General features: G+C 35.5%; 6 protein-coding genes and 2 long non-coding RNA genes across 9 annotated transcripts in view; 5 read left to right on the forward strand and 3 right to left on the reverse strand.

Moving 5' to 3' along the window:
* Positions 1-9,943: 9,943 nt before the first annotated feature.
* Positions 9,944-23,318, reverse strand: LOC126819608 (sorbitol dehydrogenase). The gene is made up of 9 exons (XM_050547733.2): positions 22,358-23,318; positions 18,198-18,231; positions 17,690-17,854; positions 16,790-16,949; positions 16,271-16,389; positions 13,662-13,727; positions 13,087-13,262; positions 11,845-11,966; positions 9,944-10,114 (listed from the first exon to the last, which is right to left on the reverse strand). Exons 1-9 carry the CDS (start codon positions 22,409-22,411, stop codon positions 9,964-9,966), a joined length of 1,047 nt encoding a protein of 348 aa, XP_050403690.1. The 5' UTR covers positions 22,412-23,318; the 3' UTR covers positions 9,944-9,963.
* Positions 23,319-25,590: 2,272 nt separating this feature from the next.
* On the reverse strand, positions 25,591-46,529 carry LOC126819610 (sorbitol dehydrogenase). Its single transcript, XM_050547736.2, has 9 exons — positions 46,321-46,529; positions 39,532-39,565; positions 38,251-38,415; positions 36,399-36,558; positions 35,125-35,243; positions 31,702-31,767; positions 31,121-31,296; positions 26,695-26,816; positions 25,591-26,106 (listed from the first exon to the last, which is right to left on the reverse strand). Exons 1-9 carry the CDS (start codon positions 46,372-46,374, stop codon positions 25,956-25,958), a joined length of 1,047 nt encoding a protein of 348 aa, XP_050403693.1. The 5' UTR covers positions 46,375-46,529; the 3' UTR covers positions 25,591-25,955.
* Positions 46,530-46,608: 79 nt separating this feature from the next.
* On the forward strand, positions 46,609-50,803 carry LOC126819612 (uncharacterized). Its single transcript, XR_007679700.2, has 3 exons — positions 46,609-46,740; positions 48,820-48,873; positions 50,717-50,803. It is a non-coding gene; the product is annotated as an uncharacterized LOC126819612 (long non-coding RNA).
* Positions 50,804-53,292: 2,489 nt separating this feature from the next.
* Positions 53,293-60,928, reverse strand: LOC126819611 (exosome complex component RRP40). Its single transcript, XM_050547737.2, has 4 exons — positions 60,731-60,928; positions 55,890-56,039; positions 55,530-55,681; positions 53,293-55,138 (listed from the first exon to the last, which is right to left on the reverse strand). The coding sequence occupies exons 1-4, from the start codon at positions 60,920-60,922 to the stop codon at positions 54,925-54,927; spliced, it is 708 nt and encodes a 235-aa protein (XP_050403694.1). The 5' UTR covers positions 60,923-60,928; the 3' UTR covers positions 53,293-54,924.
* A 225-nt stretch (positions 60,929-61,153) lies between these two features.
* Positions 61,154-88,053, forward strand: LOC126819609 (histone-arginine methyltransferase CARMER). Of its 2 annotated transcripts, XM_050547734.1 has the most exons (14): positions 61,154-61,287; positions 67,207-67,335; positions 67,789-67,889; positions 69,082-69,186; positions 69,488-69,598; positions 70,601-70,778; positions 71,735-71,825; positions 72,314-72,395; positions 72,653-72,828; positions 73,231-73,368; positions 73,676-73,845; positions 82,806-82,904; positions 83,261-83,376; positions 85,438-88,053. In XM_050547734.1, the coding sequence occupies exons 1-14, from the start codon at positions 61,158-61,160 to the stop codon at positions 85,555-85,557; spliced, it is 1,746 nt and encodes a 581-aa protein (XP_050403691.1). In that variant the 5' UTR covers positions 61,154-61,157; the 3' UTR covers positions 85,558-88,053. The 2 variants fall into 2 exon arrangements, with proteins under 2 accessions (XP_050403691.1, XP_050403692.1); XM_050547735.2 differs by lacking the exon at positions 83,261-83,376 and having other exon boundaries at positions 85,438-85,578.
* Positions 88,054-96,495: 8,442 nt separating this feature from the next.
* Positions 96,496-114,419, forward strand: LOC126819756 (uncharacterized). The gene is made up of 28 exons (XM_050547953.2): positions 96,496-96,590; positions 97,343-97,402; positions 97,606-97,766; positions 97,985-98,224; positions 98,396-98,545; positions 98,811-99,012; positions 99,127-99,728; positions 99,841-99,993; positions 100,098-100,625; positions 100,887-101,230; positions 101,401-101,583; positions 101,716-101,977; positions 102,169-102,316; positions 102,483-102,740; positions 102,871-103,131; positions 103,550-103,790; positions 103,927-104,134; positions 104,265-110,309; positions 110,490-110,828; positions 110,955-111,120; positions 111,280-111,461; positions 111,585-111,868; positions 112,071-112,218; positions 112,353-112,476; positions 112,631-112,884; positions 113,049-113,342; positions 113,819-113,869; positions 114,245-114,419. Exons 1-28 carry the CDS (start codon positions 96,539-96,541, stop codon positions 114,287-114,289), a joined length of 11,985 nt encoding a protein of 3,994 aa, XP_050403910.2. The 5' UTR covers positions 96,496-96,538; the 3' UTR covers positions 114,290-114,419.
* Positions 114,420-127,074: 12,655 nt separating this feature from the next.
* On the forward strand, positions 127,075-128,036 carry LOC130012359 (uncharacterized). The gene is made up of 3 exons (XR_008787796.1): positions 127,075-127,155; positions 127,555-127,611; positions 127,886-128,036. It is a non-coding gene; the product is annotated as an uncharacterized LOC130012359 (long non-coding RNA).
* Positions 128,037-128,269: 233 nt separating this feature from the next.
* LOC126819753 (uncharacterized) overlaps positions 128,270-144,179 on the forward strand; it is a 16,246-nt gene continuing 336 nt past the window's right edge. Inside the window, exons 1-24 of the mRNA XM_056100617.1 lie at positions 128,270-128,505; positions 128,677-128,826; positions 129,092-129,293; positions 129,408-130,009; positions 130,122-130,274; positions 130,378-130,905; positions 131,167-131,510; positions 131,681-131,863; positions 131,996-132,257; positions 132,449-132,596; positions 132,762-133,019; positions 133,147-133,407; positions 133,835-134,075; positions 134,211-134,418; positions 134,549-140,593; positions 140,774-141,112; positions 141,239-141,404; positions 141,564-141,745; positions 141,869-142,152; positions 142,355-142,502; positions 142,637-142,760; positions 142,915-143,168; positions 143,333-143,635; positions 144,122-144,172. Coding sequence (XP_055956592.1) covers positions 128,308-128,505; positions 128,677-128,826; positions 129,092-129,293; positions 129,408-130,009; positions 130,122-130,274; positions 130,378-130,905; positions 131,167-131,510; positions 131,681-131,863; positions 131,996-132,257; positions 132,449-132,596; positions 132,762-133,019; positions 133,147-133,407; positions 133,835-134,075; positions 134,211-134,418; positions 134,549-140,593; positions 140,774-141,112; positions 141,239-141,404; positions 141,564-141,745; positions 141,869-142,152; positions 142,355-142,502; positions 142,637-142,760; positions 142,915-143,168; positions 143,333-143,635; positions 144,122-144,172 — 11,634 coding nt within the window. The 5' untranslated portion in view covers positions 128,270-128,307. The remainder of the gene's footprint in view (positions 128,506-128,676; positions 128,827-129,091; positions 129,294-129,407; positions 130,010-130,121; positions 130,275-130,377; positions 130,906-131,166; positions 131,511-131,680; positions 131,864-131,995; positions 132,258-132,448; positions 132,597-132,761; positions 133,020-133,146; positions 133,408-133,834; positions 134,076-134,210; positions 134,419-134,548; positions 140,594-140,773; positions 141,113-141,238; positions 141,405-141,563; positions 141,746-141,868; positions 142,153-142,354; positions 142,503-142,636; positions 142,761-142,914; positions 143,169-143,332; positions 143,636-144,121; positions 144,173-144,179) is intronic.

Consider the following 144,179-nt stretch of genomic DNA (forward strand, 5'->3'; position numbering starts at 1 on the left):
AAGGAAATGTCACATTAAAGTTCACACTTGGATTTGGAAGAAGGAGCTATACAGTTCCACCAATTAAATGTTTTATGAATATTAAATGTCTGTTATTGGGAAATACACTAGCTGTAGTTCACGCAGTAGAAGGATGTGTCTGTATCTGGTTCTTTATTAATTAAGTCGGTCTGTAGAAAACGTTAAAAGTAATGTTAACAGGCGGCAGACTGGCAGTATGACACAAGTTGTTGAGGGTGTTGTCCCAATGGACTAAATATATGTTCTAAATTAGAACTTCTAATACATTATGCAAAAATCCAAAAATTGTTGATCATCTTCATTGTTTAGTCATTTTATTCTGAAACTTTTGAGCATAATTAAAGTACCAGTTTTATGTCATCTCAACTTGGGCATGGGAGTAAACAGGTTGTGCCAGATGTGTTATATAATGCTCACTGAAGTCCTTATAATTCTACAGTATATAGTTACATATTGATTATATATAGTCGTTTTACCATGACGCTTCATTTATTATTTACTTATCAATAAGGGTGGTGTCTGATTAAATCACAAATAACTAGAGATTTTTACGCAAGATATACGCAAGTAAAAACTTTTTTACTGTTTCATATTACAGCAAAACATGAATGTGGGCTGTCATTTTAACAGACAAAATATGACCAATACCATAACTTTTAAATTTGACAAGGTTCTTCCCTGTTCCCCAATGTATAATCTCACTGACCCACTGAATTTAACAAGCAGTTGCCATGCAAGATACGCCCACATTTTGTAAGAGATGGACAGAGAACAAGCTACAAACATGATTTTTCCTACATTGGGGGGAATAATCCAGGAAGTTTGGGTCCGATATGCATCATTAACAAAAGTAACTGAAATCGTTGGGCTATAATCATACATTTTAAGTTTAATCAAAATCGAATAAAAAATTGTGACCTGTCAGTGTCCACAAGCTAAAGACACAATATTTCGTACAGTCAGGGGCCATAATCCATGAAGGTATGGTCTGATACATGCCAATATCGAAAAGAACCGAGAAATTTGGGATATAAACATATATTTTAAGTTTCATCAAAATCGTACAAGAATTGTGAACCCTAGAGGGTTCAAAACCTTGGTAATACATACTTTTACACTATTTGCATACAAGGGGCGGCCATTTTGTCAGGCAGTTTTGGTCCGATTTTCACTAAATTCGGCCTAGGGTGTAACAGTGATCTTTGGGTTATAAACATATATTTAAAGTTTCATTATAAACATATATTTAAAGTTTCATTAAAGTTTCATTATAAACATATATTTAAAGTTTCATTATAAAAATATTTTTAAAGTTTCATCAAAATCGTATAAAAATTGTGACCTCTAGATGATCCACAACCTTGGTATTATATACTTTTACACTATGTGGAGTGGCCATTTTGTTGGACAGTTTCAGTCAGATTTTCAAGAAATTCGAACACAACCGTCTTTATGGTGTAACGGTGCTATAATGAAACGATTTCTTAAATCAGATAAAAATTGTGACCTCTACAGGTTCTACAAGCTAAAATCATGATTTTTTTCGCACAGCCAGGGGCCATAATCCAGGAGGTTACGAACCGATATGCACGATTATCGAAAGGAACCGAGATCCTTGGGACATAAACATACATTTTAAGTTTTATCAAAATAGGATAAAAATTGTGACCTCAACCTTTGTATTACATACTTTAACATTCTTTACGAACGGGGAGCGGCCATTTTGTCCGCAGGTTTTGGTCCGAATTTCACAAAATTTGAACTCAACCATCATTATGGTGTAATGGTGATATATGCAATTTTTTTTTTTTTTTTAAATCAGATAAAAATTGTGACCCCTAGAGGGTTCACAAGATAAATACACGATTTTTCGTACAATCAGGGGCCATGATCCAGGAAGTTATGGTCTGGTTGGCACCAATATCAAAAGGAACCAAGATCTTTCAGTTATAAACAAAAAATTCAAGTTTCATCAAAACTGGATAAAAATTGTGACCACAAGCTAAAAACAAGATTTTTCGTACAATCAGGGGCCATCCCATAATCCATGCAGTTACAGTCCGATACATGCCAATATCGAAAGAAACCAAGATCTTTGCGATATAAACCTATATTTCAAGTTTCGTCAAAATCAGATAAAAATTGTGACCTGAGGGTGTCCACAAACAAAATATGAACAGAGTGTATAAAAAAAAATTTCGAATCTTTATAATGTACAAGAAATTATATTTGATAACAACACTGATTTACAACACTTTATTTTATGTCAGAGAACAAAAAAGCATATGGGCATTTAAAAACTTGTCCCAATTAAAACATATTTTTTTCTTGCTTTCTTGATTATGTGCACTAGATCTACCTAATATTAAAAACAATAATGCATCCAACTCAAATGCCTGGGTTAGAAATAATGATATTTAGATAATATATTGGTAATAAATAAAGATCTAACAAACAATAAATTTAACTTACATGATTAATTATTTACAAGGAAACAGACTGAAATTTAAATTATGATATCCTATTTATTGTCTATATATATAAAAGAGGAAGATTTATTATTATATTACATGTATATAGCTATCTCTAGTATCAAAGACAAAAAAAGAATGTTTTAATTATATTATTATAACAATTTTCAAAAATGTTGTTCAATAATCTTGTGTACTAATCCTGACTTCCTCCAAGTGGAGCAGTGTTTTGGATACTCCATTTTATATGCTTACTAAAATCAAGTATTGTAAAATATATTTCTGGACAAAATGATTGTTTATTTCTTTATTCAAAATCTGTTATCTTTACTTTTACTGTGCTCCAACTTGAAATCAAATCTAACAAAATAAATATCAAGCAAACAAGAAGCAAAAAAACACCCACTTACTTCAACTTTTGTAAATATTATGACTTTGACAGCTCTTGGAGTTAATCCTTTAAACATAAATATTATTCTTCCATGCTACTGTTTTTATAAAACTTTTAAGTTTCACTGGTCGATCTGATTATATCTGTTTTAACTTCTTCAAATCTGCCAATAATAAGTTAACAGGGTTAATTGGGAAACAATATGGCCATCTTCAATTTATGGAAAGGGACATGCTTTGTCCAGTCATTGGCTTAATAATAATTGGTTCAAGCAGCCAGCTATTCTTACAGTGCTTATCAACCCATCTGTCACTGATTGCTACCTAATTAAAAGTCAGGCAACATTGTTTTAATTATTGATAGTGTTGCTGTTGCATTGGTGGGTTCCAAGAAATTACCTGTCTTAGTAAATTAATAATTCAAAGATTTTTTGATCCATCCTTTTGATTGATCATTTCATTAAATTGGTTTGTTATTTACTATTGTTGTAAGGTTCTATAAGATATGTTTTGTAGGCAGGGCCTATCTTAAAGTTTTTTTGACGAAGTACAGTTTCTGGAGATGGAGGTTTTTGTAATAGGTATTTCCCCCCGCCCTTTATGTTGCATTTTTGGTGGGTTCATAACCGCATTTAATTAAACAGACCAGAATCAGGTTTTCATGCTGGGTAGGGTGTGTTATGACATAGGTTATAGAACTATCCACAATTATAGAAATGCTACATGAGGTTATGTTCCTTAACAGCCGAAACTACTACATCAAAGAACGTCTCTAATCGCATGACTCATGTGAATAGATAGTAGTTCATGGTGATGTCGCAGCTATTCAAATGACTCAGGCAATATGGGGAGGTGTAAAGAGCATTCGTTTTGGGCAGTCCAACTGATAACAGGTTGATGAGGTGGTTGTGTACATGTATTACAAAACCGTAATATTTATGATTCTAAATGCCTCTCTTGAATTTGCCATGCCATCTACATGTAAGTCAAATTCATACACTACACAACATGGACTTAACTTTTACCATATTTGCAAAAAAATAAATACTGTATAATTAATGTTCTCTTTACATATTTAATTTCGAATGAAATGTGGACTAGGCCTGGTAGGCCAACATGTCATTTCATTTTGTGAAACTACACATATAAAATCATAAGAAGCCAAATCAAATCCTGCAATAATACCAATTTGTGAAAATAAATGCCTTGGAAGTTTGTAATAAAATCAAAGTGACTCGGTCTTCCATTATTTAATATACTCATAAATACAACATGTGAAACACAAAACTTCTCTATATAATTTACACTTGAGTTGTAGGTGCAACAGGTGTGAAGTTTTCTATATATTAGTAAGTTACTAGAGTTAAACTTGTAAAAATCAATATATAAATTGACTTGAATATATCAGTAGTAGTACATGTCAACACAATTTCAATATCATTTTAATTTATATCAATCCATCGTTCTTTATCAGATTGGAAAATGATGAATTTTGTGATGAAATCATCAATTATTGTAATTCGTTATTTTCTATTACATCTACAATAAAGCAAGTCATTAACATTTTATACATGTATATCTACATATATAAATTTATAAGCCTGCATTAATGGCTTTCAAATATATTTAATCATATTTATTTTATTATCCTTAGCCAATCTAAAGATAGGTTCCCAGAAAAGTATTTATCGGGTGGTTATTTCCAATAAAAGTATGGCAATTTTGGTATAATATATGGAAAGTAGAGATATGCAATCTTACTAAAGAAAATACTGGATCCCCTGAAAAACACTCATGGAGAGTACACAGGACAAAAATGTATGGGTTCCCCTAATCGACAGCCCGACGATTAGGAATACCTGCACTTTCTGAGATAAAAATCACGGAAAAAGACACGGCTAGTGGATAATCCGAGATTTAATTAGGATTCGATATTTGTAATAAATAGTCAGCGATTAAAGACAACATCGTCTTGTGTATACAATGAATTCTCCCCCGACTTCGCCCCCGTTGCTATATATGATAAATTAATTAGTTTGAATATGTGTTAAGTCCAAATATATCATCAAATCACCCAGTTTGTACGCAGGAATGTATCTTTAATATTTCTTAATAATACATCATCTGATTATCTGACATTCTTATTTGAATTATTATTGAAGACTATTTAGCAAACTCCTCCATGCATGTATGTAGCCAGAGTAAACATTATTTGCCACTGATTGCCTGATAAAATGTATCTCAATAACTGAACTTGGCCATCCAAATACTGGAATACCAATATTATTAACAATACTAAATTACTGGAATAAAAAATGTTCATCTATTGTTAACTACTTTAAACGAGAATTATCATGTAAGAAATATAGTAATTCTAATAATATACAATAACATCTTTTCACATTGTTTCCTTTGAAATGAATTTTCACAGAAAATTTTCATCAGTAAGCACAACAAAATGATACTTATAATGGCAAATTAAATAGAAAATCAGTAGTCACCACTCCCATGATACAGAATACATAATAAAGAAACCAATAATACTGTTTACTGAATATAAAATAAGAAAACAACAATCCTGAAACAATACTGGAAGGCAACACTTGTGTTTACCAATATGTTGAGTCAGTGTATATTATTAGGGTTGGGTAAGAAAAGCATGATTAATTTAGACTAAAGGACAGAAAGACACCTTGTCTGTGTATTTAATAAGTTTATTGATCATCATTTTCACCCAGGGATATCCCAGATAAACATGTCTCCAACATGAGTTTAGTTTATACTAACTCTTACTAGAATACCTGATGTGAAGTTCAAAAAAAGATTATAGTTACTAAATGTCATTTTCTAAAGGTGTGTTTGTTTATTGTGAAGAATTTAAAGCCAAGTTGTTTTCAGGCCTGTAAGCTAGCCCAAAAATGTTGGGGAGGGGAGGGGAGGGGGGAGGGCTTCTGGGGGCGCCGATGTACCTACACTTGACAGTTCACAGTAAACGGCACCGTGGACGCGTCTCCCTTTGGAGAAGGGTCTAGGGTGCTCTCCCCCGCAATATTTTTGAAAATAGGGATTGCAACTATGAAAATGACGGAAAATTTCAATTTTTAAGCTGAATTTGCGATATTGGCATATCATTATATTAACATCCTAAAAATTTGAAGGAAGGAATACGAAATTCATTCGTGGGTGCCTAACCAATCTCACTCTGCATTATGGGTGCCCCACCAATCATGCCATTTATTTTGGGTGCCACATTGATCAAGTCGTGGGCGTCCAACCAATCTCACTCGGCATTATGCATTATGTGCGGCCCGACAACCATATATACTCTTCAAAAAAGGTAGGGGATATTCAGAAACAATACAAAACTGCTGAAATGCACTGCTGTTTTTATTAGAGTTAACCAGTGTATGTTAATAACAGGCCAATTGCCTACACATGAACATACACAGTTCATATGGGCAGCTTATCTGACGGCCCCATTTCACTCGCAAAGAGATACACCATCAAAAGTGAAAATGGACGTTTTTGATTTTTGTCTTAATAATGAGTAATTGCTCCACCAATCCTCAGACATTCAGCAATTTGTCGTGGCATGCTCCTAATCAACCCTCCAATCACGATTCGGGGAAATCTGACCCACTCCTCTTGCAGTGCCACGGCCAATTCTTGCATTGTTGTTGGTTGACATTGACGTCAACGAACACGTCTCCCGATCAAATTAACCGTAACACACTAAAGCATCTTACCCACTAAGCCACCCTGACCCCCATTATAGATATCAACAGGACAGTGGAGTCCAAGTACTAATTACCCCATCGGTAGGACTTGGACAGTGCCCCATTTCAAAGTCTAAATCTGTGATCTTCTTGTACAATAGGACACTGATTTACATGAAAGTAAGTTACAGAATATCCTATCTGCCTGTCTGAATGCCTAATTTAAACTTTATGGGGACAAGCGGCTGTTGATCAAAATACATATTATCAGCTCACCTTCATTTTGTTCCGTGTTTATTCTGATAACCGTGGTCGCCTATTATATTTCCATGTATGATACCGCACACCGGATTTAATACTATTATAGTATTATAACTAACTTGTTCTGCATAAAGTTTGAAATTTGGACAACACTAAATCACGATTTTAATAAATTATCAATCACATGATAATTCAGTCAAGATGACCAGATGACAGTAATAGTAGTCCGACATTTTTGACCTTCCTATCAGAATAATGTCGATCTTCGTTTAAACTTGGTTTAAAACTAATTGCCCCGATCTTCTCTCCTGGTCATCTTTTCAAATATTCCTCGTTGTTTTCAACAATATAATCCATGGAGTAATAATTGTGAATCACCACATTGTACAGCTAGTACTGGCATAAACAAACGCACGTGTCGCCTTAATTTACCGCCAGTTCAGATCACGTGACCATATAATTTTATAAAGGCGATTAATCATAACTGCTGGAAGTAAGACGAATATAATATAACGGGCGTTGGTCATTACTTTTTGCGACATGAACTGCCTTATTTCTATGGAAGCAGCTGGGTGTATTATTGTAATGGATACTTTTCATTGTCAGTTGGTTGTTTTATTGCACAAGAATTCAAGTTATCGATTCTCAACATCTGTGCATATATATACGAATGGCGGTGGCATTTCTATGCGTCCCAATAGACTTTAAAGAAGTGTTTCAAATTCTAATAACACATTAAATTTTATCATAGCAGTTTATAATTTGTTCCCCATGGACTTGGGATGTGCTCAACAATTAGGAGATCATAGGCATATGGAAATATTTTATGGGTTTTTTTTATTTTGTTGTTTTGTTATGCTTTTCCGTCTTGATTAGCCCAGTCAAAGCAGACCATTTCGTTTCAATTCATTTGTTATGATTTGGTTTATTTGTGTAGTTGTAGCAGTGATTGGATGCAATGGATGGGCACACGTTATGCCGAGTACTATAGGGGAAATGTTGCCGGACAGGGGTCGGTTCCACGCACTCTTCATCGATTTCCAACTGCCAAGGGTTTTTGTTTTTACGTACACGGCAGCGAGTAAACCTCGTTTTTTTTCCATCCGGATGACTAGACGCTGTTTTGTCCCAGCACAGTGGAAACTTCGCTGGATAATCCTGAGGAACATTATCTTCATCGAATTCCCATCTGTCAAGGGTTCTTTTACGTACACGCCAATGAGTAAACGGGTTGACCTCGTTTCTTTGTCCCATCCTGACGACTAGATGCTGTTTTGTCCTAGCACACAGACAAGTGGAGACCACACTGGATAATCCTGAGGAACATTATCTTTATCGAATTCCAACTGTCAAGGGTTCTTTTACGTACACGCCAACAAGTAAACGGGTCGACCCGGAAAACCCGACGCTGTTTTGCCCTACACGACATACAGGTACGTAGAGACCACACTGAAAATCCTGAGGAATTCTCTCGGCTAACACCGAGATAGAAACCCCTTTTCTCTCGCGAGCCCTTATGTAAAATTGACTAAATACTTCGTGAATTGACGAAAATTAGCGCTCTCAACCAAGAAGTGTTTACGGGAGCGAGGTTTTATGACAATTTTCAAATTGAAAAGACTTAAACTCGTCTTAGGATACTTGCTGGTTAGACACCGCGCGGTAAGCAACCTGAACTGAACCTTAAAGGGTGTATGGCTCTATTTTTTTAAAACATGAAATAGACGAAAATGATTCTAAAAGCACATATTAATGTAATATGAATGTATGTAATTTTTGAAAAAATATTGTAACTTCTAATCAACTATGTTTGGTGAAATATGTGAACAGCTCAAATTGAACGACAGACGTTTACACCTATAGATCATTCTACACGTGTTTAAATTATTATTTTGTCGTTTGTGAATCAGCCTTTACTAATTACTTTCACATTGTGTTGTAGGATATGTTTTTATTTGTTCATTACAAAATGGGGCCCGAAACCATAGGGTACACTTCTCGTGTACTGATCATAAAATGGTTAATTGTGTCTTAAATATTGGATATTAGGATCCTATAAATTCACGGCAATATTGACTGAAATTGATCAATACTGAATTCTAATTCTTGTTTTTAATTTCGAATATTATGGAAAATATTGAGTTAGAGATTATACATGTAGCTCCTTTAACCGATTTGAATATCTGTTATTTAAAACAAAGGTGAAGAATGAGTAATAAATCAAGATAAAAAATAAAGATGACATAAGGAATTCCTCAGATAATGCCGTTTGTGATTCACGAAGGCTGTGCCAGATAGAACGTACTCTTTCTTATCTCGAAACCTGGAGGGTCGGAGAGGTAACTTATCTACAGAGCTCCCCTTGCATATAATGTAACCCCATATACTGCATATCACGGAGAGAGGTCTTGGGAATACTTTGCTTTTGGTGCAATTGGGCCATAACCTGACACAAATCTCCACTTTTATATGCCACATTTCAAATTCTGTCGTATTACAGTACTGTTATCCTGTCATCCTGACCATCCATCCGCCCTTCCGTCCATCCATTGATCTGTCGTTCACATCTCGTTAAAATTGATAGGGTTTATCTATCTCACTGGGGGATCACGGTGGCTAAGTGGGTAAGACGCTGGCTCGCTAGCCTGGAGGTCGGGTGTTCGATCCCTGCATTGGCCGAGAAAGTTCATCCCGATTTTCCGGCGTGGTTCCCTTTGTCAGTGATGCAGGACGGAGGGTCTGACAAGGACCACTGTCTAGTCGTTCGGATGGGACGAAAAAAACGATGTCCCGTGTACACATTAGCGTGTACGTAAAAGATCCCCTGACAGTTGGAATTCGATATAAGAGTAGGCCATAGTGCCGCTGTCCGGGCAAAATTTCCCTCATAGCAGACTGTATGGCGTATGCCCATCTTCATTAGCCCAGTTCGGAGCAGAACAGTAGGACGTTAAACCCCATTTCATTTCATTTTCACTGAAATGAAGAAACCTATTGATTTTCAACGTTTTTTGTTAATCAACAGTTACGATATCAGGTGTGTGCCCCATTTAATAGAATGTATAATCAATATATATTTTTGGACACTATTTTAATCATTCCCTTTATTTTTCACAGTTGATCATAATTTTTATCCCTTTGCCCTGTTTTGCCATTTCAAAAGCTTCCAAAGACTGTTCCAGTTTAAATCGATGTGTTATCAATGGTTTAACATTCACTTTTCCAGACGCAATCATATCCAAGGCAGCTGGATAACTGAAAGAATGTAATAAACAAACAAATATGTGTCATCATAATTTTCTGTCTTTTGTTTATAGCGCACTTTGTAATCTACAACGCCCCGGATCCTTAATATGGTTACAAGAATAATCTTGCTATTAGATAGTTATCTCCCTTTATTAATTACTTTCAAAGGACAATTTTATACCCTCACATTTCAATGTGGTCCGATTATTGTGTCGTACCCTATTCGTCGGCATTCTAACAATTACCTTGTAAACGTATTTTTTTTTCAAAATTGGTGTGAGGTATTGGTGCCTTTTTAACAATTTTCGGCGATACGTGACTCTATTCCGTAGTTAACCACCCCACCCTTTTCTGTATACCGAAAACCTCGTGTCAAAATTGCAGGTGGTAGACTACTTTTAAAAAGAAATTCTCCCATTTACATCAATGTTTGGATTTAAAATGCAAAGGTTCAACTATTAACGTTGTTATCAATGCACAAATTACATTTTGAAACGTTTAGCTGAAAGTATTTGAAAGTATTTTGTCAAAAAGGACGATAGAAGACGCATGTTTTCTATTCAAAAGCAAAACCTAGCATCTTCTAAACCTAGTGAAAAACGGACACTTTTTGATGTATGCAATTCATTTTTAACGGAAACAGCAGATTCTAATCTAACACTGACAACAGATTTCAATGCATAAATGGCAACCGCGTACATATTATATCTTAGGAAGTTTACAGATGCGTGGCCATATTAATAAGTAGTTCCTTTAGGAACTGCCTCTGATCGGAGGATGTCCACTGACATCGTCCAATCAGAGACAGTTCCTAAAGGAACTGATTAATAAGCTTCAGAAAGATAATAGATTTGAAGGTATTCTTACACGTTATTACAAGTTATTATTGATTTTATCTCCCAGGCAAGGGAAGATTTATTTCTTCGGGATTTTTCGGCGCGGTTTTCTTTGTCAGTCATGCAGGACTGGGGATCTGGCAAGATGGGACGAAAAACCGTGGTACACATGGAATTCGATTTAAGAGCAGGCCGTGGCGCCTATGTCCGTGCACAATTTCCCCCATAGCACACTTTAGGAAGTAAGCCTGTCTTCATTAGCCCAGTTATTAGTTGGAACTTTACAGCCACATTTGAAATACACGTTCAATAGTACAGTAGGAACAACCGAGACATAAATTCTAAATCCAAACAGTGATGTAAATCTGTGTCCCGGATTGCCTCTAGATTGTCGGTAATAATAGGGTGTGTGATGCTTATGGCTATCTTTTTAGAGACATAGCTTCTGTGTAGGCGTATATCAACGCGTTGCGTGGCTATATTTACTTATATCATTGTATAGTACCGTAGAAAATGTATTTGGGAAATCGTGATAAAATGTAGTTTGGGTGGAATGGGAGCTTTATTTCATATAAAACATAGTATCTAATCTTGAAAAAATCCAAATTAAAATATTGTTCCTCCTTAATCCATTTGATCCAATAGACAATCTATGTCCAGAATTCTGTCCCTCGTTGCGTTAAAAAGACCGTGGAGTTGAAATGTATTAGGTAAGATAACTCTGCAATTTCATTTGGAATTTGCAATCTGAAAATGTAAAATTCTGTAGGGGTCGTTCTTACGTACCAATAAAAAAACAATAAATGGTTCTTCCTTATCACCCAATCAACAATGAGTGTCAAAAAGTAAGTATTATCCTCCCAGACTCTCATAAATTCTGAATAAACTTCAAAAGAAACTTACCAATTCGCATATCTAAAATTACCACGAATATCAACTTCTCTTACAGTAGCATTGACTATAGGTAATTCAACATCTGCTGGTCCAAGACCAACTATCATAACACAACCACCTGGTGCAGTTGCCTTGAAAAACATACCCAAAATGTTTTCATTATTTGATTATTTGATCATACACAGAGTGTGTAAAATGAGTGCCAAAACAGCAAATATTTATTGTGTAATAATTATCCACCACTAGCAGGCTAATAATAGGCGGATCGGGTGAATTATCAGTCCATATATTCATACATGAAAGCCTTTGCCATGCAAGATCACATTTTGCAAGAGATGGACAGTGAACAAGCTAAAAAAAACAAGCGATTTTTCGTAGAATCAGAGGCCTACCGGTTTTTTTTCGTGGGGGGGGGGGGTAGAAGAAATGAGGCCGACTGATGCACAGGCCCCTAACACGAATGACGCCGCCACGAGCCGAGAACCACAGGTAAGAGCTTCCTAGGGCTGTCCAGGAATCTAGAGTCCCGGAAATGCCATTTCCTGGACGATGGGGGGAAGATTGTGCATGGGAATTCATGTTATTTATTAAGAATTTCGCAAGAACGTATAAAGTACTGTGAATCTGTGACAACAATTATGAAAGTGATAATAATTACATGATTTTTCGTATTATCAGAGGTCACAACCCAAGAAGCTACGGTCCTACATGTATATGCGCAAATATCGAAAGGAACCCAGATCTTAAGGATATAAACATACATTTTAAGTTTCATCAAAATCGGATAAAAATAAAGACTTCTAGAATGTCCACAAGCTAAAAACATGTTTTCGTACAATCAGGAGTCATAATACAGGAAGTTACCCTCCGATATATATCCGAATATCGAAAGGAACCGAGATCTTTGGATAAACCCATATTTCAAGTTTCGTCAAAATCGGATTAAAATTTTGACCTGCGTAGTGTCCGCAAAAAAATGTGGACGAACGAACGACCGGACGGACGGAGGCGACGATAATATGCGTCCAAATAAAAATGTGGGCGTATAAAAAAATAGTATGTGAAACCGTAGAAAGTGAAATCCCCAAAACAAAGACCTCTTCAAAATATATTTTAACAATCAGACATCTCCCCAATCTGCTAGTAGAGTACACTATTTAGGTGACTATTACCTATTTGTTAGTCATTTAATTTTAGTACACTGTTTAGGTGACTACTTAAAATTACCTATATATTAGGCATTTAACTTACAAATATAGCTGTTCTGATGCTAGGTGGAGCACCACTACATTCTATAGCTATATCTGCTTTATCCCCTAATATAGCCTCTACTTTATTAGCTGTATCTACCGGATCTCTACTTGTTACTAGTACAGTATGGTCAGCTCCTAACGATTTAGCAAATTCTAATCTTGATTTATCAATATCTATAAAAATAATTTTCCAGATCAATAATTTTAACTAAAAGTCACAGTTATGCACTGGATGTCATATTCAAACATATAAGATATTTTCGGAGTTTTGCCAAAAATGATGCTTCAATTGCTTTAACAGAGGGCAACGACACAAAATTTAACCTTTTTGAAAATCTAGGCTAAGCTTAGTTAGGTCATGATATTATGAATATCTGGATGAAATTAATATCAAACACAGCTGTTAATTCAAAATTCCAGAATGATAGAATACAATGGTGTCTAAGGCAAATGAATAAATATAATTTCGTATAATAATGGCCAATGGTATCTAATTCAACATTAAGAAAAATCAATAAAGATAATTTGATATGATGACCTAAAACAATACTGTTATAAAATGTTTAGCGTCACCTGTCATAATAACTTCGGCTGCACCCTTTGCTTTTGCTGTTAAAAGAACAACTAAGCCAATTGGCCCTGCAATGATAACATTGTAAGTTTTATTTAATGTGACATTTAATGTTGAATAATCTCCGCAAAAGAGAAGATTACAAGCTGAAAAAGATTCCGAGGTTAATTTAAAAGGGTCTAACAGGTCAATAAGACAACCACCAAGTCCTGCAACTAATTGTCACGAATCCTTTTCAACAAAATCGGCAAATAAAGACAATGATTTCAGATGTCAGATTTTAGTGTGACGTACGTAGCATCTGTTTCTCGTTGTAAAAGTGATAGAAATCAAGGGCCGAATTATATTTGAACCTGTTGGTAAACATACTAAATCAGAATCAAAAGATGTATATAATAATTCTTCAAAAACACCTTTTGCTTCTTCTGATGTAAAACCAACTCCCATAGAACTACCATTGCCATCTGGGATACCATGTCATGTTTTCCTGAAATGGTTTATTATGACTGGTCAAATCCAAATAGAGACAGTGGTGAAGATACCATTTGGAAAGATGCAAATTTAATTGTACATGCCCAACGTGCCCATATCAGTATTGGCGGGACGCACAACCAATGGCACTTGGTTTTATGGGCGCCCCGCTAAGCATGTCGTCATATATGAGGCGCCCCCCCCCCCAAATGGTGAGGCTCCTCATAATGACTCACACGATTAACACCACAACTGATGGGGCGCCCAAAACGGCTTGATCTGTGGGGTGCCTTATCCCGGAGGGCCGCCCATAATGACATGATTGGTGGGCGTCTTATAATGACAATATATGATTGTCGGGTCGCACATAATGCATAATGCCGATTAAGATTGGTTGGGTGCCCACGACTTGATCAATGGGGCGCCCAAAACGGTATAATTTGTGGGCGTCCATAATATATTAATGGCGGACCGCCCATAATGCCGAGTGAGATTGGTTTAGAAACCCAAAATGGCGTAACAATCTTCAAAATTCATACAAGTCGCACTCTAACCCGATTCCGAACTTTTCGTTTTTCTAATAAATTACTACAGGTATGTTAAAGTCGTATTCCTTCCTTCAAATTTTTATAATGTTCATATCAAAATATCATAATAAGCCAATATTGCGAATTCAGCCTCAATTTAAATTTTCCGTTAAACAAACGGGTGTACACAAAAGATAGTAGCATAATTACAATCCCACCCCCCTAAAGCATTACACCATAAGGCTTTACATTGCCATATAAAATAACTCTTAAGAGCACAAAAATGTATATTATTTTCTTAACAAAGGTTGGAATAATGTGAAGGAAAGAAATATTTCAAAAGTTTATAAAAATATATATTTGTAAAAATCAAATCAAACGATTAACTGAATATTGGTATCATTATACTGCATATTTCATAACAAAACCTCATATCTCACAAGTCACAGAATAAGCTCACAAAACCTCTCATCAATTTCGCACATCCCAGATTTGGCCTGTCCAAACCTCTTATCAGCTGGTTTCAAGCGAATAATGCAGAATCCAATGTAACATAAATGTAATCAGTTTCAACTCATTCCTTGCTGCAAATTTAACCAGCGGTTGCCAGGCAAGATACGCCCACATTTTGAAGAGGTTGATAGAGAACGCGCTAAAAAAAAGCGATTTTTCGTACAATCGAGGGCCATAAAACAGGTAGTTATGTTCTGAAATGCGTGAATATCGAAATGGACTGAGAGGTCTGGGATATACAAATAAAATTAAGTTTCATAAAAATCGGATAAAAATTTTGAGTTCTAAGAGTCCACAACCTTGATATTACATACTTTTACACTATTTACGTACAAGGAGCCGCCATTTTCTCAGGTAGTTTCAGTCTGATTTTCACGAAATTCAAACTCAGCCGTCATTATGGTGCAACGGTGATACATTTCAACGTCTTTTATAGAATCAGATAAGAATTGTGTCTTCTAGCGGGTCCACAAGCTAAAAAGGTGACTTTTCGTACAATCAGGGGCCATAATCTAGGAAGTTACGGTCCGATTATGCGCAAATATCGAAAGGAACCAATATCTTTGGATTATAATCATACATTTCAAGTTTCATCAAAACACCAGCAAAGACCGTAATGTCAACTGAGATAAACCGTGGTGATACCGTGGTGATACCGTAGTAGTACCGGGATGTAGCATGGCAAACCGTTGCAATAAACGTAGTAGTACCGACGGCTGCTGTGGCTACACCAGTCCTCTACACCGTGATAAACAGTGGGGCACCATAGTGGCCTCGTAGTCGAACTGTGGACTATCGCTTTTCCGCCAAAATGACCCAGGTTTGAGAACCGGGCAATACCGGGAAGGTGTGATTGTTAGTGCAGTAGTATTATATTAACTTTATATAGTATATTGACTTCATCAAACACATTTGACTGATGACACCGTGTTGTGCATGTAAAATATGTCTACAAATTATGGTTTACAATTACAATATTTGCATTTAGTATAAGAAAACTAGTACATGGAGAATACAGAACGTTGATTACTGCAGAATATAGATTTCGAATAAAATAGGTCGCAATGAAATAAAAGCAAAAGCAGAATCAATATTTTTACCTGCTCCACAAACCAATACTCTAGATCCTAAAGTAACACCTGCTCTTGTACAAGCATGGACACTTACAGATAATGGTTCCAATAACGCCCCTTCCTCAGTACTTACATGATCAGGTAATCTAGAAATAAGTTATAAATATTATGCAAACGTGTTTCTATCGATCTATCTACCGTGTATTGTTCTTATTAGCCACTGTTTTTGTGTCAGTTCCAAATCATTCATGGACATAATTTGTGTTGCTAATGTCACCCAGAAGGTTTAAATAATATTTTAACTCCAGTCAATCCAACAAAGTCGTCAATATTAGCTCTAAAATGCTTGTCAACCAATTTCACCAAGAATGTGGTCCTGTGTCACGTTCGCAAGCTTCAAAAGGTAAAACAGGTCACTCTGCAACCCGTGTTCGAAATTTACAATCGATATAGAAATTCTGAATATCGCATATGGTCGTATCAAAAAAGAAACATTTTTGGAGATGAGCTTTAATGAAATTGATGATAAGTACTTATGTGACATACTTGTAGCAGAAGTCAGCATCATGACAATAAAACCGTGACAGATTTCCATGATCTGGTGGCGTGGCACAAAATATCACACGTGGACATAAATTGTATCTTCCTTTTTTACAGAACTTACAACATTTACACGGTACACCAGGTTCAATAGCAACTCGGTCACCTGTAATACAAAAATGGTCTGTGTATTGGCCAAACTTCGAAAGTAATATATATTTCTTGTTCTATAAAGTAAATGAACTTGTTCTCAAGATGAAGACAACATGTGCATGTAAGTTACCTTTAACTCATTCCATAATTTACTATTTCCGGACTTGACCTGCAATCGTTTAGAACAAGAGAACGGAATTACGTGACAATGAATTGATAGGGTAGGCGGGTGGTGGTGAATTGTGGAAATACATTTTTATTGATTTTATGCATATATACTTAATCACTACTTATCAATGTTTGTACAAATGAGAGAACTGATTGCCACGATAATGTCATTCCACGAAACTTACAAACAATACGTGTTTCGACATATCATAAGTTTAGTTAAAGATGCATTATGTAAGAGCTAAATCTGTCTAATGCAGATCTGTCATTTGGCCTGAAATGTTATATAAATCATTAATTAGACATTTTATTTACATGCAAAGCCCATAATCAACTCGCTGGGTCATCGGATGTTTTTGATTCTCAACGGATTTAAACACGATTGACAGTTAATAATTTATTAAAATTGGATAATCGAGACTTTGTTTAATATGGTAACAACGGTAGAGATGACAATAGAGACCACATCGTTCTTCAACACATTCTCCTTCCAGTATTTTTTTAACTATTATAGCGAGAACTGTCAGCTTTTGTCTTTATCTAAATCTTACATAATGCATCTTTAAAACAGTAATAAATACTGACCAATATTTAGGTTGGTTACCCCAGGTCCCAATTTATTAACAACACCTGCTCCTTCATGTCCTATTATCATTGGCGCCTTGACAACAAAGTCTCCTATAGCTCCCTGAGTCCAAAAATGAACATCTGAACCACAGATTCCAACATTACACATACGAAGTTGAACCTCTGGAAGGAAATAATAAAGATAAATAAATAAAAACCGGGAGATTGCCATTACACTCTAGTTCCATAATTTTAATTTTGAATAATAATTTAATGAATAAACGTCAGTCACAGTCGCATTCCCAAGGCCCGAATCCGGTGGACTACGCTATCTGGAACAGTCTATCGGAAAAGGTTTATGAAAGATACCGGGAACCATTTAAGGAAAATGAACTTTAAGGATACAATTCCGGCAAAATGTGAGAAATAAGCTTATACGAAAATACAAACATATTAAAGACTATGTCTATAGATCAGTGTAAGATATGACACAGACAATAACATGATGTCTATATTAAATACTCACGCCCAATCCCCGGTTCCTTTATTTCTGTTTCCTCCTAAAACAGAAGAATTTGGCCTTATTATAGCAAATATGAAATACATCAAAATTAACCCAAAACGGATATACTTAAACTAATGGATATTCTTTTATTCATCTCCAAAGTCAGCACATAGTGATGGTGTTGGATTGATAAGTTTTCTTCAATTGGGTGTTTGTGTTATACTTTACAGTTTACATATCAGGAAAGATCCAACAGTTTACAAACCATCAATTCGGAATCAGATCAAATTCTTCTCTGTGGAATTTACATCTCTTCTATACGAGCTTGTTGTTTTTAGTGGTGAATTTTTAAATAATATTAGATTTTAACTTTCAGTTTAAGAACTGTCAAGATTTAGATTCATATCATTGTTGTGAAATTTTGGAAAATTTGTCGTTAGCATGTAACATCACCAACCCGTAATCCCGACGGTACTTTGGATCTTGTGTTAACAAAACAGGATAAATTAACTTCAGATAATTTTATTTTTGTGGATAAATTAATTTCTGATAAGCTATCGTTTTGACGTTACAAAACCCGATCCAGAAATTTCAGATGTCCATATTGAAGTGTTGTAGTGACAAGGCGTAAAGCTCGTGAACAAGATCCACGCATCCTCAGCAAAATCAGCGGTCACCACGTCCATGTCAGATAGCTGAATCATTCTTATCATTCTTTCACAACAAAATCTAAAAAGTCAGTGAAGAACATACTCCTCGCAGTGTTTCGTTTGATTAGAGCTAATCCCACTTAACACTGCTGTAATGGAAGCAAACTTCTGTTCCAAATTATGACTGGTCAAAAGTCCAATTAACAACGAAAAGCTAACTGCATAACAACATCATTACGCTTTAAACAAAGTTCCAAATTGGACCAAATATGTTTACATAACGTTACGTCATGACTCACGATTTTATTAATCCAAATTAACCAGTGCATAGCAGAATACTGCAGAAAAACTAATTGCGTGACAAACGCGGCTATCAATACGGATACAATGTTAACAATACTGTATGGAGACGAACAATACTATTGCCGTTTTCAATTTGATTTTTATAATTTTCACCCAAGAATTTCCACCCAGCGCGTGACCTCATCTCAATTAGCCTCGTTTCCAAAACACTAATGACCTAGTTTGTGTCGAGTGGACGTTAAACTCTCCCTCTCTCTCTCTCTCTCTCTCTCTTAAAGTTTGCGTACGAGGGGCGACCATTTTGTCCGGCAGTTTCGATCAGATTTTCAGAAAATTCGAACTCAATCATCATTAAGACGGTGATATATTCAAACGTTTTTTTTTTTTAAATCGGATACAAATTGTGACCTCTAGAGAGACCACAAGCTAAAAACGAGATTTTTCGTACAATCAAGGGTCGTAATTCAGAAAGTTAAGATCCGATAAGCGTGAATATCGAAAGAAACCAGATGATAATTGTGACCTCTCGAGTGTCCACACGATAAAAAAAAAGTGACTTTTCGTACAATCAGGGGCCATAATTCATGAAGTTTCAATCCGATACATGCCAATATCGAAAGGAACCTAGATCTTTTTGGGATAAACCTATATTTCAAGTCTCGTCAAAGAATTGTGACCTGTATAGTGTCCACAAACAAATTATGGATGGACGTCCGGACAGACAGGGGTGACAACAATATACGTCCATATATTGTAAGGTAAAAACATAATACATTGCAATCTGCTAATTACAGTATGTGAACATAAAACGTAATACATTACAATGGAAACGAGGCTAATGGAGATGACGTCACGCGCTGGGTGGAAATTCTTGGGTGAAAATTATAAAAATCAAATTATATTAAAATTGACTTGGGTGAAAATTATAAAAAAACAAATTATATTAAAATTGACTTGGGTGAAAATTATAAAAAACAAATTATATTAAAATTGACATGGGTGGAAATTAAAATTGACTTGGGTGAAAATTATAAAAACCAAATTATATTAAAATTGACTTGGGTGAAAATTATAATAAACAAATTATATTAAAATTGACTTGGGTGAAAATTATAAAAAAACAAATTATATTATTTTTAATGTTCCTTATTAAACGAAGGGCTGTCATGTTGCTGTACTTGGGATAGATTTAATTGAACGGGAAGAATAGAAGCACTTCCTCAAAAGCTGGAGTATCAGAAGCCAATCCAGCAATGGTCAGAGAGGGATTTCTCGGGCCATTGCTTCAGGAATATGGAGAAGAAATAATGAACTTAACATGTGTATTGTATTGATAACCTTGTTTGTGATAACCTTATGAACTCTGTTTTATTTTCAAACTTCTTCATCTTTCTGACCACCTACCCACTCTTGCACTTAAACATTGTTTAGCTGAGGTTAATCTTGTAATTACTGACATTATTAATTTATTTGTAGTTTCCTTGATTAAAGGGTCAATCTCGGTTATATATTGGACAATAAAACTGCTTAATTTTGTGTTAAAAGCTCTTAAAATCCTCTACTTAGGGGTGGGCAACTGCCTCAATATACATGATACGTTTTCAAAAACCTTAAACCCGCCAGTCTTCGTCTGGATATGGATACCGGTGTCCCTAGCTACAATATGTATCGTTAAACTGTGGAAGACATCTGTAGTGGAACCATTTCTACGGTGTCCCAAGCTGTATTATACGGTGTCTCGATAAAACCAGACTTTATTAAAATAACATGTAGGTGAAATTTACCTTTCGTTATCAAGTACAGCACGTGGGTTGCGCACTGTATAATAGACCTCCAAGGCAACGGCATTTGATTAGATCAGGTCACCCAACGAAAAATTTACCCGAAATCTTTAAATGGTTACGTGTCTGGATAAGCGGTTTTGACGTTCACGCCCAAACAACTCAATATTTTGAGCTGAAATTTGAGACACGGTAAATACACTATTCCTCTATATTCTGGCGCTTAAATTTAATACGTACATAGACTTTTATTTCTCAGACTCTGTTAAAATCAGGAGTAAGGCGCTTGCTCAATAACGTCGATAATATGCTTCGAATTGATACGGTTATTGGTTTCCAACCGTAGTAGTTTCATTTGCGAGGGGTATTGCTAACATGCTAAAATCTCATATTGAAGAATATTGTTGAACCAATTCAAAGTGCTTATATTGTAAGCTTACACTAGATTTCAAAATTAATAGGAAAAAGTGGGGAGGGGGGAGGGTAGTCTATGTGCTTTCAGTCATATATTTCTAGGGGAGGATGGGTGGCTGATTGGTTTAAAGCATGCAGTTAATCACAAAGTCTGTCATTAAGTCAAGTGGCGTGGTTTAGACTCCCCCGCTTGTACCTAACAAGGAGTAGGATCGCCTATCCAACCCTGTGGGTTTTCTCCGGTCCCCCCCCCCCATTGCTAGACCACAATAAACCATATGTTAGTCCCAAAATAACCTAGTTTGTATCAAGTGGAGGTTAAACCCATTTCTATCTCTCTCATATATGTCTAATCTTTGTTTTTACAATACGTAATCTTTATCTGATATCCAAAGAACTTACAAAATTAGGTCATATTCAGTTTATGCATTGTCACAAAGGAGTTATGTACATATTCTATGCCTTCAAAAATAAAGATGAAAACCTGTTGGTTTTTTTTTAAATTCAGTGCAATAATAACTATTATATATCTTGTATAAATTTCTATCTTGTTTCCTATTGAAATTATATATTATCAATCTACACATTTTGGTTTATTTATTTAGTTTCTATACACTTGTGTTTATAACCATGTGAGTATTAAACAATTTTAGGTATATGTGACATATTGGGGCAATTTTAGTCTGAAATTTTGGAACACTAACTTGTAACTACCATACAGTCTGCACACACAAGGAGATTGGATGGCCGAGTGGTCAACGTGTGCTGTAGATGAGAAGAACTGACAAGTTTGCCTATTTAACTTTTTCTTTTGTGCTTCAGTTTCTTCCTATTTCTAAAGACCACTGCATGCAAGTGAATTATTTAAATAAGAAAATACCTTATCTTAGTCCCGAAATGACCTAGTCAGTTGCAAGTCAACTTTAAACTGCATTTCTTTTGGATCGTTCATTTTAAATCCTCTCTACAAATCCCGTGTTACAATATTCATGTTCCGTCATGCTCCAACTATACTGATAGAATGTTTACATACCAATCTTAGATCTCCCTTTTTATAAACAATAGCAGTCAGATTTGTATCGCTCATCTTTGTACAGCATTAAACAAATCTCTATGTAACTCTCAAAAATTAACTGTTTCTTTTGCACAAAACTAATACTTATCTATGCTGTTTACATTATGTACTCTAATATTTTTAAAAAACAAGCGGCCCTTATCTTAAAACAGATACAAGGTTACAGGCAAGAGATAATGAGACATTTTAATAAAAATATGTAAATAACACACCTGACAGCTATAAAAGATATGCACAACCCCTGCATACACGCTTTGAAAGAAATAAGTTTATCTATTCCACTTATTTTTATAGCCCACATTTTCATGTGGACGTATATTGCCGTCGCCCCTGTACGTCCGTCCACAATTGTTTGCGGACACTCTACAGGTCACAATTCTTATCTAATTTTGAGGAAACTTGAAATTATTTAATATAGGTTTATCTCCAAAAGATATCAGTCACTTTCGATATTGGCACGTATCAGACTGAAACTTCATGGATTATGGCCCCTGACTGTACGAAAAATCACGTTTCTAGCTTGTGGACTCTATAGAGGTCACATTTTTTATACGATTTTGTTGAAACTTGAAATGTAAGTTTATAACCCAAAGATCTCGGTCCCTTTCGATATTCGCGCATATCGGATGTAACTTAATTCCTGAATTAAGGCCCCTGATTGTACGAAAAATCGTGTTTTCAGCTTGTTGACCCTATAGAGGTCATAATTTTTATCCGATTTAAAAAACTATTTTAGTATATCACCGCTACACACTAAGGATGATTGAGTTCGAATTTCGTGAAAATCGGCCCAAAACTGACAGACAAAATGGCCGTCCCTCGTTCTCAAATAGCGTAAAAATATGGTATATCAAGGTTGTGGTCCCTCTAGCGGTCACAATTTTCTTCTGATTTTGATGAAACTCGAAATATAAGTTTATAACCCACAGATCTTGGTTTCTTTCGATATTTGCGCATATAGGATTGTAACTTCCTGAATTATGGCCCCTGATTGTACGAAAAATCACGTTTTTAGCTTGAGGTCCCTCTAGAGGTCACAATTATTATCCGGTTTAAAAAAATGTTTGAATATATCACCTTTACACACTAAGGATGGTTGAGTTCGAATTTCGTGAAAATCGGACCAAAACTAACAGACAAAATGGCCACCCCTCGTACTCAAATAGCGTAGAAATATGGTATATCAAAGTTGTGGACCCTTTAGAGGTGACAATTTTCTATTTATAACCCAAAGATTTTGGTTCCTGAATTATGGCCCCTGATTGTACAAAAAATCACCTTTTGTTTAGCTTGTTCTCTATCCATCTCTTGCAAAATGTGGGCGTATCCTGCCTGGCAGCCGCTGGTTAGTTATTTATTAATTCAGAAACAGAAACGTTTTAATGCAAGTATGAAATTACACCCGGTACAAGTTCAATTTTTATCTACTGCTAACTTTACTCCAAGCTGTACTAAATTGGGTTTTAATTATCCATCTGTTGCAACTGTATATATAAACAATGAGATGATCCGATTGTTTCATATGTGGAAACCAGTGATTGCCAGGCAAGAATGCTCACATTTTACAAGAGATGGATAGAGTTTTTCGTTCAATTAGAGGCCATAATCTAGTAAGTTATGATTTGAAAAAAGCGAATATTGAAATGGAACAAGATATTTATGATATAAAGATGTATTTTAAGTTTCAGCAAAAACGGTTAAAAATTGTGACTCATACTTTTACATTATTAGTGTACAAGGAGCGGCCATTTTTTCTGGCAGTTTGGGTCAGATTTTTATGAAATTCAAAGTTAACCTTCAATTGATGTGTAACGGTGATATATCTAAATGTCTTTTAAAACTGAATACAAATTGTCACTTCAAGCTAGGCCAAAAGCTGAAAATGTGATTTTTCGAAAAATTGGGGGCCATAATCCAGGAAGATACATTTGGATATGCGCAAATATGGAAAGGAACCAAGATCTTTGTGATATAAACATAAAAATAAAGTTTCATGAAAATCGGATCAAAATTGTGGCCTCTAGACGATCCACAATCTTAAAATAGCATATATTTACACTATTTAGTTTGGTGAAAATCGAACTCAACCATCATTTATAGGGTGTAATGGTGATATATTCAAACAGTTTTTTTTTTTAAATCGGATAATAATTGTGACCTCTAGAGGTATCACAAGTCATAGGTGTACGGGCTGGATGACTGTTAGGGGGCAGAACCAGAAATGCCCGAAAAAATTTGAGTTTATCGCCTCTTCCACACAGGCTAGGTATTAGTATCCTACGCATCCTGGCTAAAAATCTATTTTTTTAGAAAACGGGAAGCTAGCCTAGTTGGGGGCGTGGCATTTTGGGGCGTGTCTGTAAGGGGTAACCCACCGTACAAACTGTCTGGCAGTGGTCATTCATGACTCCTGTGGTGGTACTGAACAACTCCAAAGCTGTTTTAGGTGGTACAGATTTCAGCTAATCTAGCCTAGCTCTGATCTAAATATTAGATAACTCTTGTCAGGGATACTCCACCACTACAAATGTCTGGCAATTACATAGCTCTGTCAGGGGTACCCCACCACTAGAAATGTCTGTCAGAGTGTTTTTTTAATACCTGAAGATGTACGGTATACTGCTGTACGATTTTCATTTGGTACACTTTTGAGCTAATCTAGCCTAGTTGGGGGTCATGGCATTTAGGGCGTGGAATACCACACCCACCACCAGAAACCCGGCAGACTTACATTCTGATGATACCAGATATACATACATTGATACCATATGGGAGAAAATTGGTACCAGAAACCGGCAGACTTACATTCTGATGATACCAGATATACATACATTGATACCATATGGGAGAAAATTGGTACACTTTTCAGCTAGGTTGACCCCCTGGGCTCCTGGTCTACTATGCCACAAGCTAAAAACACGATATTTCGTACAATCAGAGGCCATAATTTAGGAAGTTACGATCCCATATGAAGAACCCAAATCTGTGGGTTATAAACATGCATTTCAAGTTTCATTAAACTAATAGAAAGGTAGGATTTAGAAAAGAGCATGTGATCTCATTTAGTCCATTCAGATTGAGCCATGTTTTTAAGGTAGTTCATCATCTATTTCACCAATTATGGACGGCTCATATAAGACAGTTTCTTGAAAATATGGATATTTCTTGGAAAATACATGTAAGAAGCAAAGAAAGATATAACCAGAATATTTTATTTTCAATTATTGCACCATTTTATATACTGTAGGATTAACTCATTTTGAGATTAATTAACATAATAATATTATCAACAATAATTAAGGAATGCCATTAGTTTTAAATTTTAATAATTAAAATGAAAGTACCTTATAACAAAAACAAAGAGATGAGTGCAATTAAAATGCTTGGTTATTACAATTATCAATTTCTGCAAAGGGAGTATGGCTATAAGTAGGCTAATTAAAAATGAAATTATGATATGCATGTTGGTTATAGTCTTTGGGAAATATAGAAAATACTGTATGTTATAAACTTAAAAAAATATACATATACATATTTATAGGACCAATTTTTTTCTTTATTTTTCACAATTTATCATAATTTTCACACCTTTACCCTGCTTTGCCATTTCAAAAGCTTCCAAAGTCTGTTCAAGTTTAAATCGATGTGTTACCAATGGTTTGACATTCACCTTTCCAGAAGCAATCATAGCCAAGGCAGTTGGATAACTGAAATTTAAGAAGCTTATTTTGAAAAATTAAGTTTTTCAGTGATTATTAACACAGTTATGTTTCTTCCTTTAAAAATCTTATTGTTGAGAAAAAAGCATTTTAAGAAATGATCATTTAGTAGTTATTTACAGCTATAGACTAGTAAACATTTATATTACATGTGTAGTATAATACCCTCTATGAACTCATGTAAATTAATGAATATACATGTGGTTTGTGCATTTAAGATTTCTTTGTTTAATGGCTTAGTTTTCTATTGTTAATCATTTTACAGAGAAACAAATATTTTTGTCTTTTAATTAGAAACTTAGGGCTTTGTAATAACACCAATTGATAATCTACTAGAAAGGGGAAACCAATAATAATTCAGTTTCTTACTATTCCTATTTAAGAACATTAGAAAACATATTAATTTAAAAAAATAAATGCAATACTGAAAACTTTTTCTAAGGGATCAACTTTATCTGATAAAGTATAGCTATTACTGTTTGATTGTGAGAACTGACATATTCTATTTTCACAACTTCTGTAAATATTTTCCTCAAAGACCAGTTAACAAAGACAGAAAATTTTAAAGAAACCTACCAATTGACATATCTGAATATACCACGAATATCAACTTCTCTTACAGCAGCATTGACTATAGGTAATTCAACATCTGCTGGTCCAAGACCAACTAATACAACACATCCACCAGGAGCAGTTGCCTAAAAATACACAAAACTTGTATGGTATGACTGAATAAAAGGAAATGCTGTTTAAACGCCTACTTTTCTGTACAAACCAAGATAATGAAGACTGGCACATGTCATGCAAAATGCTATAAAGGAAATTACCAAGGTTCTTTTACATGCATGCTAATGTGTACATGGGACGTCGTTGATCGTCCTGTCAGAACAGCCCAATTCTTTAACTTGCCAAGCCTTCTGTTCTGCACCAAAATACTCCTGGTTGGTGAGTCAGTGCAATACTGACTAGTGAAAAATATGAGTGACAATATGCAGTATTTTTTTAGTTGGAGACAGCTACATACCGGTAAATGCAAGTAGCAACAAGCGGTTGCCATGCACGAAACACCCACATTTTGCAAGAGATGGACACAGAACAAGCTAAAAAAGTGATTTTCGTACAATAATGGGCCATACATGTAATTCAGGATGCTACAGTCTAACATGGGTCAATATCAAAAGGAACCAGGATCTTTGGAATATAAACACACATTTTAAGTTTCATCAAAATCGGATAAAAATTGTGACCTCTGGAGGGTCAACAACCTTGGTCTTACATGCTTTAACATTATTTGCGAAAGGGGGAGCGGCCATTTGGATGTGACGTTTCGGTCCGAAATTCAAACTCAACTGTAATTACAGTGCAATGATGATATATATGAACGTATTTTAAAATCAAACCAAGATCTTTGCCGACTTTGGGATATAAACATATGTTTTAAGTTTCATCAAAATCAGATCTCTAGAGGATCCACATCCTTGGTATCAGATGCTTATGGTGTAACAGTGATATATTAGAATTAATGCTTTTTAAAACAAACTAGCAGTTGCCAGGCAAGATACACCCACATTGCAAGAGATGAATAGAGAATAAGCTAAAAACAAAAGCGGTTTTTCATACAATCAGCGGCTATAATCCAGAAAGTTATGGTCTGAAGTGCACAAATATCGAAAGGGACTGAGATCTTTGGGACATAAACATATATTTTAAGTTTCATTAAAACTGAGAATTTTGGAATATAAAGATATGTTTTAAGTTTCATCAAAATTGGATAAAAATTGTGACCTCTAGAGGGTCCATAACCTTTGTATTACATACTTATACGCAATTTGCGTACAAAGAGCGGCCATTTTGTCGGGCAGTTTCATTTCAATTTTCCCGAAATTCCAATTCAACCTTCATTATGGTGAAATGGTGATATATCTAAACGATTTTTAAAATCGGAAAAAAAATTGTGACCTAGAGAATCCACAAGCTTAAAATGCGATTTTTCGACCAATCAGGGGCCACTATCCAGGAAGTTATGTTCGAATATGTGTAATTATCAAAAGGAACCAAGATCTTTATGATAAAAAAAACAAATTTAAAGTTACATCCAAATCGGATAAAAACTGTGGCCTCTAGAGGGTCCACAACCTAGATATACCATATTTTTTACACTATTTGTGTACAAGGGGCGGCCATTATGTCCGTCAGTTTTTGTCTGATTTTCACGAAATTCAAACTCAACCATCATTAGTGTATAACTGTGATATATTCAAACGTTTTTTGTTTAAATCGGTTAAAAATTGTGACCTCTATAGGGACCACGACCTCAAAACGCAATTTTTTGTACAATCAAGGGCCATAATTCAGGAAGTTACAATCCAATATGGGCGAATATCAAAAGGAACCAAGATCTTTGGGTTATAAACATGCATTTCACTTTTCATCAAAATCAGGATCAAAATTGTAACCTCTAGGAGGTCCACAACCTTGATATACTAGATGTTCACACTATTTGTGTACAAGGGAAGTCCATTTTGTCTAACAGTTTTGGTCCGATTTTCACGAAATTCAAACACAACCATCATTAGGGTGCAACGTTGATATACTAAAATGTTCTTTTAAATCGGATAAAAATTGTGACCTCTAGAGGGACCACAAGCTAAAAGCCTATTTTTCATACAATCATGGGTCATATTTCTGGAAGTTACGATCCCATATGCGCGAATATCCAAAGGATCCAAGATCTTTGGGATATAAACATGCATTCCAAGTTTCATCAAAATCGGATGAAAATTGTGACCTCTTCAGGGTCTACAACCTTGATATACCATATTTTACACTATTTGCGTACAAGGGGCAGACATTTTGTCCGGCAGTTTTGGTCCGATTTTCACGAAATTCAAACTCAACCATCATTAGGGTGTAGCGGTGAAATATTAATACGTTTTTTTTTAAAATCGGATAATAATTGTGACCTCTAGAGGGACCACAAGCTAAAAATGTGATTTTTCGTACAATCAGGGTCCATAATCCATGAAATTATGGTCCGATACATGCCAATATCGAAAGAAACCGCGATCTTTGGGAGATAGATCTATATTTTGAGTTTTGTCAAAATCGGATAAAAATTGTGACCTGTAGATTGTCCACAAACAAATTGTGGACGGACAGGGGCGACGACAATTGTGACCTCTAGAGGGTCCATAACTTTCGTATTACATACTTTTACACAATTTGCATACAAAGAGCTGCCATTTTGTTGGGCAGTTTTGTTTCGATTTTCCCATTATGGTGGAATGGTGATATATTTAAACGGTTCTTACAATTGGATAAAAAATTGAGAATCCACAAGCTAAAAAAACACGATTTTTTGTACAATCAAGAGCCATAATCCAGGAAGTTACGGTCTGATATGCGCAAATAGCGAAAGGAACCAAGATTTTGGGGATATAAATATTTTAAGCTTCATCAAAATCTGGTAACAATCGTGACTTCTAAAGGGTCGACCACCTTGGTATGACAAACTTTTACACTATTAGCATACAAGGAGCTGCCATTTTGTCAGGCAGTTTTGGTCACGAAATTGGAACTCAACCATCACTAGGGTGTAACAGTGATTTTTTAAAACTTTTTTTAAGATAGGATAATAGTTGTGACCTCTATTTTTTCATACATATAGGGGCCATCATCCTGGAAGTTACGGTCCGATATGTGCAAATATCAAAAGGAACCACGATCTTTGGATTATAAACATACATTTCAAGTTTCATCAAAATCGGATAGAAATTGTGACTTCTAGAGTGTCAACAACTTTGGTAATACATACTTTTACACTATTTGCATACAAGGAGCGGCCATTTTGTCTGTCAGTTTTGGTCAGATTTTTATGAAATTCGAATTCAACCTTCATTGATGTGTAACGGTGATATATTTAAACGGTTTTTAAAATTGAATACAAATTGTGACTTCTAGCAGGTCCACAAGCTAAAAATGTGATTTTCGATCAATCAGGGGCCATAACCCAGGAAGTTACGTTCGGACTTGCGCAATTATTGAAAGGAACCAAGATCTTTGTGATATAAACATAAAATTAAAGTTTGAAATGAAATGGGGTTTAACGTCCTACTGTTCTGCTCCGAACTGGGCTAATGAAGATGGGCATACGCCATTAAAAGTTTAAAGTTTTATCAAAACCGGATAAAAATTGTGACCTGTAGAATGTCCACAAACAAAATATGAACAGACCTCCGTCCAAATGACATATGAAAATCACATATAGATATAGGCAATCTATTTTATTTTATATTCATTTTTATGGTACTAACTTCTTTAATTTGATCATGCATGCATAACATTTTGAACTTTTTACAAATGCCCGTTCTAAGTGAAATTATGAAAATGGTGAAGCAGTAGATACCTGTATGAATTATCCATTTAATGGCATTTATTCAAAGTGTCATTGTTTCATTATTACACTTGAGAATGGCCTGTGCACATTCAGATTAAAGAAGTTAACATATCTAGGTCAGCTTTCAACTTGTAAATGTCAATCGAAACCCCTATCTGATTAAAACACAGATCCTATTTCGTTTTGTTTTTCATAGTTCAAAATTTTGTTTTATTTGTCTGTACTACACTAGGATCTGGAAGAGTTGTTATATAACAGGCATTCTGGATGCCATGAGGGATTAGCCAATGAAACCATCTGTTACAGCGACTTCTTGGCATGCCATGCATGCAACTGTAAACGCGGATTGATTAAACAATGACTGACGCCATAGGGTCAAAAGCCGCTTGTACGACCCTTGACGCGACCTTCCAATACAACTGGTCAGATCTTCATGTAGTGTAGGCCATCGAAAGTGTAAAAAATGAAAGGAAATATAGATCTGTTTTTTAATCAGATTGGCGAAACCTAAACAATCGCAGTTTAAATTTAACAGTATTAGTAAATAATAATGCAGTCCCCAAAAATTTCAGTCTTTTATTCTTGCTATTACCATTATTAACTTACAAATATAGCTGTTCTGATGCTAGATGGAGCACCACTACATTCTATAGTTATATCTGCTTTATCCCCTAATATAGCCTCTACTTTATTAGCTGTATCTATCGGATCTCTACTTGTTACTAGTACAATATGGTCAGCTCCTAATGATTTAGCAAATTCTAATCTTGATGCATCAATATCTGAAATTTACCATTATGTCTATAAAATACCAGTATATATTAAACACCTTATGTCAATTTTATAAAGTAAAAATAATACAATACCAAGTCTCTTATCTCCCTTTTCTGAATTTCAAAGATACAATATTGCAGTCAATTATTTAAGACAGCATTTCTCACAAACATTACTATTAAATTAAACACAAGAAAATAAATGTCCATAATCAGATACCACATTATATTAAAAATAATTTTTATCTGATTACAAAATTATAGAAAATCAACGCACTTGCCTAATAAGGGCCTTTGGGATCTTTTCAAAGTCTGCACAAGTTCTAATACAAAAATGCATGATTCATCTATATACTTCAATCAATGGAAATCAAAAATATATTCTTCTTTTGAAGTTAGTAATTTGAAATTTACCTGTGACGATCACTTCTGCTGCACCTTTTGCTTTTGCAGTTAAAAGATTCACCAAACCAATTGGCCCTACAATTATAATGAGACATATAATACATTGAATAATACTAAATGATAATTTTAGAATATAATAGTATAATAGATAGATAAACTAAACTTCATGCCATTTCCAGCCCTATAACCTTATTTTAACATTGTGTTTTAAACCTAAATATCGATACCAGTGTAAAAAAAACAAATGTCACAACAATTTGATTAAAACCAAGAAAGGAATTGACTATCATGAAAATTTACTATGCATGGTCATATGTGTACCAATAATGGAAAGGATATTTATGTACCTATATTGAGACGGATATTTTACACTATAGTCTGTCTACTTTATGGTCCTTCCATCTCAAATCAAATTCGGAGTGAGGCGGGGTGGGGTTAGAATGGGGGAAATAAAGTCAGTTTCTCTCTTCACTAAACCCTTTACTTTAATAATACTTTAGTCTTCGGTTTTAATAATCATGTCATTTCTACATATGCAATGCCTATCAAACTATTTACGAACTATAATAATGAATTGTTTAGTTAGCTAAAACATAAATACAAAGTACATGTATAGTAGTATGTTCAAGAACTGTAAAACTCTTTTTAAACGAAATGTTATTCCCTTTAGTCTACAGTTTTTATACGCCAACATTGAAATGTGGTCATATCTTGACTTCAAGTTTATAGTATACACAGTGTTTAAGGTCATGAGTTGCAGAGGGCCACTGATTTTCAACAATTTCCGATAATTACTGCTAGAGTTATGGCCGGTGATCATCTTGTGGATGCTCTAGAGGCTTAAGTTGATATTCGATTGACTTTAAATTTACACACAGTGTTTAAGGCCATGATATGAATAAGTGTATTGATTTTCAGTGATTTCCAATAGTTACTGCCAGAGTTATGGCCCTTGATCTCTTTGAAATATCTTGTGGACACTCTAGAGGCTAAAGTTAATATCCGATTTACTTTAAATTTATACACAGTGTTTAAAGGTCATGAGACGATCTGGAGGATAAAATTAATATAAACTATTTAAGGTCATGAGAAAAACAATGGGTTATTACTTGTAATCAGATTTTCATGTGTTGTAAATGTTCTCATTACTGACAAAACAAACCAGCGGCTGCCAGGCAGGATACACCCACATTTTGCAAAAGATGGATAGAGAACATGCTAAAAACCAATGCGATTTTTTGTACAATCAGGAGCAATAATCCAGAAAGTTATGGTCTGAAATGCGCAAATATCAAAAGGGACTGAGATCTTTCGGATATAAAAATATGTTTTAAGTTTCATCAAAATTGGATAAAAATAGTGACCTCTACTGGGTTCACAACCTTCGAATTCTTCCTTTTACACAATTTGCGTACAAAGAGCAGCCATTTTGTCGGGCAGTTTCATTTCGCTTTTCCCAAAATTCAAATTCAACCTTCATTATGGTGGAATGGTAATATATTTTTTTAAAATCCAAAAAAAAATTGTGACCTCCAAAGAATCCGCAAGCTAAAAAATGCAATTTTTCGAACAATCAGGAAGTTACATTCGGATATGCACGATTATCAAAAGGAGCCAAGATCTAAGTGTGTAACGGCGATATATTCGGTTTTTTAAATCGGATAATAATTGTGACCTCTAGAGAGACCACAAGCTAAAAACTATTTTTCGTACAATCTGGGGCCATAATTAAGGAAGTTACGATCCGATATGCGCGAATATCGAAAAGAACCAAGATCTTTGGGATATAAAGATGCATTTCAAGTTTCATCAAAATCAGATCAAAATTGTGAGCTCTAGAGGGTCCACAACCTTGATATACCAGATGTCTACACTATTTGCGTACGAGGGGCGGCCATTTTGTCCGTCAGTTTTGGTCCGATTTTCACGAAATTCGAACTCAACCAAAATTATGGTGTAATGGTGATATATTTTTTAAATTGGATCATAATTGTGAACTTTTGAGGGACCACAAGCTAAAAACGCAATTTTTCGTACAATCAGGGGCTATAATTCAGAAAGTTACGATCTGATATGCGCGAATAAACATGGATATCATGTTTCATCTAAATCGTGTTTAAATTGTGACCTCTAGAGTGTCCACAAGCTAAAAACGTGATTTTTTGTACAATCAGGGGCCATAAATCCATGAAGTTGTGGTTCGATACATGCCAATATCGAAAGGAACCAAGATCTTTGGGAGATAGACCTATATTTTAAGATTCGTCAAGATAGGTTGCCAGGCAACGAAACATACGCCAACTCAGCTTAGTTGTTCGAGCAGTCAACAAAAGTTGTCGTATCCACAAGATTTTTCAAAGTGACCAAGGGCCATAACTCTGGCAGTAATTATCGGAAACCGCTGAAAATCAATAGGCTTCTTCGTCTCATGACCTCAAACACTGTGTATAAATTAAAAGTCAATCGGACAGACGGACGAACGGGGGCGACGAGTATATACGACCATATTTCAATGTGGGCGTATAATAACCAGAGGCTGCCAGGCAGGATACGCCCACATTTTCGAGAGATGGATAGAGAACAAGCTAACAAGAAAGTGATTTTTCCTACAATCAAGGGCCATAATTCAGGAAATTACAATTCGATATGCGCATATATCGAAAGGAACTGAGATCTTTGTGTTATAAACTTACATTTCAAGTTTCAACAAAATCGGATAAAAATTGTGACCTCTATAGGGTCCACAACCTTGATATACCATATTTTTACGCTATTTGATAACGAACGGCGGCCATTTTGTCTGTCAATTTTGGGGCGATTTTCACAAAATTCAAACTCAACTGTCCTTAGGGTGGAACGGTAATATAATAATACGTTTATTTAAATCGGATAAAAATTATGACCTCTAATGGGTCCACAAGCTAAAAACATGATTTTTCGTACAATCAGGGGCCATAATTCAGGAAGTTACGGTCCGATATGGGCAAATATTAAAAGGAACCGAGATCTTTGGGTTATAAACTTACATTTCAAGTTTCAACAAAATTGGATAAAAATTGTGACCTCTATAGGGTCCACAAGCTAAAAACGTGATTTTTCGTACAAACAGGGGCCATAATCCATGAAGTTTCGTTTCGATCCGATACATGCCAATATCGAAAGCAGCCGAGATCTTTTGGGGATAAACCTATATTTCAAGTTTCGTCGAAATCGGATAAGAATTGTGACCTGTAGAGAGTCCACAAACAATTGTGGACGGACGGACGGACAGGGGCGACGGCATAATACGTCCACATGAACGACTTAGCTGCTGTGGCCGTATGTTTCGTTGCCTGGCAACCTATCTTTGGCTTAATGATGTTTTTTTCTAGTACCTGATAAATTAAATTTTCATTACACTTTGTGTGGAGAAATGTAAGTTCCAAAATTTACCTGCTCCACAAATAAATACTCTAGATCCTAAAGTAACACCTGCTCTTGTACAAGCGTGTACACCGACAGATAATGGTTCCAATAACGCACCTTCTTCATTACTTACATGGTCAGGTAATCTAGAAACAAAATGCAAACTCAACTAGGTAAGCATGATACTCATAATCATTCATTCATATAATTAAACAAGCCAACAGTGAGGCTGAATTCCCCCACCGAAATTCCGAAATAAATAGATGATACACATTAATCAATGCACATTTATCTTTTTCAAAGTATCGAGCAATCAAACTGATTATCAACTATACACTAGGTTTCATCACTCTCTATCTGATAGAATCAAAGTCAAAGAAATTGCTTAGCTTTGCTTAGCTTTAGCGGGAAATGTTAATCATTGAACTCAATCTAGACATTCACCTAATGAACATCTACATCAAGTTTAAACATTCTACCTCAATTATAAGCAGAGTTGTTATGTTCCAAAGTTTTGACCAATCAAATTGCTTATCACTCCTTAGTCTAAGGTAATGATATAATGAATCTATACTCTGGGTTTCATTGATCTCACTTAATTATAACCTAAGGTATCGAGCGCAAAAGCATCAACCAATCAAGGTACCATAAGCAATGTTCATCATCGAACTCCATCAAGGCATTCACCTAATGAATGCCTACACAAGCAGTTTGAATATTCTACCTCAATCAATAAGAGAGTTATCGAGTTCCAAAGTCTCGACCAATAAAATTGCTTATCGCTCTGCTTACCCTCAGCAGAAAGTGCTCATTTATCAAACTTAGTCAAGTTATTGATGTAATGAAACTATACACCAAGTTTGATCACTCTTACTTAATTAGAAGTAAAGTTATCGGGGCCCCAAAGCATCAACCAATCAAATTGCTTATCTCTGCTTACCCTAAGCAGAAAATGCTCATCGTCCAGTTGCATTAAGGCATTGACCTAATAAACACCGTACAGCAAGTTTGAACATTCTATCTCAATTAGAAGGAGAGTTATTGTGTCCCAAAAAGTGTGACGGACGGACAGACAGATTTTAATAGTGGCCTGCTTTTTTCAAAAGGCGGGGGATAATAAAGAAATCTGCAAGTAAATAAATATAACTCCTGCAGAAATCTACAATTAATATTATGTTGTCTTAAAAAGTCAGTGTCTAAAACAGATACCATTTGGTCTCAATGTTTGAAGTAAAATGTATAGAGAATGCAGAAAGAATGAATTAAATACTGTAAATATTATATAAATAATTATGACATACTTGTAGCAGAAGTCAGCATCATGGCAATAGAATCGTGAAAGATTTCCATCGATAGGTGGTGTTGCACAAAAACTCATATCAGGACACAAATTGTATCTTCCTTTTTTACAGAACTTACAACATTTACACGGTACACCAGGTTCAATAGCCACTCGGTCACCTGTAATTGTAATACAAAAATTATATACCAAGATGCAACGAAAATACACCCGTGATATGACTGAAAGTGTTTGGATATTTATCACCACACAAAAATCAACAACAATCCACAGAGGAGATAACACCTTTACAGTAAATGTAAAATCAGGAACCGTCATGAGTTCGAATTAGCCCAAAGTAAGGCGGTCAGCATACAGTATGGCAGAGTGTTGTTGGTGACACCCAACAGTAGCAGCAATACAGGAAACTGAAAGTGTGTGATCCTACAAATGCTTACAGGTAATGTTGTGGTCTTGTCAAGGCATTACCATGCGATGCCATACAGACCATGGCTGATCGCTCATGAACCCAGTCTGCTGCAAACGATGGACCAGTCTCAGGTTGTGCGTGTGATGGCATTTAATTTTTAAACCTTTGGGTGAAGGCTCTGGTACTCATGCCCTCTTGAATTAATGCATGGCACATGTCAACCTTGGCATATCTTTCTCACAAGGTATCGTGATCTGATGTTGTTACACAATTGCAAGTGTATCTCTCAAACGAAATTTATAACAAGCGGTTGCCATGCAAGATACACCCACATTTTGCAAGAGATGGACACAAAACAAGTTAAAAAAGTGATTTTTTGTACAATCTGGGGTCATAATCCAGGAAGATATGATCCGATATGCACGAATATCGAAAAGAACCGAGATCTTTTGGTTATGAACATACATTTCAAGTTTCATCAAAATCGGATAAAAATTGTGACCTCTAGAGAGTCCACAACCTTCGTATTACATACTTTTACACAATTTGCGTACAAAGAGCGGCCATTTTGTTGGGCAGTTTCATTTCAATTTTCACGGAAATGGTGATATATTTAAATGGTTTTTAAAATCAAAAAAAAAATTGTGACCTCTAGAGAATCCGCCAGCTAAAAATGTGATTTTATCGAACAATCTGGGGCCATAATCCAGGAAGTAACGTTTGGATATGCGCGATTATCAAAAGGAACCAAGATATTAGTGTGTAACAGTGATATATTCACACGTTTTTTTTTTAAATCAGATAAAAATTGTGACCTCTAAATTTTGTACAATCAAGGGCCATAATTCAGGAAGTTCCAATCCAATATGCGCAAATATCGACAGTAACCAAGATCTGTGGGTTATAAACATGCATTTCAAGTTTCATCAAAATCAGATGAAAATTGTGACCTCTAGAGTGTCCACAAGCTAAAAACGTGATTTTTCGTACAATCAGGGGCCATAATCCATGAGGTTATGGTCCAATATATGCCAATATTGAAAAGACCTGTGATCTTTGGAAGATAGACCTATATTTTAAGTTTCGTCAAAATCGAATAAAAATTGTGACCTGTAGAGTGTCCACAAACAAATTGTGGACGGACAGGGGCGAAGACAATATACGTCTACATGAAAATGTGGGCATATAAAAAAAACAAATTAAGATATATCCTAGGTATATACGATTGCATGTTAACTTTCGAAGGGATGTAGGAAATTGTCATTATTTACAATTAAAATATGGAACAGCTAAGGACAGTTAAAATCTATAAACAATCAGTTAATAATAAGAAGGTTGTTGCCATAAACTGTTTCAGTGAATACCCATCTTAATTTTTTAATTGAGCAGCTGTTTGATAGAAAGTAACAATAATGTAATAAAAACACACAAAAATACTACTGACCGACTTTTAGGCTTGTTACCCCAGCTCCTAGTTTAGTAACAACAGCAGATGCCTCATGTCCTAATATCATTGGTGCCTTGACAATAAAGTCCCCAATAGCCCCGTGTGTCCAGTAATGAACATCTGAACCACAGATTCCGACATCACGCATACTAAGTTGTACCTCTGGAAATAGAAAGGTATTATATGTTATTCTTTGTACTTGCTATTAACAGTGTTGTCTATATACATCTGATAGCGTCAATCATAATACATGTAGTTTGAAATACAATGTACATGCAGGCCTACATGTACATGTATCTAACCTCTCACAGGCTTCTTCTTGCACGTGACCATGTGTAGTACCATGGGTCTTTCTGTCAGACGTGTAGAGCGAACAGCAATAAAAACTGGTCGCCACATCCTACGTATGACCTATGCATCTTTTCTTACTACATATCTTAGTATCACAGGAGCGAGAAATTGCTACATCTTTTCCCTTCTAGAATCAAGCTGCTGTCTGACCAATGCTCACAAATATGCTAGTTTTGTAGCTTTGGGTTTTAGACCTTTAATTATCTAATTGGTCAAATTTGATGTAAATAATTAAGCCAAATGATGCAATTGTAATTTTCCGATCACATGTTAAACATGATATTCTCAATCCCACGGAACCAGCTAATGTTTACCAAATTATAACTCTTTTTTATATACCAATCTGTCACTCATTCTTGAGTGCATTAGATATGACTTAGCCAAAGATATTAATTAATATAATGTTACTAACTAAAAGAGCAAAAATTCTACAAAAGTCTTACATTTGTGCATGAGTTTGCTTAACGAAAAATTATTTCATAATTGCTACACTTGACTACAAGACAGTGTTAAATTTATGCTATTTCAGGAGGAAAACTGTCCAATGAATCTGCATTTTGAATGATTCCCTGAGTAGTCTAATAGTACGTGTAGGAAAACCACACCATACAACAAAACAGATAATAGGGTACCATATGCCCATGGCAAATAAGTCTAAATATTTCTTCACTGAAAAAACAAGTTAACAACCCTAATGATAAAACTTCAAAGTTAATTTAACAGTTAATTTCCCTCAATGTAGATAAATAGGCACAGACTGATATTTTGAAAGCCCACTCCTTCAAAGTATTGAAATACCATTCCCCCAAAAAAAAAAAAAAAAATGTTGAATATATTAAAGGCAACGATAGAGCTTATGTCCATTTTCAAAAAACAAAATCTATGCAATGATTACTAGAAAGCGAGGATAAATAGGGGCCTACTCACGTCCTGGTCCTGGTTCTTTTACTGTAGCATCTTCCTGGAAGAGACGAGTATGCAAGATATAGTAAATATATTTACAGATAATAAGCATATTATTATTCAGATTTAGACAATAGGACAGTATTATTATTAACAGCAAAGTATAACATATTTCAAAACATTTTTTTCTTACAATGCTACCATGTAATGTTCAAAAGCCTCAATGTAGGGGGTGGCCAAGAATCATTGCGATTCCCAATATTTTTTTTTTTTTAGCTATGAAAAGTCAGTTTCAGTATACACAGCAGCTACATTTATCAGAATGTGTCATTGTTTATCAAATTTGGTTCCTTCAATTGAGACATGCTGATATTTCAAAATCTGTCTTTAAGTAGACTGGATCAATGTTAGTGCTACTTAGGTATTGCAATTTACGATTAGAATCAGAATATATATTTAGGTTGTATTTTAATGTAATAAGCACTTGAATATTCTGTAGACATGTGTTGTGATATAATTTTTCAGTGCAATGTGTAACTTTATATTAAATAGAAGTGTTAAGTATGCAATTTGCAACTCATGATTTGATTTGCATATCAATGCAAAGATTGGGGTATACCATGCTTTTTTGGCTTTTATTTGTCTTTTTATACGCCCACATTTAAGTGTGGGTGTATTATGTCGTCACACATGTCTGTCAACAACTGGCTCGTAAACGCAATAGATGCTAGTGACTTTAAAAGATTTTTTTCAAATTTGGAATTCACTGGGGTCATGAGTGGATAAACCCTATTGATTCTCAGTGCTCTGCGACCTGTCATCCTGGAGTTTGTTAACAAAATAGAGGCTAGATTAGTTAACAGATTATTTTCAAATTTGGTGAAGCATTTGGGTCACAAGATGACGAACCCTATCGATTTACAATACTTTGCAACCTCCAGTTCCGAGTTATCTCCCCTTTGCTGCAAACTTTGTTAACACAAAGGTGTCTAGGGAGGACGAACCCTTTAGATATTCAGCACTTTCCGACGTTCTGTATCTGGATTACCTCCCGGAGCTTTCCATAATTCTGTATGAGTTGCATGTCAATTATGTAAAGATCTTCCCATGATGCCCTAATCACTTAACCTGTGAAAAGGGACACCTGTATAATTTCCTTGACAAACACTTGCAAATAAAAATGGGAGCTAGTCTATAATGTCAGTGAAACAAATCAGCAAATCAACCTACATGTAACTGAATATGAATTTGACCAGAATTCGTCAGTAAACACCCATGTTAAAGTTAGTCCTTAGTATGGTATAGTTTTGTTTCCAATTAAAATGAAACAAAAATAAAACAAAAGTTTTACACTATAAGCTTACCCAAGCATTGTATAACAGTCTATCAAAACTCTTAATTAAAGGAGCTAAGTCGCTATTATTTGGGACCTAGAAATTGACACAGATGGTTCGCAACACATAAATTAATGTAATATGAATGTATATAAACTGATTTACATTCAATCGTTTTTATACGCCCACATTGAAATGTGGTCGTATATTGTCGTCGCCCCCGTCGGTCCGGCGTCCACAATTGCTTGTGGACGCTCTAGAGGCTAAAGTTAATATCTGATTGACTTTAAATTTATACACAGTGTTTAAGGTTCTTGAGACGAAGAAGCTTATTGATTTTCAGCGATTTCCGATAATTACTGCCACAGTTATGGCTCTTGATCACTTTGAAAAATCTTGTGGGCGCTCTAGTGGCCAAAGTTAATATCCAATTGACCTTAAATTTATACACAGTGTTCAAGGTCTTGAGACGAAGAAGCTTATTGATTTTCAGCGATTTCCGATAATTACTGCCAGAGTTATGGCCCTTGATCACTTTGAAAAATCTTGTGGGTGCTCTAGTGGCCAAAGTTAATATCCAATTGACCTTAAATTTATACACAGTGTTTAAGGTCATATGACGAAGAAGCCTATTGATTTGATTTTCAGCGATTTCCGATAATTACTGCCAGAGTTATGGTCCTTGATCACTTCAAAAAATCTTGTGGATGCTCTAGAGGCTAAAGTCAATATGCGATTGACTTTAAATTTATACACAGTGTTTGACGTCATAAGACGAAGATTCCTATTGATTTTCAACGATTTCCGATAATTACTGTCAAAGTTATGGCCCTTGATCACTTTGCAAAATCTTGTGACGCTCTTAAGGCTAAAGTTATCATTCGATTGACTTCAGATTGATACACAGAGTTTAAGATCTTGAGACGAACAAGTATATTGATTTTCAATGAATTTTTATGACTTGAACAGTTAAATCCATGATATTAAAAGCTTTGTATACAAAACGTTTTCTGATAATTACTTTGTGAGTTGTTGCTCTTAATCAGATTTTAGTGTATTATAAATGTTTCATTACCGAAAAAAAAATTAAAATATGCGACAACTCTTGTTGACTGCCCGGACGATTTAGCTGCTGTGGGCGTATGTTTCGTTGTCTGGCAACCTATCTTTGTTTTTACTGTAAATTCTAATCAGTTGGCGAAATACGCCAGAAGTCTCAATCGAACGGCAGTCTCTAGCGTCTGGTTATTTAAGTCTACACCGATAGTATTTATTGCGCATGCTCTCCAGATAAGACTATGACGTCACCGTTTGATATGACTTGTGGAATATGTCTAGCCTCGTTCTTCGAGTCCCTTCTTACAAATGGCGCTGAAACACATTATGGTACACGATTTGTGTACCAATGGTAAAATGTTTTTTTTGTCTTAGATATTGGATATCAGAAGCCCATCTTTTCCCGGTAAGATCACAACATCATTGTAGATTTAAATTGACAAATAATTCGTGTTTTCAATGTCGAAGACTTTGAATGATACTGAGTTAGCGACTTAGCTACTTTAAGAAAACAAAATCAAAATTCCAAAAGTAGATGATCTCCCTGCTTGGATTCAATCAGATTAAAAGATTTAAGTGAAAATCATAGGTGACATTGGCTTGTTTTGACCATATCTTATATACATCATCTGCAGTAGTTGATGCTGAATGTTGACAAATGTTAAATCATCACATTGTTGTAAATACTGAAGGGATTTAACCATTTTAATTATGCATGTAATTGTATGTAGCAGGGGTCTTATATCATATTCTTGTCACAAAGAAAAATCCCATATTATCAACATAATGTAGGCCTATAAATTGTTTTGTAGACGTTTGTCTCTGGTGTGACTTTCATAAGCATGTTGATCTATAAGCTTATGCACAGATATTAAATTTAAAGAAATTTGATGCAACTAATAGAACATGATCCTGCAATGGCCTTGGGCGTTTTTTTTATAACTGTGTTTTGCAAAAGTAGAAAATAACCTACATTATTTACAGTACACAATCTTTCTTTATTTTTATCAGTTTGCATGTGTTTGTTTAGTGTCTTGGTGTCACCTACTCAAGTTTGACCATGACCAACTAACATTGTTTTGACCTTCTCTGTTATTTCATTAAATCAGTGTACTAAAACCATGCTCAATCACTATGAAAAGAGATATATCAATAAGCTATATAATATATAAAGATACCATGTAAAATTTTTGGCAAGCTTAAATTTTGGTAGGCCTATTTGATAACTGATGCAGTGTAATCAGTCTGAATTTGTAAGACCGCCCCACCCCAAACGGCCCTGTCACAAAAATATGGAAGCTATTTACATATCTTGGGCGGTTTGAGGCAGTCTAACTGAACAGCAGTTTCGGTCGTTCAGAGATATAGCCTACTGATATTAATATATATCACTTTCTATATTTTTCTTTAAGGAACTGGAGTAGTAGTAGTCAATATTTACATGTAGACCAAATATGTGCTAAAGGGTTAAGCTTACAATTAATTTACAGAAATATGTTTAAACCAAACTTGAAAATGCACATAAAATAAACAGTATCATCTGTAGTGCACCTCTGAAAGGATATTATAGGAGATCGGCGATCTGGCTAACCTGATTCCCTTTCTTTAGGGTTAGGAATACATGTTCCTAAAGGGGAGTCACATCAATGCCAGGAGATCTTATGCCTTTCTTTGAGCATGTCTAATAACAGTTCAGCCTCTGACAGTGGATGTGAATGCAGCTGCAACAGTCTGATTGGTTGATTTTAATTTAAGTCAACATGATTGGAGTGGGATTTCGATTGCAAAACCATTAGACCACAGCAGTTGCAAAACTCATGGGCTACAAGTACAATAGCGGAACCAGCGGTTGCCAGGCAAGATACACCCACATTTTGCAAGAGATGGATAGAGAACACGCTATAAAACAAAAGCGATTTTTCGTACAATCAGGGTACACAACCTTCGTATTACATACTTTTACACAATTTGTGTACAAAGTGAAAGAGCTGCCATTTTGTCGGGCAGTTTCGTTTTGATTTTCCCGAAATTTGAATTCAACCTGTATTATGGTGTAATGATGATATATTTAGAAGTTTTTTAAAATCTGATAAAAAATTGTAACCTCTAGAGGGTCCACAAGCTAAAAACGTGATTTTTCGTACAAACAGCGGCCATAATCCAGGAAGTTACGGTCCGATATGTGCAAATATCAAAAGATACCACGATTTTTGGATTATAAACACATATTTTAAGTTTCATCAAAATCGGATAGAAATTAAGACTTTTATAGTGTCCACAACCTTGGTATTACATACTTTTACACTATTTGCGTACAAGGAGCAGCCATTTTGTCTGGCAGTTTTGGTCAGATTTTTACAAAATTCTAACTCAACCTTCATTAATGTGTAACGGTGATCTATTTATACTGTCTTTTTAAAATTGAATACAAATTGTGACTTCTAGCAGGGTCACAAGCTAAAAATGCGATTTTTTGAACAATCAGGGGTCATCCAGGAAGTTACATGTACGTTTGGATATGCGCGATTATCAAAACGAACCATGGTCTTTGTGATTTAAACATAAATTTAAAGTTCCATCAAAATCGGATCAAAATTCTGGCCTCTAGAGGTCCACAACTTTGATATACCATTTTTACACTATTAGCGTATGGGGGGGGGCAGCCATTTTGTCCGGCAGTTTTGGTCCGATTTTCACGAAATTCAAACTCACACATCATTAGGGTGTAACGGTGATATATTCAAACATTTTTTTTAAATCAGATAAAAACTGTGATCTCTAGGGGGACCATCTAAAAAAGCTATTTTTCATATAATCAGGGGCCATAATTCGGGAAGTTACGATCCGATATGCACGAATATCGAAAGGAACTAAGATCTTTGGGTTATAAAAATGCATTTCAAGTTTCATCAAAATCGGATGAAAATTGTGACCTCTAGAGTGTCCACAAGCTAAATTTTCAACACATACATGTATCATCACAGTTTGCATGGAAATAAGTAATTATGTTACAAATAGTGAAGAGTGGAGCACAGAAATCTTAATTTTCATGTGATTCTGGTTCGACGTCCATTTTAAAATGAACAGAAATTTCTTCGCATAGCAGTGGGGTTTACTCAAATCATATAATTATGCGGTAGGGTTTCATCTTTATTTCAATGGGAATTGGTTTACGTTAAGCTATGTAAAGTCATATTCCTAAAGCAATGGTCCGAGAAATCCCTCTCTGCCCATTGCTGGATTGGCTTCTGATACTTGAGCTTTTGAGGGAGTGTGTGTATTCTTCCCGTTCAATCAAATCTATCCCAAGTACAGCAATCTGGGCTCTTCCCTAAAACTTTGAACAGTGATTTAAGGTATTAAAAACGGTGAAAGTATTCTTTGTCTCCATACAGTATTGTTTACATTGTATTCGTGTTGATAGCCTCGTTTGTCACGCAATTAGTTTTTCTGCAATATGGTTAATTGGGCATAATAAAATCGTGAGTCTTGACGTAACGTTATGTAAACATGTTTGGTCCAATTTGGAGCTTTGTTTAATATGTAACGATATTGTTACGCAGTTAGCTATTGGTTGTTAATCGGACTATTGACCAGTCATAATTTGGAACAGAAATTTGCATCCATTAAAGCAGTACGTGTTTAGTGGGATTAGCTCTAATCAAACAAAACACTGCGATGAGTATAATGTTACAGTTTGGGGTCAGTGTAATTGGAAATTACGGGAGTTATAGGCCAGTAACTTTTTTGTAGTCAAATGACTACAAAACTTGCTCAAAGGAAGGCCTTAGGGCGGTCCACTAGTGTGGTGGAACCATTTCTACCTGTCTCCTATGCCTGTAAACAGAGAGAGAGAGAGAGAGGGAAAGGGAAAGAGAGAGAGAGAGGGAGAGAGGTCCACTCAACACAAACTATAGGTCATTTTGGGACTAGCATATGGTTCAATTTTATTTCAATAATTAAATTGAACCATATGTTAGTCCCAAAATGACCTAGTTTGTGTTGAGTGGACCTTTAATTAACATTTCTGCAACATCCAACTACAAGGATTATATGCTTAATTGTAGTTGGATGTGGTAGAAATGTTTTAAAAAACAATAATCAATCGTTGTATTGATGAAAAATATTGTCAATTTTGCTTACTGAGGTCCGATCTGATTTGCCTTGGGCTTAATTGCTAAGTTCCACTATATATATAGCACCAGCACCATCTCTTTTCTCGAAACACGGAGGGTTGAGGGATCAGGAGGTTTAACTGAAGATCCGAACATGCTCATAATTTATAGTCATAGTTTATTTGGCTTTAGGAACTGTCAATGTCATCGTTCTTATGCCTGATACAATAATAAAAAAAAGACCCCCCCCCCCCCCCGAAAAAAAACAAAACAAGAAACAAAAAAAAAAACAACATAGATCTACATACCAATCTTAGGTCTCCCTGTTTATACAGAATAGCTGTTAGATTTGTATCCCCCATTGGACAGTCAATAGTTAATTTCCCGTCGTTACAAAACTTGTCAAAAGTAACCCCCTTCTTCTTTCAATCAACCAACTTTCACTGCTTTAGATTTGATCAAAAAGTCTTTTCGACGTACGCCCAAGAATCCAGTATTACAAAATAAATACAACTACTACTAGCGCAAGGTCAAGGACAAAATAACAATCATGGCTGCCCGAGTAATAGGGCGAGCTACAGTGAAGGCAGTACAGGGGAAAAAACTTATACCCCATAAAGCACCATTAGTATTAGTAAGCCAGTTTATTAATCCATGGATAATTTAGTTTATTACCTTGTATTTGAAGACAAAGCTGGAATTTTGTTGAAATTTGGCATGGTTATTCGGTCAGTGTTGCATAAGCCATACGTCAATATAAATGATATCATTGAATTATAATTATGTATAATTATGATGAATATTGTATAAAAACTACCACTAAAAGTATTAGGCTACGATGTGTATGAAATATGTAATTAATAATATCATATACTCCGTCAATATCGGAAGTACATGAATTCTTGCCATGATAGAGTTATCCCAACTGACAATTTAAAATTCACAATTGATTTGATGCCAATGATGGTTTCTTCATTTTTGGAAGAATTGAAGGGAACAACAAAGTGAATAAACATTTAAGAATGGGATGTGGGAGTTAGGACAAGGGTCCATAGATTTACCCAAATCAACTTTAATTACCCAAAACAACCTGTATTTTTAATAAAACATCATATTATTATTATTTTTTCTTTCTTCTTATATTACATATAGTAGTACAGGTGATTAATATTTCCTAAACTTTACATTTTATTTTGTAATAGTTCTAAAACAGTAATTGAAGATGAAAACAAGAAAGACAACTCTTATTGTCATCATAGCATACAGTGCCTAAAACCATTTCACCCTAGGCTGTTTCATCCCAACCAATCAGTTGTTGTTTGTCCAATTGTGGTCGTTTTTGCTTAAATTGATGACATTGAGACATAGTTTTGATTTCAAGATTCTTTCCGAATAGTTACTAAACAGTGGATGTATATCTTCGTCACCTTAACAGATCTGAGCAACCTTCTCAAACTCGAATGTATCATCAGCACTGATAATACCTGCATTACAAAACAATTTGTCTAAAACACTTTGTCGTTTAGACTATTTAGAGTTTTTATTTTTAACACCAACATTGTTTTTAAATGTTTAGAGCATAAAGTTCTGTGTGCATTTGGGAAGCATGTCTCAACCGCTTTTGTTAATGGTTTTTAGTCATCACTAATGTTAGGTCTTTTAATATCTATATCACTTACTGAACTATCTCAAGCAAGTCTAGCATTGACATGGGATAGAAAATAATGGTACGTATCGTACCTAATCAATAATGTTAAAAAACAAAATGAGGTTAAGATTAAATTATTTGTTACTTTATGTGGCTTCATATTTATATGTAAATACAACTTAAAGATACATTATAGGAGATTAGATAAAGAGCAGTAGTTCTCACTCCAACAGTTAAAAACTTCATAACGTAAAGGGAATTTGCTGAAAATTTCAACAAAATTGATTCACCCTGAACTGAGTATTTAGCGATTGAATTTTGGGCCTAGCTTCGATCATTATTACTAAAGTCAGTACAATAAAAAACATAGTCTCGATTATCCATTTTTTGATTTAATCAGAAACAGCAGATCAGGTTGTAATCCAGTAAATATCGCAGGCTAGTGATGCCATCAAGTGTTTATTATGGTCTGGATAAGTTAAGTAATGTCTAATTAATAATTTAGATAACATTTCAGACCTAAAGAAAGACCTGCAGTTGGCACTTTCACTCAGTTGATTAAATGTTTTTATTATTAATTCATAATCATTAATTAAGTGTTTAACAGTTTATTTAACAATATGTAAATGAAACTCAACACTCACTCAGATAATTAAATGGTTTTTCAATACCATTGGGGTAGAAACAGCCTGTTTAAAAACTTAGTTGGGATAAAACAGTCCGGGATGAAACAGTTTTGGGATGAAACGACCAAAACTTACTACAATAACAATAAGAGTTGTCTTTCTTACTTTGATCTTCTATTTATTTCTGTTTTTTCCAAACTATTAAAAAACAGGTAAAGTTTATGGAATATTAATCACCTATACATACAAAAAGAAAGAAAAAATCATAAACAATGTGTTGTTTTATTCAAAAGGTAGGTTGTTTTGGGTAATTTAAAGTTGTTTTGGGTAAATCTACGGACCGTTGGGACAATGGAAAAGCAATATAAAGTCAAATTCGGGTTTATTCAGGAAAAAAAATCACAGCTAGGTTTTGAGTTCAAATTCTTTCTTGTTCCTGGCCCGCAGACCTAAAGTATGGACCTTATGCCTAAAGTTATGAGTTATAAATGTATATATAAGTTTTTCATTTCTTAACTGCTCATTCTTTACAGACTTCTAATGCTGTTCAGAAAGTAAAAGATTTAATGAAAGAAAGACCTGATATGGTAAGTAGATTTTAAGGAGACTAAGTAGCTGAATCCCCTACTGATTTAAGGGGGGGGGGGGTGTACTGATTGAATGTTTTTGAATTTCATGGTATAAGCCCCACAATACAGTGACAATTACTTAAAGCGGAAATTGCAAATTTTCTAAGAAAGTCAAAAGGTAATTATTTCTATGTCTTTTGCTCAATAGGTTGTCAACTCACAATTATACGATCATAGGTGTCATTCTCACACTTTAAACTCATTTACACAGGAAATAATAACACGATTACCTCCCAATTACCTCCCTTGTTTTCTATTCTCCACCATGTAGCTTTTTTCAAACGTTTGAAAATGAAGAGGAAAATGATATTTTTGCCAATTTCTCAGCTGGCAATAGTGAATTATAGGATTAATAGGATTATTCTTTAACAAGGTAGGACTGTTTATGGATACCATCTATTTTCAGGCTTTATTTTAACAAATTTTAAAAACATAACTTAAAAATTTGCAATTTCCGCTTTAAATAAAATAAAACCAAGTATGAACGAACTATCCAAACCATTAGACAAAAATCGTAGTCCTAAAAAAACGGTATAGGCAAAATAGTGTAATCAGCAAATGGACTGTTCAAAATACACGACAAACAGTGGTAACAGGTGTCCGGAAAAGTAAGCTTACCCTGCCTCGCGTCACACCCGTTAGACGAAATCTCGGTATAATAGCGTGATTGGCCAATGGACTATCGGTATGCAAAATGCACACTTGATGAACGATGTAGTATACGCGTCAATTAAATATATGTAGAATAATAGCCGTGAGAGACATGTTATTTAAAGTAACAATGTGCGATTTGCATTTTTTGGATAATATCAAATTTCCACTGTTTAATCCACTCAATGTACTCAAAATACCAAAGCTTTCTAGATAACATCCCAGGTAATCCTGACTTGGATTCATCAAATTAAAATCAGGCCCATCAGTTTAGTTCACGGCAAATAAAGATAGCGACTGTTTGTTATGTTGGCAGCAGATCGATAGGATTTTCAATTCACCAAATCTTTGTAAATACTGATGTCAATTAACATTACGCATCACCAGCTGGAGACAAGTTCAATTAACATGTGAACTTGACTCAACTAGACAAATCATTACCCAATCAGTTGCAAATAAATGAAATGAAGTTTAACGTCATACTGTTTTGCTCTGACTGGGCTAATGAAGACAGACATGCGCCATACAGTGTGCTATGAGGGAAAGTTTGCCCAGACAGTGATGCTACAGCCTACTCTTTTATTGAATTCCAACTGTCAAGGGATTTTTTTTTTTTTACATGTACACCAATGTGTACATGGGATGGGACTTCAGGTTTTTTGTCCCATCCGAATGACTATACAATGTCCCTTGTCAGGCCCTCTGTCCTGCATCACTTACAAGGGAGAACCACACCTGAAAATCCGGATGAACTTTCTTGGCCAACACTGGGATCGAACATGGGACCTCCAAGTTAGCGAGCCAACATCTTACTCACTGAACCACCATGGCTCCGTAAATTGCACATAAAAAGCGACTATATTAAGTAGAAACATGGTGGCCGAAAAGGTCTAACCTGTCTGCCCAACCTCATGGGTTATCTCTGGGTCCTCCAGTTTCCTCCCATGTGTAAAGACCCCTTTGTACAAGCAAATTATAGAAATAAAAATGAAACCACATGTTACTGCCTAAACAACCTAGTTTGTATCAAGTTCTCTCTGGCAGAAAATTCTTTTAACAGCGGTTCTGTGGTATAAACTTAACTTTGAAATGTTTGATTTGTTTATGCAACACACCCAACTGATCAAATTGCTGATGTTTTTTTCTTTAGATTGGAGTTAAAATTGGTGTTAAAACCAGGGGATGTAATGGATTGTCCTACACACTAGATTATGCAAGTGAGAAGGGCAAATTCGATGAGGAAGTTCAACAAGATGGTAAGAATTTGATCAGTGATGAAAAATATAAAAAGAATCTCTTTAATGTCTATACTCTAGTCTTTATCTAAGTTTAAAACAATAACAAATTTTACTACCTATTGAGCACTTCCATGGATTACATAGCCAATCCAAAGATTTCATATGCTGTATTTTTGTCCCCCACCTTTCGAAGAAAGCAGGGGACTATTAAAATGGGTTCGTCCCTCTGCCTGTCTGTCCATCACACTTTTTGGGACACTATAACTCTCCTTCTAATTGAGCTAGAATGTACAAACTTGGTGTAGGCGTTTATTAGGTTGATGCCTTGATGGAGTACAAAGATGAGCATTTTCTGCTTCGGGTAAGCAGAGATAAGAAATTTAATTGATGATGCTTTGTAACAAAATAACTTTAGTTCTAATTAAGTGAGGGTGATGAAACTTGGTGTATAGTTTCATTACATCAATACCTTGACTAAGTTTGATAATGAACATTTTCTGCTCGGGGTAAGATGAGCGATAAGCAATTTAATTAGTCGAGACTTTGGAACACAATCACTCTTTCTAATTGAGTTAGAACGTTCACACTTGGCATAGGTGTCTATTGGTGAATGCCTTGATGGAGAATTTTCTGCTTAGGGTAAGCACAGATAAGCAATTTGATTGGTTGATGCTTTGGGACACGATAACTTTAGTTCTAATTAAGTGAGAGTGAGGACACCTGGTGTATAGCTTTATTACATCAATACCTTGACTAAGTTTGATAATGAAAATTTTCTGCTGAGGGTAAGCAGAGCGATAAGCAATTTGATTGGTCGAGAGTTCGGAACACAATAACTCTTTTTGTAAATGAGGTAGAATGTTCAAATTTGGTGTAGGTGAATGCCTTGATGGAGTTTGATGATGAACATTGCTTACGGTAAGCAGAGATAAGCAATCTGATTGGTTTATGCTTTGGGGCACGATAACTTTAGTTATAATGAAGTGAGAGCGACGAAACTCGGAATATAGATTCATTACATCATTACTTTAACTAAGTTCGAGGGTGAGAATTTTCTGCTTAGGCTGCAATAAGCAATTTGATTGGTCAAGACTTTGGAACATAACAACTCTGCTTTTAAATGGGTAGAATGGTTAAACTTGATGTAGATGTTCATTAAGTGAATGTCTTGACTGAGTTCATTGATTAATATTTCAAACTGAAGCTAAGCAGAGCTAATCAATTTCATTGGTCGATGCTTTGGGATAAGATAATCTTGATTCTATCTGATAGAGAGTGATGAAACTTAGTTTACAGTTTGATTGCTGGATACTTTTGAAAAAAATAAATGTGTGATTTAATTAAAGTGTCATCTATTTATTTATGGATTTCGGCTGGGGACATCAGCCTCACTGTTGGCTTGTTATCCATCTGATATCAGACTAATGAGCCATAGTGTTAGCATTGCTACTGTAGCTAATCATGGTTATATGCCTGTCATGCACATATCAAGAAATTCACATTATTGCTTAAAGCGGGGCTTATGTCGACTTTGCAAACCAAAGCAACTAGTTGCAGTCAGTTTCAAGAGTGCTTATGTCGATCATATCAGCAACTGAGGACAACTGGGAGCAACTGATTTCGGAGCGCTTATGTCGACTCTGAACTGATAGCGATCACACTGAACACGTGACTGTTAATTTATTCATCATGTGATTTACAAAATGGCGAATTACTTAGAAGACACAGCCCAAAGGCATGGTCGGTCTTGCTACAATTCTATTAGTATATTATGTCAACATCATCAAAACTTGAAAAGTGGGTGTCTTATTTCCATAGAAACAAGTTGACTCCAGTTGCAAGAATGCTCATGTCGACTGCAACTAGTTGCCGCCAGTTACAGAAAGTTGAACATCTGCAACTGACTGCAACTAGTTGCTTTGAGTTGTAAGAGGCGCTCAGGTCGACTTTTTTCAGTTGCATTCAGTTGCTTTCAGTTGCTCCCAGTTGCCGAAACGCCAGTTGCTTTCAGTTGCAAGGTCGACATAAGCCCCCCCTTAAAATGCTCATTCCTCTTTTATGTCGGATCTTTTTCAACTCTATGCATAATGACCACGTATGAAACTATGGTTGAGGAATCTGAAGTGCACTTCAATGTCTAGATAAACATATATTCAGTACCAAAGTTAAAGTGACAGAGTGACTTCTAGGTGGAAGGGACAACCCCGCTGCCGATGGAATGCTATAATTTGGTTTTTCTACCATGTAATATTGAATGTTTTATATTTTTAGGTGTAAAAGTGTATATTGATTCGAAAGCACAGCTGACATTACTAGGAACAGAAATGGACTATTCTGAAACAGCATTAGCATCAGAATTTATATTTAATAATCCCAATATAAAAGGAATGTGTGGCTGTGGAGAAAGTTTCAATGTTTAAACCATATGTAAGGATTTAAATAAACTGACTTCTGTGAATGTGATATTTCAAGTGTGGATTAATCTGTGTAGAAAAAAATCTCTTCTATGAAAAAAAAAAAAAAATATTTACAATCCATTTTATTTACTAAGATATCATTTATGATAATACATGCAATTTTCTGCATTATGATTGATTGCAGATCTTTACATGAACAAATATATGATGAAAACCATGGTATTAGTAATTGTTTAAAGCTTTAATGGATTTATTTATGTTTCATAAAGAAAATCCTTTTTGACTTTTGAAATCATAGAATTCTTTTAAAAAAAACAGATGTACATGTAGTTAAACTGATCTAAAAAGAGCGTACATGTAAATATATTTTATTGTTTTGTTTTTCTTTTATATATACCTCTATATAGTATTATGAAAAAAAAATAAAATTTTACAAAATTGGGATGTTTTGAATTAAGTGACTATTTTATCTAGGTGGAACAATGTAATTCAGCACTTGATCTCAAGAATCTTCAGAGATTGAATAAAAACATGTTTAGATAGATCTTTATGAATTTTTCAAGCCTGGTAATGCAGGCTGAAATTGTGAAATTCTACTGTAAATTCTCTCATGTGCTATGGTGCATAACAACATAAATAAATAAGATAGATTGCCATTTAACGTAACATACACCCACATCAGCAAAATCACCTAGCAGTCCACAAACACTGCCACATTCTTTTGTGGGCATTGGGAGAATTCATAAACGAGACATAAACCTGATCAAGAGTAACAACTCATGAAATAGTTATCAGGAAAAAAAGAAATTTGTTTGGCTTCTAGTGTATAAATGTCAAGTCAATCAGTTGATAAATATAACCTGTATGTTGGATGGTCAGTGTCAAAATTGAAAACTGATCTAAACCATAATTTAAACAACATAATGTAATTATCTAATAGTTAAACATGCATTATCCTGTCTATTGCAGGTCTTTCTTTAGGCCTGAAATGTTATCTAAATTATTAATTATACATTAATTAACCTATCCAGACCATAATCAACTCTAGATGGCATCGCTAGCCTGCGATCTTAAGTGGATTGTGAGCCAATTTACTGCATAACTTTCCTTCTCCATTAAACGATTAAATGGATAATCGAGACTATGCTGTTTATCGTACTGACTTTAGTAATGATGACCGAGGCTAGGCAGAAATTTGATTTGCTTAGTTCTCGGTTCATAGTGGATCAATTTGAATGAAATTTTCTGCAAATTGCCTTTACGTTATCTAGTTTTTAATTATTATAGTGAGACCTGCCAACTCGTTATCGAATCTCCCATAATGTGTCTTTAATAAACCACAGAACAATTGTATATCATTTTTTAACTTGGGATTAGACATGTGCATGTAATATCCAACAAGAAGTTATGGGAATTGATGATATGCTTGAAATGAACCTTTCATAAATTATGAAATCTTGCATGTATATTATGTCTATAATTCCACCATTGATGTTAGGCTGCTGGTGCACCAGCAATGTATCCTTGTATTCTCTCATTATCTATGAGTACCAATGATTGATGACAAAACATCAATGACCAAAAACACATGTTTGTTGTGCTGTTTATAGTATATAGCTATTGCTAATAATGTCAAATTTCCTTGTTATCTTCCTTTGCCACTTCCACTATATTTCCACTAGAAGGCCTTTCAGTGTTGTCAGTCAGAAACCCGCAAGAGAGTCTGCTAATTTTTTACACATTGATAATATCTGTTCGTTGGTCATGAATTCTGATACTGCAAGCGCATTTATAATTGCTATTGTCTCATTAATATTTCGACCTTTTACCCACACTCTACCATTCATACCCACAGCTGTCTCAAATTTCATATTTTTCCCCAAAGTCTTCAACAAAACATTTTCAGGATTTAGTATTCTGAAACAAATGGCATGTAAAGATTAAGTGAAAGGATTTTGTAGACTTGTTTCCAGTTGTTGGAATATTGATAATGATTATTGTATAGTAGTAATAACATACATGTAGCTTGAATGACAAACCAATATGTACTTGGGTTTAAACTATTTCAATACAAGATATTTAATTAAAAGCAAAAAGAGAAAAGAATCTGCAATGGCTGGACTTCTGCTTTAAAAGAACTTCTGATTGCATGGTATATTTTGAATTTTATTTTGGCATGTTGGTCCTTTAATTATGTACACATAATTGTTAAATTTATTAACTAGAATGTCAATACAAGGTCAAATGAGAATATAACTTGAAATATATGGTAATATTAAATATGTTTATAAATAACATCACTTCTTACTTTCTAACTTGATTTATAGAACAATGATGTAAAAATCCACCATCTCTAATTACACCCATGCCATTACTTCGACCGTGTTTATCAATACATACAAGTTCAGCTTCCATATCTTTATTAGCAACAGAGAACCTTGCAAATACAATGTCACCCACCTGTAATTAGAGTGAAATATTAGTGAATAGTAGCATGGAAATAAAACTGTTTATATAAACCGTATATATGTTGAAGATTTTTGTAGATTAGATTGTAGATTCAACCAGCATTCTACACTTCATGCAGTATATTCAGAAAATTTTAAAAGAGACAGAAAAGATGAAATTCAGTTATCTGCAGTGCTGATCTATTATTTATTCTTTTTACCTTTACATCAGGGCGATTTCTTTTAGTTGCTCCTTCAAAAGCAATATATGGCAGGGTAGCTGCTTCACTTGCTCCAACATCTACTCTGAACACGTCACCCATTTTCTGTGTTACTATACCAAGAACAGCATCACCTTTCACTGGTACATACTATTAAACAACATGAACAAACAAGAGATTTATTGACATCTTCTAAATTAATTATCAATATCATAAATCAATTTAACATCATACACACACAAGAAATATTCAGTAAAGCATGCCTATCAAACTACATGTATAGAAAAGAAATATGGTAGATGACAAAACACTACCTAATCAGTAGAATGGGGGAAATACATGTAGAAGTTTGTTATTAATCCTTTTACGTATCTGTTTCTGAAAAAGGCCCCACGATATTTTGAGACCACTTCCGATCATTGATAAGATTCTGCAACTAATCAAGGGCAATGACACTAGAGGTAATTAGCAGAAATTGATGTAATTATTACAACAAAGAATTAAATTTTTGAAATTAAATGATCATTTTTGCTCTTAAAATGAAGCATTCACAAGATTGTTGAAATTCAATGGATTTCTTCTGTTCACTGATCTGAACAATCAAGTAGATTAAATGATAACTTCTCTCACTAAAGTGTTCACAAGCTTCTACAAAGTGAGCAAGTACAATAACTCAAGAGGCTATTAAAAAATTAACAGAAAGTGTTGAATTTCAAGCATATAAGATGCTCTCTTTTGTCGCTCACACATTTACTATAATTCTATAAATTAAGCATGGGCAAAACTCTTGCCGTGATTTGAAAGTGTTCTTTGTCTCACTGATGTGAACTAAGCATATAAATTTCAAGCTGATCAAATAACCTTTGTTGTTAAGAATATTCACAATATCAGATAGCAACGAAATTCGAAAGGCTTCTATCTCACTGATATAAACATGTATCAATTGACCCACTTTCCATATCCAATTTTGTTTCACCTGCTTACCTAAATTTCATTTCGTCTTATATGGCCGAGTTACATAAATTTGTGCGTTACCCTATATTTCGATTTCAATGGCTTTTGCCAAGCCGTTTAGCAGAAGGGGACATACTTTTTTATTTTTAACAGAATGTTGTGTTGCACATACAGACTCTAGCGAGGTAAGCAAGGTCTTATTTTCTCACTAAAATGTTCCTTTACATTGTTCAGGCATTCACAGTAGAGACTGACACAGCCTGGGGGCTGATTCTTTTTCGAAATGGATTCAATAGGATGGGTTCTGAACGTACAGGGCGAGTGTAATGTTTTGGTAAGGGATGTAGTCATAACGGCCCTATGCCATAACGGCCAAAAACTGGTTTGGTCAAAACGGCCCAACTTTAGTCATAACGGCCAAACAGTTTGGTTAAAACGGCAAAAAAATTTGGTCATAACGGCCAAACATATTTAATTTAATGAAAAACAATATATCTGAGCAAATATTAGTGTTGTTTGTTGTTGTTTATTAAAGATTTAACATCCAATACATTAGATATGATATTATGGACAGGTTGATTTAATTAAATTATTTACACTTAATTGGTTGAAAATTGGTAAAAACATACAATACAATCATCCGTGTATATCAAAAGTCTCGTTAAAATTGGTTAACACACAAAATAACACACAAGGAAAAAATAAATTAGGAGATGAAAATGGATATAATAAATATGTCAAGAAGTCTTCAATTGAGAGACGGGACAACAAAACATCAATGTGGTGCTACTGTTATACAAACCATGTGTCCTGAAGAATTTGTCAGTGGAAAAATAGCCCATAACCACCGAAGCTAACCGGCAAATTACATGCTGTAATTCAAAGGAAAGAGGTGAGTACTAATTAATCAACTGATTAGATAATCCCTAATTAGGTACTTCACACCCTCTGATCTGATTAGGTAATATGAGATAAACATTAACCATTTATTTTTATACGCCCACATTTTCATGTGGACGTATTATGCCGTCGGCCCTGTCCGTCCGTCCACAATTGTTTGTGGACTCTCTACAGGTCACAATTCTTATCCGATTTTGACGAAACTTGAAATATAGGTTTATCCCCATAAGATCTCGGCTGCTTACGATATTGGCATGTATCGGATCGAAACGTCATAGATTATGGCCCCCGATTGTACGAAAAATCACGTTTTTAGCTTGTGGACCCTATAGAGGTCACAATTTTTATCCGATTTTTTTGAAACTTGAAATGTAAGTTTATAACCCAAAAATCTTGGTTCCTTTCAATATTCGCGCATATCGGACTGTAACTTCCTGAATTATGGCCCCTGATTGTACGAAAAATCGTGTTTTTAGCTTGTGTACCCTATAGAGGTCATAATTTTTATCCGATTTAAAAAAACGTTTTATTATATCACCGTTACACCCTAAGGAAGGTTGAGTTCGAATTTCGTGAAAATCGGCCCAAAATTGACAGACAAAACGGCCGCCGTTCGTTCTCAAATAGCGTAAAAATATGGTATATCAAGGTTGTGGACCCTATAGAGGTCACAATTTTTATCCGATTTTTTTGAAAATTAAAATATAAGTTTATAACCCAAAGATCTCGGTTCCTTTCGATATTCACGCATATCGGACTGTAACTTCCTGAATTATGGCCCCTGATTGTACGAAAAATCATGTTTTTAGCTTGTGGACCCTATAGAGGTCATAATTTTTTTCCGATTTAAAAAAAAAGGTATTATTATATCATCGTTACACCCTAAGGAAGGTTGAGTTTGAATTTCGTGAAAATCGGCCCAAAATTGACAGACAAAATGGCCGCCCTTCGTTCTCAAATAGCGTAAAAATATGGTATATCAAGGTTGTGGACCCTATAGAGGTCACAATTTTTATCTGATTTTTTTGAAACTTGAAATGTAAGTTTATAACCCAAAGATCTCGGTTCCTTTCGATCTTCGCGCATATCGGACCGTAACTTCCTGAATTATGGCCCCTGATTGTACGAAAAATGGCGTTTTTAACTTGTGGACCCTATAGAGGTCATAATTTTTATCCGATTTAAAAGACCGTATTATTATATTACCGTTACACCCTAAGGAAGATTGAGTTCGAATTTCGTGAAAATTGACAGACAAAATGGCCGCCGTTCGTTCTCATATTGAATAGTAATTTCCTGAATTATGGCCTTTGATAGTAGGAAAAATCACTTTCTTGTTAGCTTGTTCTCTTTCCATCTCTCGAAAATGTGGGCGTATCCTGCCTGGCAGCCGCTGGTTATCAAATAAAGGTAAAAGAAATGGCCATCTCCAATCCATTCAGGCCAGCCAGGATATTTGAAGAAGTAGCAAATAAAATTTTAGAAGAAGATCAGCCGATTTACTTCTGCCACTCCAATGTGCTCTGATGTTTGAGGGGAAACTTCGCAGGTATTTGATAAAAAATAGAACAGAAAGACAAGATGAAATTTTCAATTCGTTGAACAAGTACAAAAGAAGGTAATATCAGTGTGTCGATGCTGCTAGGGATATGTACCAGAGTTCATGGTCCAGTAGTGTAAAGGAGATATACAATGGAATATCTATATGTAATTTTTTTTTAATGTATTAAATTAATCTTTATGTAATGTATGTATTTATATTATCTATTATGCAATAAATGTTTTTTTTTTTATGTATTAAATTAATGTTTATGCACAGGAATCTGACCTTCTATCCGTATATATATGCATACACCATGTCCAACCAGACAATATGTAATAAAAAAGAACAGGAATGCAATGCCTGTTGAAGATTTGATTTTACCTGCTCTCGCTTCGGCTCGGTTTTTTTTCAACAATTCGTAATGTCAGGCAATCAAACCTCTGTCGATTCACTCAGATATGTTTTTTCTTCAATCTAGTCGTTTTGATTTGCATAAATACTCCCACAAAACGATATCATAGCCACTTGTTTCCAATATTTACATTATTTTCGTCCATTTCCATTTTGTCACTGCCGCCATGCGCTGACATCACACAAAATCAATCCGCAGTGACTAGACCATTGAAACAAGTGTCAAAGATATTTTTAGTTTTTCTCTCCCTTTCCATTTTCCCTCTTTTGCATGGCGATTTTTGTTGACTTTTGGGTGTAGAATCGAAGAAGAGGGTTTGCATATACATTTTCTGCCAGGTTTTTCTTGAATATTCATCATTTTGAGGCGGAAGTACACAAGACTTCAGAGGTTGGTTAGGTTTTTGTGTGACGTCAACGACAAAATGGAAATGGACGAAAATAATGTAAATATTGGAAACAAGTGGCTATGATATTGTTTTGTGGGAGTATTTATGCAAATCAAAATGCCTAGATTGAAGAAAAAACATATCTGAGTGAATCGACAGTGGTTTGATTGCCTGACATTATGAATTGTTGGAAAAAAACAAGCCGAAGCAAGAGCAGGTAAAATCGAGTCTTCAACAGGCATTGCATTCCTGTTCTTTTTTATTATATATTGTCTGAATGGACATGGTGTATGCATATATATATACGGATAGACGGTCAGACTCCTGTGGTTTATGTATTGTATGTATTTATATTAACTATTATGCAATATTTTTGTTAATAAATATCATTTTCTACATGTAAAAAATGGTTTGTTTGTTTCTTTGCCGTTATGACCAAATTGTTTGGCCGTTTCGACCAATTTTTTTGTCCTTTTCGACTAAATTTTGGGGCCATTCTGACCAAATTTTTGGGCTGTTAGAGTTTAGGGCCGTTATGTCTATAACCCTTTGGTAACATTCTGACATAAGGGCTTAGTTGGTCTGTGACTTATACTTGGTAATATATTCTAAATTCATGATGATGATAATGAAGTCGAACCAACCCGCTTTTGAGGACTATCAATCCAGTAAACATTGGGTTCTCTAAATCTAAGAATACCGGGCTTTGAAGCAAGTATTAGATCATTTTCTTGGCGTAACCCTGGACCTAGTAAAATTTTCTTTGTGGCTTCTGATTCTTTCAAATTCTGAATTAAATCTCCTGGTAAAAACAAACTTCCCACATGGTCAGCCATGTTACTAAATTTTTGAAGCACTGATAATAAAACGAAACGAAATTAGAATTATTTCACATTTGTATAGCGAGAATATAATTTAATATAATTTTTATTTCAAGACTTCATCTTATAGAATAATTATGACGCATAAATGTTTTAGGTGTTTTTTTGTATATTATTTTCCGAGTTTCAAGCCCGTTATTTCTTTCGTTCTCTATTTTGAAAAAATCAAATCAGAGCAGTAAATTTCAACATGGCGACTTTTGACAACGTGCTTGTTTCTTTGCTCAATGAAAATGGACAATTCCAACCAGCATTTGAATCTCCACAAAATTTAGAAGTAAAGTCTCACGCAGAAAGTCTTCTATTAAGATTCAGCAATGGTTTGTATATTCAGCAGGCTTGATTTTATCACGTAAATAGAGGCCAAAAACTCCACATTGCCAAGTTTGTTTTGGTTGACCTCAGCGGTTCATTCTTTTCTGTGCCAAACAAAGACTATTGGAAGTTACGCTCTTTTTTGAAAAAAAAAGAAGATTAAATGACCCACATGTAATGTTTAATTTGTTTAGAATACAACTGTAAAGAATTTAATTTGTTGATTTGACAATTATAAAATATGAACATCATTTATGAGGATATCTTAGTCTCCTCAGTCAAAATTCCTTAGAATTTTCAATTTATAGATATAGAATTTCAGTAGGCCTACTAGTACTGGTGACTTGTATTACATCAAGCCTAATCTGGTAGTAGGCCTACGTGTATAAATACAAAAGCCCTTGTAGATAAGGTAGAATCTGTATTAGGAAATTTTCATTACTGATCACTTAATGAGAGTGACCTCTTAATAAAATCCCAGTGTTTGTTGCATCGGGAGTAAACATTGATAGGCCTACTCATCACATCGGTAAATTTAGCTTTCGCTGAACGTTTCATAACACATACAGGTCATGTTTTCAAGTTAGATAATAGAGAAGTAGTTATGTGTTATGTTTTGTTACGAATAGTTAACCCTGCTTCTAGATGTCATTTAAAGAATCAATATTACTGCATACCTTTGTTATTAGGGGTTTCAGGTCAAAGTTTCAAATGACAGAAAAAAAAAATTAAAAATATTTTGTGAAAATATACATAAAATGCTACCCAAATCTGTTTATTTCATCAAAATATTCTAATTAGATTCAAAGTTATGGAATTTTAAAATCCGAGATCAACGTCAATAATGTAATCAAAATGCTCTATACCAGTCAATGCGTGGCATGGCACCAAAGTGAGTGCTTTTCAGTCATATTTGAGTGACGTCATAAGCGGTATTTTCCCTTCAGAATCGCTAGTACCAATTTTAAAACTGAAATCCGCACGTTGTTGTCAGCTAAAATTTATTAAAATCGTAATAATTTGAATGATAATATGTCAAATATTTATAATCTGGATGATACCGCAAGAAAGTTTTTTTATATTTAGTCGAAATTTAGCAATTTTCAGTCATCAAAACAGATAAATCCCATTTTCTCCGGGTCTAATTGTCCGACCACGTATCAACAAGCATAATAATCACAAAAATGTTATCTATCGTTTGATTGGTTCTATATCAAAATCCCCCGGTAACTAAGGTGCGGATTCACCAATGAAGTGAGTCGTAGCAATGGAAAATCTCAGGCCGCGTGACGTCAGAGCGGTAGGCTATTTTCTCGCGATCGTCTCATGTAAACAAACGGTAATTTCTCTTACATTTCAATAATTTTTTAGCCTGAATCTTTGCAGATATTGAGATTAATATTAAACTATTGCAATACAATTCCTAGTAATGCATTTACATAAAATAGTAATTCAGAATCGTAGATTGAAGTGGGGTATATTTCAGCCTCTGGCTGTCCGATTTCACGCTAAAGTCACGTGACGTGAAACCCCTATTGTTATGTATTCGATAATGTTTATCAATTTTTGTGAAGAGATCCATGAATTGTTTTTTTTTTTAAACAAAAACACATGTACATGTATGTCAATCGATCTATCATTGAATTTTCCACCAATTATCACAGGGTGTAACTCTGTATGTAATATAGGGTGCACTAACACTTCTGTTTAACAACAAAGCAGCAATGGAAAGTAGATACTACAGGATCGCGACAAAATTCGACTTCAGGAATAATGGTACATTTAGTTTATTCAGTCAGTATCAAATTTTGTTTTATCATGAATTGTTTTTTTTTATACGCCCACATTTTCATGTGGACGTATTATGTTTGTGGACTCTCTACAGGTCACAATTCTTATCCGATTTTGACGAAACTTGAAATATAGGTTTATCTCCAAAAGATCTCGGCTGCTTTCGATATTGGCATATATCTGATCGAAACTTCATGGATTATGGCCCCTTTTTGTTGACAAATCACGTTTTTAGCTTGTGGACACTATAGAGGTCACAATTTTTATCCGATTTTGTTGAAACTTGAAATGTAAGTTGATAACCCAAAGATCTCGGTTCCTTTCGATATTCGCGCATATCGGACCGTAACTTCCTGAATTATGGCCCCTGATTGTACAAAAAATCACGTTTTTAGCTTGTGGACCCTATAGAGGTCATAATTTTTATCCGATTTAAAAAAACGTATTATTATATCACCATTACACCCTAAGGATGGCCGAGTTCGAATTTCGTGAAAATTGACAGACAAAATGGCCGCCGTTCGTTCTCAAATAGCGTAAAAATATGGTATATCAAGGTTTTGGACCCTATAGAGGTCACAATTTTTATCCGATTTTGTTGTTGAAACTTGAAATGTAAGTTTATAACCCAAAGATCTCGGTTCCTTTCGATGTTTGCGCATATCGGAATGTAACTTCCTGAATTATGGCCCCTGATTGTACAAAAAATCGCTTTCTTTTTAGCTTGTTCTCTATCCATCTCTCGAAAATGTGGGCGTATCCTGCCTGGCAGCCGCTTGTTTTATTAAACAAAAACACATGTACATGTATGTCAATCGATCTATCATTGAATTTTCCTCCGATTATCACAGGGTGTAACTCTGTATGTAATATAGGGTGCACTAACACTTCTGTTCAACAACAAAGCAGCAATGAAAAGTAGATACTACAGGATCGCGACAAAATTCAACTTCACAAATAATGGTACATTTAGTTTATTTAGTCAGTATCAAATTTTGTTTTACGTGTCATAATAATGATCAGAGTTTGTCATTTAATAATACAAAAGGTTACTTGCCGGATAATCCCTGGCTTATTGTTATTTTCATGGTTCTTCTTATATGTACCTCATCCAGGGGGGGTTGGATGGCTGAATGGTTAGCAAGTGCACGCTGTATCATAAAGTCTGTCATTGAGTCAACTGGCGTGGTCGAATCCCCAGTTGTACATGACAAGGAGTAGGGTCGCCTGTCCAACCTTGTGGGTTTTCTCCGGTTTCCTCCCGCTGCTATAGACCCCTACGCGCAAGCGAATTATTGAAATAAGATTAAACCATATGTTAGTCCCGAAATGACCTAGTTTGTGTTGAGTGGATGTTAAACTCCATTTCTTTCTCTCTCTCTCTCTCTTACCTCATCCACCGGTGGCCAGATACACTGTTAATCAGAGGATTAGCTGAGATGCTACGATGGGATGGTATCAACAATGGCTGTTGAATGGGCAATGTTTTGTTACATTTATAACTAAAACAGTGGCCGCTGGCTGTGTTAGAGGAGCGACCGTTTATTATCGAGATGAAACCAAATAATTTCTTTGCGGAGGGGCCAGGGGGGTGGATCTATTGTGACAGTTTACAAGGAGGTCTTGCTGAAAAGGAATGGCTGCTTGCAGATTCTACTGTATAATTAGTTGGTTCAGTTTTTACAGATGTAAATATCTGATTCATAAGTTTTAGTAGCGGTATTTTTATTTTATATATCTACATGTACATGTAAAAGAAAATGAAGAAAATATGATAATACATGTAGAAGATTTGAAGAGACATTCCCCACTGTCGTATTCAGAATTATCTCTACATGTACATGTATCATCCACTTTTTATGTATTTTTGTCCCCGAAGAAAGCAGAGGGGACTATTAAAATGGGTTCGTCCGTCTGTCTGTCCATCACACTTTTTGGGACACAATAACTCTCCTAATTGAGGGTAAGCAGAAATAAGCAACTTGATTGGTTGATGCTTTGGCGCACGATAACTTTAGTTCTAATTAAGTGAGAGTGGTGAAACTTGGTGTATAGTTTCAGCACATCAGTACCTTGACTAAGTTCTATAATGAACATCTTCTGCTGAGAGTAAGCAGAGCGATAAGCAATTTGATTGGCCGAGACTTTGAAACACAATAATTATCCTTCTATTACTTCTAATTGAGGTAGAATGTTCGAACTTGGTGTAAGTGTTTATTAGGTGAATGCCTTGATGGAGTTCGATGGACATTGTCTGCTTATGGTAAGCAGAGATATGCAATTTGATTGGTTGATGCTTTTGGGCACGATAACTTATGTTATAATTAAGTGATAGCAATGAAACTCCAAGTATAGATTCATTATACATGTATCATTACCATGACTAAGTTTGATGAGAATTTTCTGCTTTGGCTAAGGACGGAGGAGCGATAAGCATTTTGATTGGTCAAGACTTTAGAACATAGCAACTCTGCTTTTAATTGAGGTAGAATGTTTAAACTTGATGTTTATTGGGTGAATGTCTTGAATGAATTCAATGATTAACATTTCCTGCTAAAGGTAAGCAATTTCTTTGACTTTGATTTCATCTGATAGAGAGTGATGAAACTTTAAGTGTATAGTTAATAATCAGTTTGATTGCTCGATACTCTTGAAGATTAATGTGTCATCTATTTATTTCAACCGGGAGCATCAGCCTCACTGTATGATTGTTCATCCCTGTTTTTTTTGTAAATTCCATTCCTAATATAATGTGTAATTTGCACGCTACCCGAAAAGGGTGTTTTATGTAAGTCTATCTATCTACCTCAAATTATTAGAAATCCAAGCACTGGTCTACACAAAGTAAGTCATTTTCCACAACATCCAGTGAACTCCATGAAAACCGCTATATGCCGTGCATAGAATTAAGATTCTCTTGTCAAATCAGACTGACCAGAAACTGTGAATAATTTCAAAGTGCCAATGTCTCTTTGATTTTTTGCTAAAATACTGCAAACCAGGGTGTAAAAATCCACTACCAACAGTACCTTACGGGCTAGTAACCTACATTGTTTTTAGCCATACTAGTCCTGGACTAGTGCCCTTTCACTGCTGATTTTTTTATAGTTTGTGAATTAAACTAGTGATATAGATAAATACACTGTAAAATATCACACTTTTATTATCTCCAATCCAAGCTAATACACACTAATTTAATTTTTTTTGTTTAACAAACAGCTTCATGGCTAAAATTGCACTTGCACGCGAGTTCTCGTGGCTTTCTACATCGCTAACTAGAATGGTTCTTTTTGGCGGGAAAAAACATGTCACATGGGCAAATAACAATAACATAGAGGCCATACATTGTACCTACCTGTATTGCATACAGGTGTTAATGCTACATTGTACGCCGATATAATTTTAAAATACAGTTTTAAAAAGATAACAATGATTGGACATCACAAACTATGCTTCCATTTTCTGCCGTATAAAGGAACAATATTTTGACATCACAAACTATGCTTTCATTTTATGCTGTATATTTGAAGACACCAAATTTTGGAGGAATATTACTGACCTCGGTCGGTCGCTTTCATTCTATCGTGTTACAAACACACATAATTTTGGAGGAATATTATTGACATAAATTTGAATACCGAATGGGAATTAAATACGAAAAATAGCGAGGTGCACATATTTTTTTGTATTCAGAACACATGCTATCATAAAAATATTTGTAGTTGAAATCGAGTAGTGGGAATAGAAGCTTATTGAAGTTATTTCCTGAAGCCGACAAATGTCCGCGGGGTAAAATTATAGCATCCCTAATGTTCATGTACTATGACTGTGTGCAAGGAGGAGAATTTTGTGCAGACTTCAGCCTTCTCACCAACTCTTCTTCAATTATTCCATTTTCAAGTTTTATTTTACCTGCAGGCTAATATTAAAGCTTATACCTTGTCCAACTACGGACTAGTGGAAATTAATGCTGGACTAGTGGATTCAAAATTTTTTATTTTTTTTACATCCCTGACTTCACCTGACTTCGAATGTATGAGATTTTTGAAAGGTAAAATGAAAACTATTTATAAAATTATGTTTCATTTTGAATGCATAGCAAATACAAGGTTAGTCTTTTATTTTCTTTGTAGAAGAGACAAATTCATCATTAAAAGAGATAAAAATAGACAGTGAAACAGAAAACTGTCGACTTGGGAAGCAATCTGTTATGATAACCAACAACCAGACCTCTTACTGTATTAAATTTACTAATATTCATGGTATGTATATCTACATGATCAATATAAATGTTTTGTTGATATTTGAAGGAGTTACTAGATCACTCAGTTGAAAAGTTGATGTTAAATATCTATTCAAGCACATACTTAAAAATGCTGAAAACACTTACCGGTAGTACATGTATTTAAAAAGGGTTTGTACATTTAAATTCAGATAATAATAGCTATGTAATATCTTGTTATTCTCCACTTATGTAATTTCTAGATAATGTTGTACATGTGTATACCTCAGAAACCTACATGTAGCTAACATTCAGCATGGTTAGTTTTGTAAAGGTTGTCTTTGCAGGCTTGGGTATTACACAGTGTGGTTTAGTTCACAATAGCAAACAATAGCTAATGTTTGCTTCTACTGCCATTGATCCATCGGATTCATCTGTATGAAATATAGGATATGTCAAATGCTAACTGTTTTTATGTTTTGATCTATTGCAGCATTGAAATCTTTCCAACATTATTTAAAACAGTTACGAAATGCCACAACGTCAGTGTTCACGGATCGAACAGATGAAGCATCAGCTGTACAGTATTTTCAGGTAAACCAAGTAACATCAGGTTGATTATATACTACGGTACCAGGGCTGCCGACAGCCAGTATCGCAGCGCAATTTGCGATACATATTTCGTCCGTTGCTAACCAAAAATTAAAATCTGACGTTTTTGATTCGCAGTTACTGCGAATCATTAATGTGCCTGTCAATATGGATATTGTCACAAGAATAATCCACATTTTGAAGACTAGAAGGCTTACTCAACACTTTCAACGTGTATAAAATGTTGAATAAAATTTTATAAACAAAACTGAATTCTCCGTCTGACATTTTCTTCTCGAACTACCCAGACTCTATGAATAGGGACTATTAAACCGGAAATAGGGAATCAAATAGTCGCACTCACGTTGCGAGACATCAAGTAATTATATCATATTCATTTTGAAATAAATAACTCCAGTGTGTCCCCCACGTATTGTAAATAAAATATAAAAAAATAAATACATGTTAACGTATTGTAAAATGATAAATCAAAGTAAAAATTCCCATAAAATATTATTGTTTATATCGCGTGTGTCTAGTTAATCGAGGTGCACCCGATTGAACAAAAATAGTAATACACGATAAAAAGCAGACAAGATTGTTTTCTAACGAAGATTTCTAACGTAACAAAAAAATAACAATTAAAATGAGTGGGGCTTCGGAAGTCACTGTCAAGAATTGGCTTCAGACATAAGACATAACTAAATGTCTACATCACATTTACAAACTGTCACAAGTACTTGTGGCAGTGCTAAAAAAATCTAAGAATAGTCAGAATGGAATCTAATCATATTTGTTATGAATTAAAGTAATATCTTGGTATTTAGGTGTTTTACATTGAAACTGAAAAACTGCTTATCAATTTTTGAATTTTCTAATCAAATTTGGCAAAATTGGACTTTTTGATTAGCAGTGCTGCTAATCAACTGTGAAAAATTACCGACAGCCCTGTACGGTACAGCATGCTTTGGTCAATACAGAGTTATTAATGAGATGAAGACTTATAAATGCTACTTCATTCAGTATTTCTGTGCAAGGTATACTTTATATGAGGAACAAACTGCTCATCATAGTATCCTTTATAGAATATCTGGCAATGTATCTTCTGTATTTCTCTGATTGAAATTATAAGATTTATAACTTAATTAGCTTGTCTGTCTAAATTACCGCACTGCATGTACGTTTTGTTTTTCAGTTTTATGGTTATTTATCACAGCAGCAAAATATGATGCAAGATTATATCAGAACATCTACTTATCAACAGGCAATGCTTAGTAATTTGACAGACTTTCAAGATAAGGTAGGAAGATAATTCTGTGATAAACTTGTGAGTCTCCTAATAGACTGTGTAGGATAACTGCACAAGAAAACAAGACAAGCGATACATTACATACACATTCCCAGAGCAGAAACAATATATGCTGAACCAATCTATTCTATATTTATTGAAACATTTGTTGTCCGTTGCATGGTTAAGCTGTGCATGTGAGCAGCGCTTGGAAAATGTTGTCCTGGTCTTAATGCAACAAATTTTAATGTGAATTTAACTTACAACAATGGATTGACTCAGTAATTATTTGGAATTATATCTTATTTTCCAGATTGTTCTGGATGTCGGTGCAGGATCAGGTATTTTGTCTTTCTTTGCTGTTCAGTCAGGTGCTAAAAAAGTTTATGCTATTGAAGCCAGTAGTATGGCTCATCATTGTGAGGTAAGTTTGAAATAAAGTTATAAAATGACTTTCAGATTCAAGTATAATGGTTAATATGAAAACCTTGTGAGAGTTTAATTATTAAAAGTTAAAATGGGCGTTTTGACTATCAGATCATTTTTATACGCCCACATTTTCATGTGGACGTATATTGTCGTCGCCCCTGTCCGTCCGTCCGTCCACAATTGTTTGTGAACAGTCTACAGGTCACAATTTTTATCCGATTTCAATGAAACTTGAAATATAGGTTTATCACCCTAAGATCTCGGTTCCTTTTGATATTGGCATGTATCGGACTGTAACTTTATGGATTATGGCCCCTGATTGTACAAAAAATCACGTTTTTAGCTTGTGAACACTGTAGAGGCCACAATTTTTATCTGATTTGGTTCAAACTTGAAATCTATGCTTATAACCCAAAGATCTCGGTTCCTTTCGATATTCGCGCATATCGGAACATAACTTCCTGAATTATGGCCCCTGATTGTACGAAAAATCGCGTTTTTAGCTTGTGGACCCTATAGAGGTCATAATATTTTTCTGATTTAAAAAAACGTATTATTATATCACCGTTACACCCTAAGGATGGCTGAGTTCGAAATTCGTGAAAATCGGCCCAAAACTGACAGACAAAATGGCCGCCCCTCGTTCTCAAATAGCGTAAAAATATGGTATATCAAGGTTGTGGACCCTATAGAGGTCACAGTTTTTATCCGATTTTGTTGAAATTTGAAATGTAAGTTTATAACCCAAAGATCTCGGTTCCTTTCGATATTTGTGCATATCGAATTGTAATTTTCTGAATTATGGTCCTTGATTGTAGGAAAAATCACTTCCTTTTTAGCTTGTTCTCTATCAATCTCTCGAAAATGTGGGCCTATCCTGCCTGGCAGCCGCTGGTTGTATTATCTAACATTCTAAGTACGGAAGCTAAAAGCTAAAATAACAGCATATTTTTATGCACACATGATAATAAAAGCCTTTATTTGTATATTTTGGTAGATGCTGGTTAAACATAATAATTTAGGTGATCGTATCAGTGTTATTACGGGTAAAGTGGAAGAAGTTGATGTGCCAGAAAAGGTTGATATAATCATATCTGAACCTATGGGTTATATGTTATTTAATGAAAGAATGTTGGAGAGCTATTTACATGCTAAAAAGTGGTTAAAACCAGGAGGTGTGTATATTTTTAGGCCAAATGGTTATAATTTGACACAAAGTTCGGTTACACACCTTAGAAAATTTAAGTGTTTACTTTCTGGTTGGGTTTCAATTTCATAAATTGTCCTGGACATATTTATATAGCTGCTATTTAATGTAGTGTTGTTTAAAGCTGTTCTTGCACATTAGTGCTTGAAACGAAAAGCTACCCTGAAATCCAATTTGGCAGATCTTTTTATTGCCGTAAAAACCCATGTATAACATGCTTTCTAATGCTCAAGGAGCCCTGATGGCTCAGGGTGCAGTACAGAGGGTCTAGCAGTTAAGAGTGTCTTGTCAGTCGAATGTCACGAAAATAGCGGTCTTGTGTAAGCATTCGCGTGCATGTAAAAGAGCACTTGACATTTGGATTTTGATTAAGGGGATTTTTAAACACCTATCCAGGAGAAGTTCGCTTTACAGAACATTGCATGTCATAAACCGGGTCTCTCGTTTCATTAGCCCAGGTTTTTCCAGGAAAGTAGGACGTTAAACCCTAGAATTCACAAAAATTTAATATTCCCATGTACACAACACAGTTAGAATTCAAAGTTTGTCATCAAGTATAGCACATGAATTATACATACTCTACTGAGGCTTCTTTCAATTTACGATTTGCATATTTGAAAGTAATTTTTATAATCCAGTAAATAGTTCAGAGGGGATTGCCCAGGACAATTAAGCATGTGTTGCATCTTTCCCTACTAAATAACACTCCTTATCTCATCAGTTTGCATGGTCTTAATTGACAAACATGTTTTGTCATAAAATTTCCTCCAAGCTCCTCATGTAAAGTTTTCTTAGGGTAGCAATTACATTCTTCAAACCCTGTCTCTTTTTGTTTTTTCAAACACCGATCCATTCATATGTACCATAAAATAATTCATGTTAGCTGATCAGATTAATATATTTATTATCATATTTTATTTACAGGTAAAATGTTTCCAACTCAAGGAGATCTACATATAGCACCGTTCACAGATGAAGCTCTTTATAATGAACAGTATTCTAAAGCTAATTTTTGGTAAACAATATTCAATAATCATTCTATTGTTTTGTCAACATGCAATGTCTTTGAAATAGTTTGTGCACCAGGGCATGTGCTTATCTGTTTATTTAAGTATTACACTTGTTGTGTCTGGAATTTTGGGAGATTCTTTTGTTTGGTTCAGAAAGGCCATTAGAAATAAGGATTTTATTGGTTAAATAGTCTATAACATCTAGTTCCATATGTAATGGAGACGATTCAAAATATTAAAAAAATCTATATTTTATTTAATCAAATTGTATGCTTAGCTTTAAAGATTAAGTGTATGATAAGGATAAATTTGAAACAAGGTCCATAAAATATGAACACAAATATGACCTATTCCTAAGCTTTCCTTTGTTTGTCAACTGATATTTCCTGTCAGTTTGTTTATGAAAGTTCTAAGGGTCTTATTTCATGGTTAAATGATACATCCATTTCTAGATTTGAAGCCCTTTATACAATGTACTCTTCCTTAATTTTAGGTACCAGGAATCATTTCATGGTGTTGATCTGACAACATTAAGAACAGCTGCCCTCTCTGAATATTTTAAGCAACCTATAGTTGTAAGTGTGTTCTTTAATGATTATAAAAAGTGTGTGTAAAGGTTCAGTTCAATGGAATCTAATAAATTAAACAGAACATAAATGTAAAAATTGATTCTGTCAGAAAAAAATGTTTATCATCAAGGCCAGCTTTTGTTTCTCTATGAATTATTTGAAAGTCAATAATTATAATGACAGTAGCATTTATAACATTATAAAATGTAACAGTTGTCATTTATTTGTGTACTGGTGTACTTATTTATTAACATGTTTTTCAGGATACATTTGATGTACGGATATGTTTAGCAAAACCCTTCAAATATACAGTTGATTTTCAAACAGCCGATGAAACAGAACTACATGTTATTGACATTCCTTTAACATTTACTACATTAAGTACAGGCATGGTTCATGGTCTCGCTTTCTGGTTTGATGTAGGATTTTTTGGGTCAAGGTAAATTTAGTGGCTTTTAGAAAAAAACATTGTGTGGTTTTTAGTAACATTATTTAAAGGTAATAATATAGGAAAACATCAGTTAACAATTTTAATGTTATAGCAAAATATAGTATTGCTCAGGATTTTTTCGAATAAAATTTTTATATGCTTACATTAAAATTTCCCTGTCGGTTCAGGGTACACAATTAGTGTACACAATTTAACACTGAAACAAAGATTTTTTTTAGCTTTTCGGAAATGTCGAGTTCATTTCAATCTAAGTAGCATTGGTAGGGGTTGTGACTTGATACATTCTATGCAATATTAAAGGGGAAATGCACATAAGATATCCTGTTAATAATTTCAAATAATAGTTGTATTATAAAGAATGTTTGTATATGAAATTATATTCATTTGTAGCAATAATGTGTGGTTATCAACAGCACCAACAGAACCATTAACACATTGGTATCAAGTTAGATGTTTGTTACAAACACCTGTATTAGTTAAACAAGGACAAACATTGACAGGTAGATGTGTATTACGATGTAATGCTAGGTAAGTAACATTTCTTAGTCATTGCTGGTATTAAAAAAATATCTAATATTAGGTTTTCATTGGACATCTCTACTGATTGCAACTCTTATTAATTTGGAATCGTTTCTGAAAGGATAGCAAGTTGATTCTTAATCTTTGAATCAAATGGAATGGCTAAACAGACATCCTTGCCAACTAGCTTTCCTGCCATACTTCACAATGAACAGATATTAAGACCCTCACACCACATTAAGGAGTATATATTTTTCCACGTTTGTCTATAGTGAAATAAAAATCTATATTATATCCTTTTATTTTTCATCTTCAGACAAAGTTATGATGTAGATATAGAAGTAGTTATACCAGGTACAAGTACGAAGTCTGTCAACACTCTAGACCTTAAAAATCCATTTTTCCGCTACACTGGTCAAACGCCACAACCACCACCTGGTTGTAATAACCAGTCAGCAACAGATAATTATTGGAATGCTTACCCAGGTACTTAATTTATATCCATCAATTTTTTATCAAATCACTTTCATTATTCTCCATGTCTTGTCGTGGTGTCCGTTTTTTATACGCCCACATTTTCATGTGGACGTATATTGTTGTCGTTCCTGTTAGGGTGCCCCAAGCAGTCTAATTTAGTCTCTAAGAAATTTGGTCTTACCTGGAGAGGTGTTGACTGTGCAAAGACGAATTTCTCAATGATGACGAAACAGGCTCGGGCACGCTGAGAGCACATGCTCGGAGCAAATATTCACTAACAGGGCCATGCACGTGGTATTGTCACAACATCAAATGGTAAATAAAGACATGCTAAAAATATTCTCATCAGGCTTTGGTCTTTAGATATTATTGGATCGCTAACTACGTTAAAAATTCTAAAATTTATTGTCGTTTTTTTTTTTCAATTCGGTATTTATTTACAGAGTGCTGTCGTTTAGTTTCGGCGATTTCACATCTCCCAATAACGTGTGTTGGGCAAAAAGAGAGTACAACCGGTATTTTTCTTTTAATTCTGCAAGGTTCGTGAAATAGTCGTTAAATTGCCCAAGACGAGTTATGCCAAGTTAAGAAATTTAACAAATTGTTTCGTATTTTAAATTTGCTACCGGGAATTAATCGAAACGAAGGTTAGTCTCGATTGACCAGATTAACTGTTCGAGACTATTGACTTTTAGGGTTAAGGGGAAACAAATCTTTTTATTTTGTTTAGGAATTGACCGACGGACTCTTTAATTTGTTGTCAATCGATTCAGTTAGCAGGCATGACTTCCAACGATGAATTACTATCCAGCATTGGTTTGGGCGATGACTATGATCTCAGTACAATAACTAAACTTCCCTTCGCAAGTATTACAAATGGGCTAGTACTAGGCATCATTAATAAATTTCCGACCAATACAGAGCACCTGTCTATAATTACTGGTTTACATGACGACAGCGTGACGTTTGATGACAACGGTATTCGAAGTAGGCTGGTCAGACTGAAGACAAAGACTAGAAAGCTGGGTAAACATATAAAGAATTGTAATAAATCTTTAAAATTATATGACGATTATCTCGACAGCTCCTTTTTCCAGTAAATAGAGGGACACAGACATCTGCCGATGCGACTATGACTAAGTTAAATAGGAAAAATAAGTATTTATTAAGAAGGATCAATAGGTATACAAAAACAATTTTCCGTTTAAAAAATAGACTACGGAAGACCTCAAAAGAATTAATAATAATAAAGTTTTGGCAAATAAAAAAACTGGTTGTAAGTCCCAACCTCGTGGGGAAGAAATAATTTTGTATGATGTCGAAAATCAAAGATACACTCCAGAATGCCATAATTTGGTCATGCAACTAAAAAACCTCAACGTCGACGCGGTTATAACCGCATGTTTGGCTATCGCGGGACTCAAATCTAATTATACTCCAACAAAATCTACAGATCAGAGAATATCATGTGAGCGCGTCGGTGTATCTTTAAAACATGTTTCGGAAACCCTAAAGTCGGCGAAAAACACCACTTTATAATTATATACGGACGAAACTACAAAATTTGGTTCCAAATTCGGTACATATGCAATAACCGCTGACTCGACTCATACGCCAATTATTATTGGTCTTCGAAATATGGCTGATAAATCTGCGCAAACTACTCTTACAACTTTAAATGAAATTTTGGCAGATCTTGATGATACAGCTGGGCCCATTAGTAAATCTGTAATTTTCCAAATTAGAAATACAATGTCAGACAGAGCCAGCACCAAAAAGCTTTTTAACACTTTATTTACACAATACAGAGGCAATATTTGTTCTAAATTAGTAGAAAACTGATCAGATTCAGAGCGAAATATTCACCTAAATATAAATCATTTCTTTTGCGGTCTTCATCTACTAACTGGTTTGGTCGATAAAAGTGCGTCTGAATTGAAGAAATTTGAGGAAATGTATTTTAAAACGTATTCGGCCCAAACGTTTAAAACCGCTTCTTTATTTTTGCCAAACGAACCTGGGTGTGTTCGATTGATTCGGACCATCTGTAAAGCCTGTACACAGGGTGGGGACGAAAAGTCGGGTTGTTATTTGCCTTTTAAGTTGTATCTCAAGTCCCTTGGGATTTCAAAATTACCGCTAACGTCATTTCATGTTAACCGGTTTAATATTATTTTCCACAATGCTGCAATTGTAAATTATATGGCCAAGCATATTAAAAATTTTCTTGGTGATTTTGGAACAGAAAATAGATTGACCCAAAGCATATTTTTAGATATCAAAATTCCGTTATTTCATATTGAATGCCAGGCTTTGGGCTTGATAGATAAATTAATTACTGCTCCACTGTGGCGCATACTAGAAAGCGCCATTAATGCACTTGACATGAAAACTATTTATCAGAAATTACATGATTTTTTGGAAAACCCGAATATTGAAAACTATATTGAAGGTAAATTACACCCATTTGAATCTCTAATCAAAATTGAAAATGATTCGGTCCTTGCTAACCTGACGAAATTTGATTCTGATTTAACTTTTAATTCAACCCTGATCCATGTTTTGGAAGTCCTCTTTGCCGAGTTTAGAAAGTACATTGCAAAAATTTTACTTGAGTATCGAGATGACTTTAATCCTTCCTGTTCGAGTTCTGCCATGCCTCACAACAAATTACCGGAAACCGTGTTCAGTCATCTCGATAGATTAATGAGGATCGCGCCCTCGTCTAATATTTTTGGCAACGAAGCGTCCATTTTATATAAAATGAATAAATCTGATGAATGGCTAAAAAATCTTTCACCTGATAAACGTAATCTGGTCTTAATGGATGCTCAAACGATAACTAAAAATCAACTTTCTAAATTTAGGCAAAGACGGGAAGAAATCGAAAAAAAAAAAGCTAGCGGTTCTTTTGGCGAAAAAGAATGAATTAATACTAAAGGGGAAACGTGAGATTAGGAAAAAAGAGTGCCTAACAACAGAAATTGTCGGGGTGGGTCTTTGGAAAAGTAAAGAGGGTATGGAAAATGGGTTTTTGCAACTTACAGATAGAGAAACGAAAGAGGCACTGAAGGCACAGCTCCGGTTTCATAGGTATGTTTTAAATCAGCAAGTTTCCGATAAGTCTATATTTTATTTTTTTGTAGGGGTAAGGAACACTCGATTTCAGTTTTAAAACAAAATTTACAAAAATTAATTGACCTGGCTGATCCTACCTAACCGGAAGAAACTTTCAATGCCCATTTTTAGCGGTTATAAAAAAAATACAATTTCTCCATTCTTCGTTTCTAAAACCATTTTATTTGTCAATCCAGACGTCAGTTAAACCAATCAGTTAATTTTCGGATAGCCATTTATTTTATAAAATACGCCTACTACTAGATCTGCTTTGATATCATGCTTGAAAAGTTGCCTTTGAGATACACAAAGTAAAACTTAACTTTTTATTTTGTCCCAAGGAGAACAATTTGGAATATATGTTTATTACAGATTAGTTCTAAATCACATATCTGTGTTTGGTAAATAATGACTATGTATTATTTATTATCAATCGATTTGTGAATTGTCGTAACAGATCGTGTTTTGGGGTAAGATTTGAGTTACGCTTGGTTTGATAAAGTGAGTACACCTGCGCTGATTACCTTAATTTTTAACCTATTTATCTTTGGGAAAACCTGCATTTCTTTCGTATAATAGCTGACAAGATAATATTGACTGTTTTATAAAAAAAAATATCTGCCAAGACAGATGTTATACTGTACATATAAATGTATGTAAGAGTGTTGTAATAGACGACATACCGTTATGAAAGAAGATCTAACATACAGGCATGTTGATTCAGAGGGCGTTCGTCACGATGAGATGTGTTTTTGTTAATGTTATCGATCGCTTTCAGTCCCTATAAAGTTATAGGAAATACATATTAAAATAATCAGCATAGTTATTCTTGTGTGCTATCATACAAGAAGGAACGTCCTCCCGAATTGAATTTGTTCTTAATTATGTATCTTGTAGTTTGTATTCACTTATTCAAACCCAAATTCAAAATGTCAATGTACATCTCAAATCTGTACATAACTTGATCAGCTATTGCATATTTTTCATTTAGATTGATTAAAATAGTCTGTCATTATTTATTTGATACTCTAATTACGCCATGAAACTTTTCGTCAATATACATACTTTCCGAACATTATTTCTTAAATGGGACATCAAATATTAATTTACAAAGGCACATTCACATATAAATACCAATATAAATAGACCGATGTGTCTATGGGTATACAGAAAATATAAATAGATTGGTCTAATATATCTACAAAAACTTAAATAAATTTAAATTGGACTGCACACATCAAAATTAAGCACACGGGAATGGCCGATCCCAATCTGAGCTGCGTTGCGCATGCTCGGAAATCTTAAATTCAATCGAAGCATGGAGCACATTTCATCAGATAGCAAATTACGATTTAAACGAATAGTCCCGAATGGTAGTGGTGGTTCATTCTTATCGGAAAATAAATCAAGAATTTGAAATAACCAAGAGAACACAATTCCGTCAACATTGAAAACCCCAAACAAATATGTCCGCGGATGGTGCACAAAAGCAGTGTATTTTACAATGCAGTCGAGTTGATATATCTTGTGAAATATAGCACGCAGGTACAGTTTCTTGGCAGTTTATAATAAAGGATCATCTAGGGTTGTTGTTTATATAAATATAGTGCCATAACTGTAAATAGTTTTCGAGATTTTTTTCAGCTCGGGGCACCCTACCCCTGTCCGTCCGGACGTCTGTCCACAATTGTTTGTGGACACTCTACAGGTCACAATTCTTATCTGATTTTGACGAAACTTGAAATATAGGTTTATCTCCAAAAGATCTCGGATGCTTTCGATATTGGCATGTATTGGATCGAAACTTCATGAATTATGGCCCCGTTTGTACGAAAATCACGTTTTTGGCTTGTGGACCCTATAGAGGTCACAATTTTTATCCAATTTTGTTGAAACTTGAAATGTAAGTTTATAACCCAAAGATCTCGATTCCCTTCGATATTCGCGCATATTGGACTGTAACTTACTGAATTACATGTATGGCCTGTGATTGTACGAAAAATCGCGTTTTTAGCTTGTGGACCCTATAGAGGTCATAATTTTTATCCGATTTAAAAAAACATATTATTATATCACCGTTACAACTGAGTTCGAATTTCGTGAAAATCGGCCCAAAACTGACAGACAAAATGGCCGCCGTTCGTTCTCAAATAGCGTAGAAATATGGTTTATCAAGGTTGTGAACCCTATAGAGGTCACAATTTTTATCCGATTTTGTTAAAACTTGAAATGTAAGTTTATAACACAAAGATCTTGGTTCCTTTCGATATTTGCGCATATCGAATTGTAATTTCCTGAATTATGGCCCTTGATTGTAGGAAAAATCACTTTCTTTTTAGCTTGTTCTCTATCCATCTCTCGAAAATGTGGGCGTATCCTGCCTGGCAGTCGCTGGTTTGGATATTTTTTGTCAATTTGCTGTTTGTACAGGTAGACATAAGGAGGAACCCAATAGAAATTAAATGTTTTTCTCCATAATTCTTGCTAGGATTACTGTTGCCCGCCTTTCGAAGAAAGCAGGGGACTATTAAAATGGGTCCGTCAATTGGTTTGGTTGATGCTTTGGGACACGATAACTTTAGTTCTAATTAAGCGAGAGTGATGAAACTTGGTGTATAGTTTCATTACATCAATACCTTGGCTAAGTTGATAATGAGCATTTTCTGCTCAGGGTAAGCAGAGCGATAAGCAATCTGATTGGCCAAGACTTTGGAACACAATAACTCTCCTTCTAATTGAGCTAAAATGTTCAAACTTGGTGTAGGTGTTTATTAGGTCAATGCCTTGATGGGATGTGAAGATGAGCATTTTCTGCTTAGGGTAAGTAGTGATAAGCAATTTGATTGGTTGATGCTTTGGGACACGATAACTTTAATTCTAATTAAATGAGAGTGATGAAACTCGGTGTATAGTTTCATTACATCAATATCTTGACTAAGTTTGATAATGAGCATTTTCTGCTCAGGGTAAGCAGATCGATAAGCAATTTGATTGGCTGAGACTTAGGAACACAATAACTCTCCTTCTAATTGAGCTAGAATGTTCAAACTTGGTGTAGGTGTTTATGAGGTCAATGCCTTGATAGAGTGCGAAGATGTGCATTTTCTGCTTATGGTAAGTAGAGATAAGCAATTTGATTGGTTGATGCTTTGGGACATGATAACTTTAGTTCTAGTGAGAGTGATGAAACTTGGTGTATAGTTTCATTACATCAATACCTTGACTAAGTTCGATGATGAGAATTGTCTGCTTAGGCTAAGTAGCAATAAGCATTTTGATTGGTCAAGACTTTGGAACATAACAACTCTGCTTTTAATTGAGATAGAATGTTTAAACTTGATGTAGATGTTCGTCTTGACTTAGTTCAATGATTAACATATCGAACTAAAGCTAAGCAGAGATAAGCAATTTCCTTGGTCGTTGCTTTGGGACAAGATAACTTTGATTCTATCTGATAGAGAGTGATGAAACTTAGTGTATAGTTTGATTGCTTGATACTTTTGAAAAAAATAGATGTGTGATTAATTCATATGTGTCATCTATTTATTTGAGGATTTCGGCGGGGGACATCAGCCTCACTGTTGGCTTGTTTATCTACACATACATAAGGATGAACCCAGTAGAAATTAGCGGATCCTTCCTGTCTGTCTTGCTAGGATTATTCATCTAGAATTAAGGGTGTACTAAATAGAAAAGAGTTTTATTCCCGGTCAGTCTGCCCCACCTCTAACATCGCAAATTATTTTGTGCCCCCCCCCCCCCCATTTAGATGAAAACAAATTGAGTTTTGTAAAAGTATATAATAAAATTAAATCCTTCAAATAAGATATTGATATCTTCCAATAAAATAAAATTGTTCAAATAAAATAATAACGAATCAGAAAGGGGGATCACGGTGGCTAAGTGGGTAAGACGCTGGCTTGCTAGTCTGGGGGTTGGGTGTTCAATCCCTACATTGGCCAACCAAAGTTCATCCAGATTTTCCGGCGTGGTTCTCCCTTGTCAGTTATGCAGGACGGAGGGCCTGACAAGGACAGCTGTCTAGTCCTTCGGATGGGATAAAAAACCTGAGGTCCTGTGTACACATTGATGTGCACGTAAAAGATCCCTTGACAGTTTGAAGTTGATATAAGAGTAGGCTGCAGTCAGGGCAAAATTTTCCTCATATCACACTGTACGGCATATGCTGTCTGCATTAGCCCAGTTTGGAGCAGAATAGTAGGATGTTAAACCCTATTTCATTTCACAAATCAAAAATTAATAATTTTATATAGTAATTAGTTTAAGAAAAATCAATTTAGTGAGATTCTTGTGATTGGTGGTTTACTGCAAAGTGTTTTAATACGAGGCTGTAATTTAGTCAGTTTCAGTCTTATGTCTCCTTGTTTAGTGATGGCCAGTCAATTTCTTTTTTGCAATAATAATTCACTCAAAACACTAAAACCACAAATTAACACTGCATAATCAGAAAATTGATAACTCTCATTTAATAGGGTTAAACCTCCTGTAAACATATTTTCCGTAGAGGTGTTGCCAGATACATGATAATATATATGGAGGGGGGGGGGATGACAGGCATTTTTGACAGTAAATTGTACCAAAAGTTGCTTTGGTGTAAGAGTAATAATGGAACACATGGATTTTTTTTTTTTTTGTTAATTTCCTTTTCAAACTGCGCCCCTACCTTAATATCAAATTGCCCCCCTTGTAGAGCGTGCCCCCACATTGGGAATCACTGCACTAGACATACATGTATGGTTGAACCCAATAGAAATGAGCTGTTATTCCTTGTCAGTATTGCTGGTATTATACAGGTAGAAATAAGGATGAACCCAATAGGAATGAGTTGTTGTCAGTATTACTGGTATTATTCAGGTAGAAATAAGCATGAGCCCAATAGAAAGGAGATGTTATTGTTTGTGAGTATTGCTGGGATTAATCAGTTTATGGGTTAAATCAAACAAGTCTGAAAAGAGTATGATTCAGGCATTAACAAGCAACAAGAAACATCCAGTTTTCAGAAACATTAATGTTTTTATCCAAGTATTATGGATGTGTATTGCCTACAACAGTTGACTTCTATGACTTACACCATAACATGCTTTGACATTGTCTCCATTTACCAATTTGCATTCTACTTCTAATTGCAGTATAATTTTCAAACTTGATGTAGATTAATGTCTGTCAATGCCTTGACTAAATCCTATAGTTGAGATTTTCTGCGGCAGTAAAGCATAGTGGTAATCGATTTGATTGATTAATACTTTATAAAAACATAAATCTGCAAGCAATTAATGAGTCATCTATTTATTTTGGGATTGAGAATGAGGCACATCAATCTTGCTATTGTGTTACTATTAATATATGTAGACATGCATCACCAAAAAACTTTAAACATACATTATGCAAGAGCTAAATCTGCCTATTTTAGGTCTTTCTTTAGGCCTGAAATGTTATCTAAATTATTAATTAGACATTAATTAACCTATCCAGGCCATAATCAACTTTAGATGGCAGCGCTAGCCTGCGATCTTTAGTGGATTGTAAGCCGATTTACTGTATAACATTCCTTCTCGATTAAACGATTAAATGGATAATCGAGACTATGCTGTTTATCGTACTGACTTTAGTAATGATGACCGAGGCTTATGTGAATTTCAGTCGCTTAGTTCTCGGTTCATAGTGGATCAATTTGAATGAAATTTTCACCAAATTGCCTTTACATTATCTAGTTTTTAACTATTATAGTGAGAACTGCCAACTCGTTACCGAATCTCCCATAATGTATCTTTAATTTACCTCCGGTACAGCAAGACAATGCCCATTGATGATATTTTCTTTTCTTTTTCAAGGCCAATCTGTGAACTATGCTAATGGTTTTATGAATGGAGCAATAGATGCAACTCAGTTATTAAATCAAGGTGTTGTACCAACCAATCTTATAGCTGTCTGTAAGTACAATAAATGATACATTGAGCAGATTACTATACTAGAGCTAAAAATTTCAATAAATTGGAAGCAACTACATACTGTTCGTACAGTATAGATCCAGATAGTGTCAAAGCTAGGTTTTCCAACCATCACTTTCAATGGGTATTTTTGGATTTTGTCAGTTCATCTTCCTAAATATGTTGTTTTAAGAATAACAATAAATATTGTTGGGAAGAAGTTTTGTTGGTCACTATAAATTGTTGTCTTGTATTGTCTAAATATTAAGCTATGCAGTGATTTGTTTTACATGTATTCATTTCCTGAAATTGCACTGTTATTTTTTTGCACTGAACTGGATTGTTTTCTCTTAATGTAGCAACAGTTGCCCCAATCAACCCAGGGAGTATTCCCAGTGTTGGCCATGCTGCAGTCTCCAATAGTCACAGAACGTCCATTGGTGGGGGCATCAGTCCACTCAGCTTTTCTTCCCAGGTACGATTTAGTGCATGCTGTCAAGAGTAGCTTTTAAGTCTTTTTATATCAATTATGAAATGGCTGGGAATATTACCAGGCAAAGCTTTGATTTATTAGAAACTTAGAATAAAAACATGTTTCTGCGTTCTCCTTTCTTCACTGTTTTATAATCACAAATTATAATCAGAACTTAAATTTCCATATTTACTTGACAGCAAGTTGTATTCATTCTCAGTTTGGCTTTACCTCCATTTTAAAATGACTAACAGCACTTTGACACTTGACACTACATCTGTATCTTTGACTGAGCTCTATTAATACTTTTTTTTTAATCACTATTTAGAAATATGATTTTGTTGAATGGTATTTTTTTTGTTACATTAAACTTTTGCTACCACAAGTCTCCTGCAATGGCAGTTTTCAGTTTTTTCCATCATGTATACCCAGGGATTTCTATTTGCAACTTAACCTAATAGATGCTAGCATTTGTATCTCCTTTGTATCTACAGTCAATAGATGGTTAAAATATTTATGATTGATATATTCAAAAGTTGTTGTAGAATAAGCTGCAGATGCCAATGCTCTAAATAAACAAGTTAAATATTCATGTGTCGATCAATGAAAGAATTGATTTATTTACACAATAAGGTGTAGATAATGATAATAAACCTAAATAACCACCGATTCTTGTGAATAATTAAAAGATAATTCAAACAGAGAAATGAAGTATGATCACATGGTCAACAAAAAAAGGAATTCTTACTCAGCAACGAAAATAAAATATTTTTTGAAAGAAAGCGTTAAGATTTGTTATATGCATGGTTTCATGAGCAAGAGTCAGTATACTTGTTAACATGGGAACATATGCAAACTTATGTGGTAGCAAAAGTGTTCAAATTTGTTTTTTGGTTTTTTTTAAAGTATGCAAGTTATTTGATCTCTGTTCACCTATTCTATTGTGGGTTATTTCTATTTCATAGTTCTTGAATATCAAAAATTTCTGTTTGGTTTGGTTAATGTGTTAGGGAATTTTAGTACAATGTCATAGCTTTGATTATATGAAAACAAAAATATTTATACAATATTTTGGGTGTTTATCTGTGGTTTTATTTTTGAATTACCATTTCTTTAAAATTCAATTTCTACATTGGTCATTTAATAGAAATAACTAGGAATAGATGGTTACTTTTTAATCTTGTCAAAGATACATCAGTTCATTATTCATTGGAGAACTGATTCATAGAGCAGTGCGCAAAAACACATACTTATGGAATAATAGAGGCAATGGAATTGGATATAGAACCAGTTTGGTAGCTTTTGAGACCCCCAAAACATCTAGATTAGTCTGTTACCAGATGATGCACCCTTTGGTTTAAAATGTATTTTATGATAACATGAGTTTTGAATGGATTCGTCTTTGTGTTTTGAATGAAAATAGAAGCAGGCCTTTAAAAGAGTAGTTTTGCAATTCAATATGCATTTTCCCTGTATAACCAATTTGCAATTTAACATAGCTATAATTATATTAAGCAAGGATAGAAAATACATTTCCCTTGACCGACACCCCCCCAATGAAATGTTGTGTTAACCACCAACTTACCTAATTTTCAGAAGTCCTTATGGTTAAGCCCCTTCAGGTCAATGTTTGATAGTCAACTGTAGAAGGAGATGCATTTTGTAAGAGACCTGTCGTTTTTCACAATAAATGCACTCGTTATTTGACTGAGGTAGGTTGAAGTTGTCACAGCAAAAATGCACCAGATGAGTCAAATCAGTCAGTTCATCTAGGAGCTAGACTGATAAGTACAAAAAATACTGTTTATGGGTGTCAATTGGCAACAGTGATTCCTACAACAACCAAGATGTCAGGTGCCTAAGTAGATCATAGGTTTGACATACCACACGTTTGGTCAAGATCAATACAGCCGTGTTGGAGAAATGCCCCAGACAAACAAACCAAACCAGCAGACTGGCATCTCGACAATGAGGGTAAACTCTTCACTATACAGTTTAACCAATTTTTAGTTTTCTGTCTATTTTGTAACCTGTTGATATTATTGTTTTTCTTTCTACTTTCAGAGTGTTATTACCGGTGGTACACAGCATTATCCTGTCAGTAATCAGTTTATGATAGGAGATTATGTCATGCCCGGCAACGTAGTCACACCTAATCAGTACTGTAAAACAGAACCCGTGTAACAAAGAGACTTTTTAGATACTTCAGAGGATAAATACTGAATCATAAAAATGTTCTGTATTGAGTTCAAAAACTTTTGATCAAATAGCGTTCAATTCAGTAATTGTGTAAAGATAATTACCTACTATTTATTTAAAGATCATCTTTTTTTTTCTTTCTAAAATACTTTGCCAATGCCATTCAAATTGAAGATTTTTTTATAAAACATTAAGCAACAACAGCAATTTCTTTATTTCTAGCCTTAATCATGTATATTATGCAATGTATTTGTTGATCTATTAAATGATAACCCATGAGGTATGAATAATTTGCCTCAATTGTACAGATTCAATACACTTTCATGTGCCAAATATTCTGCTTTTTGTTAAAATGAACATATTCTTCAAAATTTAAAATAATAAAACAAATAAAAAAAAAAGGACAACGAAAAAGTATAAGAGTATCTCTGCCTTTTCAGGAAGTAGTGTAAATTCTAGTTTGGATTTAATTAATGTAATATTCCTGGTAGAAGATATTCACCTCCTTAAAGTTTTTTTTTTAGGGGAAGCTAATGTTCGGATCTAGATAGGTTTATGAGCCAAGTAACTTATTTGTTTAATTTAAAGAATAATAATTTCCATTCTAATAAAAAAGCTGAACATTGCAGAATGATTAAAAGTGTGTTGTTCTCTATAAAGTGTCTACTTAAGTTTTTGAATGGCATGTGTTGTAAATAAGGAAATGCTCTCTCTACATAGGGTTATCAGGGATTCGAAATAAGAGTAGGGTACTTTACTACAGTTTTTATGCTTCTAGAAAAGTAATTCTCTCTATATTCATTGCATATGTTTATATAGTCATTTTCGTTCATTAGAAGCGTGTCTTATTCTGGTCTAACAGGGATAGATAATGTGAAACAATATTTTCTGGTTAAAAGGTATATCCAGACTGTGTTAATGAACATATGTGAGGGGCAATTCCAATTCAAAAACAGCTCACTGATTATTTGTAATTCTGTTATTTTTGCCTAACAATTTATATCTAATAAGGTTTTTGTCAAGGAAAGCTAAAAATATTTTTTAAACTGATTAAAATTTTTGTTCTATCTCATTTTGGTACAGTAACTATATGTATTAAGGTCTACTTTTGGTGTGTTTACTCATTGTATTATATTGCATTTTTATTTACCATATTTTATGTAGTGGCTGCTGGGGCGCTTAGAAATAACTTGTGGGTTGTTTATTACATCTTTTGAATATGGTAAACATCATATTTAAGTATTTTATAACAACACATAAGACCTGTTAACAGTACATTTCATCCCTTTTAAAGACTTCACAACAATAATTGCAGGTGGAGCAAACTATGATCCTGTCTTCATTATCCCAGTCACTAGTCGGAGTATGACATTAAACCCCATTTCATTTCGAACTGTGGTGCAGACTTACTATAAGGGCAACACACGCAGCTTTTTCTACATCTAGCACATACCTTAAAGTCATATTAAGGCCAGAAAATGGTTTGTCTATGTAACAATTGCTGAGTGTTATAGGAGTGGGCAGTTATTACATCGAATACAGTATCCTGTTTGAGCAGTTAGTTTAATTTTTATTGAAATGGCAACAAAATATGAAATATATCAGAGAAAAAACAATTTTCAATATCTTCAGTACAGTTACATTTATTTTTTGCTTATACAATGCTATTGCTGTACAAAAGTCCAGTAGATACTGATTGCACAATAATATGCTTTTTAGATTAGTTTCTACACATTGTCAGTGGTCCATATATTCTGTGAATATTATCACTATATTTTGTAGGATATATAAATGTTGATATTTTATAATTGTATATAAATTTAAAATTGTCATCCCTATGATAACTCATCAAAAAATTGTTAAAATTAGACAAGCTATCCAAAAAGAAATAAATATGCAATGCGTGTCTGTTCTTAAATCTTTTTCAATTAACCTAAAAAAATGTTGTTACAAAAAGTTAATAGCTTTGCTGAAGACATACAGGTTTAAATCATTACAATTTGTTAATGTATCCAAAAGTTTTGTTCTCAAAATTGTATTGTAAATTAAATGTACTACGTATATTAACAATTACATTGATGTTTATATTCCTACATTTCATCATTCATTTTGTATATAAGCTTAGTAGATAGCTAATTTCTTGCTGGATTATTTGGGCTTTATTGCATTATTATAAAGGTTCCCCCCCCTCACTTTATTGACTAACCACTTTAAATATAGATACCATATGTATATATTGTAGCTAGGAGTGTACAAACCGCTTTAATTGTAGTTGTGATTGTGAAATATTCAAATTATATAGTCTAGATTTCAACTAAACCATTATGTCAGTGTTTATTTCTCCATTATATATAAATACCATTGCAGTCTATACTGTCAGTGTCTACATATGTTCTTTGCATTTTAGCAAAGCGTCCAGTGACTTTATTATGATGATTACTTTAAGATCATTTGAAATAAATTTACTTTAACATATTTAAATGTCATTTTGTTTGCCTAGTCAATTATTAACTATCATTGGTTCTGTCAATATGCTCCCGGGTGGCACTCGCTGTCCATCCTGTTCGCACTACATTCTGGTGGAGAGTCCAATGATCGTATCCTTCAATATGTTCCAGTAATTTCCGGCATATTTGTATTTATTTACTTGTAATTTTTATATATGTACGAAGCAGCAAAAGACACAGCAGGTTGGTATATTACTCTGAATAGACCCACTGCATAAAACTTGCCAACTGTTTTTATTGTATATTTGTGACCACATCTCCAACTTTACCTGAGCATTAAGGCTCTTTCCCAAACATAGAATTGAACCCAGGAAATGTTCTCAAAAGCAAAACCTGACTTATGAGATGGTAATGTGTTCTCCATGATTTTCAGCCCTATAAAATGCACCCCATACCTGGTTGAATCATTCACACTATAACGTCAGCAGCATGTCACAACTCGCGACAGCTCAGAGGAACCAGGCGCTTGGAAGACTCGATGCTGGCCACACTGCCCACGCCGTTGCCAATCACTTCCAGTTCAATGTTCGGACCATCTACATGCTTCAGCAATGCTTTCGGACCACCAACACCACAGGTGATCGCCCCCGAACTGGTAGACCAAGGGTCACCACAAGGCGACGAGACCACCATGTTGTGTGATAGCATGTGCAGAATCTCTTCATTTAAGAGAAACCATGTCATTCATATTCATTTGACGATCGACCTCTTATTTATAAAGCTATGGTTTATCCCAACTACAACGTAAACATGGTTTAGAGACTATCTGAACTACAGGGTACATCATGTTTTAGAGACTACAGGGTAGATCATGGTATACAGATCAATCTGAACTACAGGTTACATCGAACTACAGGGTACGTCATGGTTTAGAGACTATTCGAACTACGGGGTACATGATTGTTTAGAGGGACTCTATCCAAACTACAGGGTGCACACAGTAGTACAGTTTTCACAAGCAAGAGACGCTAGGAGACTGAGGGTCCCTGAACTTGGCCTCGCGAGGGGTTCCCACTCTATTGGGGGTCCGGTGGGTTTCGATCCTTGCTTTTATAAAACTGATTCAGTTTTTTTTCTGTAATTTGTACTGATGTTTCTAGCTTACGCACAAATTTGATGTGTGACTATCCTCTCTAAAATTAAGTTTTGAACCCAATATTGAATTCAGTAACGCTAAAAACCTTTCTGCAAGCAATACCCACAACGACAGGCATCGCCATTTTGGTTTCTGTTTTGATTGTCGTTTCATATTTGCACCATCTGGACCATTCATAACTAGTTTTTCTTTTTTTTTTTTAAAAAATAGAACCCAGCAACCACCAAACCCATATATATATATATATATCCCACATGAAAAAAAATGACGATTAAATTAACATCCGCCGATTTGTGTTAATGCCATTATTGATTTTCGAAATTGAATTTTAAACTCAGAGACATCGGAAACCATAAAGTCATACATTAAGATATTATCGCTGTTGCCAAATTTATGTTTTGAGATTGTTTTTTTTTTAAATGGTATTATATTACCAAATTTGGCAGCCACTTTGAAAAAAAAAATGCCCCCCACCCAAAGAAAAATACATTTTTTAAATTAATGTTTGTCAAATTCTATTTTTCGGCACATTTTCCTTGCATTACCACTCTGTGTTGGGGGAATTTTAAAAATAAATTATTTATCCTCTCACCACTGAGTGAAAGACACCGATTACAAGATATCATTTTCCGATAAATTATGTCATTTTGCCCTGGCCGAATTCTGCCGATTTTGAGTATGATTTTGTCTTACATATTTATTATTGAATCAAACTGCATTGGGTTTTTTTTTGTAATTTGTTTGGGATAAATCGTAGCGCGTAAAACGTTATTTCAAGAAAAAAATAAAACGTTTTGTTAAGTAAAACGCCCTGGCGTCATAGTTTTTATGGCGTCATAGTTGGGATCCAAAATGAAAGAATTTAAAATGTTCAGATTCATTTGAATTTAAGTACATTTAAACAAACCAGAAATATATTACCGTGTGTTTTGTGACTTTACTCTCTTGTATAAAAAATGAAATGGGGTTTAACGTCCTACTGTTCTACTGTAATGCAGTGAAATTTAGCCCGGACAGTGGCGCTACACTCTTATTTCGATTTCCTACTGTCAAGGGTTCTTTTACGTGCACGCCAGTGTGTACACAGGTCTCGGTTTTACGTCCCATCCGAACGACTATAGTTGTCCTTTGCCATGTTCTCCTTCCTACATCACTGACAAGTGGGCAACCACGCCGGAAAACCCCGATGAATTTTCTCGGCCAACGTAGGATCGAACACGGGATCTCCAGGTTAGCGAGCCAACGTCCTACTCAATGAGACCCAGTGGCTCCCTCGCTATATAATCTTGTTTCATATTTATTTATTAACTTTTAGAATAGACACAGTAATGAATTATATACTTTTGTCTTGTACTATGTATGAATGAATAGAAGTACATGTATAGGAAGTCAAACTAAATTATACTATATTTGGACGCCCAGTGAACTCTTAGAATTATACGGGCTACAGCACGAATGATATGAAGATTTAGAACAAAAAATCGTGTAGGTTGTTGTACTATAAAAGTAAATGGAAGATAACCGCTAATCACAGTATTGATAACCGTTAAACTTGTGCATGTACTAAATTCACTAATTGATAACTAATCATGATAACTGATAACTTAGTTGTTTGAATTAAGTACATACCATAAAACCTAAAGCAAAACTTTGCCAACATAACTAGCTAACGAAACTCGCAATAATAATACTATTCAACTTTCTTAGATATGGTTTACTTATGGAGGTGAATAAAAATTACTCTTACCAGAGGCGGGTTACCTACATAGGCAGTGAAGGCAGCTGCCTGCACCTCACACAAAAATAGACCCCAAAACGATTCGACGACCTTTTAAACTGGGTTACATAATCACGAAACTCGGTTGTAACCCACACTGCAGTGCACTACGAGGGGGGGGGGGGGCTATGCTTTCAGGCTCAAGATGAGCTATAGAGTGATCAATCAACAACAGCATGGAAGACTGGTCACTTGCTGGCATCCGGTCAAGCGACTTTCGCCTTCATTTTCCAAAATGTTTTGGCGATTTTGTCCTCGAAAATGATCGCGCCTTGCATTACAAGGGTTGTATGAAATGCTCACACTGATTGACAAAAACAGGTTGACGGTCGTCCATACTAATGTCGAAATAGCTCTTAAGATTTATCTCAGAATCATAGTTTTCACGTCTAAAATTAATGAAATGCCCCACCAGGAGTTCAATAGGGCAAATGAGACTGAATTATATGTCTTTGATGAGAAGGAACGCTGATGTTCGCAAAAAAAAAGACATTTTCTTGGGCAACAGAACTAAAAAGCTGCTATATGTTAGAACTTAAAATTGACTTAAATTCCCAGTTTAGATAAAGATGACATTGTTGAAAATGAAGCGAATGTTAAGTTACAGACACAAATATTTCGTTTCTTTTAAGAAAAAACTTATCTGAGCATCACTTGATTGTAGCAGGCCGACTTATATGGTAATGTTCCAAGTTTTTCTGTACATGGAAATTCGATAACGGAGGTCTAGTTTCGCAAATGGCTCAGCTACTCACGCTGCCTACATCCCATCGGAGCCTTGATCCGCCCGAACTCTTACTAAAAATAATATTGAGAGATCGACAACGCCTTTCATGACTTAAGGTGATCAGAACCTAGGGGTTGATTTGCGTGAGTAATGCCATAACCATGGCGAGGCATGAAATTAATGTAAAATTTAGATGGCCATGTTTAGTCTATATATCCGGTTTAGTTTGTATTGATTTAGGTAGTCATCTTTTTGCGACTGTATTTTGTTAAGCATCTGATTTTTAGGGCAGGCGGGTAAAGTGAAAAAAAAAATGTATTTCATCTAGTTGGCAAAATAAAGTGCCAGAAATCTAATAAAACACTAATTTTACTTTTCTTTTAATTGAATATCATGAATTTGTACTGAATTGACTATGGATTAAAACATTTTGCCTGGAGTCACTCTATTTTGTGCTACATTTTTCGGACATCGATTATTATGAAGTGAATGCAGCTGCAATGATCTGATTGGATGTTTGGAATTCAGGCCAGCATAGAGTGGGATTTCGGTTACAAAACCAATGGACAGCTTTGGAGTTGCTTACCTCACGGGCTAGAATAGTAGAAAATTTTCTAAATTTTCTCCGGGAGGGCGAGGCCCCCATACACCGCGACGATTGATTGGTTGTTTGGGATTCGGCCTAATCCCCCTATATTGGATCACATTGAAATTGCTGTATTCACGAGCTGGAATAGCAGGAAAACGCGTTTGCAACGGTTAAATTTTCAAAATTTCTCCCGACCCTCTTTCTCCGTGGACTGTAAACGATTGAATGATTGATTGGAATTTAATTCAGCCATCGTAATTAGGCTATATTAGACCACTTTGAAGTTGCTGTATTCATCACGGGCTAGAATAGCAGGAAAATGCGCCGTCAAATTTTCCAAACTTTTCTTGGGTGGTCCCTACACAGTAATCTGCGCCCTTCCGCTCTCGCAGAAGACCGGCGCGTCCGTCTGTAACCCGAAATTTTTTCGGACATTTCGGGTTCTTCCCCCTAACTGTCATCGAGCCCCTACAAGTAAGAACAATATCGATGGCAGGCTTATAATAGTAAAGTTGGGGTTTATTTTGGTCAAAAACATCTTGAATGGAAGTCAAAAACAACAAGAGACCTATAACAAAGCAAAAGAATAGACCAGATATTTCCGCCTATTCAAAAGGAGCATGAACATATCTCCGATTTTATAATTCTGTGATAAGGTGGAAGAGATAAAACAATGTACATGCATCACACAGTTCATGACCTAAGTTATCAGTGTTATACCGAATTATTGATACATTCCGAATCATAGGGTCCATAAGTCCAGTTTCTGTTAAAGAGATATGCGAAACCTATTTTTTTTCTTTCGTAGAAATGATGTTTTTGATATCAAAGTACATTCGAGCTTCAGGACCAATATAACACTTTGGTCCTTAAGACAATTTTGGTTCTTTTGAAAAATTGTTGCTTCACTCTGTCTATAGAGTCAACTCACACATATAAATAAAAAAACCCAGTGATATTTTGGTAAAATCATAACCATTATCAAGATATCCATTAAATTCTGTCTGTTAATTGACCAATGGTTGGTAGACCAAATATGGTATTGTCTCCTCCTTTAGTCGTGTGAAATAAAGAGGTTTATTCCATATTTGGGACGGAAATTAACGTTAAGACTATGTAAGACGTGCAGAAATTAGGGGGTATAAATTAGGGTGTAGAACGAGATGGATCAGAGCTCATTCGGATATTCTAAGCAGCCATTATTATTGAGAACGAGGAACCTTTAAAGCCATTACAGCGTAGCAATAAAGTTGTAAAACCATTGATGCTTGTTAACTTATTACGATCACGAAGAAACACACACAACAAGAAAAGACGTCCGAGAGTACTATACCAAATTATTTTTACAAAAATGCGAGAGAGAATATTAACTTTTCGGACGTCTGACACGCCGATCTGAGTTTTAGTTCTTCGGGAATACCTTTTAAATTGAATGTCCGGTCCGCCATCTGATTTTTCGTCCGTTTCATGAATGGAATGGGGTTTAATATTTTACTTTTCTGCACGGTTTCATAGCAATGCCTGACTGGATTACATACTTTGTAACAGGCACATAGGCGCACGGGCTCGATGAATGTTAGTGGCAGAACTGAAATACCCGAAAAAAATACCTTTTACAGACGGTGGCGCCGGTCGTCAGCGCTGAGCTTACGGTTGATCGTGTAGGGGCCAAATGCGTTTGCAAACCATTAAAAAAAATTTTCACTTTGCCCGTCTGCCCGAAAAGTCAGATTACCCGAAAGTTACGGGGACAGTGTACTGTTAACGTATGTTTTTATTCGAAAAAAGGCATAATCGACAATGCAAGACCAATTTGAATTTTAGATCTTCGGGAATGCCTAATAAATTGAATGTTCTGTCCGCTATCCGATTTTTCGTCCATTTCCATTTTATGAATGAAATGGGGTTTAACGTTCTACTTTTCCTTACTCTTTCATAACAATTCCCGGGGGTGGATCCAGGGGATGGGGTTGGGCGAAGGCACGGACTGCTCAGCTACATAAAAATAATTTGTAGAACAACACTTCTGAATTCCATGGAGATTATTTCCCTCACAGCATACCCGTCTCCATTAGCACGTCTGGCAGATAAGTACGTTAAACCCCATTTAAGTTCATTCCGTTTTCTTTGCCTTCCTCTCTGTACACGTTCTGAATTTTCTTGATATTTTGGTGTTTGGTACAGTCGCGGTCGGTTTTGGGTTTTCTTTTTTGCCTTCTCAAAGTTTCTTGTGTCAAAATCGTGAAGAACTGATTTGATTTTATTGCACTTCAGTAAAAGCATTTAGTATGTTCTTTTTGTAAAATTACAGTTTCTGTGTTTTGTCAACGCGATCTCTGGGTAATCCCAGATATGCGACATATTGACGATAGAGACCTAGTATTACTCAAACAGTTTCAAAGCCGGGGGTGGGGGGTGGGGAGTGCAACATACCTTGTAACATGGGACATACGGTTTAAGTACTCTTAATTGACAATTATTTTAAAGGCCGCTATATTCTTAGCGCACTTTTTAATTCGAAAAATCGCATTATCGACGATGCATTTCAAAGGCTGATAGGTTGTGAAGTTTAACATCCTTTTGACTAAAGTTTGAAACAGAAAACAAAATATTACAACCAAGTCAGTTATTTTTTAATTAACTGAATGCGCATTTACACACCGTGATGTGCTTTTCCATAGAATGAGAAATACACCTATTCGTTTTACTTTCTATCAAAAATAAAACTGTCTACATGATAAGTCACACTGAATGAAACAAATGCGCATTTTAAAATTGATTCCCAGTATATTATGAAACTACAGCCATGGACTTTGTATTTCACGTGAGTAGGATACTATTATTGTCGGTATCGGATCAAAGGCCATACACTTATTTTATTAAAGTGAATGAAACAAATGAATAATGTATTAATCGGTTTCACCTACTGGTGCTTAAAATTATCATTCCATTCAAAGAAGTCTTGTTACAAGGAATACAATGGGGTTTAACGTCCTACTTTTCTGCAATGACTTGGCCAATGAAGACTGGGTGATACCAGAGACAGTATTTATTACAAAATATATATCAGCAACTTCACTTCTTACAATTCCAAATTTCGCGAATAATCGTATAATTTGTGGAGTTAAAATACTTTTAAAACACCGCCTGTTGCAACTTTGTATCATTTCGCTGTGAGTCTGTACACCCATGTTTTCGTACATTATCCCACTATAACTCCATGTAATAAACCATGACACCATCACACTATAACACCATATAATACAACCTTCTCACAACGCATCTCGTACAACCATAACACCAACTCACCATGAGGGGGTGGGGGTGGGGGCGGATAGTTGAATGGTTAGCACTTGCGTGCTGTATCATAAGGTCTGTCATTGAGTCAACTGGCGTGGTTGTACGTGATAAGGAGTAGGGTCGCATGTCCAACCTCGTGGGTTTTCTCCGGGTCCTCCGGTTTCCTCCCACTGCTAAAGACCCCTACGCGCAAGCGAATTATAGAAATAAAATTGAACCATGTGTTAGTCCCTATATGACCTAGTTTGTGTCGAGTGGACGTTAACCCCCCCTCTCTCTCTCTCTCTCTCTCTCTCTCTCTCTCTCTCTCCCATCTCTCCATGATACTAAATTACCATCTCTTAAACTAAATTACCATCTCATACAATACAAACATCTCACTTAATTGCCACCTTTACCTAGAAATTGTAATATGGAATCTACAATAATGGCTTCACGTAGAGATGTCATTTACGGGATATATGGAATAAAAATTAAGAACTGAACAAAGGGTGATATGAATATTATGTATTTTATGCCCCAAAATGTCTTAAAAAGTAAACAGTTCATTTGTTCCAGCACTGCATCAATTCACAATTCAGCTTCGTAAAATGTAAATTGAAAACGGGCCTTAGAGTCATGGGTAGAAAATACTTCCCTAACTCACTCTTTTAATATTTAATTGTATCAACTGAAAAAACATTTGGTAGGTTAAATTAATAATTGCATAAGTTCTATCAGGGATGTCAACTTCATTATCTGAAGACCCCTGACCCTTGCTAGCTAAATTTAGGTGGATGACGGTCATCAGCCTGCTTGATAATTGTCAATATTTATGATTACACTACATTAACACAATTACATAGATCACTCAAGTTTTAGACTTTGATATCTGGACTATCAATCTGAGGGTATAAAAGACCCAATTACAATTTAGTTTAGCAGATTTACACATGAACAGATATTGAAAGCGTCGGTCTCACGCTATACTATGGAGGCCAGAATACTGCTACTAGCAGCCCTTGTGGCTGGAGTTCTCGCAGGTAAGCTTCAACTTATTGATTTACTTATTATTTTTAAGTTTTCCATTTATGTTTGTCTATACAATCTACACAGTTCACTAGTATTCTTCTATATTTTTTCTCTAAGCAGTGTCTTTGAAAATTAATCTAATCCAGATCACTAGACCATATTTTACAGCCATATTGTGCTATTTGATTTTGTTATTTCACAACTTAGAGTAATAATAATGACCACTACTAATAAAAATGATCTGATTTGATATCGACACAAAGATTCGACAAAATGTTTGTGTCTAGCGTTTTTCGACCTTATTTTTGTATAACCATTGTTATAACCGGTGGTTCGGTGAGAAAGACGCTGACAAACTAACCCTGAGATTTCCTGGGGTGGTTTCCCCCTGTCAGTGGTGCAGGACAGAGGGCCTGACAAGGACAGTGTATAGTAGTTCGGATGGGACGAAAAGTCGAGGTCCCGCTGTCTAGAGTGTCGCGTTTCGACTTCAAGTATGCTTGTCACTCCTGGCTTACAGTCGTGGTTTTGATCCCTGGTATAAGCGTATAGGGAGGGAGTTGGATATAGGAGCGCCTTCTCAATCTCGTGGGTTTACCCTGGTTTCCTCACACAGAGGAGACCCATGCTCATGCGCTGTATATATATATACCAATATAAAATAAAGCAATGTCTAAGATATCATTCTTGGTGGAAGCGGACGTTAAATTCTACGAACAGCAACAGCAACTCCGTATCATTAATGACTGAATTCTCTTTTCAGGACCAATAAATGTTCGTTATGAAAGCGATGATAATACTATGTGTGCACAAAGATGCACAGGTAAGTAATACTATTGTTTTACTACCAAAGAAGAATACCATTAAGCGTCTTACTGTTTTTTTTAACATGTTTCCATTTCTGGTTATTGTATCTTATCTTGCAGCTACTTAAAATTAAAACAGATTTGAATAGTCTTGGGTGCCTTATTATCTTATCTTGTAAATTGGATTACTTTTTTTTCCTTTCATTTTATTGATGTCCAGAATCATCAAAATTTAGATATCGACCTGGAACGACTTATGAATTTGACTACAATGTCCAGACACATACTGCTATGGAAGGCGCATCCGATGAAAAGGCTACCCTTGGAATCAAGGCCACGGCTGAAGTTGAGGTTATGTCAAAATGTGAATTTGCACTCAAGGTAATATCTCATTACAATTTAATTCATTTCGTTACAGAAATGAAACATTTGTTAGTAAAATAATTTGAATTGGAGTTCATACGATTTGAATTCTGCATAAATTCAGTTAATACATTTTCTTTCATTTAAAGACGCCGTGTGTAATTTTAACGCTGCAGAACCCCTTCAATAAATATTAAAGTATCTGCTATAAAGTAGTTTATTTTCTATATTTGCAGTTAAGAAACGTGCAAGTTTTCCAATCAGATCCTAGCGAGGCCATGCGACCAATTGACAACTCAGAATTCAGAATGGCTCTCGAAGCTAACACCCTGAGATTCGCCTTCCAAGATGGTGCCGTAGAAGAGCTGTGCCCAGTTGAGGGTGATAGGCCATGGATATTGAACATCAAAAGAGGTGTCCTTTCAACTTTCCAGAACACCATGGATGCATTTGAAACTGACCAATCTGTCCATGAGGTAAAAATTCGAATACATTACATGTTTATTCTTATTTGTATAATTTGAAATAACACGTTAGACTCTAGTCAGTCCTGGAGTCAACAGTTTATATAACTGATTTTTTAAAAAAAAAAGATTAAAGAAATCACAATATTCAAAGAGTGAAATGAACGTATCTTTGTTTTCCAGGCTGATGTAACAGGGAAGTGTATGACTCAGTATAAAAGCTCTAAAAACTGGTACACGACAACTATTACTAAATCCAAGAATTTATTAGGTTGTATGGATAGACAAAACTACAGAAGTGTTATCCAAGCTATGCCTTATAGAGTTCCATCTGTAAGTTTTATCTCAAATAAAATACCAATACAAATATACATAATATACAATAATGATAAAATATGCGTTCCAGTCAGTTTGTTTAATTTGTTAATCCCTTTCTATATTAAAATGGAGAAGGCTATTGTGCTTGCTGTTGCTTTTCATAACACCTGCTATAATGTCTCTGTGGTGTGGTGATATAAATAATGTTGAATAAATTCTACATTTGTTTTAAAGAAAAATAAGGCAGTGGTTTGAGTAAATCTTGTTTATCTTTCTGCAGGAAATCCAGTCATTACCTCTGATTAAAAGTGAACATGAATGTAACCAGGAAGTCGATAACACTGAAGCTTATCTCAAGAACGTCATGTGTAAAGAAACCCACGTTTACCGACCATTCTCAAACGAGAATAGCGGTGCCTTAACAAGAATTATCCAGAAACTGAAATATAAATCAATGAGACAAGGTGTGACAACAAGACCAGGTACACATCATCATTTTATATCATTAAAACACATTTAAAGATATTCACTCTACTATCCAAAATTCCAACAATTGTGTTTAGCAATGTTCAAATTGTCTGCCTTCTTTATGCTAGGTTACATCACACGAAGAGCAAACATGTTTTTCGAACATGCCAAAGAGCCAGTGTCATCTGAGATGCAACGAAAGGATGTTGAAAGAAAACTTCAAGAAATATGCCATGCTACAAGCTCAGACATTAGACCACAGGTACCAATGATGTTTTCTGAACTTGTTCATTTGCTGAGAAACCTAAACACAGTTACAATGAGAGACATCTACATACAAGTTACCAGTGGTTCCATATGTAGTGGTAATATGGAAAGAACCAAGAAATTCTTCCTTGACGCCATCCCAATGGTCAGTACCAGCAGCTCTGTTGAAATGATGAAAGAACTATTGATGAACAAGGAAATCACAGGACTCGTTGCTGAAATGTGGATTAACACCCTCGCTTTTATTCAGGCACCAACCAGAGAAATGTTGGCCAATGCCAAGGATATTCTTCGTATGAACAGCATTCAAGAAAAGGCCATGCTCCCAGTATCTTCTTTGGTAAACAATTTCTGTACCAAGACACCTGGCTGCTCTGACATGATGGAAGTCAGTGACATCATTGAAATCTTCGAAACCAGTTTGGGAAGTGGATGCTATGTTCGCGATAGCAATCTGGAAAAGGTAACACCAATTATCCATTTTAATTCTAATAATTTAATTTCTTTTCATGAAAATAATAACAATAATATTCTTATATCTACAAATATACACGTTATTGAATACACTTTTATAGGCCCTGAGAACTCTCCGAGCAATTGGAAACGCTGGACACAGCAACACAATTGGATCTACTGTCTTGAGCAACTGCTTCAAAAGAGCATCTAACCCAATGGAAATAAAAGTTGCTGCCCTTGAAGCTTTCCGACGATTACCATGCTCAGCGGATGTAAGTATTAAATTATACTTTCAAAATTTTATAGAGATCAAAAATGTTATGTATCAAACAACAGGCGTATCTTATTACATGAACTTTTTTTTCTTGTTTTACAGAGAAGTGGACCAATGACGATATTCAGAGATAGATCCGAAGACTCTGAATTGAGAATCGCCGCTTACCAAGCTGTCATGCGATGCCCAAGTGAAGATATTATTAACATAGTTAAATCAACATTGGAATCAGAAGATGCTAATCAAGTTGGTTCATTTGTTTGGTCTCATCTAACTAATTTGATGGAAACATCCAATCCACACAAACAGAACATCAGATTTATCCTTGAAGATGCTCGTCTGAAGAAAGAATTCAACATGGAAAAGCTGAAATATTCTAGAAACTACGAGGGGTCTTTTATGTTAGAGAAAATCAACACCGGTGCTATGGTTGAAAGCAACATCATCTGGTCTTCAAAATCTTTTATTCCAAGATCTGCTAACCTAAACTTGACTGTTGACCTTTTCGGTAATTCCGTAAACCTCATGGATATGGGAGGTCGTATTGAAGGTTTGGAATATTTGTTAGAAACTTACCTTGGACCACTTGGATATTTTGGTGAAAAGAGTTCATCCAAATCTGTTGCTAAGGTAATCATCTTATTTTGAAAAGAAAATCTGATCTCTCATTTGTTTTACATTTCTTTTCCCATTACATTAATTCAATTGTTTTACATTTCTTTATCTAGAACATTAATTGAAACAAGTAAATGTATCTATATTTGCTTAATTTACAGTTTATGTTATAGTTTATTATTACAGATGGTTGTGAATATTAAGGCATGTGTTATGAAATGTATATATTATATCTCACATCCTTTTTTTAAATATTAAATTGTATTTCAATTACAGAGCAAGGCTAAACTTGACCAACTCAGAGGTTCTATGTATATGAGAATGTTTGGTAACGAAATGGCTTTCACACACTTCCAAGGTCTTGATTCACTACCTAAAATGAAGAGCCTGAATTTCGAAGATATCCTCAAAAAATTGTCTAATAAGCATGACCTTTCCTTCACCCAGAGCTTCATGTTTTTGGACAGCAGTATTATCGTTCCTACTTCGTCTGGCATGCCTCTTAATCTCACTGTCAATGGTGTCGCAACCGTAGATATGAAAGCATCAGGTGAAATGAGATTAAATAAATTGACCGCCAACCCATCAAGACTCCAAATCGAAGGAACTATTCAACCAAGGTAAATGTTGTTTTAAATTTTAAAAAGAATACTTTTTACAATTACAAGAGACTAAGGAGTTATCGCAAATTTATAGTTAGGGGGCCTAATGCATCGACATTCCTTTTATCCATTCATGTTTTATTTGTACATTAAACCTACTTTATTTTTATATACGTTTGTCTTTGTAGTGGTGCTGTAGCTATCACTGGATGTATGAGTGTTGATGCCTACGTCACAAAATCTGGACTAAGAATGACAAGCACACTTCACTCAAGCACTGCAGCTAAAGGAAGCATCTTGGTCCACGGAGGAAAGATAATGAAAGTTGAATTCGATATGCCACAGGATAAAATGGAAATTTTAGACGTCAAGTAAGTACAATAAATTGAAACAACTATCTACACGTCGTTACTTCTTTTATGTTAAAAGTTCAGATAGCTAACTATTTCTTATACTTAACAATCAATGAATTACCCATTAAGTTCTTTTTTTCATCTTTCTAGGACCGCTTTCTTCACCGTCCATGGCGATATTGAGAAAGAACAGACCATGGTCACTGATAACCGAAAGGTAGCAACGGTCTGTACTGGATCTCGCATGGCCAAGGTAACTGGATTGGAATTGTGTGGAGAAATTAGCTTCCCAAACGCCTCCATGAAGGCCGATGCCCCCTACTTCCCATTCACTGGGCCAGTTGGAGTCAGTCTGACTTTGCACAAGCGTGACAGCCATATTGGATATCGACTTCTGGCTAAGAAAACACAGGTAAGCATAAATACTATCTTGGTGAGCATCTTGTGTTAATGATGAAATAAAATCCTGAAAATAGTGTTTCTTTTCTTTTGGTTTCATTTACCTAATGTTAGCATTTGGAATACCAGCACTGTATCTAAATACATTTCGCCGCATTTTTTGACCATGTTGAATACCAATTATATCATGTGCTAATATTTCAGAGTCCATCAACCAATGTTGTTCAGTTGGCTCTTGATACACCGGGATCCAAGATTGATCGTGATATGTCTTTTGATTTTATCCTTGACACAAAAAATAATGATATGGAAGTAAGAATGAGATCTCCATGGGTCCAAGCTGCCAGTAAAGGTATGGATTGCATATTCATTTATAACTACAAAGATCGTTGAATTGATCTTTAGTTAATTTTTTAAGTCAAACAAAATTGTCAGAAATTTTGCAAAAGATTTTTTATTTATGTAGCATCCATTTATTTGTAAATTATGTTTATTTGTAATCCTCTGTTTTTTAATAGGTGTGTTCAAAAACAAAGATAATTTGAAATCATTCAACGGCCACGTATCATACAATAATGCCAAGGTTTTGATAATCGATGCCGATACAAAAGTCATGGAGGATGGATCACGTATCACATATACACCAAATATTGTCATTGTTCGACCTAAAATGGATAAATACAAGATGGACGGTAAAGTTACTATTAATGGCATGGAAAATGTTATTGTTGATCTTACCATGGATCCATCAGAAGCCAAGAAAATGAACATCAAATGTAAGCATGAGACTGTTATTTTTTGATTACATAAATAATCTCAAATTTGACATCTTCCCTCTCAAAGTAAATTCTTTTCCTCATTATAACGTATAATTTACTAAAAACATTACTGTATGCTTTCTTATAGTTGTTGGAACAAATATCAAGGGAGAGAAGAGTATAAGTGGTAGTGTGAATTACGGAAGAGGAGTCTATTCTATCATAGCTAGTTTACTTCACGATTACAGTTCATCATCATTAAAACTAATCCCAAACTTCGAGCTTAAGACACCATCATCATCTTGGGCTGCCATTTCTGGAAGCTGTGAATACAAAGAAGATAAAAGGTTGATTGCTGATATAAATATTGCCCTGGATACTCTGATGAAGAAACCAATTAGTTTCAGCTGTAAGTAAATGCAATGTAATGATATGGGGTTTAATGCCTTACTGTTCTTCTCCGACTGTGATAATGCAATGTGCTATGCGTTGTGCCTCACCGTGCCCTCTTTCCTGCACCACTCAAATTTGGGATCCACACCGATAAATCCTGATGAACATTCTCGGCCAACGCTGGGATCGAACACGGGACATTCAGGTTAGCGAGCTAAAACCAGCAAGTAAAATAAGATATTACTTTCATAATCCCTTTCGACGGTTTTACTACGTTTTGAAAGAACAGTACATGAACTCTCACCTCTTAAATAGCGACGAAAGCTAAATGGACTGTTATATCCCTTATACATGTATATCCCCGCGCGGAATTCCATAAATGAGGATATTCGACATAAATTGATAGAGATTTATTTATGATTTGCATATTACAGGTAACATAAACCGGGTAGCTCGAAAGAATAAACAAGTGAAATACCTCGCTGATCTGGTCTTAAACTCGAAACTCATCACAATGAAAGTTGATGGTCTTGTTGATAGAAAAAGGTCCGGAAGCACAGCCTCACGATTGATTATTGACTACAATATTCCAAAATCTAAGAAGAATAAGATAACACTGAACAGTAAATACAGTGATAGAAGTACTAAGACCCTGAACAAAATTACCTGGAATAGGTAAGTATTAAGATAAGGATTTTACGAAACTATGAAAGAATCAACAATATTTGTAAGCATTTCATCGTTATGGATATTTATACAGTATGTTACACTCACAGACAGATTTTAAACAATTCAAAAAATGTTTTTTCAGCAACCTTGATGTTAAACAAAACCCAGAATACAACTTCAATTCAAACATTGATTTGTCTCACAACATCCGACATACCGAAGGAACTGTTAACTTTAAGTATGGTGTTAGCCCCAAAAACCATTTCCGCCTAGAAACTAATGCTGATCATAAGGGATCCATGAAGAGAGCCTCTGTAGCGATGAAGAGCAGGGCTATTATCCGACCTTTGGTAAGTAATTTATCTGTATAGAACTAAATATTTTAAGCCTGAAATATTAAGAAGTAATTATTCAGAATTTTTCATAAAGCCAATCTTTTGTGGGTATATTTTTATTTTGTATTCTTTATTCCTTTTTCAGGATATTGATGTACAAATTAATGGTGACCACAAACACAGCAATGGTCATTTAGTTTCCGGTTTAAAAATGCTTTATGGCGAAGGAAAAGCTATTGAAACCAGTCTTCGTCTGAAGGATGACAGTAAGAAAACCACCAAAATGGGAGGGGAATGGACCTTGACCTACCCCGGGAAAAACATCATCATTACATCTGGTCTTGCCCAAGCATCCAAAAAAGAATTGCAACACACCATCAACTTGAAAATGGAAAATGGCCACACGTCTAGTATCGTCAGTACATACAAACGACCACGACAAGAGAACTACGAAGTTTCATCTGAAATTAATCTCCACGGCATGAAACCGCTTGTCATCTCTGGAAATACGAACCTTAACCTCAAGAATTTCAAACTTGGTGGCCAGGTAGATTATGCTGGGGAGACATACAGCATTAATTCTGTGTCAAAATATTCACCTAAGGAACCACAAGGTAAGATGACTTTGGACGTTGTCTATCCTTCGCACCATATTAATGTAGTCGTAGACGGTGGCCGAATAGGCGATCAGTATACTGGTAATTTGAACACTAAGTGGAATGCCGACAAAGTTTCATTGAAAGGTGAAATGAATATCAAGTCCCTTATAGATTTGGACGGCGTCATTGCCTTGAAATTCCCATCTAGAACCATGGAATTGAACTTCAAGCACAGTGGTATGGACAATTACATTTCACATGCAGACCTATCCTGGAGCCCACGTGACAAAATCAACGTAGATTTAACCTTTGGACACAATATTAATGTAGAGGAGAGGAACATCGCTAGTACTATAAGCATATCAACACCATTCGAATTTCTACCAATGGTTACAGCTAATTTAGAGTACACCAGTGATGCCAGTAAATACAGCACTAGCAGTTTGTTTAACTGGGGTAAAGGCCGAGATCAAATATCGTCTAACCTGTCCATCATGAAGCCCGTCTCTTTACGCCACATTGACTTAAGTTGGCGAGCCACCTCGCCTTTTACTAGTTTCAAACGAATGGCTGCCGAAATAACCCACGACGCTGACAACAAAATAAACACCATTGTCAAAGGGTCTATTGGTAACACAAATGGCGAACTTAGCTTAAGTGGAAAGGACATGAGTGACAGTTACAAGACCGACCTCGGAGGAAAGTTAGAACTTAAATCCAACATTCGTAACTACGAAACTGTTAGTCTAGAAGGTAAAGCAACATATGCTGATAACAAATACCAGAGCAACTTGGTTTTAGATAGAAATGGTGATCGATATCTTTATGATATCGACATGGCCTTGTTCTTAAGCGGCTGGCAGATGCAATCTAATGGTAACTTAGTGGTTGCCGTACCAAATTTCCGTATAAAGAACAACTGGAATCATCGCCATACACTTAGCGACATCCAATCTACGATGTCATCCGAATGGGGAAATAGAAACAAAGTTTATATCAGTCTTACAGCTCTAAATCATTTGGCTTTAACACGTAAAATAAATGGTGACCTAAAAGTTCAAACCCCTTGGGAAGCTATTCGAGACATCGAATTGAATGCTGAACACGAGCTTGCTAGTGGTTTCTTCTCTGGTGTTTCTACGTTGAAAAAGAACCGAAATGAAGTTGGCTCATACAGACTGAATTATAAAATGGGGGATACTAACGGAGATATGGACTTCATCCTTACCAACCCCTACACTGAAGATTTAGGTGGCAAGCTGAACTTTAAAGCTGGTTCTTTCCCTATAACTGGCCATGCTGAATTATCATGGGCTCCTAGACAAACCATAACCACAGATGGTACATTCTCTTTTACCAACGACTTCGATCTTGACACAACACTGCGTGTGACATCGCCTTTCACAACATTGAGTTCAGTCGTCATTAAAGCTTCTAACAAAGACGTCAATGGCCAAATGGTTATCTCGACAGCCAATATAGAATACGGTTCTAGAAAATCCATCGATTTGGATTCACGTGTTCGATACGGTGACAACAAAGAAATTACCCTGAAAATGAAAACACCACATCCAGATTTCCGTTCCATCGACTCACATGTTTCATTTGCTAAATCTGCATATGAAATCGACACCAAAGCAGACCTTGAAGTTCTCCCTGTCTTTGGTAAATTTTCCTCGATGTTCAATGCCAAATGGGCTTCTGATATCTTAGCTAAATTAAGAATGGATACACCTTTCTCTGGTTTCCCTTACCTCCGAATTGAAGCTGCCAGTAGTGAAGATAATAATGGAAGACACTCACGAATTGAAACTGAATATTCTCCAAGGCAACTAGTGAGCCTGATTTCTTCATACAAAATGGATGGACCAATTCCAGCCATATTGGACGTTAGCCTTACAACACCATATGAGTATTTGGAAAACGTTGGGGCATCAATGACACATAAAAACGAAAACAGCAACATGCAAACTCATGCTGAAATCCGCTATGCACCCTATAAAATGGTCGAAGGAGACTGGTCACTGAACTGGGGCAAAGATCTAGAAGGAATTCTTGTCGTCAAAACACCATTTGATCAATATGAAAATACAAAACTATCATACAGACAACAAGGTGACTTATCAGATTTCTCCAGTCATTCTGAGATTGAAGCTCTGAAAAAGAAAATGGATGCCGATTTATCGTTCTCTTTTGGACGAAAACCGAGTGCTAAATTAATTTTCCACACGCCTTTTGACGGTCTAGAAGAATTTAAGGCACAGGCTGAAATGAGAGGCAGTTGGAATCAACTCCGCATGACTTCAACAATTAATTATGGCCGATCCCAGGAAATTGAGGCAAGACTCAGAAACTCAATGTCAAGCGGACGCATGGATGCCAATTTCCTTCTGAAAACCCCATTTTTCGATACCTTGAAACTGAACATTGATCATGATGGTAGCCTCAGTAAATTCACTAACAAGTTTACATCAAGTCTTGGTCGTCGTTATGCCTTCAATACAGATGCGTCATTCACCATGGCACTACCCAACATCGATGTCGTTGGAACTGTAGATTACAGATTACCAGTAGATACCAGAGTTACTACGGTTACCCTTCACAAGGATGGGGAATGGGACAACATGAATGCACACTTGACGGGTGCTTGTAACGGACAAGAGATTGCAATTAGGGGTAATATGAAGGCTCGTGGTAGTATAGAAAGCTCTATCACTATCGCTACCCCCTTTACTGAGGATATTGTTTTGTCAATCGACCACAATGGGGACATTAAAGATTTCTCTACCAAGGTATCTGCCAATATTGGCACTGATTACATCGTCACATCAGAAACAACATTCAACCTTGAATTACCAATCATGAACATGAGACAGAATTTGAACTACCGTTATGCCGGAGAAGGACAAGAAATAAACATCGTTTCAAACACTGAAGGACCTTGGGAGAACTTTAAATGGAATTTAGCTACATTTGTAGATGGTTCTGAATATTCTACTTCAGGAAACATGAAATCATCCAGCCCAATCCTAGCATCGATAACTATCAATACACCAATCAGGGACTACCGTGAAATGTCCGCAGTTGTTAAGCACAGTGGTGACATGAATAGATTCGGCTCATCTGTAAGTGTACAGTTCATGGATGGCCAGAAGGTCGAAGGTAATGTCAACTTTTACGCCAACGGAATGAATAGAATCGATGCATCAGCTGTGATCACCACACCATTCCAGAATTATGAAAACATTGAATATAAGTACACCCAAAATATTGATGACAACAGTTTATCTTGTCATGGAGAGATATCATACGGTTATTCTAAACAGATTGTTGCAGATTTGAATGCTTCCATCTCTCCCAAAGTTAGTGGCAGTATCGTTGTAACCACCCCATTCGCCGATTTCAGAAATAACAGAATATCAATAAGCGGGAAAGGTTCTTCGTCTAATTTCCAAGCCGATGGCGAGGTTGAACTCTACGGCGAAAAGTTAAATGTTGAATCTATTTTCTCTCATGGTACAGACACTAATGGACGATTTACTTTACTAGCAACATCTGCAAATGTAAAGGATATTACAGTTGCGTTCAACAAAAGAGGTGATCTTAACGACTTTGCTTGTACCAGTAAAGTTACGTATGGAGGAACAGATGTTCTGGATGGACGAGTTGCTGGACGATTTATTGATGATGATAAATCATTATCTCTCAATATCAAGAATCCCTACACAGAAACAATTGATGCCACTATCCGACACAACGGCAAAATGTTGAACTGTACTACTACCATAGATGCTTCAATTGGCAGTGGTTCATCTGTTCACAGCGAGACAACTGTAAAATCTAACCCAAGAAGTTTCCATGTGGCAGTTGATAATAGTTACACTTTATCTGGCGAGACAGAGAAAGCTGGAGCATATCTTAAAACTGAAGGAGATTTAGTCGAAAACAGAGTGGAATATGGAGTCAAATATAACGACAAAGCTGTCGATGGTTCAGTTGCATATGACTTCAAGAGAGGTATTTCAATTGACGCTTTATTGACTACACCATATGTTGACTTCAGAAATCTTGCTTTCCACTTTAAACATGCTGGAAAAGCTGAAAAATTCAACACCCAATCACATTTAAGATACATGGACGGACAAGAAGTTGGTACTAAATTGGTCTTCTATCGATACATGTGGAGAACCGTAACGACGACCCTTGAGATCAATACACCATTCACTAACTTGGAAACTTCCAAACTTTCGTATGAACACAACTTTAACGATAATTCTATGTCTTCCAAAGCCGTTATGGATTATGGTCTACGACAAAAGATTTCTGGAGAGGCAAGTGTGACTTTGGGACCCAAATATACCGTTGATTTGAATATTGAAACACCATTTTCTGGATATGAAACTGTTGTATATTCTGGATCTGCTGAAAACCAAAATCATCGTTACTCAACTGAAGCGAGTTTTAAATTGGGAAATTACAATGCTTATACAATGAATGCTGATTTGAACTTGAAACGTCATCCATTCACCGGGAGTCTTAGAATGTACACTCCAATCTCCCAACTAAAGAATGTTGACCTCTCCTTCTCACATTTCGGCGATTTGAAGAACCTCAAATCTTCTGGAAAATTTGATACACCAATTACTGGAACTGTCAGTGGGGAAGCTACTTTAGACTTTACATCTCCATACGTTCTAGATGGCTCGCTGTCGCTAAAGAGCAGCCTGCCAAACATGGACAATCTTGAAATTGCTGTTCAAAATACTGAATCTGGCGACGAACATCGATCACATATTATGTTCGGATGGCAAACTGATCAACAAATTACCCTGGATGGTGGATACACAAGTTCCGATAGCCTGTATAGGAAACAATACAGTGGTGATTTCTCTATGGTCACACCATTCGAAACCATTCATTCAGTTAATTTAAGAAGTACATTGAACAACGATGCCCAAAAGTACACAGGCAAGGTCGAAGCCGACTATAATGGAGATACTCTTCTTGATGTTGGAACCGAATACATGTATGGTGATAGTTATCACAGTTCAGTAACAATGCACAAACCAAGACCAATCGAAGCTACAATGAGTGGCCAGTACAATGACAAAGAACTAAATGCGGATATATTTGTCAACTGGAATAGAGACGAACCAAACAGTAACATCCGTTTGTTGGCTGCTAGTCAATTTGGCGACAGCAAGGAACTGAACATAAGAGTGGTGAACCCAATGAGAACAGTTGCCATGAAGGGTTCTTATCATGGAAACAGCTATTCAACAAAGAGCCAAGGGGAATTTGCATGGGATGAGCAGTTGGGCCGTAAAATCTTCTACGATTTCGATATGTCTGACAGTAGTCGTCGATACAAAACTATGTACGATGCATCATTCAAACTTGGAACACCAAGCCGAACAATGCAAACAAGAGGAGGTTACAGTTCTACTAAGAGTGTCAAAACCATTGACGCCGCCTTCTTGTGGGATGCTGAAAGAGATACTTCAAAACAAATCGGTATCAAAGGAAACTGCATGCCAGGTGACAATAAACACAAGGCTGATGTTACCATTACCTTACCTAACAATCAACAGGTAAGTTACATATTTATGATATATTCCTTAAAACTTATTTATTCATGTTTCTGGGATATTCGAATCGTTACTGAAATGGTTACAGGTATTGGCGTATCTGCATATTTCTAACTCTGGCATATTTGAATCGATACTGATTTAGCTGTAAACAGTGGTATATCAATATATTTCTATTTCTAGGACATTCGAATTGGTACTGAAATGACTGTAGATAGTGGTAGAACTCTTTTTGACGGAAAGACTGAATTCTCTTACTCACCTGATTCAAGAAAAACCCTGGTTCTGACCTCAAATGTTCAAGATGTTTCTTATGACAGAAACCACAACAACTACAGTCTTTCTCTTGGTATTCGACACCCATACACCAACACTGATGTTCAATTCACATCTCATATTGGTAGTTCCAGTGAGAAATACGCCTCTGGTATGCAGATGCAGTACTTGACCGCCTCAAGAAAACGAATCAACATGGCTCTTCTCGGAGACATTGACAGACTTCGACAACAAATCAATCTCCAGGTATTTAAAGACATTATTAATAGTTCAACAGGTTAAGTTTTTTTTTAACTTCAATTAAAAAATGATGAATTGTTCGTAATCATTTTAAAGTTTTACAGTCCTTAATAACACTTGCTTTATCCACAGATTGTCAGTCCACTAAAGAATTTAGACGTCAGTGGTGAAGTAAAAAGTATGGAACCATACCAGGTTGTTTTTAACAGCCGTATTAATGGTGAACCTTCTGCAGTCGCCGCCGTTTCCATTGATAGCGAAACCAGATCCTTCCAATTTGAATCCAACTATGACATAAGTAGGTTTAGTTCACAATATTTGTTATTATTCTCAAAGAGTGTATTTCCATAAATACGCTTTATAAGATAATATCGGAAAACAGAACCCCTTTTATCACTATTCGTTTTAAACCAGATACATTTTTAAAATATTTTTGTTTTCTACTTTTCTCATATAGATGACTTTTCCAATATGTTCCACTTTGATGCTCATGTAGTAAATGATAGTGCTATTAGAACTGAATTATATTTGGATGGTAGAGCCCACAGAAATTTGTTTTCCGATGACATTATCCTCAAGAGGAACAGAATTGTTGAATATAGTATGAAATGGAGGCCAGAGATGTTTAGCGAATTCAAGGTAAAATTTGTTGTTTTTTTATTAAAATTAAAATCATGGTAATGTTTAATTAATCAATTTCTGTATTTATACTTAAAAGATGTTATTTTTATTTTCAATTTATATGTATTGCCTCACTTTCAGAACTACGCCACTGAACAACAAAGACGTTTCCGTGCCGATGCAAGTGCTGCTTTTGATGAAGTCGTAGAACATGTTGGAAATGAAATTAGTTACAAATACCGAGCTATTGCTGGTGCTGTTGATGAAGAAATTCGTCCATTTGTTGATATGGTTTTACGAGAAATAATGGATTTGGAAGAACGTATGACCCAAATCCGAAGTCATTTACGACAGCTTCATTATGATAATGTTTGGTATATGAGATCAATGGGGGATTACGCAGAAACTTCTTTCCTGGAAGCTTTGTAAGTCAGATTTCCAGTGATCATTCATTACACTTCCACCACTTCTTTGCGTATAAATAGATAGTCTTAGCCAGTACAATTTTTATAATTATATTCGTCCAGATTAAGAGTCAATATTTAAAGATTTTTAAAAAATGAGAAATATAGTTTGGTCAAATATGCTACTACGAAGAATAAATATATCTCTTTTTGTCTTTCATAGGGATTCATATAGCCAGTTAATTGAATCATTTAATCAGTTCTACACAGCAAAATTAGACAGCATCTTACATTATCTTGAAGAGATGAAATCATATCCAGTTAAAGAAATATATGAAACAGCTGTAACTAATGTTGTATCACAACTTGAGGTAAGTTCAGGCCTTGCTATCTCTTACGTTACACGGCTGCATTTCTTTCCTTTTGAAGCAAAGTTTTTTCTTGTTTAATATCGTTTGCATATTGAGATGTATATATTCAATTTGATACATACCTTTTTTAACAGGAAATATTAGAAAGTAGTATGGAAATATCAGCGGAAATACTTGATGTTGTAAATGAAAAACTTAGAGAAATAGTTGAAAATTCTGGAGTACATATTAATTATTATGTTCAACAGCCTCTGTCAGGTGGGTTGAATCGAAGTTTTTATCTCGACTACCTTGTCGAATTTTCATTGTTATTTGCAATGTAATTTTGGTTTTTAGATTGATTACAATTCTTTGATATCAATTTTATTACTGTCTTTTAGATTTTAATATTTTATGGATTTTTTTTTCACAGATTATGCTAACAGCATCTATAATCATTCCAATATACAGCTAGTCCGATCCAAAGTAAATGAAATCCGAAATATGGATTTGATCGGAAAACTTAAAAATAACATCGCCGATTCAGTGAATTCATTGAGCATACCAGAAAGATATAACTCTGTTATTTATAATACAAGAGAAATAATAAATCAACAACTTGCTGATATCGTAAACAGAAAAGAAGTTAAATATATTCAAACTAGAGCCAATGACGTTTATCAAGAGGTAATACTCAAATTTTACAAAATATTTATCTTAAAGGCAATATTATATTCACTTTTCCCAGTGAATATTCAATCTGACAAGTTACAATATATTCATCAGAATAATTTGCCATCGTTGTATTGATGAAATGTAAGATATATAATATCATTGATGTCTGATTACAGGGTGTATGGGCTTACAACTATTGGAAGATCGAAGAAAATGTTGAACAAAAATTAAGAGAATTATTCAGTTTGTTGAAAGAAATCGTTGAAGTTGAAATATCCCAGTACAGAGAAAAAGTTGGATGCATCTTCAAATCCAATGTAACTGTTTACGACCCACAGAATGGTGTACTCAAGGCTGAGTTGTATCTCCCCACACCAATGTCGTCTTTGATGGATGTAGCAGGATATGGAGAAGAACTTAAAGAAATGATGAATGAATATAGAAAGTCCATTGCTCAGGTTTACAATGATGTAAGTTCTACCGTTTATTCACTTCGATGGTCGAATTTGCAACAAATATAACTGTATTTTACCTGATGTGTTCCTATTAATATATATAATAGTTCCTCGTGTATTAAATGATTATTTGCGAATACACGGTAAAGAGACAAAACGTTGACCTACTACAAGATATGTTGGCTATGTAAACTGTCCAGATGTGAGCAAGGATATCGTCTAGCTTATTTGGCATTTTGATGTCAGTTTAATGGATACAATGGATATCTATCAGTGTCCACTTAAAGTGTTTAATCTGCCATTAGGCTATCTTCGATTTTTGTTGGGTTTTTTTTTATCTCACTAGAACCCAGAATTCATGGAATCTGACTCTATCTATTGCCAATGAAATACTAATTTAGAAAATTATCACAAATATTGCCTTAAAAGTTTCAATGTTGTTCAGATTAATTAATCTTATTTCAAGAAAATTGGTTTATTTTCTATTTCAGTATATGACAACTATCTGGGCCCAAAATAATGAAATGACTGTGATGGAGAAGGTACGTAATTCATTATATTAATCAATATAGAATAGAAAAATGTTATTCACATAAAATAATATGTAATTAGAATTATTCTGGATATTCTACCTATTAAAATGGTCACTGAGTAAAAAAAGTATTTAATTTAGTTTGAAAAGTAGCAATAGAGGCAACATTACGAATCTGAATTGTTCATTAAAACGCCTGTGTTTGTCATATGATGATATCTAATACTTTGTATGCTACTGGTAGCCTTTATAGAGAGTATATGACAGGGGTTATATGTGACGAACGTCCCATTGCAGCAAACATTACCGACTTCTGGTTCTTTTGTTACATAAATTCGGATGCGTGTTCATTTTATTTTAATATGTTTTATTTGTTCTTTTACAGCCACAAAAACGACAATTGCGCCAACTTCGCCGACGAAAGCAGTAAATCGCCAAATGACTTGAAACTTGACCAACAACCAATTGATACCAATCAAAACAGATTAATTGTTGATTTATTTATTATGTAGATGTAAAAGTTTAATTTAAGTTATAACAATAAAATTATAAAGCATAAATACAGATGTCATTGCTTCTACTGCCTCAACATTGGTTTAAACTGAATGGGTTAAATTGAGAGAATTCAACATCACTGACGCACGAATGCGATGATCGCCAGAATGCAGTTTTTGAAAATGAAATAAAATTGAATGAAATGGTGTTTATGGCCCTACTGTTCTATTCCGACTGGGCTAATGAAGAAGGGCATATGCCATACAGTGTGCTAGTATGAGGGAAATTTTGCCCAGACAGCGGCGCTACGGCCTACTCTTATATCGAATTCCAACGTGGCTTCCGAAAATAAATGGGGTTTAAAGGCCCTACGTTCTGCACCGGTTGACTTGATTAATGGAGACGTGCATACGTCATGCTGTGTGCTATGAGTTTCCATTGACAATGGGAAACCACGGTGGAAAATCCCGAGGAATTATCTCGGCCAACACCCGGAGTGAACCCGAAATCTGGTTAAGGATCCAGAGCCTTGTTCAGTGAGGTATACAAGCACAGGCGCATAGTACATGTTATTTAAGTTGATAAGACGGTAAAACGGAAGTAAGGTCTTTACAAATATGTTTACCCAAAAGACCATCTGACCCTTTCATTTCACTTCAACCAGTGACGTAGGAAATAAGGGTTCTCAGGGGGCAAAGACACCTTTGGCGCTCCCTTATGGGTAGTCATACTTCGGTCTATTTCTAAATTTTATGCAATGAAATGAAATCTCCAATACTTGTATAATCTGACGTCACTTTGAGCATAAATATAAATCTGAAAAAAGAGGACCAATAAAATGCCGGGGTTAGTTAGTCTATGGATTCGATCATCTGGTATCTAACTTGCGCAGACGGGGTACAGAATTGCAACATAGTATATTAACTTTGTGCAACATTCTGGACATCTGTGCAAGTCTGCCAAAAGGCCACAGCTCGAGAATTTTGTTTTCTATTTCTTGCAATGATTATTATGTTTTCTATGATTATCTAGAGAGAAAAAATAGTTGGGCTAAGACGCGGCAGGTATTTTTTAAGCCACTAAAACTAAAAGAATCCAATTCTCCAGACACTATAAATGTAGATAATGTGCCAATTAAAGATGTTTTGAAATTTAGGGAAAACATAGTTCACAATACGAAGATCCAAAAGAGAAAATAATCAAGCTTAGTTTGGTCTGACGGTATCGGTATGTCTGTCAAACAATTTATTCTCTGTCAAGCTTAAGTAGTTTATATCAGTGGCGTGGATGGGTTGTAGACTCAAGCATAGGGCCTATTACTCAGAAACGAGAGAGAGTTGAAGACGTTAAGTAAGGCAGCTTGTATATCAAAGTTAACAGCGATGATTTCAAATTTAAAAAAAAACTTAGTTTTAATTTAACTCGTTGATTGGGCGCCACCCTAAAATGGATGCCCGGGTCGTCATCCCCTTGCCCCCCCCCCTCTCTCTCTGCACACCACTGATTTGTATACTGACACAACCATGTGCATTTAACTATTAATGGTTATCTGGTTATCTAGAGAGAATACATCTCTGGGATAAGACGTGGCTGATTTATTTTAACCAACTGAGAAAAAACCATTTGGGCCAACACTAAATCTAGACAATATTGCAATACACCAGTAGGGTGGTATATGCGTTTACACACCCACACACACACACACACACAAAAACAAAAAACAAAAAACAAACCCAAAATGTTGCGGTCTTTGTTCAGCGTACATATACTATTCAAAAAAAAATAGGGGATATTTGATTTTTAAGTGTTATTAAAGTCACCTAATGAAACTGACGAAGAAACAAATGACAAAATGAAATGAAGTTCACATTCATCGATTTATTCCAAATGATCGTTAGACTAAGTAAGGCACAGACTGGCCATTATAAGGGTAAAATGATACCCGGGGTCAAACAGCAAAGTTACCACAGCATCACAACCAAGTCAGTAAAGGGTAAATCCTCCTCTGTTTGCCAAACAAGCATTGATCCGACGTGGCATACTCCTAATGAGACGTCTAAGGTCATTTTGGTCCAGATTGTCCCATTCCTGTTGCAACGCAGCAGCAAGTACTTGGACATTGGCAGGACGTTGTTGACGTTGACGTAACCTCTGTCCAAGCATGTCCCAGACATGCTCGATGGGGGAGAGGTCGGGACTCAGTGCTGGCCAAGGTAATGTGGTGATGTTCTGTTGTTGGAGGTAACCTGTAACGATCCTGGCCCTGTGACATCTTGCGTTGTCATCCTGGAAGATGAAACGGCGGCCATGACGTCGTGCGAACGGCACAACATGGACTGCCAAGATGTTGTCCCGGTAGTACTGGCCTGTAACACGCCCTGCAACAACATGTAAAGCCGTTCTTCCAGCAACAGTAATGCCTCCCCACACCATAACAGAACCACCCCCAAATCGATCATGTCTGATGACGTTAACGTCATGGAAGCGCTCGTTTCGACGACGCCACACCCTCCTACGTCTGTCCAAAAAATCAACAGTGAACCTTGACTCATCTGAAAACATCACATTGCTCCAGCGTCGATTATCCCAGTGTTGACGATCCCTACACCAACGACGTCTTGCCTGAATGTGATGATCTCTCAAACAAGGGATCACGCGAGGACGTCGGGCGCGAAGGTGACCCCTATGCAGTCGATTCCGAATCGTCTGGCCACTCACTCTCACACCAGTGTCTGTTTGAAGACGAGCGCTGATCTGATTTGCTGTGATGACACGATTTCTCAAGGCCAAGGTACGGATAAATCGATCCTGGGCTTGAGTTGTCGCCCTTGGTCGACCTGAGCGTGGTCTGTCCTGTACAGATTGTGTATCACGGTATCTGGACCATAGCCTGCTTATGACAGACTGAGAAACATTCATCGTCCGCGCCACAACCGCCTGTGTTGTGCCGATCTGTAGCATGCCAAGGGCACGTAACCTTTCATTTTGGGTAAGCCGACGCATCTCAAAATTTGTTTTCTGGTCACTAAAATAATTAAACTTATTTTTCAACCTTGGAATTCAATGCCACACTGACTGTAACATTTAAAGTCAGAGTCGTGCAAATCTTGGGTTGGACCCCCATGATGATCCCAAGCATCACCTGCATTCCATGCGGTAGCTAATGGTGCGTTTGGGCGTCACATGTAACTGGAAATGTTTCTTCTGTTAGGTTCTATAGTGACTTTTTTCGTAGTCATTTGCATATTTTAGTATTATGCCCCCAAAATCAAATATCCCCTACTTTTTTTGAATAGTATATATATTGGAACACCTGCTATGATTTAAAGAGTCTAGGGATAAAGGTAGTTAACCAGGCTTTACTTGTATGGAGGCAGACCACCATTGAGTTTCACCATCTCTTTGGCTCATCTATTTATAGCAATTCACTCTCCCACCCCTGGCTTCAATGTTATATCCATGACATTTCTTGGCCTATAACATGTTTGTTTAACTTTCCGATGATCCCAACCACGAAGAGCCCAAGGGGATGGCATTTTATATTTTTGCTAGGCCTGGTCAAAGGAATCTCTAGGCAGTGACGTCAGTTTAGCAGGCGATCACTCTAATTCATGTCTGTTTACTTACTGGTCTTTCCTACCCAAATCATGAATATTCACCCAAACATAGCACGAAATGGGAATTCAAACACTCTTCTTCGATTCTAGATCAAAATGTAAGAAATATTGTTATAAATATAGGCACTACATTCCCATCATGAGATAAGAGGAAGCGTTTACTAGTCTTAATCCGTATCTTCCTATTCTAGAGAACAGTATGGTAATTGTATTGCACTTTGAGCACAACCTTGTGCATAAAGCGCATTATAAAATAATTTTTTTTTTGTGCGGAATTTAGTAAGTCAGTTTGTGCAGTCAAAACTGTAAATGGTGCAAACATTCTGCCAACGTAGATGTGGTTGACCTCCGTGCATCGATTTATTAAATATAAATTGGGTCATTTTTGACGAACATGAAGTGTTTTACGGATGGGACGGATCTTCTTCGGGTTTTCATTTTTGGATTCTTTGGACGAATCTCATATGGGCTCTGACTGACGGTTTTTCGAAATTCGGAGGGTCGCTTGATTAATATTAGCATCAAAGATTTGCGAAAGTTTTCTTCGTCATTTTTTCGACATTCAAGATGGCATATCTCCGTCACTATTTGAGGTATCAAGTTGAAACTTGGTAGGAATAAGGAATACGTCGATGCCTTCAAAATGGCAGATTAAAAAAATTTGTGACTTCCGGAAATTAACGAGGCCTTCCGATGTTTCCGGAACATGAATAGTTCTCTTCATTTTAAAAAAATAGACAAAAAATGACATATGGTATCATCTTTCATTTTCAACCGCTTGGCTGCCATATTGGATTTTACAAAAAACATTCAAATCGATATTCAGCCGCCATTTTAATTCCGATTTTCGAAAATGTTTTTTTTGTATTGAACCTACTCCAAATGGCAACAATCATTTAGGAGCCGATTTTTGAATTTCAATTTTGTTTACTTCCGGTTTCACTTTGAAGTTTGTTCGACTTTTCACCTTCTTGAATGCGACCTAACCTTTCCATGACCTTGAGCTTTGTATGTATGATGACCCTGGTGCCTACTAACAATTAATATAAAAAACAGTTCGGTCATGAAGTATAACTTTCGGTTTTATTAAGAGTTCAAAATGACAGTTTTTTTCCACTTTAATAGTAGCACAAATTAGAAATTTCCTCGATTCTGATAGGTCGAAAAGTGTGGTGGACTGGACAATAAACCCCCTCATACTTATCAAGGCGATTTACTGCGTATAAATATTGCAGTGTACTTTTTTTCATTTCTGTGCTCAATGATCTTCCTCAACTCAAATCTTTATTGGCAAATATCTTCAAAAGATTCTGCTAACATGACTATCACACCATTGTTAAACATCACCTTTTATGAAACCTCATTTATGAAATATATAAAACAGTAGAAAATCAGTCATAAATTAATCAAAACCGTTTTCAGATATCCAGATATATTCGTAACTAGGCAGTGACAGTATGGACAAATTTGTTTTCTTTTTTTGTAGGCTAGCTTCACTCACCAATTTTTACTTAATCAGGTAGAATTTCCTTTTAAATCAAGCTTTGATTAAAGGCTGACTAACATGATCTACCTAATAATAAGTCATATAGTTTGGAGGCTCAGTGCAGGGGGGTGGGGTGTCCATCTAATGGGTACAAAACCAGACTCAACTTTCCTAGAGTAAAATTTTGCGTAGAATACGATGCCGAGTGGTAATCAGTCCGCCGTTGGGGCGTTTTCGAGATATTGGGGGTCAAATGTCAAATGGGTTCATTTGCAATGAAAGTGAATGCGCAGTCATTCTTGTATCATGAAAATAAGCTGAAAATGATCGAAAGTAATCACACTTTCAATAAAAATGTAAACTTGCTAAATTCACCTTTGTTCTTTGTGACCCCAGAGGTCAAAAGGTCACATTTTCCGTTTTAGCACTAGGAAGATTTAAAGAAATAAATTTCAGCGTAAAATATAAAAACTAAAGCGAAACCTGTTCTAATTAATAATAAGAACATTTAAAATTTATCTTTAGGTGGTCTTAGCACCGAACATTTACTTCGGAACGTCGAAAATGATCTTGCATAACAGAACCAAAACGCTTCGGAATCTGTTTTAAAAATACGTAAAAACTGATTTAAAAATCAAATTCTCTCCGAATTAGTTTTACAACGAATGCTATACATAATGATACTAGTTGTCTGAAAAAAAAAACAATTGAATAGTTTCATGGCTGGACTCCAGCCTAAAGGCCGCGTGGATTTCCCCCCGCGCAGAGCCTCCGGTCTATCATTAGTCACAAGAAATCGCCTGAAAATACAATGAGGGAGTCGAAAATAGCAGCTGAAATATAGGCCTAATCGACATCATGCCAAAATTGACATTGACAACACGCCAGAACAGTATACATAGCAACCACTAGAATCTTAGGTTAGACATCACTGTCATAGTTTTATAGGGTATTTTTGAGGATGTTATTACGAATTGCAATGCATAAAACTCCCGAAGCGGTCATCTTTGTTGCCAAGAGTTACTCCTTTTTTAGTCCCGGATAGCAGGCCAGAATTATTTCAATCAGCAGACACTCGTCTCTAAATACAGCAATAAGACTAATTTCCCCGTTCTTTTAAACATCTTCAAACGTTAATTTTTTTTTCTTTCCTAATTCATTTACCAGCAACTCGAGACTCAAGCATTTTAAATTAGCAGGAAAGAAAGAACGGTCTAAATCTATTGAGAATATTTTGAAAAATGAACGCATGCACGTGACCAAATACTGACTTTTTAAAATGGGTGTAAAAATATTTCCTAAATATGTCTTCTTTGATTCGCATTTAGTAATTGAACATATTAACACAAGGTACAATTTTATGGATACACAATTACTGAGTTTAATACTAAGCGGCGTATGATACAGGTATGTGAATAGTAGGCAAATATATACAGACTATGCAACACAAATAACAATCAAATACAATGAAAACAATCAAATACAATGATACAGGTATGTGAATAGTAGGCAAATATATACAGACTATGCAACACAAATAACAATCAAATACAATGAAAACTTAACACCTTTGATTAGAGGGGCATTTACAACTAAACCTTCACAGCGGAAACTCTTACGGGGATGAAAAGGGGTGGGGGATCCTATTATTTATAAAGATCAATGTATTAATACTATTACTGGGAAACCAATTAACCCGAGCTACAGATAAACTATAATTTAAAGAGAAATATGTATGTATGGGGGTATGAGTGAACCTCTGATCGCAGATGCAAGGGAGAAGAAAATATAAAAAAAATATATTAATTCAATAAACAGAAAATCATGAAAGATAAAACCTATCATTAGACTATATAACTGGACGAGGGAAGCCGTTAATATACTAATTCAATAAACTGAAAATCATGAAAGATTAAAACCTATTGTAATATGGACGGGAAATCTTCCTGTGTTATTTTCGTTGAATAAGCAGATTGTTTTCCCTCTAGTTGATTGGGTGGAGCTTAACCGTGCAATAACTAGACATGTTCAAAGTTATTGCACTCTATTGCTGGTTTACACTAGTTTTAGTAGAAATCATATAGAGAAGTGGGGTGGGTTTTCTGTATAATAACAACAAGCATGTTGAGCAGGTGTCAATGTTACAAGTCATTTATAGCACGCTTCATTCGTTAACAGGTTTAACATCTCAGCCTACGGCCTAGATGTTTAAACCTGTTAACTCATGAAAGCCGTGATATAAAGAGAGAGAGAGAGAAATGATGTTTAACGTCCACTCGACACAAACCAGGTCATTTCGGGACTAACATATGGTTTAATTCTATTTCAATAATTCGCTTGCACGTAGGGGTCTTTAGTAGTGGGAGGAAACCGGAGGACCCGGAGAAAACTCATGAGGTTGGACAGGCTACCCCCTTCCTTGTCACGTACAACCGTGGATTCGAAACAACGCCAGTTGACTAAATGACAGGTCTTATGACACAGCGCGCACGTGGCCATGCTATAAATATTATAACTTATTAGACTTTAAAAAACTGGACGAGGGGAACCGTAAATATATTAATTCAATAAACTGAAAATCAAGAAATGTGAAATATATCATCAGACTGCAAAACTGGATAAGTACTGAAAACCAAGATAACGTAAAATGTATAATTATGCTGTGAAAAAACTGGATATGCACTGAAATAGAAGAAAAGTATTTGAATCAATGTATAAGTTCATCATAAGCTCCTGAACAAGAGTGATCGTTGATGCAAGGGAAACCATAAATGTATCACTTCAATAAGCTGGAAATCATGAAAGATAAAACCTATTAGACTATAAAGCTGGACGAGGGAAATCTTAAATATATTAATTCAATGAATTGAAAATCAATACATGTGAAATATATTATCAGACTGTAAAACTGCATAAGTACTGAAAACCATAACTAGACTGTAAAACTGGATAAGCACCGAAAGGTATTAATTCTGCATGCTGAAAATCATGAAACCTGTTATTAAGACTATAAACCTAGACGAGGGAAACTATAAATATATTTATTCAATAAACTGAAAGTCAATAAAAGTGAAATATATTATCAGACTGTAAAATTGGATAAGTACTGAAAATCAAGATATGTAAAAAAGTACAATTAGACTATATAAAAAAAACTGGACAAAGAGTCCCACATCAAGGTTTAACTTGGGCTTGGTGCGTTTTATATTGAAATTTCCTGGTTTTCTTCTGGTGATGATTTACTGCAAGGGTTCTTGCTTGATTCCACAGGATTGTATGATGGCCGTTGATAATAATATGCTCTGCTACGGCTGGGGAATTGGTGGAAGCTAGTGACTTGTGCTCTTTTATTCGTACATCGAGTGGACGCTTCTTTTCACCTACAAACTTTTCGTTGCACGAGCAAGTTATTTCGTAAATGTATCCTTTGGGCTGTGGGGGTTGGATTGTTTTGTTTTAGCATTAGCTTGCAGTAAATTTTGTATGGTTATGCCGCTTGAGAAGGTGACGTCTATGCTCACTTTTTGTTTCATCAACCTTCTGATCTGGTAAGAGATTTTGCCGTGAAACGGGATGGTTATTCTGATGCCAGAGTGGTCAGTATTTGGCGTTCTTGGTTCTCTCTGGTGGTGGTGATGACATCATTAACCAGAACCAGATGGGTGGGGTAACTGTTATTGTTTATGAAAACGTTCTTTTAATGCTCTAATTCCGCGGGTAAACTTTCGCCTTCTCATATCTTGGTGGTGCGCCTGATTAGAATGGTGATGATGGATTTGATTTATAGTGAATGTATTGGTCAGTATGAGTTGGTTTCCTATAAACAGTAGTGGAGAATTTGTTGTCAGATTTAGTCACTAAGACATCAAGAAATGGGAGACTGTACTGTCATCAGTTTCGGTTTACATTTAGAATTTTATCCTCGTTTGTTGACTATTCAGATGTTGGAGTAGCGATACTGGTTTGTCGTTATTATTGAGGACCACAAATGCATCATCAACCCGGCGATACCAAGAACGGGGTTTGATGGGGGAAGTCTGTAATGCATCAGTTTCAAAACTGGTTATGAATACTTCTGACAGTAGTGGCGATAGTGGGTTACCCATAGGCAGGCCATGTATTTGTTGATAATATTTATCACACCATTCACCATCTACAGTAAGTGGCAGTTATACAGTAATGTAACAGTTGAGTGATATTATCAGTGGTTAAGTTGGTGTCCAGTGGGGTCTCTAAGCCATTGATTTTTTTTTTATGTATTTGGATCGTCTGAGCTACGGGGATTTGGGTGAACAAATCTACTATATTGTAGGAAAGAATGGCACCGGCTGAAGTTAGTGTTAGTTGTATTTTACGTCCGCTTCCACCGAGGTGATATCGCAGACTGTAGTCTTTTTATGGCAAAAATTGCTTGAGTCGACAATGAAAGACTTTGCTGATTTGTTCGTGGAAAAATTTATCGGCAGATTATCGCCATTTTCGGAAAATGAAAGTACAGTAGATTGCTACCTTTCGCGAAATTCTAAGTCTAACTTTACTTTCTATTGTAGCTCGATATTTTATAACTCGTTGGCTAAATAACAACCCACAGTTGGAAATGCACATAAAAGTCTATTTTATCTGAAACATGTCACATCTAGTCAATCAACCACGCGGGCTTGCTTCTATGGCCATGACGGGATTATGAAAATTTATCGTAGATGCCGAATACTAAAATTTAGCGATTTTTGTCACATATATTCTTAATCTTACACAATACATACGATGTCACGCTTCGGAGATTTGATATTTTCAATAAATCCAATGCCGATACGCACTGAACAGTTGTCAGTCGAATGGTGTAATTCGGTTGTATGTATTTCAGCATAGAACCTTTTATTTACAAAATAGGCTTCCTGTTTAAAATTTCTTACAAGTTCGTAAACTACAGTAAAATAATTATCCACACCCCAAATTGTCGCGTGATTAGGCCAACACTGTCATAGACGGGAAGCTATATTATCGGATGATGGGTGCCGATGAAATTTGGGATTTATATTGTAATGAACAATAACTCAAAGTCTCGATCATACTTTATTTAATCATACAACAAATAGCTAAGTTCTCAATGGGTGGTGTGTATTTTAAATCCGCAGGAAGCGTGACCCAATTATTCATTCATTTCTATATCCGTGACAAATCAAAAACAATTTCGTCCAACAAACGAAAACTAAGCAAAACTGCCCTGGCTCAAGTCACGTGGGTCGCAAAAGATATTAGTCAACATAATATATCTTGATAGACTTTGTGCCAACCTAAATGTCAGAATATTATGTCCGACCGAAAAATTAAAATGTCAGACAGAATGTTCATCCAGTCTGACATGGTGTCAGACACACATTTGAAAGTTAAGAATTTTGCTGTATTGTAATATACTGAATCTCGGGAACAAAACAGTAAGCGAGTCTTGACCGGGTTCTTGTGAAGCTCAATTGTGGCACGTGCATATGGTGGTCTAGGGTGAGAGGGATTCAGAGTATAGTAAGAGTGCTGATTTGATCTGTATTTTGTCTTTCAATGAGGTGAGACGTTTCGCAGATTGGTTTCGTGGCTGTGGGATCTTTCCCGATTCTTTGGTAGGTTTTGGTGTCTTGTAGTAGGCTGTTCAAGGTATCCACATAGTCATTGGTGTCCATAATCACTTGTTCATCAAGTAAGGAGTTAGCTTTGACTTTCATTCATCGTATTGAATTATAATCTTCTGAGGAAAGTAAGGATTCGAGTTCTGCATGTTGTTCACTAATTAATTTTAACAGTTTTTGTTTCTCATTTCTAAAGTGTTGAATTCGTTCTTTGACAAGACACTTAACGGCTTTCCTTAGAATATTATAAGTTGCGGCAGACTGGACTGGTGTTTTGGGAGTAATCCATTGGGAATAATGGCAACATCTCTGCATCGCATTACAAATGTCAAATTGTTGCAAATTCTAATATACTTGCCCTCGGATTTCACAATCTGGTTCATTAGTCTGGTAGTCACATGATGACGTGTGTCTTCTTTGATTAGCATTTAGTAAATGAACATATTAACACAAGGTACAAATGATACAGGTATGTGCATAGTAGGCAAATATATACAGAATATGCAACAAAAATAACAATCAAATACAATAAAAACTTAACACCTTTGATTAGGGGGCCATTTACAACTAAACCTACACAGCGGAAACTCTTACAGGGATTAAAAGGAGGGGCGGGGGGGGGGGACCCCTAAATTGTTGATATCGCATCAAAAAGGTCATTCTTTTTTTTTCTAATTAAAGTGACAGAACCAAATCAGATTAATGCTTAAAACTTCCATTCCATTCAACGGTACCGTGCTCCATTTCTTACAAACTCTATTCTTTTTGGCGCGAAGAAGGTTGTGTAATACCATTTAATTTATTTGTAGAGTTTACATACCTAACAACGTCTTTTGTAATTTGTATCAGTAGTTTGCACACCTAACTCACAATAACACCTTCTCGTACAGTCTTCTCTTTACAACACCATCTCATACAACCTTCTCACTACAACACCATCAACACAACTTTCTCCCTATAACACCGTCTTGCACAACTATCACCCCTACTGCACCATCTCTTACAACCTTCTCTCCACAAAACCATCTCACACAACCATCTCACTATAACACCATTTCGCACAACCATCTCATTATAACACCATTTCGTAAATCTTCCCACTAAAAAACTATTCATACAACCATAACACTATCACATTATATAAAACCACCTTGTATAATCTTCTCATTACAACGCCATTTCGTACAACCATTTCAATATTTCATACAGCATTGTCACTAAAACACTATCGCTTGCAACCATCACATTAAATTACCATTCTTACATGTACAACGATAACATAAAATTACTATCTCTATCACCCATTTCATTGATTTTGCCAGCTCTAACATTTCTCCGCTACAGAAGTCCGGATGTCCGAAAGAAATGTTTAGTAGAAATACGAACGGAAAATATCTGAATTTGTAATTCTAAGAGTAGATCATTTTTCGAATGTGGTTTTCGATTTTCTTGATGGAACCCTATTTTTTAGAATGTTTTATCAACGAGGGCTATCTGCTATTTATAATAATATAGCTTCTCATAGATATGTCATTTATTGGATTTACGGAATAAAAATTAAGAAATAAAAACAGTGATATGGACATGGCTTCTGAATCAAGAATATTTTATTTTATTCCAACACTTCCCACTTTCAAACATTAGCAATGGGCCGAAGAAACATCAATCGAAATAGAGCCTTTTTGCTACATAAGAGTTCCCTATCTAAATCTTTTAATATTTAATTCAGTTTCAACAGAAAAAAAAACTATTTCACTGGCTAAATTAATAATTGCATAAATTATATCAGGGATGTCAATTGCATTATCTTAAGGACTCTGACCTATTGCTAGGCACATTTTGGTCGATGACAGTCACCAGCGTGCTTGATAATGGCCTTTGTTAACACAATTACATAGATCGAACTCAAGTTTTAGACTTTGATATCTGGGCTATTAATCTGAGGGTATAAAAGACCCAATTAGAATTTAGTTTAGCAGATTTACACATGAACAGATATTGAAAACGTCGGTCTCACGGTATACTATGGAGGCCAGAATACTGCTACTAGCAGCCCTTGTGGCAGGAGTTCTCGCAGGTAAGCTTCAATTAATTGATTTACTTATTATTTTAAGTTTTCTATTTATGTTTGTCTATACAATTTACATAGTTTACCATTATTTTACTATAGTTTTTACTGTAAGTGGCAACTATGAATGTTATTCTGATCAGTACCACTTAACACTATTTTACAACCATATATTATGCTATTATGATATCGGTATTTCACAGCCAGTTGTAATAATATTAATGACCACCACGGTCTACGTTTCTTCAAAAATAAAAACATCAATGTAAATTGGTATTTTGACATCTGTTTTAAAATTGTAAATATTTGTATAACCGGTTTGGTATAATTTACTATGACGTTAACAGAATATAAAAATCTCCATGAAATGCCCGGTTTCATGAACGATAATGTGTATTCTCTTTTCAGGACCAATAAATGTTCGTTATGAAAGCGATAATAATATGTGTGCACAAAGATGCACAGGTAAGTAATATTATTGTTTTACTAGCAAAGAAGAATACCATTCAGGGTCTGATTTTGTAAAAAAAAATAGTTATATAAGTGAGTGTTTCTTATTTTGTCTGATTTTGTAAAAACAATAGTTATATAAGTGAGTGTTTCTTATTTTGTTGCATTTCAGTCCATTCATTTTACAAAACGATTGCGAGCTAGTAAATGCAAAACAGTTCTAGTAGTCTTGGATGCGTTATTATCTTGTAAATCGGATTAATTTTGTTTGTTTCTTTTTATTGTCCAGAATCATCCAAATTTAGATATCGACCTGGAACGACTTACGAATTTGACTACAATGTCCAGACACATACTGCTATGGAAGGCGCATCCGATGAAAAGGCTACCCTTGGAATCAAGGCCACGGCTGAAGTTGAGGCTATGTCAAAATGTGAATTTGCACTTAAGGTAATATCTCATTACAATTTAATTCATTTCTTTACAGAAATGAAACATTTGTTAGTAAAATAAATTTGAACTGGAGTTCATACGATTTGAATTCTGCACAAATTCAGTTAATACATTTTCTTTTATTTAAAGACCCTGTGTGTAATTTTAGCGCTGCAGAACCCCTTCAATAAATATTAAAGTATCTGCTATAAAGTAGTTTATTTTCTATATTTGCAGTTAAGAAACGTGCAAGTTTTCCAATCAGATCCTAGCGAGGCCATGCGACCAATTGACAACTCAGAATTCAGAATGGCTCTCGAAGCTAACACCTTGAGATTCGCCTTCCAAGATGGTGCCGTAGAAGAGCTGTGCCCAGTTGAGGGTGATAGGCCATGGATATTGAACATCAAAAGAGGTATCCTTTCAACTTTCCAGAACACTATGGATGCATTTGAAACTGACCAATCTGTCCATGAGGTAAAAATTCAAATACATTACATGTTTATTCTTATTTGTATAATTTGAAATAACACGTTAGACTCTAGTCAGTCCTGGAGTCAACAGTTTATATAACTGATTTTTGTTAAAAAAAAGATTAAAGAAATCACAATATTCAAAGAGTGAAATGAACGTATCTTTGTTTTCTAGGCTGATGTAACAGGGAAGTGTATGACTCAGTATAAAAGCTCTAAAAACTGGTACACGACAACTATAACTAAATCCAAGAATTTATTAGGTTGTATGGATAGACAAAACTACAGAAGTGTTATCCAAGCTATGCCTTATAGAGTTCCATCTGTAAGTTTTATCTCAAATAAAATACCAATACAAATATACATAATATACAATAATGATAAAATATACGTTCCAGTCAGTTTGTTTAATTTGTTAATCCCTTTCTATATTAAAATGGAGAAGGCTATTGTGCTTGCTGTCTCTTTTCATAACACCTGGTATACTTTCTCTGTGGTGTGGTGATATAAATAATGTTGAATAAATTCTACATTTGTTTTAAAGAAAAATAAGGCAGTGGTTTGAGTAAATCTTGTTTGTCTTTCTGCAGGAAATCCAGTCATTACCTCTGATTAAAAGTGAACATGAATGTAACCAGGAAGTCGATAACACTGAAGCTTTTCTCAAGAACGTCATATGTAAAGAAACCCACGTTTACCGACCATTCTCAAACGAGAATAGCGGTGCCTTAACAAGAATTATCCAGAAACTGAAATATAAATCAATGAGACAAGGTGTGACAACAAGACCAGGTACACATCATCATTTTATATCATTAAAACACATTTAAAGATATTCACTCTACTATCCAAAATTCCAACAGTTGTGTTTAGCAATGTTCAAATTGTCTGCCTTCTTTATGCTAGGTTACATCACACGAAGAGCAAACATGTTTTTCGAACACGCCAAAGAGCCAGTGTCATCTGAGATGCAACGAAAGGATGTTGAAAGAAAACTTCAAGAAATATGCCATGCTACAAGCTCAGACATTAGACCACAGGTACCAATGATGTTTTCTGAACTTGTTCATTTGCTGAGAAACCTAAACACAGTTACAATGAGAGACATCTACATACAAGTTACCAGTGGTTCCATATGTAGTGGTAATATGGAAAGAACCAAGAAATTCTTCCTTGACGCCATCCCAATGGTCAGTACCAGCAGCTCTGTTGAAATGATGAAAGAACTATTGATGAACAAGGAAATCACAGGACTCGTTGCTGAAATGTGGATTAACACCCTCGCTTTTATTCAGGCACCAACCAGAGAAATGTTGGCCAATGCCAAGGATATTCTTCGTATGAACAGCATTCAAGAAAAGGCCATGCTCCCAGTATCTTCTTTGGTAAACAATTTCTGTACCAAGACACCTGGCTGCTCTGACATGATGGAAGTCAGTGACATCATTGAAATCTTCGAAACCAGTTTGGGAAGTGGATGCTATGTTCGCGATAGCAATCTGGAAAAGGTAACACCAATTATCCATTTTAATTCTAATAATTTAATTTCTTTTCATGAAAATAATAACAATAATATTCTTATATCTACAAATATACACGTTATTGAATACACTTTTATAGGCCCTGAGAACTCTCCGAGCAATTGGAAACGCTGGACACAGCAACACAATTGGATCTACTGTCTTGAGCAACTGCTTCAAAAGAGCATCTAACCCAATGGAAATAAAAGTTGCTGCCCTTGAAGCTTTCCGACGATTACCATGCTCAGCGGATGTAAGTATTAAATTATACTTTCAAAATTTTATAGAGATCAAAAATGTAATGTATCAAACAAAAGGCGTATCTTATTACATGACTTTTTTTTCTTGTTTTACAGAGAAGTGGACCAATGACGATATTCAGAGATAGATCGGAAGACTCTGAATTGAGAATCGCCGCTTACCAAGCTGTCATGCGATGCCCAAGTGAAGATATTATTAACATAGTTAAATCAACATTGGAATCAGAAGATGCTAATCAAGTTGGTTCATTTGTTTGGTCTCATCTAACTAATTTGATGGAAACATCCAATCCACACAAACAGAACATCAGATTTATCCTTGAAGATGCTCGTCTGAAGAAAGAATTCAACATGGAAAAGCTGAAATATTCTAGAAACTACGAGGGGTCTTTTATGTTAGAGAAAATCAACACCGGTGCTATGGTTGAAAGCAACATCATCTGGTCTTCAAAATCTTTTATTCCAAGATCTGCTAACCTAAACTTGACTGTTGACCTTTTCGGTAATTCCGTAAACCTCATGGATATGGGAGGTCGTATTGAAGGTTTGGAATATTTGTTAGAAACTTACCTTGGACCACTTGGATATTTTGGTGAAAAGAGTTCATCCAAATCTGTTGCTAAGGTAATCATCTTATTTTGAAAAGAAAATCTGATCTCTCATTTGTTTTACATTTCTTTTCCCATTACATTAATTCAATTGTTTTACATTTCTTTATCTAGAACATTAATTGAAACAAGTAAATGTATCTATATTTGCTTAATTTACAGTTTATGTTATAGTTTATTATTACAGATGGTTGTGAATATTAAGGCATGTGTTATGAAATGTATATATTATATCTCACATCCTTTTTTTAAATATTAAATTGTATTTCAATTACAGAGCAAGGCTAAACTTGACCAACTCAGAGGTTCTATGTATATGAGAATGTTTGGTAACGAAATGGCTTTCACACACTTCCAAGGTCTTGATTCACTACCTAAAATGAAGAGCCTGAATTTCGAAGATATCCTCAAAAAATTGTCTAATAAGCATGACCTTTCCTTCACCCAGAGCTTCATGTTTTTGGACAGCAGTATTATCGTTCCTACTTCGTCTGGCATGCCTCTTAATCTCACTGTCAATGGTGTCGCAACCGTAGATATGAAAGCATCAGGTGAAATGAGATTAAATAAATTGACCGCCAACCCATCAAGACTCCAAATCGAAGGAACTATTGAACCAAGGTAAATGTTGTTTTAAATTTTAAAAAGAATACTTTTTACAATTACAAGAGACTAAGGAGTTATCGCAAATTTATAGTTAGGGGACCTAATGCATCGACATTCCTTTTATCCATTCATGTTTTATTTGTACATTAAACCTACTTTATTTTTATATACGTTTGTCTTTGTAGTGGTGCTGTAGCTATCACTGGATGTATGAGTGTTGATGCCTACGTCACAAAATCTGGACTAAGAATGACAAGCACACTTCACTCAAGCACTGCAGCTAAAGGAAGCATCTTGGTCCACGGAGGAAAGATAATGAAAGTTGAATTCGATATGCCACAGGATAAAATGGAAATTTTAGACGTCAAGTAAGTACAATAAATTGAAACAACTATCTACACGTCGTTACTTCTTTTATGTTAAAAGTTCAGATAGCTAACTATTTCTTATACTTAACAATCAATGAATTACCCATTAAGTTCTTTTTTTCATCTTTCTAGGACCGCTTTCTTCACCGTCCATGGCGATATTGAGAAAGAACAGACCATGGTCACTGATAACCGAAAGGTAGCAACGGTCTGTACTGGATCTCGCATGGCCAAGGTAACTGGATTGGAATTGTGTGGAGAAATTAGCTTCCCAAACGCCTCCATGAAGGCCGATGCCCCCTACTTCCCATTCACTGGGCCAGTTGGAGTCAGTCTGACTTTGCACAAGCGTGACAGCCATATTGGATATCGACTTCTGGCTAAGAAAACACAGGTAAGCATAAATACTATCTTTGTGAGCATCTTGTGTTAATGATGAAATAAAATCCTGAAAATAATGTTTCTTTTCTTTTGGTTTCATTTACCTAATGTTAGCATTTTGAATACCAGCACTGTATCTAAATACATTTCGCCGCATTTTTTGACCATGTTGAATACCAATTATATCATGTGCTAATATTTCAGAGTCCATCAACCAATGTTGTTCAGTTGGCTCTTGATACACCGGGATCCAAGATTGATCGTGATATGTCTTTTGATTTTATCCTTGACACAAAAAATAATGATATGGAAGTAAGAATGAGATCTCCATGGGTCCAAGCTGTCAGTAAAGGTATGGATTGCATATTCATTTATAACTACAAAGATCGTTGAATTGATCTTTAGTTAATTTTTTAAGTCAAGCAAAGTTGTCAGGAATTTTGCAAAAGATTTTATTTATGTAGCATCCATTTATTTGTAAATTATTTTTATTTGTAATCCTCTGTTTATTTAATAGGTGTGTTCAAAAACAAAGATAATTTGAAATCATTCAACGGCCACGTATCATACAATAATGCCAAGGTTTTGATAATCGATGCCGATACAAAAGTCATGGAGGATGGATCACGTATCACATATACACCAAACATTGTCATTGTTCGACCTAAAATGGATAAATACAAGATGGACGGTAAAGTTACTATTAATGGCATGGAAAATGTTATTGTTGATCTTACCATGGATCCATCAGAAGCCAAGAAAATGAACATCAAATGTAAGCATGAGACTGTTATTTTTTGATTACATAAATAATCTCAAATTTGACATCTTCCCTCTCAAAGTAAATTCTTTTCCTCATAACGTATAATTTACTAAAGACATTACTGTATGCTTTATTATAGTTGTTGGAACAAATATCAAGGGGGAGAAGAGTATAAGTGGTAGTGTGAATTACGGAAGAGGAGTCTATTCTATCATAGCTAGTTTACTTCACGATTATAGTTCATCATCATTAAAACTAATCCCAAACTTCGAGCTTAAGACACCATCATCATCTTTGGCTACCATTTCTGGAAGCTGTGAATACAAAGAAGATAAAAGGTTGATTGCTGATATAAATATTGCCCTGGATACTCTGATGAAGAAACCAATCAGTTTCAGCTGTAAGTAAATGCAATGTAATGATATGGGGTTTAATGCCTTACTGTTCTTCTCCGATTGTGCTAATGCAATGTGCTATGCGTTGTGCCTCACCGTGTCTTCTTTCCTGCACCACTCGAATTTGGGATCCACACCGGAAAATCCCGATGAACATTCTCGGCCAACGCTGGGATCGAACACGGGACATTCAGGTTAGCGAGCTAAAACCAGCAAGTAAAATAAGATATTACGTGTTTTACTTTCATAATCCCTTTCGACGGTTTTACTACGTTTTGAAAGAACAGTACATGAACTCTCACCTCTTAAATAGCGACGACAGCTAAATGGACTGTTATATCCCTTATACATGTATATCCCCGCGCGGAATTCCATAAATGAGGATATTCGACATAAATTGATAGAGATTTATTTATGATTTGCATATTACAGGTAACATAAACCGGGTAGCTCGAAAGAATAAACAAGTGAAATACCTCGCTGATCTGGTCTTAAACTCGAAACTCATCACAATGAAAGTTGATGGTCTTGTTGATAGAAAAAGGTCCGGAAGCACAGCCTCACGATTGATTATTGACTACAATATTCCAAAATCTAAGAAGAATAAGATAACACTGAACAGTAAATACAGTGATAGAAGTACTAAGACCCTGAACAAAATTACCTGGAATAGGTAAGTATTAAGATAAGGATTTTACGAAACTATGAAAGAATCAACAATATTTGTAAGCATTTCACTGTTATGGATATTTATACAGTATGTTACACTCACAGAAAGATTTTAAAAATTCAAAAAATGTTTTTTCAGCAACCTTGATGTTAAACAAAACCCAGAATACAACTTCAATTCAAACATTGATTTGTCTCACAACATCCGACATACCGAAGGAACTGTTAACTTTAAGTATGGTGTTAGCCCCAAAAACCATTTCCGCCTAGAAACTAATGCTGATCATAAGGGATCCATGAAGAGAGCCTCTGTAGCGATGAAGAGCAGGGCTATTATCCGACCTTTGGTAAGTAATTTATCTGTATAGAACTAAATATTTTAAGCCTGAAATATTAAGAAGTAATTATTCAGAATTTTTCATAAAGCCAATCTTTTGTGGGTATATTTTTATTCTGTATTCTTTATTCCTTTTTCAGGATATTGATGTACAAATTAATGGTGACCACAAACACAGCAATGGTCATTTAGTTTCCGGTTTAAAAATGCTTTATGGCGAAGGAAAAGCTATTGAAACCAGTCTTCGTCTGAAGGATGACAGTAAGAAAACCACCAAAATGGGAGGGGAATGGACCTTGGCCTACCCCGGGAAAAACATCATCATTACATCTGGTCTTGCCCAAGCATCCAAAAAAGAAATGCAACACACCATCAACTTGAAAATGGAAAATGGCCACTCGTCTAGTATCATCAGTACATACAAACGACCACGACAAGAGAACTACGAAGTTTCATCTGAAATTAATCTCCACGGCATGAAACCGCTTGTCATCTCTGGAAATACGAACCTTAACCTCAAGAATTTCAAACTTGGTGGCCAGGTAGATTATGCTGGGGAGACATACAGCATTAATTCTGTGTCAAAATATTCACCTAAGGAACCACAAGGTAAGATGACTTTGGACGTTGTCTATCCTTCGCACCATATTAATGTAGTCGTAGACGGTGGCCGAATAGGCGATCAGTATACTGGTAATTTGAACACTAAGTGGAATGCCGACAAAGTTTCATTGAAAGGTGAAATGAATATCAAGTCCCTTATAGATTTGGACGGCGTCATTGCCTTGAAATTCCCATCTAGAACCATGGAATTGAACTTCAAGCACAGTGGTATGGACAATTACATTTCACATGCAGACCTATCCTGGAGTCCACGTGACAAAATCAACGTAGATTTAACCTTTGGACACAATATTAATGTAGAGGAGAGGAACATCGCTAGTACTATAAGCATATCAACACCATTCGAATTTCTACCAATGGTTACAGCTAATTTAGAGTACACCAGTGATGCCAGTAAATACAGCACTAGCAGTTTGTTTAACTGGGGTAAAGGCCGAGATCAAATATCGTCTAACCTGTCCATCATGAAGCCCGTCTCTTTACGCCACATTGACTTAAGTTGGCGAGCCACCTCGCCTTTTACTAGTTTCAAACGAATGGCTGCCGAAATAACCCACGACGCTGACAACAAAATAAACACCATTGTCAAAGGGTCTATTGGTAACACAAATGGCGAACTTAGCTTAAGTGGAAAGGACATGAGTGACAGTTACAAGACCGACCTCGGAGGAAAGTTAGAACTTAAATCCAACATTCGTAACTACGAAACTGTTAGTCTAGAAGGTAAAGCAACATATGCTGATAACAAATACCAGAGCAACTTGGTTTTAGATAGAAATGGTGATCGATATCTTTATGATATCGACATGACCTTGTTCTTAAGCGGCTGGCAGATGCAATCTAATGGTAACTTAGTGGTTGCCGTACCAAATTTCCGTATAAAGAACAACTGGAATCATCGCCATACACTTAGCGACATCCAATCTACGATGTCATCCGAATGGGGAAATAGAAACAAAGTTTATATCAGTCTTACAGCTCTAAATCATTTGGCTTTAACACGTAAAATAAATGGTGACCTAAAAGTTCAAACCCCTTGGGAAGCTATTCGAGACATCGAATTGAATGCTGAACACGAGCTTGCTAGTGGTTTCTTCTCTGGTGTTTCTACGTTGAAAAAGAACCGAAATGAAGTTGGCTCATACAGACTGAATTATAAAATGGGGGATACTAACGGAGATATGGACTTCATCCTTACCAACCCCTACACTGAAGATTTAGGTGGCAAGCTGAACTTTAAAGCTGGTTCTTTCCCTATAACTGGCCATGCTGAATTATCATGGGCTCCTAGACAAACCATAACCACAGATGGTACATTCTCTTTTACCAACGACTTCGATCTTGACACAACACTGCGTGTGACATCGCCTTTCACAACATTGAGTTCAGTCGTCATTAAAGCTTCTAACAAAGACGTCAATGGCCAAATGGTTATCTCGACAGCCAATATAGAATACGGTTCTAGAAAATCCATCGATTTGGATTCACGTGTTCGATACGGTAACAACAAAGAAATTACTCTGAAAATGAAAACACCACATCCAGATTTCCGTTCCATCGACTCACATGTTTCATTTGCTAAATCTGCATATGAAATCGACACCAAAGCAGACCTTGAAGTTCTCCCTGTCTTTGGTAAATTTTCCTCGATGTTCAATGCCAAATGGGCTTCTGATATCTTAGCTAAATTAAGAATGGATACACCTTTCTCTAGTTTCCCTTACCTCCGAATTGAAGCTGCCAGTAGTGAAGATAATAATGGAAGACACTCACGAATTGAAACTGAATATTCTCCAAGGCAACTAGTGAGCCTGATTTCTTCATACAAAATGGATGGACCAATTCCAGCCATATTGGACGTTAGCCTTACAACACCATATGAGTATTTGGAAAACGTTGGGGCATCAATGACACATAAAAACGAAAACAGCAACATGCAAACTCATGCTGAAATCCGCTATGCACCCTATAAAATGGTCGAAGGAGACTGGTCACTGAACTGGGGCAAAGATCTAGAAGGAATTCTTGTCGTCAAAACACCATTTGATCAATATGAAAATACAAAACTATCATACAGACAGCAAGGTGACTTATCAGATTTCTCCAGTCATTCTGAGATTGAAGCTCTGAAAAAGAAAATGGATGCCGATTTATCGTTCTCTTTGGGACGAAAACCGAGTGCTAAATTAATTTTCCACACGCCTTTTGACGGTCTAGAAGAATTTAAGGCACAGGCTGAAATGAGAGGCAGTTGGAATCAACTCCGCATGACTTCAACAATTAATTATGGCCGATCCCAGGAAATTGAGGCAAGACTCAGAAACTCAATGTCAAGCGGACGCATGGATGCCAATTTCCTTCTGAAAACCCCATTTTTCGATACCTTGAAACTGAACATTGATCATGATGGTAGCCTCAGTAAATTCACTAACAAGTTTACATCAAGTCTTGGTCGTCGTTATGCCTTCAATACAGATGCGTCATTCACCATGGCACTACCCAACATCGATGTCGTTGGAACTGTAGATTACAGATTACCAGTAGATACCAGAGTTACTACGGTTACCCTTCACAAGGATGGGGAATGGGACAACATGAATGCACACTTGACGGGTGCTTGTAACGGACAAGAGATTGCAATTAGGGGTAATATGAAGGCTCGTGGTAGTATAGAAAGCTCTATCACTATCGCTACCCCCTTTACTGAGGATATTGTTTTGTCAATCGACCACAATGGGGACATTAAAGATTTCTCTACCAAGGTATCTGCCAATATTGGCACTGATTACATCGTCACATCAGAAACAACATTCAACCTTGAATTACCAATCATGAACATGAGACAGAATTTGAACTACCGTTATGCCGGAGAAGGACAAGAAATAAACATCGTTTCAAACACTGAAGGACCTTGGGAGAACTTTAAATGGAATTTAGCTACATTTGTAGATGGTTCTGAATATTCTACTTCAGGAAACATGAAATCATCCAGCCCAATCCTAGCATCGATAACTATCAATACACCAATCAGGGACTACCGTGAAATGTCCGCAGTTGTTAAGCACAGTGGTGACATGAATAGATTCGGCTCATCTGTAAGTGTACAGTTCATGGATGGCCAGAAGGTCGAAGGTAATGTCAACTTTTACGCCAACGGAATGAATAGAATCGATGCATCAGCTGTGATCACCACACCATTCCAGAATTATGAAAACATTGAATATAAGTACATCCAAAATATTGATGACAACAGTTTATCTTGTCATGGAGAGATATCATACGGTTATTCTAAACAGATTGTTGCAGATTTGAATGCTTCCATCTCTCCCAAACTTAGTGGCAGTATCGTTGTAACCACCCCATTCGCCGATTTCAGAAATAACAGAATATCAATAAGCGGGAAAGGTTCTTCGTCTAATTTCCAAGCCGATGGCGAGGTTGAACTCTACGGCGAAATGTTAAATGTTGAATCTATTTTCTCTCATGGTACAGACACTAATGGACGATTTACTTTACTAGCAACATCTGCAAATGTAAAGGATATTACAGTTGCGTTCAACAAAATAGGTGATCTTAACGACTTTGCTTGTACCAGTAAAGTTACGTATGGAGGAACAGATGTTCTGGATGGACGAGTTGCTGGACGATTTATTGATGATGATAAATCATTATCTCTCAATATCAAGAATCCCTACACAGAAACAATTGATGCCACTATCCGACACAACGGCAAAATGTTGAACTGTACTACTACCATAGATGCTTCAATTGGCAGTGGTTCATCTGTTCACAGCGAGACAACTGTAAAATCTAACCCAAGAAGTTTCCATGTGGCAGTTGATAATAGTTACACTTTATCTGGCGAGACAGAGAAAGCTGGAGCATATCTTAAAACTGAAGGAGATTTAGTCGAAAACAGAGTGGAATATGGAGTCAAATATAACGACAAAGCTGTCGATGGTTCAGTTGCATATGACTTTAAGAGAGGTATTTCAATTGACGCTTTATTGACTACACCATATGTTGACTTCAGAAATCTTGCTTTCCACTTTAAACATGCTGGAAAAGCTGAAAAATTCAACACCCAATCACATTTAAGATACATGGACGGACAAGAAGTTGGTACTAAATTGGTCTTCTATCGATACATGTGGAGAACCGTAACGACGACCCTTGAGATCAATACACCATTCACTAACTTGGAAACTTCCAAACTTTCGTATGAACACAACTTTAACGATAATTCTATGTCTTCCAAAGCCGTTATGGATTATGGTCTACGACAAAAGATTTCTGGAGAGGCAAGTGTGACTTTGGGACCCAAATATACCGTTGATTTGAATATTGAAACACCATTTTCTGGATATGAAACTGTTGTATATTCTGGATCTGCTGAAAACCAAAATCATCGTTACTCAACTGAAGCGAGTTTTAAATTGGGAAATTACACTGCTTATACAATGAATGCTGATTTAAACTTGAAACGTCATCCATTCACCGGGAGTCTTAGAATGTACACTCCAATCTCCCAACTAAAGAATGTTGACCTCTCCTTCTCACATTTCGGCGATTTGAAGAACCTCAAATCTTCTGGAAAGTTTGATACACCAATTACTGGAACTGTCAGTGGGGAAGCTACTTTAGACTTTACATCTCCATACGTTCTAGATGGCTCGCTGTCGCTAAAGAGCAGCCTGTCAAACATGGACAATCTTGAAATTGCTGTTCAAAATACTGAATCTGGCGACGAACATCGATCACATATTATGTTCGGATGGCAAACTGATCAACAAATTACCCTGGATGGTGGATACACAAGTTCCGATAGACTGTATAGCAAACAATACAGTGGTGATTTCTCTATGGTCACACCATTCGAAACCATTCATTCAGTTAATTTAAGAAGTACATTGAACAACGATGCCCAAAAGTACACAGGCAAGGTCGAAGCCGACTATAATGGAGATACTCTTCTTGATGTTGGAACCGAATACATGTATGGTGATAGTTATCACAGTTCAGTAACAATGCACAAACCAAGACCAATCGAAGCTACAATGAGTGGCCAGTACAATGACAAAGAACTAAATGCGGATATATTTGTCAACTGGAATAGAGACGAACCAAACAGTAACATCCGTTTGTTGGCTGCTAGTCAATTTGGCGACAGCAAGGAACTGAACATAAGAGTGGTGAACCCAATGAGGACAGTTGCCATGAAGGGTTCTTATCATGGAAACAGCTATTTAACAAAGAGCCAAGGGGAATTTGCATGGGATGAGCAGTTGGGCCGTAAAATCTTCTACGATTTCGATATGTCTGACAGTAGTCGTCGATACAAAACTATGTACGATGCATCATTCAAACTTGGAACACCAAGCCGAACAATGCAAACAAGAGGAGGTTACAGTTCTACTAAGAGTGTCAAAACCATTGACGCCGCCTTCTTGTGGGATGCTGAAAGAGATACTTCAAAACAAATCGGTATCAAAGGAAACTGCATGCCAGGTGACAATAAACACAAGGCTGATGTTACCATTACCTTACCTAACAATCAACAGGTAAGTTACATATTTATGATATATTCCTTAAAACTTATTTATTCATGTTTCTGGGATATTCGAATCGTTACTGAAATGGTTACAGGTATTGGCGTATCTGCATATTTCTAACTCTGGCATATTTGAATCGATACTGATTTAGCTGTAAACAGTGGTATATCAATATATTTCTATTTCTAGGACATTCGAATTGGTACTGAAATGACTGTAGATAGTGGTAGAACTCTTTTTGACGGAAAGACTGAATTCTCTTACTCACCTGATTCAAGAAAAACCCTGGTTCTGACCTCAAATGTTCAAGATGTTTCTTATGACAGAAACCACAACAACTACAGCCTTTCTCTTGGTATTCGACACCCATACACCAACACTGATGTTCAATTCACATCTCATATTGGTAGTTCCAGTGAGAAATACGCCTCTGGTATGCAGATGCAGTACTTGACCGCCTCAAGAAAACGAATCAACATGGCTCTTCTCGGAGACATTGACAGACTTCGACAACAAATCAATCTCCAGGTATTTAAAGACATTATTAATAGTTCAACAGGTTAAGTTTTTTTTTAACTTCAATTAAAAAATGATGAATTGTTCGTAATCATTTTAAAGTTTTACAGTCCTTAATAACACTTGCTTTATCCACAGATTGTCAGTCCACTAAAGAATTTAGACGTCAGTGGTGAAGTAAAAAGTATGGAACCATACCAGGTTGTTTTTAACAGCCGTATTAATGGTGAACCTTCTGCAGTCGCCGCCGTTTCCATTGATAGCGAAACCAGATCCTTCCAATTTGAATCCAACTATGACATAAGTAGGTTTAGTTCACAATATTTGTTATTATTCTCAAAGAGTGTATTTCCATAAATACGCTTTATAAGATAATATCGGAAAACAGAACCCCTTTTATCACTATTCGTTTTAAACCAGATACATTTTTAAAATATTTTTGTTTTCTACTTTTCTCATATAGATGACTTTTCCAATATGTTCCACTTTGATGCTCATGTAGTAAATGATAGTGCTATTAGAACTGAATTATATTTGGATGGTAGAGCCCACAGAAATTTGTTTTCCGATGGCATTATCCTCAAGAGGAACAGAATTGTTGAATATAGTATGAAATGGAGGCCAGAGATGTTTAGCGAATTCAAGGTAAAATTTGTTGTTTTTTTATTAAAATTAAAATCATGGTAATGTTTAATTAATCAATTTCTGTATTTATACTTAAAAGATGTTATTTTTATTTTCAATTTATATGTATTGCCTCACTTTCAGAACTACGCCACTGAACAACAAAGACGTTTCCGTGCCGATGCAAGTGCTGCTTTTGATGAAGTCGTAGAACATGTTGGAAATGAAATTAGTTACAAATACCGAGCTATTGCTGGTGCTGTTGATGAAGAAATTCGTCCATTTGTTGATATGGTTTTACGAGAAATAATGGATTTGGAAGAACGTATGACCCAAATCCGAAGTCATTTACGACAGCTTCATTATGATAATGTTTGGTATATGAGATCAATGGGGGATTACGCAGAAACTTCTTTCCTGGAAGCTTTGTAAGTCAGATTTCCAGTGATCATTCATTACACTTCCACCACTTCTTTGCGTATAAATAGATAATCTTAGCCAGTACAATTTTTATAATTATATTCGTCCAGATTAAGAGTCAATATTTAAAGATTTTTAAAAAATGAGAAATATAGTTTGGTCAAATATGCTACTACGAAGAATAAATATATCTCTTTTTGTCTTTCATAGGGATTCATATAGCCAGTTAATTGAATCATTTAATCAGTTCTACACAGCAAAATTAGACAGCATCTTACATTATCTTGAAGAGATGAAATCATATCCAGTTAAAGAAATATATGAAACAGCTGTAACTAATGTTGTATCACAACTTGAGGTAAGTTCAGGCCTTGCTATCTCTTACGTTACACGGCTGCATTTCTTTCCTTTTGAAGCAAAGTTTTTTCTTGTTTAATATCGTTTGCATATTGAGATGTATATATTCAATTTGATACATACCTTTTTTAACAGGAAATATTAGAAAGTAGTATGGAAATATCAGCGGAAATACTTGATGTTGTAAATGAAAAACTTAGAGAAATAGTTGAAAATTCTGGAGTACATATTAATTATTATGTTCAACAGCCTCTGTCAGGTGGGTTGAATCGAAGTTTTTATCTCGACTACCTTGTCGAATTTTCATTGTTATTTGCAATGTAATTTTGGTTTTTAGATTGATTACAATTCTTTGATATCAATTTTATTACTGTCTTTTAGATTTTAATATTTTATGGATTTTTTTTTCACAGATTATGCTAACAGCATCTATAATCATTCCAATATACAGCTAGTCCGATCCAAAGTAAATGAAATCCGAAATATGGATTTGATCGGAAAACTTAAAAATAACATCGCCGATTCAGTGAATTCATTGAGCATACCAGAAAGATATAACTCTGTTATTTATAATACAAGAGAAATAATAAATCAACAACTTGCTGATATCGTAAACAGAAAAGAAGTTAAATATATTCAAACTAGAGCCAATGACGTTTATCAAGAGGTAATACTCAAATTTTACAAAATATTTATCTTAAAGGCAATATTATATTCACTTTTCCCAGTGAATATTCAATCTGACAAGTTACAATATATTCATCAGAATAATTTGCCATCGTTGTATTGATGAAATGTAAGATATATAATATCATTGATGTCTGATTACAGGGTGTATGGGCTTACAACTATTGGAAGATCGAAGAAAATGTTGAACAAAAATTAAGAGAATTATTCAGTTTGTTGAAAGAAATCGTTGAAGTTGAAATATCCCAGTACAGAGAAAAAGTTGGATGCATCTTCAAATCCAATGTAACTGTTTACGACCCACAGAATGGTGTACTCAAGGCTGAGTTGTATCTCCCCACACCAATGTCGTCTTTGATGGATGTAGCAGGATATGGAGAAGAACTTAAAGAAATGATGAATGAATATATCCCAAGTAGAAAGTCCATTGCTCAGGTTTACAATGATGTAAGTTCTACCGTTTTTTTACTTCGATGGTCGAATTTGCAACAAATATAACTGTATTTTACCTGATGTGTTCCTATAATATATATAATAGTTCCTCGTGTATTAAATGATTATTAGCTTAGTTTGCGAATACACGGTGAAGATACAAAACGTTGACCTACAACAAAATATGTTGGCTATGTAAACTGTCCAGATGTGAGCAAGGATATCGTCTAGCTTATTTGGCATTTTGATGTCAGTTTAATGGATACAGTGGACATCTATCAGTGTTCACTTAAAGTGTTTAATCTGCCATTGGGCTATCTTCGATTTTTGTTGGGTTTTTTTTTTTATCTCACTAGAACCCAGAATTCCTAGAATCTGACTCTATCCATTGCCAATGAAGTACTAATTTAGAAAATTATCACAAATATTGCCTTAAAAGTTTCAACGTTGTTCAGATTAATTAATCTTATTTCAAGAAAATTGGTTTATTTTCTATTTCAGTATATGCCAACTATCTGGGCCCAAAATAATGAAACGACTGTGATGGAGAAGGTACGTA

The sequence above is a fragment of the Patella vulgata genome, chromosome 4 (assembly GCF_932274485.2).
Source record: "Patella vulgata chromosome 4, xgPatVulg1.2, whole genome shotgun sequence".
NCBI lineage: Eukaryota > Metazoa > Mollusca > Gastropoda > Patellidae > Patella > Patella vulgata.

Bases quoted from the DNA above. Each gene is read 5' to 3' on its own strand.
- LOC126819608 (XM_050547733.2), bottom strand. From the start codon at position 22,411: ATGAGCGATACAAATCTGACTGCTATTGTTTATAAAAAGGGAGATCTA. The intron at 17,855-18,197 runs GTGAGTATTTAA...ATTTCCTTCCAG, and splicing joins AAAGGAACCGGGGATTGGGC to AGGTTCAACTTCGTATGTGT. The intron at 16,390-16,789 runs GTATGTCACATA...ACTTATTTCTAG, and splicing joins GATGCTGACTTCTGCTACAA to ATTACCTGATCATGTAAGTA.
- LOC126819610 (XM_050547736.2), bottom strand. From the start codon at position 46,374: ATGGGGGATACAAATCTAACAGCTATTCTGTATAAACAGGGAGACCTA. The intron at 31,768-35,124 runs GTAAATTTTGGA...TTATAATTGTAG, and splicing joins AGTATTTATTTGTGGAGCAG to GGCCAATTGGTTTGGTGAAT. The intron at 31,297-31,701 runs GTAAATTTCAAA...GGTAAATTTCAG, and splicing joins AGCAGAAGTGATCGTCACAG to ATATTGATGCATCAAGATTA.
- LOC126819611 (XM_050547737.2), bottom strand. From the start codon at position 60,922: ATGGCTGACCATGTGGGAAGTTTGTTTTTACCAGGAGATTTAATTCAG. The intron at 55,682-55,889 runs GTAAAAAGAATA...CTCTAATTACAG, and splicing joins GAAATCGCCCTGATGTAAAG to GTGGGTGACATTGTATTTGC. The intron at 55,139-55,529 runs GTAAGAAGTGAT...CATTTGTTTCAG, and splicing joins TCTATAAATCAAGTTAGAAA to AATACTAAATCCTGAAAATG.
- LOC126819609 (XM_050547734.1), top strand. From the start codon at position 61,158: ATGGCGACTTTTGACAACGTGCTTGTTTCTTTGCTCAATGAAAATGGA. The intron at 67,336-67,788 runs GTATGTATATCT...GATCTATTGCAG, and splicing joins TAAATTTACTAATATTCATG to CATTGAAATCTTTCCAACAT. The intron at 71,826-72,313 runs GTAAACAATATT...CCTTAATTTTAG, and splicing joins TATTCTAAAGCTAATTTTTG to GTACCAGGAATCATTTCATG.
- LOC126819756 (XM_050547953.2), top strand. From the start codon at position 96,539: ATGGAGGCCAGAATACTGCTACTAGCAGCCCTTGTGGCTGGAGTTCTC. The intron at 104,135-104,264 runs GTAAGTAATTTA...TTCCTTTTTCAG, and splicing joins GGGCTATTATCCGACCTTTG to GATATTGATGTACAAATTAA. The intron at 110,829-110,954 runs GTATTTAAAGAC...CTTTATCCACAG, and splicing joins GACAACAAATCAATCTCCAG to ATTGTCAGTCCACTAAAGAA.